Genomic DNA, 132,602 nt, shown 5'->3' on the forward strand with positions numbered 1-132,602 from the left:
CATTGTGTAGTCCCCAGCTTGTATGGAGCACTTAAAAACTTGTCCAGGCCCGAAAATATCTGTGAGCAGGACTGGCCTCACGCTTATAAATGTTTCCCACAGTAACAGCATAGCAAAGTTTAATAAAGCATAGTGAAAGCATGGTAAAGTATAGGTAACCATAGCATATCGAAAGCCCAGAGAGGTACAGTAAAGCAGTGGTTTTCAACCTTTTCATCTCAAGTACCAGTGTTTCCAGCACAGGGACCACCAGGTGGACCAGTAACCACATGCAATCTTAAACTGCTGTCGTAAAACAGAGACCTACCCCATTACAAGTGGCTGCTTTGGTTCCCCATCAGTAACTTTGAAAGTTCACGACAAATGTCTCTCATTGCAGGGCTCCAGATTCACTTTTTCTCTTAGGAGCCAATGGCTTTATTTATTCTCAGCATAACCACACAAATGACTAAGAATATGTATGAATACCAAACAGGATTATTAGAAATATGATGGTGTCATGCTTTAAAATAAATATGCATGTTTACTGTAACATGTGGTTCTCTCTAAACTGCACATGTGAGACCTATATATTGAATGTAATTGCTCAAGGGGTGATTTATGGAATTCATTTGTTAGCTGCTATCACTTTAAATGACAGATAATATTAGTTTGTGATTATGTTGAAAACCCACATGTGACAGGACAGCGTCACTGGCAATGTCGACCAGGAAAGGAGACTCGGACACAGAAACTGCAGTTCCAAAGCGCTAATGCGCATGTTTAATGCAATCAAATACAGAACAGACAGCAAACAAAAACACATGAACAAAACAAAACGGCACATCATCAGAGGGCAGCCCGGTCAGGGACCCCCTTTCCTATCCATACCCCTCAAACACAAAACCTCAAAACAGCTTGATCACGAGCTGCTCTTTTCAATCTCAAGTTACACAAGCACCTCATTATCAAGCTGCAATTGCTTTCACTGCCCTGGATCGCTCCCTGCAAATTTGTAATTAACCTTGCCAACTGCCAAAACAATAAAATAATTAACAAAACAATTAACTCAACTCAAACAATTACTCAAAATTAACTTGGAGCCAGGTTTGTTACCTGACTCCACCCACTACCGTGCTACAAATTATATATATATTACATAGATAGGGAAATGTTTAGATCACAACAGATGTACTCTCTAAATACAATTAAACACACTCAAAGGCTTAAAAATAAATTGTAGTTGCACCAGTAACTAATGTAACAATCGTGGAATTATTAATAAATGAAAACGCACACCCACCACCACCTTAATATAAACCAGTGTTCCAGCAGTGACACTAAAACACACCCTGCCTTCAATACCCCGAATAGAAATGATAAGGATATAGTTGCTACTTTATTATAAATGCACCCACCACCACCTTCATGAAAATCTGAATTGCACCAATATAATGTAAAATTGACAGAAGAAAACCAAACATCACAATATAAACCAGGACATAATGTAAAATGAATAGTAAACTAAACAGCCTCAATTTTTAAAAATGCAGACCTGATAACAATCCACAGGAGAACACCAACATTGTGATACAACTTATAATTGAATTGGTAGTTTTCTATCACAAATTAATTCATACAAACACATTATCACTGGAGCAGTTTATTGAATGTATGATGATGCTGAAATTAAACAGTGTTTGCTTGGTGATAACAATCCACAGGAGAACACTAACATTGTGATACAACTTATATTTGAATGGGCAGTTTTCTATCACAAATTAATTCATACAAGCACATTATCACTGGAGCAGTTTAAAATTAAACAGTGTTTGCTTGGTGTCATTGGTCCTGGGTTTTCGATATTACAAAACCTCACTTTATTACTTATTACAGCAGCCTTAAACAAGTCAAAACATTCAGAAATGAAGCAATTCATTTGGCAGTCTAGTGTTTGCAGACCCTACTATTCATGTAGATCTGTTTAATCTCTTTAGTATTATATTAATCTTAATGCAGATTTAAACATTTCTGAACTTCCCAATTATATTTATTTGAAACCCTGATTCTATTATGTATAGTTACTTAAGTATTAAAATCAAAACAGTCAAAAGCCTTTGACTAGAATTTGTTTATAATAGAGATCAATGGCAAAATGCCCTGAACCCCCACTTGCGATGCCTGTGCTCTCACGGATCAGAGCACTTCTCCTCCTTCTCCTCCTCCTCCTCATCCTCCTCTTCCACATCCTTGTGGAAAATCTCTCCGTCTTGTTTTCTCCAGCGCATCTTAACACCGTCCATCGGAAACTTCTTGGAGAAATGTTCCTGAATCTGAAACCACAAGAAACTCAATGTTATCAAGAAACCTTTCTATCTATCTATCTATCTATCTATCTATCTATCTATCTATCTATCTATCTATCTATCTATCTGTGTGAGAAAAATGAGTGTCACAAAGTACAGGAACCAGGAAAACAGTGTCAGTTTGGAGTTCTGAAAGGGAATGTCACCCACCTGCTCTAAAATGGCTTCGCTCACTTTTGGGTCTTCAAGATTCATTCCTTTAGGTGCAGTAAGTTTGACCCTTCTGATTGCCATGTTATCTGTGCAGACAAACAGAAGAGTTCACACACACATTATATAAACACAATATAAAACAACAGGACCCTACCTGATCTAAACAGCAGTGGCACCAGCTGGTACCTGCAACTCTCACACAGTTTACTCTAGTAGATCACATGACTGTGACAGGCTAGCTGCAGGGAGGACTTCAGGCCAGAAAGAAACACACAGAGACAGACAGTACTGGGGTTGAAACTGAAAACGCAAATGGCAGCGCTCAGTATTTTAATAAACAAATAAATAAACGGTTGAACAAAACACAGGACACGGCACTTGAGGCCAAATAAAACAGACAAACAAAACAGACTAACACTTAAACAAACGGTGGACGGACAGACACACAAACACGGTGAGTAAAAATAAACAAACAAGTATCGTGCTGGTCCTACCAGCACGCGATAGCAATTGTTATTACTTTATTATTTCCCCTTCTCTCTCTTCCGAACACACAACATACAACACAGAAATGCACACAGGGGCGGGGCACATTGCCACAATGACCCATGACAAATTTTGTTGGATGAGAATCAGATTGGACAGACTCCACTGTACAAACTGCACATACCTTGAGAGACTATCATTTATATTACAAGCCTCATTCTTGTGATTGGTTGTGAATTACACTGAACTGATTACCTTTAGACGCTGGTGCAGAAGGTGGGTCTGAGGGGGTTGTATCTGTAAAAAGGAGAAAAGGTTTCAACTTTATTATTTGAATGCATTTTAATGAAATTGTGTTTCATGCTGTCCCTGCCAGCACAATGTATCTGCAGAAGAAAAATAAATAATGTTTAAATCTAATGAATCAGATTGAACTCCACTCTACAAACTGCACATACCTTGAGAGACCGGGGTTGAAGGTGGGCTTGAGGGTCCTGAATCTGTAAGAAGGAAACAAGATTAAAACATATTTCACATTTGAAATGTATTCTTCTCCTGCATTTTAATTGAACTTTGTTTGAACTGTATGCTGCTGCCACCACCGGGACAATGCTGAAAATGAGAGGCAGCGTATCAGGAATCGCAGTGATGAACTCCTGTTGAATTTAAAAGGGATGATAGGAACACTGCATGTGTAACTCATAAAGAGGGCCGTGAATCACACACTGCAAAGGACACATACCTTCAGAGGTCAGTGTTGAAGGGGGGCTTGTGGCATTTAGAACTGTAAAAAATAAAAATAAAAACAGGATTTAGTGTTTCATGTTTCAAATGTATTGTTCTAATGCAATTTAATTGCACTTTTACAACAGCATGGTGTGTCACTACCACCAATGCAGACAACCAGACGTTTCTCTCAGTCATTCTAAATTGTTCAATTTGGTCAAATAAATACACAATAAGAAACTTTGACTTTAAAACAGCACATGTCTCTCCTGTGTGCAACAGATTTAATGAGGCAGCTGGTTTCTGGTTCTTCAGATCTCTAGGCTACACCCTGCCCTGCTCTGGGGGTCTGACAGCTACTGTAGGATCAGATGGACTGGGCCTCTGAGTCCCTGCTCACAGACTGAGGTAAAAACACTGAGCTGAACAAGAACACAGACTGAACAGGAAGCCTTACCATCAAAGCAGAAGAAGGGGAGCTTCAAGCTGCAATCCTTATCATGCCATTCCCCTCTGGATTGACTTGCTCCATCCCTTACACCTATAATCACACATTTCTCATTGCCTCCCATATTGTTGGGTTGTTCATTAGCCCAGTTGTGAAATGTGTAGTTATCCCCCTGGTGTGACCACTTCCACGGGTCATTGAACAGGCCTATCCAGAAGGTCTTGCCCTGCACTTTCTTCGCTAGGTCTTCATTTTCACTGGCACTCTTTATGCTGACGAGGTCGGTGTGGTGTTCTCTACAGTACTGCTGAGCTTCAGTCCAAGTTTTCAGTTCTTCAATCAGGGTGTATCTCGCAGTGATGTTGCTGGTCTCTGTAAACACAAACAAACAGGTTCAAAACAATGTCAGTTGTGGAGGTGCGGTGGCTCTCTTGTTGTATTAGTGATCGAACCCGGGTCACAAGCAGCTCAGCTATCAAGGTTATACAAAGCGAACTCTAACAGTGATAGCTGGTTTAATGAATACAATTAAAGCTTTTTATTGCTGGCTGGTATTTGGCAGTTTCAAGCTATGCAACTGTTTGAGAGTTTCACATTTCTAAAGCTGTGACCGGATGATAATAAGATTGACCGGATGACAGTGAGTGTGGTTTAAAATGCTGTATAGGAAACTAAAAGGCGTTCAGCCAATCCAATGCTGCCTTGACTGTTAGAAAGAAAAACAGTGAGTGAAAACGGATAAAACCATCCGTCACCAAAGGGACTGAACATTTAGGGGGGCTAATTCAAGGTTCCTCTGTGACAAGATCAGTGACGGCTTAGTTCAAATCAAATCCAAAATGCAAATAAAATGTGGAATAACTTACCATTTCCCTCCAACAAAATCTTTTTGATATTTAATTTTTGTTATATATGAATGTGTTTCTGGGAATTTGTAGCAATGTTACACAACTAGCTTCTGATGCTATTTACACCAAACTGCCAGTGACATATTTAACTGTTGGAAAAAACAAAAAAACAAAAACACCAAAACAAACGTGATTACTTACAGTGCAAACAACAGTCTTTGAGTTGTTTATTGGGTGCGTTTTTCCTTACTGAAACAATTGTGTTAATGAGGATTTGTAGCAAGGAGCTTTGAGAATTTGAGAAGTTTAGCGAGAATGTGATGTAAATGCACTTAGAGCTAAATGAAATTAAGAATAAGTCATTTTTGTTGTTGTTGAGGTGATCTTATATTCCAAATAAATAGTTTAAACACTGCATTTAAAAAAAATACGTAATACAAATAATTAGAAAGTGAATGTTACTGCACCTGTGTCACAGAAGAATACCATGTGACAGGAACGAATAGGTGGTTTTGAAAAGACTGAGTAAACCACATTGCTGATTTTTTATTTCATTCACCAGACGACTTCTAGGGTGGAAAGTTTTGCTGTGGTTTATTTTCACGTATACTATGTTTGTACACGATCAACACTGATTGGTTGTCTTTTGCTTTAATGCAGGTTTTACTGAATAGCTTTACACTACGAGTTTAGCTGTCACAGTCCTGGGCATTATCCAGGGGACCTGGCTTCAATCACCAGTCCAGTCAACTGTTTCATTAACCAAGGAATTGAATCTCAACTCACCGCTGTAGCACATGAAACGGGTCATCTCACTGCAGGCTCTATCCTCCCACTCTCCCTCGGAATTGACTGAAGCACAGAATTGGACTGATCTCCAGTTGTAGTAGATGAAAGCATCTCCTTTGGACCACTGCCAGTTCTTTTTATCATGATACAGCCCAATCCAGACATCAGAGGATCCAGTTGAATTCAGAAGGTCTAAAGTCTCATTCACCCTGGCTTGGTATTGAATGGTGACCAGCTCTTTGCTTTGGTTTCTGCAGTAGCTCTGAGCGTCATGCCAGGTCTTCTCAGTTTCTTCAAAGCTGCATAGACCGTCTGAGGAGAGGGCAACCGAAGAATAAAGATTAGTAAAAACATGTCCACTATAAATACAAGCAAGGATTTCCACTATAAATATAGGAAAAGGATGATTATCCTTGTAAGAATGTAGTGTCCTACAACTACTGTACAGTATATAAATATGCATCCTGTAGCATGTTACCACCCTAGGGGGGTATGTGATAGAGCATGGGGGCTGGCTGAGCCACCTAGGGAGACCCGAACTGGGACATGGGGCTGAAACAATGTGACTTTGAAATGGTTAACTTCCACTGCACGCCACTTTTAATTGAACTCTTTATTGAGAGAATCAAAGAATACAGCAGTGTACCAGCTGCACAGAGACCGCCTTAAAACGAGCTGTCTGTATCATTAATATGTCTAGAGGTGGTGAGCCATTTAAATCTCCAGGTATATAAGATGAAGTTCAGACTAATCAATCTCCCTCCCGAGTAAACCACATTAGAAAGCAAATATTTCAATTACCTTCATGACTCCGGGAGAGCCTGGAGCACAAGCCTACATCCGTGCCATATATGCTCCATCTGCTCCAGGGTCCTGATCCATGATACAGTATGACTTTTCCATCATTGGTGTTTCCATAATTGAAAAATAGGTTGGCTCCTTGGATTGCAAATAAATGATCCTCCCTGCATTCCCACTGCTGCAGTTCATTCTTCTCATCACAGGGGTAGAGCAGGATTCTAACCCAGTCGGTTTTACTCGCCACTCCCAGACATAATTCCAATGAGACGCTCTGCAGTCTGTATTCAGAGACCCATCTGAACTGCTGTGATTTGGCATCGGGGTTGCAAGGACTAGCCACTACAGAGCTGGAACTGATGGCATCGACGCATTTATTGTGATCCGTATTGTATATCAAAAAGGAACCAGTGGCTGTAAGAAAAACAGAGGGTTGATTAATGACAGAGAAAAAGGCAAGGACAGGGTGGGGACCATTTAAGACCAGCTGAAGCCAGGATCTGCAGATATATATATAGTGCCTTGCAAAAGTATTCAGACCCTTCCTATGGTGTCCCATTTTGTGAAATTACAAAATCATGCACACACATTTTTTTAAACTTAATATTTTATTCAAAATTGGAATGCTCAAACTGAAGACTTCTAAGGGTAAGATAAGAGAAAAAACAGAAATATGTTGATTGCATAAGTATTCAGACTCGTCAACTCAATATTTGGTGGAAACACCTTTGGCAGCAATTACAGCCGCAAGTCTTTTTGGGTAAGTCTCTGCCAACTTTGCACACCGGCTTGGTGCAATTTTTGCCCATTCTTCTTGGCAGATTTGCTCAAGCTCTCTCAAGTTGCTTGGGGATCGCTTATGGACAGCAGTTTTCAAGTCTTTCCACAGATTCTCAATAGTATTCAAGTCAGGATTTTGACTGGGCCACTCAAGGACATTCGCTTTCTTATTCTTAAGCCAGTGCAGTGTAGCTTTGGCCTTGTGTTTTGGATCATTGTCCTGCTGAAAGGTGAATTTTCTCCCCAGTTTAAAGTCTTTAGCAGACTGAAACAGGTTTTCCTCTAGTATTTGCCTATACTTTGCTCCATCCATTTTTCCTTCAATCCTAACAAGCTTTCCAGTCCCTGCTGAGGAGAAGCATCCCCATAGCATGATGCTGCCACCACCATGCTTGACTGTAGGGATGGTGTTGACTGGGAGATGTGCTGTGTTGGGTTTGCGCCAAACATAACGCTTTGTATTTAGGCTAAAAAGTTCCATTTTAGTTTTGTCAGCCCACAAAACTTTTTGACACATGGCTACAGATTCTCCTGAGTTTTTTTTTGCATACTTCAAATGGGATTCAAGGTGGGCTTTCTTGAGTAATGGCTTCCTTCTTGCCACCCTACCATACAGGCCAGATTTGTGGAGTGCTTGGGATATTGTTGTCACATGCACACTTTGACCAGTCTTGGCCATAAAAGCCTGTAGCTCTTGCAAAGTTGCCATTGGCCTCTTGGTAGCCTCTCTGATCAGTCTCGGTCATCCAGTTTGGAGGGACGGCCTGATCTAGGCAGGGTCTTAGTGGTGCCATACACCTTCCACTTCTTAATAATCATCTTGACCGTGCTCCAAGGGATATTTAAAGACTTTGATATTTTTTTATACCCATCCCCTGATCTGTGCCTTTCAACAACTTTGTCCCGGAGTTCTTTTGAAAGCACCTTTGAGTCTTTGCTTTGAAATGCACTACCCAGCAGAGGCAACCTACAGGAACTGCTGAATTTATCCTGAAATCATGTGAATCACTACAATTTAACACAAGTGGAGGCCACTTAACTTGGTGTGTGATTTTGAAGGCGATTGGTTACACCTGAGCTAATTTATGATTGTTATTACAAGGGGGGTGGACACTTATCCAACCAAGCTATTTCAGTTCTATTTTTAATTAATTTTCTACAAAATTCTAGAATATTTTTTCACTTGGAAGTTGTGGGGTAGGATGTGTAGATAAATGAAAAAAAAAAAAGCATTTTAATTCCAGGCTATAAGGCAACAAAAGGTGAAAAATTTGAAAGTGGGTGTAGAATTCTATAGGCACTGTGTATATATATATATATATATATATTATTATTTATTTATTTCTTAGCAGACGCCCTTATCCAGGGCGACTTACAATTGTTACAAGATATCACATTATACATTATTTCACATTATACAGATATCACATTATTTTACATACAATTACCCATTTATACAGTTGGGTTTTTACTGGAGCAATCTAGGTAAAGTACCTTGCTCAAGGGTACAACAGCAGTGTCCCCCACTGGGGATTGAACCCACAACCCTCCAGTCAAGAGTCCAGAGCCCTAACCACTACTCCACATATATACAGACGTGCTCAAATTTGTTGGTACCCCTCCACAAAAAACGAAAAATGCACAATTTTCTCTGAAATAACTTGAAACTGACAAAAGTAATTGGCATCCACCATTGTTTATTCCATATTTAAAAGAAATCAGACTTTGCTTTTGATTTTTTATTCAACATAATATTGTAAATAATAAAACAAATGAAAATGGCATGGACAAAAATGATGGGACCGCTAACCTAATATTTTGTTGCACAACCTTTAGAGGCAATCACTGCAATCAAACGTTTTCTGTAGCTCTCAATGAGACTTCTGCACCTGTTAACAGGTAGTTTGGCCCACTCTTCCTGAGCAAAACTGCTCCAGCTGTCTCAGGTTTGATGGGTGCCTTCTCCAGACTGCAAGTTTCAGCTCTTTCCATACATGTTCGATAGGATTCAGATCAGGACTCATAGAAGGCCACTTCAGAATAGTCCAATGTTTTGTTCTTATCCATTCTTGGGTGCTTTTAGCTGTGTGTTTTGGGTCATTATCCTGTTGGAGGACCCATGACCTGAGACTGAGACAGAGCTTTCTGACACTGGGCAGTACGTTTCGCTCCAGAATGCCTTGATAGTCTTGAGATTTCATTGTGCCCTGCACAGATTCAAGGCACCCTGTGCCAGGCACAGCAAAGCAGCCCCAAAACACAACCTAGCCTCCTCCATGTTTCACTGTAGGTATGGTGTTCTTTTCTTTGAAAGCTTCATTTTTTCGTCTGTGAACATAGAGCTGATGTGACTTGCCAAAAAGCTCCAGTTTTGACTCATCTGTCCAAAGGACATTCTCCCAGAAGGATTGTGGCTTGTCAATATGCATTTTAGCAAATTCCAGTCTGGCTTTTTTATGTTTTTCTGTCAAAAGTGGAGTCCTCCTGGATCTTCTTCCATGGAGCCCACTTTCGCTCAAAAAGCGACGGATGGTGCGATCAGGAACTGACGTACCTTCACCTTGGAGTTCAGCTTGTATCTCTTTGGCAGTTATCCTTGGTTCTTTTTCTACCATTCGCACTATCCTTCTGTTCAATCTGGGGTCGATTTTCCTCTTGCGGCCGCACCCAAGGAAGTTGGCTACAGTTCCATGGACCTTAAACTTCTTAATAATATTTGCAACTGTTGTCACAGGAACATCAAGCTGCTTGGAGATGGTCTTGTATCCTTTACCTTTACCATGCTTGTCTATTATTTTCTTTCTGATCTCCTCAGACAACTCTCTCCTTTGCTTTCTCTCGTCCATGTTCAGTGTGGTGCACACAATGATACCAAACAGCACAGTGACCACTATTCTCCATTTAAATAGGCTGAATGACTGATTACAAGATTGGAGACATGTGTGATACTAATTAAAGAAACTAATTAGTTTGAAATATCACTATAATCCAATTATTTATTATCTTTTCTAAGGGGTACCAACAAATGTGTCCAGGCCATTTTAGAATATCTTTGTAGAATAAGCAATAATTCTTCTCTTTTCACAGCTTCTTTGCTTTATTCTATGACATACCAAAGGCATGCAAGTATACATGATAAAATAGCTTTTAATTTCATCACTTTTCAGGAGGAATGAAGCATTATTTCAATGAGCTGTAAGGGTATCAACAAATTTGAGCACGTCTGTATATATATATATATATATATATATATATATATATATATATATATATATATATATATATTGTGACAAAGCACAACTCACTCGGGTTCGTGCCCCTTTAAAAATACGACCCAGAACAATGAAATGGAGTTTTAAGCGCTGGTGCGCTATTTTTAATAAACACAAAAATCAAACAAAATACACAAAATAAACATCTAACTCCTCTTGGAGCACTAACTCAACTCTCAGGAACACCCTGACTAACGCGGGACATCTACGCTGTTTTCCCGTCCTTCCCAAAAACACACTGGTGTCACACCGCACTTACTTCTTCTCTGGCTACTCGGAGACAGAGCACCTCTCCTGCCTCCTTCTACTCAGCAGCCTAGCGCAGACTGACTGCTCTCCTTATAAACCCTGCACCTGGCTCTAATTTACAATCATAGCCAGGTGCAGGTGATAATTAACAATAAAACAATTAACAGAAAACATTCCGCACATGTTTTTACTGCAGAGAGGTTTTAACCCCCTCCCTGCTGTCTCACACATCCCCCCCCATGTCTTTTCAAGACACCGGCCATACCACGGCCACCTCCCTCCACCCTTAAAAGACCACCCAGCCTCAAGTCCAGCAATGTCCATTGCCGCCCTCTTCCACGGGCGGGCTTGAGGATGGGTCGGTCCTTCCGGCGCTGCCAGGAAGGGACCGCAAACTGGCGACACGGGACCCCACCGGGCTAACAGGGCCGACCGAAGCGTAGGCCGGGGCACTGGAGGATGCCGCAGTGGACACAGGTCTTCCCCTGGGAACTGGCGCAGTGATGTCCGATCACCCAGGGGGAGCGAAGCAGCTAACAGGGGGAGCAACAGCGACGTCTGGCAGCAGCCCAGCGACGTCTGGGTGCTCGGGGAGAGCGGAGCAGGTAACCAGGGGCAGAGCTGTGGCCAGTGCTGCAGACTCCTGGGCTCCAGGTCCAGCACAGGGAGGTCCAGGAAGACCGTCAGGGTGTCCAGGAGCAAGGGGTGAGGGACTGGACGCAGCGGCGCCGAACTGGACTGTAGGGGTGGTGGTCGGGGCTGTGGTGGAGGTATGCTTTTCACCTCCTCCCCTCTGGGCTCCTCCCCTCTGGGCTCCGGAAGCGGCGGCTCCTCCCCTCTGGGCTCTGGAAGCGGCGGCTCCTCCCCTCTGGGCTCTGGAAGCGGCAGCTCCTCCCCTCTGGGCTCTGGAGCTGGAGTCAGCGGGGTACCTCTTGCTTGCTCCCACTTTTGGAGTAGCAGGTCTAGCTCTGTCGGCTCCGGATCCGGTAGCCCCCACTCCTGTCTCCACTTCTTTGTCTGCTCTTTCTGGGCAGCGGTGTTACGATTGATCATTGCGATCAATTCTTTAAAATCCATTTTCTGGGTCATAGGGGTGCCCACACACTCTGCCCGCATTCTCCACCATATGTGACAAAGCACAACTCACTCGGGTTCGTGCCCCTTTAAAAATACGACCCAGAACAATGAAATGGAGTTTTAAGCGCTGGTGCGCTATTTTTAATAAACACAAAAATCAAACAAAATACACAAAATAAACATCTAACTCCTCTTGGAGCACTAACTCAACTCTCAGGAACACCCTGACTAACGCGGGACAGCTACGCTGTTTTCCCGTCCTTCCCAAAAACACACTGGTGTCACACCGCACTTACTTCTTCTCTGGCTACTCGGAGACAGAGCACCTCTCCTGCCTCCTTCTACTCAGCAGCCTAGCGCAGACTGACTGCTCTCCTTATAAACCCTGCACCTGGCTCTAATTTACAATCATAGCCAGGTGCAGGTGATAATTAACAATAAAACAATTAACAGAAAACATTCCGCACATGTTTTTACTGCAGAGAGGTTTTAACCCCCTCCCTGCTGTCTCACAATATATATATGACTTAGCCACTGACTCACTGTGTGTGACCCTGAGCAAGTCACTTAACCTCCTTCCACTCCATCCTTTGGATTACATGTAAAACCATGTCCTATTGTAAGTGCATAGTTCACCCCCTAGTCTCTGTAAGTCGTTTTGGGTAAGAGTCTGCTAAATCACAAATTAAAAGAAAAATAATAAAGAAAGCTCTGTGTAGATGCTTTACTTCATACAGTGTTTTTCACACCTGGATTGTGAAAATAAAGAAAAACATCTGGGACTTAACAGATCCGTGCCAACTGCCTCGCAAGCTGTCAATCAAATGAGGCTTGCTTGTGATTCGTTGTGTGAGAGGAAGATCCCACCAGAATATTGCATCACAATGACAACTTTGCTTTGAAATACCCTATTTGATCTAAACTTGAACACCCGCCTTCGAGGTGCACAGTTTACATTTAGTTTGATTTTTTTAATATAAATGTACTTAAACTTGGCATTCACATAGGCACAGATTTGGGTGAGCCTGTGTGCAAACCCGCCCGTGGCTTCACCCCTGCTTCAAACACACACAAACACTGAACTAAATGAGAACTCAGACTAAACAAGGGTACTCACCGTAACAGCAGATAAAGGGCAACTTTGAGCTGCAGCTAATGTCTTTCCATGTACCACTGTAATCCATCACCACACACCCCTCACTGCCTCCCACATTGTTTGGCTCCTCATTGTCCCAGTTGTGAAATGTGTAGTTATAACTCTGGCGTGACCACTTCCATGCGTTATTGAACAGGCCTATCCAGAAGGCCTTGCCCTGCGCTTTCTTTACTAGGTCTTCATTTTCACTGGCACTCTTTATACTGACGAGGTCGGTGTGGTGTTCTCTACAGTACTGCTGAGCTTCAGTCCAGGTTTTCGGCTCTTCAATCAGGGTGTACCTCTCAGTGATGTTGCTGGTCTCTGTAAACACAAATAGAGTGATAGGGGTGGAGGTATGGTGCCAAAACCAAACGTGTTTTATCTTCATATCTTTAACCTTTTGAGACCATTCCCATTATAAATCTTACAGCTCCAAACAATATTTTCCCCAGTTGAATTGGGAAAGATGAAGACACCGGCTGTAGCTGATGTTTCTGGCGACCTTATGACCATATTAAACCATACTAAATGACACACAGGGAACTGCTTTGAAACCACAAGCAAAATGATCAACAAAAAAAAAAATTACAGGCAACAGACAAGTCATGCTTCTGGCTTTTGAAATGGTCACACGTGACACATTTGAAATGTAGCATAAGTTACAGCTTTACCTTTGAAGCACATGAAAGCTTTCTTCTCACTGCAGACTAAATCATCCCACTCTCCCTGTGAATTGACTGAAGCACAGAAGAGGTCTGCCCTCCAGCTGGTGTAGATGACATCATCGCTTTTAGACCACTGCCAGTTCTGTGTGTCACGATACAGCCCGATCCAGGCAGCATCACTGAGAGAATGTTCTGCAGTAAATAAGAGCTCGGCTTCATCCTGGCTGTCAACAGTGACCAGGTCCGTGTACCTCTCTCTACAGTAGCTCTGAGCTTCAGACCAGCTCTTCTCAGCTTCCACAAAAAGGAGCTTTCTGATTTGACTGGAAGCAGGTGCAAAAAGCCCTGGAAAAAAAATATATATATTATTGAGAAAACTGGCAGCTAGCCAGAGTGACAGATTCATAAACTGAGACATGATAACATCCTACCCCATCTATCTCAGCATTGCCCTGTGCCTACCCCATCTATCTCAGCATTGCCCTGTGCCTACCCCATCTATCTCAGCATTGCCCTGTGCCTACCCCATCTATCTCAGCATTACCCTGTGCCTACCCCATCTATCTCAGCATTGCCCTGTGCCTACCCCATCTATCTCAGCATTGCCCTGTGCCTACCCCATCTATCTCAGCATTGCCATGTGCCTACCCCATCTATCTCAGCATTGCCATGTGCCTACCCCATCTATCTCAGCATTGCCCTCTGCCTACCCCATCTATCTCAGCATTGCCCTGTGCCTACCCCATCTATCTCAGCATTGCGCTGTGCCTACCCCATCTATCTCAGCATTGCCCTGTGTCTACCCCATCTATCTCAGCATTGCCCTGTGCCTACCCCATCTATCTCAGCATTGCCATGTGCCTACCCCATCTATCTCAGCATTGCCCTGTGCCTACCCCATCTATCTCAGCATTGCCCTGTGCCTACCCCATCTATCTCAGCATTACCCTGTGCCTACCCCATCTATCTCAGCATTGCCCTGTGCCTACCCCATCTATCTCAGCATTGCCCTGTGCCTACCCCATCTATCTCAGCATTACCCTGTGCCTACCCCATCTATCTCAGCATTGCCCTGTGCCTACCCCATCTATCTCAGCATTGCCCTGTGCCTACCCCATCTATCTCAGCATTGCGCTGTGCCTACCCCATCTATCTCAGCATTGCGCTGTGCCTACCCCATCTATCTCAGCATTGCGCTGTCCCTACCCCATCTATCTCACCATTGTACTGTGCCTATTTGGACACCAGAAGTGGATAAATTAAAATAAATTTGAAACGTGAACAAAAAGTGTAATCTATGGGGTATGTCATAACAGATTGAATGTAAAAGAGATCTGTATCATTGATGTATCCAGAGATTTAAAACAATGTATCAGTGTAAAAGTTCATTTTCACTGGACACCATCTGTAACAATGGACAATCACAGAATATAACTGTGTACCAACTATGAAGAACCTATGTGACATTGATATGACATGTGATGTGGCAGTGAAAAGGGTTCATGTTTACTGGACAACACTGGTAACAGTGGCAAGTAAGAAAAACTAAAAATACAGATGTGTTCTAAACATAAAAACAATGACTCTGTGTCATACTGTACCTAGGTCATGGTCTGCAAATCATTTAGCATGTAGGGTTTATATGACCCTGCAAATATGAAATCGCTATCGATGGCAACTTTGCAAAACAATGTCATGAAAAGGGTTGATTTCTCTTGTACTGCACCACAATCGAATCCTGACCTGGAGAATCACACAATACAGCTGAGCGAAGCTAGTATCTCGAAGCGTTAAGGTCTTTATCATCCGGAAAACTAAAAATCACATGACCCCAATTTGACAGCCAACTCAGGTCACAGGTCAAACTGAAGTACAAGTTCCTCACACAGAACAGTGGACAATAGTGTTCTACAAAAAATCATACTATATTAAAACAGACTGGTGGAGCGCCCCCTACTGATCCACAAACACTACTCCACACACTGACTGCAACACTTGAGGTTGAGCCTCGATACCGGCAACAAAAACAGCAACTGGAAACAAAGGAGCTCCTCTGTTTCATAACCTCCTGCAGCAGCAGGTAGCTGTCTGTTCAGGTGAGAGAGCGACAGAGTGGCAGGAAGGAGCCTGCAGAGGAAACTACCTTTAGAATGCAAACAAAGTGTAACGCCAACAAGGCCTGCTTTGGAGCAGTGGAGTGCACAGCAGGGTAACCTATGGAAGACTGCAGTAAACACACACCCAATCACATGTTAGCTTCAGATTGAATGTGATTGAGGGACACTGCAGCTTTAAGAACTGCCTGAACCTTTCTGAGAGGGAGTGTGTAAAATATCAAACAGTGATAAAAAGAAATAAAGGAAACCCACCTGCAAGCAGAAGAATGAGCAACTCCCTCCTCTCCATCACAGCGCTACAAAGAGAAGACTTTCTATTGATCACCTTAATGTAGGGTTAGCTTATAGTGGCTCAGGACTGGCCTTTCCTATTCAACTGGCTGAGTATTAATATCATTATAATTTGTCTAGGAGCGATTCTTTAATCAAGCTAAAAGCCAAGCACATGAAAAAAAGGTTTGGGAGGGGTGCAAAATAAATGGGTTTTTATTCCTCCAAATACAATTAAGAACGTGACACTTTCCAATTTAAACATAATGCAGCCTACTGTAAATACCGTGTATATAAATATGAATTGAAATAAAACTGAGTTGCATAACATTAGGTAAACATGCATTTGTTAATGGCAAAAAATCTGTTTACAAAGACATGGTGGAAAATGCCTACTGCATTTACTTGAACTTACCCAGCCTGGTGTGCTGCAGTATGGAAACTATCTGATTTGTTTGGAGATGCAAATGCGCACACCTGATGCGATTTGAATGTTTCATGAGCTTGTTATATGCACATTTATAGAATAAGACAACTACCAACATCAAAATATACATTTTAAAGTTGAGGCTCTGTGTATATAGGGCCCTATAATAACAAACATTTACACATTTGTAGAATAACAAATGCACAATAAAATTAATTATAAAATGGAATATATAATAATAATAATAATAATAATAATAATGTGTTGCCATGTATCACCTAAATCATGTATAATACAATTTAATATTCCACAATATATCTCTTATACATTTTTATAGATAGCAGTGCAAAAACAATATCTCAAATCAGCAAATATATCTCAAATATATTTACAGTGTATATCTGAAAATCAATGCAATATTAATTTAATATAGGGAATATATTTCCCCTTTAAAAATGTCTTGAAAATATATTTACATGTATTTTTGTTTCATTAAAGGGAACACATTACATTTACATAAGAACATAAGAAAGTTTACAAACGAGAGGAGGCCATTTGGCCCATCTTGCTTGTTTGGTTGTTATTAGCTTATTGATCCCAGAATCTCATCAAGCAGCTTCTTGAAGGATCCCAGGGTGTCAGCTTCAACAACATTACAATATTCAACACAACAATATTTAAATTACTACAGCATAGTACAATACTTGAATCTTAAAATAAAGATAATGTTATATAGAAAAGTCTTACCTTAGCATTCAAAGCAGTTCCGGTGTGTTCTCCTCTCTGGCTATTAACGTACCTCCAATATGACAGCTCAGATTTTACATGATATTTTCTGTATGATGGATGGAGAGAAAGACCACAAGGGCACACCCATTGGCTTTGTACAGTGCGCTGTAGACGCCCAGACACTAATTATTTCAATGTTAACCTTCTAATATTCTGAATTTACTTCCAAAAGTGATATGACTGTTAAATATGAGTGATAATAACCAAAGTTATATTATCAGGATGCTTGTCTCCATTGACTCCCATAATATTCTGGCCAGGACATTTCAGTGGTGTGATAATAAGAGAATTAACAGGAGAGATATTAAGCGGGTTTGACTATTTATAATTGCAGTGATTCAAAAAGTATTCAACCATCTCTGCTGGTTTGTGATGCTTCAGATGGGACATTGTTGCCTGATACTGCTTGCAGCTTTACTTCATACATCTCTATCACTATTATTGAATACAGAATGACTGGGTGGGGTATGCATTCTTTGACAAAGCAGCGTGTCCTCTTTCTGTGTGTTTTAACTCACTTACAAATACTGCTCAATTATTGCTGCTATTTAACAGATAACCGCTCCTTCTTTCAAGAAAATGAAAATATGAACTAACAATCTGTATCAGCAGCGTAGCAGTACCTCATTATAACCAATATAGAACACATGGGGGCACGTTTATTGATGCCCCACATATCCTCTTAGACACCTTGCTCACTAAGTATTCTGGTGTTTTATGATAGGGTATCGTCTCCACTTTGCAAAAACCCTAAAGATTTTAATGAGCAAGCCGTACCCCACGAGCAGCAGCACCCCAGTGTAACCAATAAAATGCATAGGAATCCCTTTGCTCTTACTTGTTGATAAACGGGGTCCAAAGTATGATGCTGAAGCTGCCTTCTTATACGCATTCCAGCTTCTTATTCACATTCCAGCTTCTTATACGCATTCCAGCTTCTTATTCACATTCCAGCTTCTTATTCATATTCCAGCTTCTTATACGCATTCCAACTTCTTATTCACATTCCAGCTTCTTATTCATATTCCAGCTTCTTATACGCATTCCAGCTTCTTATTCACATTCCAGCTTCTTATTCACATTCCAGCTTCTTATTCACATTTCAGCTTCTTATTCACATTCCAGCTTCTTATACGCATTCCAGCTTCTTATTCGCATTCCAGCTTCTTATTCATATTCCAGCTTCTTATACGCATTCCAGCTTCTTATTCATATTCCAGCTTCTTATTCATATTCCAGCTTCTTATACGCATTCCAGCTTCTTATACGCATTCCAGCTTCTTATTCACATTCCAGCTTCTTTTCCAGCTTCTTATTCATATTCCAGCTTCTTATTCGCATTATTATTATTATTATTATTATTATTATTATTATTATTATTATTATTATTATTTATTATTATTTGTTGATTTAGCAGACGCCTTTATAAGTAGTTACTTATTCAATTTGTGTTACATTTGCAGGATGCGAATAAGAAGCTGAAATGTGAATAAAAAGCTGAAATGTGAATAAGAAGCTGGAAAAGAAGTTGGAATGTGAATAAGAAGCTGGAAAAGAAGCTGGAATGTGAATAAGAAGCTGGAAAAGAAGCTGGAATGTGAATAAGAAGCTGGAAAAGAAGCTGGAATGCGAATAAGAAGCTGGAATGTGAATGAGAAGCTGGAAAAGAAGCTGGAATGTGAATAAGAAGCTGGAATGTGAATAAGAAACTGGAAAAGAAGCTGAAATGTGAATAAGAAGCTGGAATGTGAATAAGAAACTGGAAAAGAAGCTGGAATGCGTATAAGAAGCTGGAATGTGAATAAGAAACTGGAAAAGAAGCTGGAATGTGAATAAGAAGCTGGAATGTGAATAAGAAGCTGGAAAAGAAGCTGGAATGCGTATAAGAAGCTGGAATGTGAATAAGAAGCTGGAATGTGAATAAGAAGCTGGAAAAGAAGCTGGAATGTGAATAAGAAGCTGGAATGTGAATAAGAAGCTGGAAAAGAAGCTGGAATGCGAATAAGAAGCTGGAATGTGAATAAGAAGCTGGAATGCGAATAAGAAGCTGGAATGCGTATAAGAAGGCAGCTTCAGCATCATACTTTGGACCCCGTTTATCAACAAGTAAGAGCAAAGGGATTCCTATGCATTTTATTGGTTACACTGGGGTGCTGCTGCTCGTGGGGTACGGCTTGCTCATTAAAATCTTTAGGGTTTTTGCAAAAAGGAGCCGATAACTATAGGGATATCTCGATATTTAGTGAGCAAGGCGTCTACGGGGGTAAATGAGGCAACAAAAGACGTGCTCCCATGCGTTCTGTATTGGTTATAATAGGCTACACTTTGGGGGGCTGCTGGCCGTTGGGTACGGCTTGCTCACTAAAATCTTAAGCAAAGAGGGGGTGATAACCTATAGAGATACCTAGATATTTAGTGAGAAACGCGTCTACGTGGTAAATGGGGCAGAATAAGCGGGTAATATATGAGGTACCACTATGCTGCTGATAGATTGTTTATTAATATTTTTGTTCTTCTTGAAAGAGGGAGTGGTTATCTTTTAAATGGTAGCAATGTACTAATTGAGCAAGATATGTAAGTGAGTTAAAACACACAGGTGGTCCATGACCCTTACTCTAAGGCCAATACATTATTTTGATATTTCTTGCTTCATTCGATCTTAAACTCCTGCCAGCAGTTTTTCTTTTTCTTTTTCTTGTATTCCTGTCAGTAGACTGTGTACTGGGAATAGGTTATCCAACTTGTGTTGTTTTCAAACTGCAGTAACCTTTAGTTTAGCAGGAAATGCATGCACAGGTGATTCGTTTCGGTTTCGATTCTTTGGAAAAAGAAAAAATGGATCTCTTCTGGATTCTCTTGCTCCTGTGGCTGTTTGTAATAATTGACGGTAAGAACAACGATCACATTTTTAAAATGGTGTTAAACACGATGATAGTAAAAAGATCACGTTTTTAAAATAGTGTTTAACACGATGATAGTAAAAAGATCACGTTTTTAAAATGGTGTTTAACACGATGATAGTAAAAAGGTCACGTTTTTAAAATGGTGTTTAACAGGATGATAGTAAAAAGATCACGTTTTTAAAATGGTGTTTAACACGATGATAGTAAAAAGATCACGTTTTTAAAATGGTGTTTAACATGATGATAGTAAAAAGAAAACTGTAATCAAAAGAAATAATACAAACGAGCAAGTTCTGATTGTTAAAGGTCTATACAAGTGCATATAGGCAACTAATGATCGGCTCTGTATCATGTGGAACTTTAATACAGCAACGCAAATTCTATATATCTTTAGTTTATTATTGTAATAGTTGATAGTAATATTTTAGGCACTGTTTTATTATTATTATTATTATTATTATTATTATTATTATTATTATTATTATTATTATAGGCATACTGCAGTAGGTCTGTTATCCCTGAACTAAATTATTGAGTAATAACCTGATCACAGATCCGGTACCTTTTTGTCTGGCATTTTCCTGCTCTGTGAATGGATAAAAATCAATCAATAAAAAACTCCTCTTCATTAATTATAATATCCAGTACCTTTTTTCACATATTAACCACTAAATATAGTGATATACCGTAATATATCGGAGTAGCAGTGTGGAGTAGTGGTTAGGGCTCTGGACTCTTGACCGGAGGGTTGTGGGTTCAATCCCAGGTGGGGGACACTGCTGCTGTATCCTTGAGCAAGGTACATTACCTAGATTGCTCCAGTAAAAACCCAACTGTATAAATGGGTAATTGTATGTAAAAATAATGTGATATCATGTAACAATTGTAAGTCGCCCTGGATAAGGGCGTCTGCTAAGAAATAAATAATATTAATATATTCCCTACAAAAAATACTTCAGCCTACTTTTATATAATATAGACTTTTAATGCCGGTTTTATATATTAGATATGATGGTATACAGTAGCTTACTTTGTGTTTATCAAGTCGCATTGTACTGCTGCTGATACAAGAAACAAATCATCTTTTGCAGACAAATTAATTCAATTTAGCAGGTGGATGAGCCAAACTGGCCCCCTCTTTGGGCAATATTTCAGAGCGCAACTTTGGGAAATTCAATCAGTAGGCCTTTACCGACATTAGATATCAAAAACCTTTGATTTGCCAGGGTGTTGTATAGCAGCTAACCTAAAACATAAAGCCTTTCTGGGATCTATCTCATGGTCTACCTGCAGGGGGCACTGTAGTGTATCTGATGGACAGCTTACAATTGACAATTGATAAATTGATAATTGGCAATGCCATATATATATATATATATATATATATATATATATATATATATATATATATATATATATATAAATTGTCGATCAATTTGTCAATTATCAGTTTTACATATAGGGCCTACAGTATATGACATTGCCCATTATCAATGATATATGTGTCTTAAATAAAGCCCCGGGGATTAATTTCTATGTTTTATTTTATTTTTTCCTAACCATGTGTTCTTTGTTGTTGTTAATACCAGTAAAAACGGTCCAGGAGCTACGCTCGGCGGGAGCCCATTTCTTCAGTGCCCTGAATCAGATTCTGACAGCTGGTACCCACCTCCACAGGGCGGCAATTCAGCTGGGCGAGGCTGTCTTTCAGCTCTGCAAAGCGGCAGCCCACTTGATCGGCATTCTCTTCCAGCTTCTCAAATTGATATACCACCTAATTGGGGTGGTTGTTTATCTGCAAGACGGACCCCAGGATCGAATTCTACCGGAGCTGCAGAGAGCCGTGTACCAAATGGTCTGCCACGTCTGCAAAGCAGGGCACCATGCCCTCCACTCGGTTACGGGACTGTGTCGCGTACTCTACCCGATTTGTGAAGCGCTGGAGCGGCTTTACCACTCAGTATTTTGCTTGGTTCTGTCGGCCATTCTTCTTCGGGAATCTGCTCGCCGGCTATGGCAGGATAACGTCCGCGGTGGAGCGGGTGCCGTCCGTTTGCTTAGGTTGTCTGACAGCGGCGACCCTAAAAGTACAAACCAACGCAACAATAACTTGCCTTCAGAATTAACATGGGTTTCTAGGTTTAACAATTACGCAGATACAAATCAATACTCTGGTAAACACTGATGCTATAAACAGATATAACCTACATATACTGAAATACGTTCAAGAATAATAAACACTCAATACAATTAGCTTCATGTTATTAACCTTTTATTAGGTGGATGATGTAGGTGATATATGGTTCACCTCTGTGCCCTGGATTTAAAATGTAGTTTCTCAGTTAATACATTAAGTGAGCTGGAGTAGTCTCAGTTATGTAGCCCCCGCCATTGGTGTTATTGACACAAACCTACAGCAAGGTGTCAGATAAAGGCCTGTTTGGGCCCATAGCTGCCTTGTGGAAACTCTAAATATTGATGTCATAAGTGACACAATGCCGTGCTTATCAAAGTAATCATTTGATGTTGGTCTATAGCTACTTTAAAAAGCATTGGACATAAAACTTAGATTTTCCCATAGGACCAAGGCCAGATTGCCTTGCCAAATGTAATGCTAATGAAAATATCTGATGGCACGGATTAAATATATGTTTTGCCTCTGCTCTAACTGCCTGTATCTCTGATATTAAAAATTGGATGTCGCAAATTTTTTTACACCTTAATTGTGACAAGACTGAGGTAATGCTGTTAGGTACTCCCCGCCAGCTAGGTAAAACCAATGCTTTAAATCTGTTGATGAAACCATGCTTGAGTTCAGATCTAAGATGAAAAATTTGAGTGTGATTTTCGATCCTGGGTTAACGTTTGAATCGCATGTGCTGAATACTGTCAAGGTTTCTTTTTTTCACCTGAGAAATATTGCCAGACTGTGTCCCATGCTTTCTCTACCTGCAGCTGAAAAACTGGTTCATGCTTTTGTTTTCTCCAGGATTGATTACTGTAACAGCCTGCTCGCTGGGGTGTCTAACAGCATCCTCACTAAAATTCAAATTGTACTCCTGTCTTGGAGGCCTTGCACTGGCATGCCTATCAGGTTTAGAATTGATTTTTGAATGCTGACATACAAGGCTCTTCATGGGCTAGCTCCGACTTATCTGTCAGGTCTTTTATCTTTTTACACTCCTACTCGCAACCTCCGCTCTGCTGATCTCAGACTGCTGTGTGTCCCGCCTGCTCACCTGCGCTCTATGGGCGACAGGGCCTTCTGTTGCTATGCCCCCAAATTATGGAACTCTATTCCACTAGAGATCAGGGACTCCGCTTCTCTGAGTGTTTTTAAAGCTAATTTAAAGACTTACTTTTTTAGAAAGGTGTTTTTTATGATTTTTATGATTTTATTTCCTTATGCTTTTTTTATGTATAATCTGTTTATTTATTGCTGTACTATTAATTGTGAAGCACTCTGAGATGATTGCTTTTAAGAGAGCTATACAAAATAAAGTTTATTATTATTATTATTATTATTATTATTATTATTATTATTATTATTATTATTTTAAATGAAAGACACCTTGGCAACTATTGTTAGAAAATGTGAAAGTAATAATGTGATAATATGTGTATTACATTTTCAAGAAATGACAAACTAAATGTTCAAAATAATGTATTTGTGTGATTTCCCCTAATATGTTGATAAATGTTCTCCAGTATGTTAACAAAATAACGAATAGTTTTCTAAAAGTGACTCCTTTTTTTGCTGTCTCTTTCATTTCATTAAAAAAGGGGGGAAGTCCACTAGGTGGCACTGCTAACTTAAATTTCAGGGCACACGCCTGCATGTTTGACGAGCTGGTATTTTCCTGAAACTTGGCAACCATACTTAAACAGAGGTATGCTTTTAAGTAAATTAATCAACATGTTTATACCAGACCCATGAACAGAGACATCTCAGCAGCTGTTGCTATGAGTCCAAACCCATCTTAAAATCCTCCTGACAGATGTATGTAATGGTATGTTATTTAAAGATGCATATTCCCTATATTCTTATGATGTTTTTTTTTAATTGTATTAGGGAGGGCGAGAGAAACACTGCCAGGAAAAGGGGTGGGTCTTCCAACTTAAACAGTTGTTTCTTTCGCCCCCCCTTTAGAAAGGGTGATTACTTCGGTTATGCATCGACTCTCTCGAATAGAAGGGTTAGGGTATTAACAAAATATCAATATTAACCAAAATATGCACCCACCATGCCCTCCCTTTAATCTGATCTAGGTAAAACGTCGAGAGCGGTTGCTATGGAGCTTTGAATCACCCAGGAAGCGCCGCCTTGTGGTTGTCATGCAAAAGGGCGGGACTTCCGGAAGAGGAAATCCGGGAGTTGTGTCGGTTCAGGTTCCATCCAAGCTGTCTGGAGCGAAAAAAAACCCCAAACAGGCGCCTTAATCTTTTCAGAGGAAAAAAAAACCCGCAAAAAATGGGCGAAAGTAGCCCTAAAACTGGCCTTTTATGAGCTAACCATGGACAAAAACAGACAGCAGTAATACAAAGACTAAACTATGGAGTTTGGAACGAGGAAAAGATAAGATAGCAGAAAAACATTCAAGGAAGAGGGGAAAAAAATTCACTCCACGATTCCTTTAGACACTGGGAGAGGCGTCTTTACAGGTTGGAAAATAAACTGTTTTTGTATGTTTAATTACCGGTTTGTAATGACCGTTAGTAGCTGCAGTTTTACATGGTTGCAATGGAATACATAGTCTAATAACTTTGTTTACAACAACCTGGTGCTCTGCTAATCGAAATAAATAAATAAATAAATAAAACTGTATGAAGACAGTGTTGTTATATTAATTTATAGGTTGTCGAAGTGTTTAAAATGTGAAGCTCACTTACATTTTGTGTTGGAAAAAAATATTATTATAATAATAATAACGAAGTACTGTATGCAAAATATAACCGTACTGGTCTATATATTAATACAGAGCAGGAATATATTCTGGTGAAGATGAACCCTATTCAAAACACGTTTGCATAGTACTACACTTAATAACGCCTTTTCTTTTAAATTGTGTAGTTGTAGTGTAGTGTAGTGTTTAAAAAAAAAAAAAATTAGCGTATTTCCAATGCAAATTAAAATACTTAAACTTACTTATGTAGCTTTATAGTAGACTTGCTTTAATATAACACTTGTACAAATAAGCTTTTTGTAGCATTGACAGATAATGAAGTTCGACTCAGAAGTCTTAAAGACCAGATTGCTAGGGACACAAGGCGTGCTGTGACCGTTTTTATTATGTTTGTAATTTAGATACTAATGTAAGCTAAACACTAGCTGTCAAATTAGAGGACCCTTCAGTAGGACCACGTCGTTAGTCATCATTAGAGATCTGTACCCGATAACCAGACATGAAATACCCTTTCATTAAAACATCTTCAACAAGTTGTGCCAGTATGTTAAAGTAAATTACAGGAGCAGCAGCCACCAGTATGTAACTGGTCAACGCAACTTACACGGGCAGCAGTCTGACAAGGAAATAACATCTGAGTTTTTGGAAGGCATACATCAATCAATCAATCAGTCAATGTTTATTTTATATAGCGCCTTTCATAGTGGACCACCATCACAAAGCACTTTACAAGATCGTGAGGAACAATGCATAATACATTAAATACAGGCATAATACATTTGATACAAGGCTGCATTTAATGAATTCATTTCTCATTCCGTTTATTAACCTTTCTTTAGAACCACAGTGGCCTGCTGTTATGTTAGCAAATCGCTCAATACATATGACTGTCTCGCTTTTTTATGATGTTCTGTATTCAATTCTGAGTGGAACTTATTGTAGTCACTGAATTTCAGTGTTTTTTTTTTTTTTTGATAGGGTTTTTTCATCATACTCTTCTGTTCTAGTTGCCTGCCATAGATAGGTGTAACCTGGTGTAGATCAGCCAGCTTGTCTTTATAGAGCCCCTGCTTTGTTACCTTTTGTATCTCTGGCAGTACACAATTGAATTCTCTAGAGCAGGGCTTCCCAACCTGGGGACCCCATGTGTCCTGTTTTTCATTCTAACTGAGCTCTCAAATTACTTAACCCTTAATGTAACAAATCAATTTGCTAATTAGACCTTTTTACTCTTAAAAAGTAACTTTTTAGCAGGTCTAAATTATTAGTTCAATTAAGGATTAAAGTAATTGAGCTCAGTTGGATTGAAAACCAGAAGACAAGTGGGGGTCCCCAGGATCAGGGTTGGGAATCCCTGCTCTAGATGGTGCTGGCACTTGCACTCATCAGAGATGCTTTCAGAATATGTTACATATGTCTGTGTCAGGCAACTAGAATTGAAGAGCAGCTCCTGAAATCCTAGTCCAAGCACTTCAACACAGACTTAGATAGAACAAACAGAATATTTGAGCTGTTGCAGTAAGATCTACTCTGAATGCAAACATCATAAAGTAAAAAAGGTGACATTTGAACCAACATGCACTTTAAAGTTACACTAAACTATAATTCTTTGATGACTGTTTACTAAATTCCAGTCAACCCCACTTACTATCACCCCTGGTATTGTCCCCCTCTACTTATTATCATCACATTGAAATGTCCTGGTCAGAAAGTAATGGGATTCAGTAGGGACAAGCTCACTTTGCTCTAAAGCATTGACATTTGACATAAAGTAGCATTTGGCATAAAGAACGCTGCAATGTGTAACTGCCATCAACACCATTTAAATTTTAATCAATGCAGTATCTTGCACTTTCAATTTCCAACGCAAGCATATTTGTCGAATCGGCGCTTATACTTTTGCCAGGTTATAGGGGAACTCTTGATAAATAAGCTTCACTTATTGTTACCATTTTTGCTCGGTTCCTTTCTGAAGTGAACAGGGTTTGACTAGCTTTCTGTACACTCATGTCAGAAAGCAAGCAAGCAGACCTTATTGACCAGTTTAGTTAAATACTACCAGCCTCCTCCTCTCATGAAAGCTTCTAGCTACAACACATAGGCCTATATCACTCAGTAAGCCTTACAAGTAGAATACAACAGGCATGGCAAAACTTAGCAAAACAGAAACTAAAAAAGGCCTATATTTAGGTATTTATGTTCAACTGATAGTATTTAACAGGAAACATCTGTGTGGATCTGATATGCATTGGGCTTGGGTTACAGATTGGGCTGTCTGATTACACCCTGCTGGGGATGAAGTCCTCTAGGCAGGGCTGGAGTGGAGGCAGTCGTATCTACGCTTGTCATGCTTCATAGATTTCTCCATATATCTGGGGAACCGCTAACCAGTTGTCATGAAACTTGGTATTCACATTATTTAGCAGAAGCTATTGAGAGGATCAGATTCTGGAGATACATCTGTCCATCTGTAAATTACTTCTCAAATTGTTATGAAACTTGGTCATTCTTGTTCTTTGCATGTGGTTGCTATGTCATCAGTCATGCTGATGGCTGTCATTTTGAATGTATAGGCATGGCAGGAGGTGTACTGACGTGCTTGTTGTGAGAGGCATTTGAAGCATGCTCCGTATAGTTCATCACACTCCTTGCACAAGTTGAATGAGGAAGTAGTTCACAGTGTGCAGCGTTGTAACCTGTGCATCAATAATTACACCCAACACTGACATTTCACTGTTTCACGTGTGACAATAGCTTAAAGGCTCCTGTTTGCAGATGGAAACATATAGACACCAGGCTTTACCCTGATCTGCCGCCTTGTTTATCTCGTTTCTATGATCTGATCAGATCACAATCCAAGAAAGAAGACCTTTTGTCAAGGCCTGGCCCTGATACGTAGCTCAGTTTATCTTTCTGAGATCTGACCAATTGACAATCCCAGAAGAACTACTGACCAGGCTTGACCGTGCTGCTGCTTAGTTTATCTTGTTTGAGATCGGAGCAGGCAATATTCCAAGAATAGGACGTCATTTTACACATAGGGGCCCTGAATATAGGATTTTAAAATTAGGGTTAAATGTGACGTAATAAATCCCGGATACATTCATACTCTAGTAATCAGGATTTATACCTGCCAAAATTGCAGTTTTTTCACCTGTTTTTTTAATCATTTGCAGACTAATGGTTGTAAGATCTTTTTGTTTAAATTATAGTTAATATTTTTTTAAACTGATAGTTAAGCATATTGCATTGTAGATTTATTTTGAGTGATCTGACTGTGGCTCAGTGGCTGTACACAGTGCAGCTAGTTAACTAGAATCAAGGAGATTCCATTGCCATGACGGAGCTCAGTTCATACTGTCATGTTTTTCATATCTCATGGTAAGTAAATCATGTACAGGGAAGGTGGTGCTACAGGATTTCGGGTTTCAGTAATGCCTTTCATAGCAGAGTGAAGCCTCGTTCAATAAATATCCACTTGCATGTGAGTTTGTTTGGCTAACAGGACACAGCCGAGTGGAAAGGTCAAGTGTTATTTGCAGTGCCGATACTGAGCGAGCAAAGAGCAATCTGCCAACTGCACAAAGTACTGGCATCCATGCCTTTAAACTGTGCTCAGTAGTGGTACATTATGTGTAACTTTGTTTAAATACTGAAAAAAAAGACTTGCAGTAATATATGCAAGTTTCTAGTTTTACTATGTAAAGCTGGCATGTAAAATAATGCTTGTTTATTCAAACCAAATACTTGTGTATTTGGAAAACATTCTCTTTTTTGACTTGGCGTTTACACTACAGTTTTCATAGGGGAAGAAAAATGTAGTTGCCTTTCCCCATTAACATAATTTATTTTGTTACAGATTTCCATTACATTATTATTATTATTATTATTATTATTTATTTCTTAGCAGACGCCCTTATCCAGGGCGACTTACAATTGTTACAAGATATCACATTATTTCACATTATACAGATATCACATTATTTTTACATACAATTACCCATTTATACAGTTGGGTTTTTAGTGGAGCAATCTAGGTAAAGTACCTTGCTCAAGGGTACAACAGCAGTGTCCCCCACTGGGGATTGAACCCACAACCCTCCGGTCAAGAGTCCAGAGCCCTAACCACTACTCCACACTGCTGCCCTACATTATGATTATAAACATGAGAGTAGATGTTAAAACTTCATGCTGATTTGAACTCGGCCCTCGTCAAGATAAGCACCAACTAAGACGTAGCTTTACAGTAAACTAATGTGATCCATCTGCATCTCCATCCATTTGCGTTTCCTTCCATATGATGATGTAGATATCCTTCTGCCTGGTGTTGATGGCTGGAGTGTAATGCTGGCTTCAGGGATCAGCTTATTGCCTCCCTGGCACATCAGCACACACAACGACTGTGTTGCTGGCTCCGGGGATCAACCACAGTGCGGTTTCTCCAGCGCATCAGCATGACAACCGTCTGGATTGAGCTAATTAGGTTACATCTCTGGGGTCTTCAAGTGGGCACCTTCCGTCCTCTGTGTTTCGTCGACTAGCCCACGACACCTCAAGAGGGCTCGATGGTGATTCTGGCGTCCCGGCATCACCCCCCTCTGTCCCCCATTCAACTCAACCCAGCTTACTTACCCGTACATCAACATTTCTTTCTTTCTATTGTGCTTGAGATCCCCAACCAGAATCTTTCTGTCTCCAGTTGCTGCTCCTCTCTGCTGCTTCAGATAAGTTCTTCACTGTGCGAAGCAACTCTTGGCCACTGAATACGACGTCTCTGACATCTTTTGTTACAGGAAATAGAGCTCAGAACTAAGTATTGCAGTAAGAAACACTTGGATTGATTTCGAATATCATAAAGTAACAGTAAAATAGGATAGGGGAGCATATGTGTTTGTATTACTAACTAGAAATCACTTAGACCTACATCATTCAATAACTATTTTTGTGGTTTGACTACAACAAGTAGTTCCTTCTACAGCTTCAAGGAGAGCAGAAGCTTGTCTGCCTTATTTAAAGCTTCTTTCACCTGGTTTCCGGTTTGCCGAGCCAGTTTAGCAGTTTCCAAAATAAAAATCCGACCTTGCCTGCGAGTTCGTGTTGCTATTTCTGCATCTTGTCGTGAATCGGAGCAGGTTGATAGAATTTCCATGACTGTCGTTCAGGGTGCTTGGAAAATCACTGTCCTCGGACACTTTCCAAAGCTGCTACATTCACCAGGGAACAAAACCAAGGGGTCGCTGGACTACAGAGAGGTCCCCGGTGATTCCCTAGTGAAAGCACTGCTACCTGGAGTGCAGGGCGAGACTCACAGACGTGGTTTAAATCTCATTTACACTGAGTTGCCTGTCTTTTTTAAATCTCATTTACACTGAGTTGCCTGTCTTGGTTCACAAAGGGGTGTTTGTTTCCGTTTTAAGCGTTTAGTGTGAAACACATTTAACATATCGGGAGGAATGTTTTGGAACTTCTCAGAAAAGCCATCATAGGACGCCTTCCGTCACTTGGTTCTAATTTACTGCAACATGTGTTTGAGTACAAGACTGTCTATACAGCATTTTACTGTATGGAAGAGTCTGGAGATTGCTTAAAGGGATAAAGGGATCCTCAATATGGTGTTTGGAAGGTGTTTGTCCTTTCAGTTAATATTTCACACAATTGGTGCAGAAGGGTAGGCGGATCAAATCCATCCTTTAACTTCATCCCAGACATGCTAATGGGATTGTGGTGGAAAAAGTCTCTGCCATGCTCCTCAAACCGTTTGCGCACAGTTCTGGCAAGGTGGATGGATGAAAACTTTTGGCTACAGCTGTGGATGACATAAAGACTGTGACTGTTTTTTATATTTTCAGTTGAACCACAAACCTCAGAAGCCACGTCAGCTTGTCTTTTCTACTCGGTCTCGCTTTGAGCAAATACTGTCGGCTTCAACTGAAAAGTTCTGAGTAACTGCAAGCACAAACCAAACAGTGCACTAAGAGCTGAAGTTAAGTAAGGGGAAGCGTTTGACAGATTCACAATCTGAGGAAGTTTTGCTTGTCCTGATTTAAAAAAAAAAAAGAAAAATCCACAAATTAGGTGGCTGTCTTGCATATTAATCTTTTTTGTCTATTTTTGAGATTGTCTATATATGGATATTTAGTAAGCGAGTGTAATGAAAGGTTTAGAAACGCACACTAGTCCTGCACCCGGTCCTGGGTTTTACACATCCCCAGTTGTTCTATATTATTGAAATGACAAGGAGATGGGTATTTGAGTAATCGGGCCCCTGCTGAATCTGTTCTGCAATGATCACACAGCGTGACTAAGTCTCAAACCAGTCTGTAGTTCACTAGTGGGAAGTTCCTGCTGTTCTAGGGGAGGGACTGCATTTAACAGGGGCCTGATTCCTCAAATTCTGTCGTGCTGTCATTGGATTTGAAAGAAAGCAAGGTAGACCCCATTCACGCTTTCAATTTAAGGCGGCCCAGGGCCACCTTTTCTCATATGTGAACGCTCCAAAAAAGAAAAGGCAGCCCAGGGCTGGCTTAGATTTAGGCTGCCGTTGCGATTTGGCCCAGGGCCTGCAATCTGGGACCAGGGCCGGGCTTTGCATATGTATGAACACAAAGCAGACTTAGTATGACATGACCAATTAGATTTTCTGTGATAACACGGAAAAAAACGCAGATTTTCTATGATGTTGGAGATTTTTTTGTTTTACATTTGGGGAGGGGCAAAAAAACATGCAAGGCTTTTTTTTGTTTGTATGTTTGCTAATAACCAAATCAATACAATATATAAACATTAACACAGGCAACTTTGCTTTTAAATTTACATAAACATACCTGTCTAATAAAACTGCTTCCGGTATTCAAGTTCAGTGTTGAATGAGGCTTCAGTTTACTTCAGTCAGTATCCAGAGCTGTTCAGAAATTTCAGTCACATATGTGAATGCGCAAAGGCGCCTTAAACCCTGAGGCGCACAGTAGTGTAAACGGGGTCATAGATTCTTAAATGAGATCCGATAAAAACAAGATTCACCAAATATGAAAAAGTTATTTCATGATTGTTGTTTAATTATTTAATAAAATAAACTTTTAAAATTCAAGGACACATGCTAGTCTGTTTGATTATCTTCAAGATTTAAAAAATGTTCAGTTTTTTAGAGTTTCTTTTAATATAGCTGATGGGGGGGGGGGGCTGAGGAACCAGCTGGTTTTAAAAAAAAAAAATACTACTGATCTGTCTACAGCAGGTTTTTTTTTTACTGTTTTTTTCTTTACAGTGTGTTTGCAAAGGTGAGCAAAACCAGATGGCAGGCGAGCAGTTAATTGTCAGTTGCAGGCACTCCCCCAATGCAAAACCTTTGAACTCATTTCCGCAATGAAGTTTCCAGACTCGGTGTAGCGACACGTTTCCTAGAGTGTAAGAGACAGAGAGGACATGATCCTTTGTACTTGCTGTGTTTTTCACGGTGTTCTCGTTTTGTGTTTGAACAGTCCTGTTTGTGCCTTTGTAAAATTTCAACTTGAGGAGAGTCAAGGGGCGGAGAGGAAGGGGGAGAGAGAAATGATAAGCGAGTGAATCATTGTTTTATTTCATGTACTGAATTTGCCAATAGTTGCGAAACTTGTTATGCCAGTTTTTTTAAGTTTCTTGTTGGAGAATTGAATTGAAACAGGAGGAGAGGGGGTGAAAGAGGAGTAAAGAAAAGAGATGTTGAAGTAGGAAGAAAGAGTGAGAGGAGAAGAGTGGGAGAGTCTCTGTATTTGAGAGTGTTAGTTAAACAGGAGAGCTTCTCAGTCCACCAGCAAGCTAGTGAACTTAAGAGCAGTCAGAGTGCTTTCCCAGCTGTCTCGAGTTACAGGATGAAGCTATGAGTGGTTAGGATCTGGGAGGGAGGGACGGAGGGTGTATGTATGAGGTTAGGGTCAGTTTCACATTTCCTAGATCTACACAAATCGACACAGAGGAAAGACAAGCTGTCACGAAAGATTTCCCTGCATAATTACAGGTACTGTACTCCACTTGTTGTATTAGATAGCTGAGATTGTATTGTTCTTTCTTTAGGTTAGGCTGTTTTATCAGATTCCTTAACATTCTTTATCTTTTGTTCTCTTTCTTTTCTCCATTCCTTTCTTTCTTTACTATAGGGTTACTGTCTATACACTGTTACATATGGGTTTTTTAAAATTAAGATGACCAATTTTCGCTTGCTAGCCATGCAAAATTTTTATTTTGTGAATTAATGTGAACAAAAGTAGGCTATATCTTACTTTTCTGAATATTTTTTTTTATTTTCAGTTGCATTTTAAACATGAAAGCAGTTTTTCTTTTTGTTTGCAATGAAATGTTAAGTACTGGGAAGTATTTCAAGGGAAACAAGGGGCTTTAAACAGACCCTGAGACACAATGTCATTCTTTCTCATAGAGAGTAAAGCTATGGTGTGTTTTATTCTGTGTTCTTGCAATGTGTTCAGATTGACAAAGGGGATTTCTGAGAAACAAGTGACATCATATAGAATTGTTTTTCCCACTGGTTTGTGTAAGATACTGAACTGGCCACTTTTTTTCTGTGTGCTTGAGAGACAGAGCGAGAGAGCAAGCTTTTGATTTATGAGTTCTGTGTACAGTATTTTAAGTATTTCTTCAGATGGGCTATGTGTTTCACTGTAGTTTGGCCACATAGGAAGCAGCCAATTTAATTTAGTTAACTCTGTGTGTGGTTCTGTGGCTCTGTGTGTGTGTGTGTATGTGGCTGAGTGTCTATGTGTGGGGGTTATTGCTTGTCTACACTTGTGACCTACTTGTGAAAACCTCAATTGACACCTTCACTCGTTTAGGTCATACTTTTGTGACTTTAAAAGTTTATAAAATCGTTTTTTTTTTTTGTAAGTACAGTATGCTAGTCACACTCCAGCTTCTTTTTCAGGCAGTATGGGGTTAAGAGATTAGGTTACATAACTAAGTATTGAAAGCACATTTACCAGACACGTGTAAATGGGAGGAGCAGATAGCTTTTGTAAAGGCATTTGTGGGGAAATAACTAAATATATTAAAATTGTAGAAACTTTGCAATACCTTGGGTGTTTTTATTAGGTCGAGATAATAATCGCTAGCCACCAAATTAGGGAATGTCCAACATGAATGGGCTTACATTGCAGATTAGGAGATTCTTACTGGTATTCTCTGGTAGGGTGTTTGCTCTGACAATGATTTATTATTAGATCCAGTAGAGAAGTTCAGCTATTAAAGGCCCTGCTAATAAATTGAATGACAAGCATTTTGTCAAATTTTTTTTTAGTGTCTTCAAGATTTCAAACCTGTTTTAAAAGTTTCTTTTAGCATCACTTTTACATTGGGTTCAGGTAAGATTTGTGCTAGTTCCCAGATCCAACTTGAAATAAAAATTACAGAACAGTTTTGCACACTCTGACCTGAATTTGTCCAAGGGTCGCTGCACAGTTCTCTGAGACCAATCCAGTGGCCTGGGTGGAAAAAACATGCTCTGTAATAAATATGTTATTCCTATGGTGAGTAGCTACTGATAAAACTTTGGTAGGAAACCCAGTATTCATCAAACATTTACAGCCTGGATTTATCCAAACGCGTTTAATCAGCAGGTCTACAATTCACTTTAATGTAGTAAACAGGCACCATTGACTTTTATATATCGCAGTAAGAAAATCTAAGAACCAAAGTTTGGGAACGAGAAGAGTCCAATTGGCCCATCAAGGCTCATCCCTTGTTAGCACACCATCCGTCAAATTTAGTTTGTTTGTTTTAATGTTTCTGGTGTTTTACATTCTACTCTTTCACATGGTAAGCTATCCCATGCATTTATAATGTGTGTAAAAAATAAAAATAGACTTCCTACCTTGTGTTCTGAACTATATTTGTGTCCTGAGCCATTCTAAAAAAAAAAAAAAAAAAGGCATAATACCACAGTAGCGACGTCAAAAAGTGATCATTCCTCTAGAGGAAAATATACTTGAACTTTGACCCATTCGACTCCTCGAGACCATTACTTTCAATTCAAATACAGAATGTCTCGTTTTCAATCACTCGACAACACCCACAGTACAGAAATGTTCTAACGATCAACAAAATGAGAATACGTTTAAAAAAAAAATGTAAAGCTGGTACATTCGTATCTCGGAGAAACGGATAACGACATAGAACGTCTGTACAGCACTGAAACACTACATTTAAAAAAAAAACAGAACTGTACAGCTTAACCTCGTCGTCTTTAATATTTGCATCACAAGGGTATTATAAAAAAATAGATGGGCCTCTTCAGTGAGTTAGAGGAAAGCAATCCCATCTCGGGTTCCTGTGACAGTTTATAAGTTCGGTCTCGTAATTTATGACGTCACAGAAACCCTCGATGAAATTATTTTTCTGTAACTCACTGAAGCTCATCTATTATTCTATATGTATGCCCTGCTGTTCTACCCTGTGCTAAATTTTGTGATAAACTAGAACAGAAGAGAACTCTGCAGTAAAAGGACATTGAATGGTGTTGTAGTTTTAAAGTAAGTGTCTGCTGAGGCCTGCGCTGTGCTAATTGGATTGATCTAGTTGTTGAATGCAAGGTCAGTTTGAGCTATGCAGGGTCACACAGCAGTCCCTGACTTTTGATAATGAAGTGCAGGCGTGTTCCTTGGCTAGAGAGATCAGCTAGCTGTGCGTCTAGTATGAGAGTATTTCTTTCAAGCATGTGTTTTAGATTAGTAGCAGGAGCAGCCTGCTTGTCTCTCAGCTCAAAATGTAATAATCACCCCTCGAGGGGTATTCCTAGCCGTGGGTGTGTTGTTGAGGTGCCTGTCTGTCTGTTCGTATGTCATGTTCAACACTTTTCCCCCTCTGAACACATTCTCAAATTAGTGCAGTTTGTACTAACAGCTTCTAAATGGGAACTGAAAATGCAGTGTAAATTGTAGAACACTGCATCTACAGCTTTAGTCGTGGTTTGGGGAGGAAATAGTAAAAGCGACATCACAAATGTTGGCAATTTTTTCATTTCCTGCTAGCAGAAACAGATAGTCAGAATCCTAATTGCTTGAGCACACAAACCGAACACACAAACTGTGGAAAGAATTGGTAAATATATGCGAAGGGCAAATACTTGCTTTCAAACAGAAACCAACGATTCATCTTCGAGAAATTGGTTTCGATCTCAGAGCTGCTTTGTCATGTCATACGTTCGTTGTGGTGGTGCTACAGATACAGTTACAGTCACAGTGGTCAGGGATGGCTTGGGGGTATAGTCACACAAGCTGTGGTTTATGTAGCCAACAGGCAATAAAGTGATGAAATAAAGTCTATGTGGTCAAATTGTATTTCTTACCTGAACATGCAGGGTACCTGCAGCACAGCAGTTGGAACATGCATATAGTTAAAGGCATTTTGTATGTTTTATTTGCAGTTGGAAATGGATCTGTTGTACAATTATTGAGATTACCAGGCCACAGTGAGACTTTCCCTTTAACTACGAGAAGCTATAGAGCTGTGTGTTCAGGCTTCGGCCCATTCAGCATAGCATAAATACATATTTTTGTGTTATCTGTTTCTCTTGGTTGAACATGACACTATCTGGAACTTAGGTAAAATACCAAATTCTTAGTCTTACTAAAAAAAATGTTTCCTCTTCCAGATTGATGGCAGTGGATTAAACCCCCACAGACTCTGACCCCTGACCCATCTCTCTCTCGCGCGTCTCTCTATTGGAGGAGAATGGTCCGCAGAGCCAGCCTCATTCTCTGCGGAGTCACGCTATTCATCGCCTGGAACGCCCTGCTCCTCCTCTTCCTGTGGTGGCGGCCTCCCATTGGCAGCCCTGGGACCGGGGGTGGGGCCGAGCCAGGAGAGGGCAGGGAATGGGGCGGGGACCTGACGCGAAACGTGGTGCAATTGGCCGAAGAAGTAGAGGCGGAGCTGGAGAAACAGAAACTGCTCTTGCAGCAGATTCAAAGCCACCGCGCTCTGTGGGAGAAGAAGAAAAACAACAATCAGATAAAGGAAAAACAACCTGTCGAAGTAAACAATGACGACGACGCTGGCGCGAGGGAACTGGAGAGCGAGGTATTGCAGAAAATCCCTGACGTGAAAGATATCGTCATTCCTGTGTTAGTGATCGCCTGCGACCGCCCCACAGTCCGCCGGAGCTTGGATAAGCTGCTGTACTACCGCCCTTCCAAGGAGCTCTTCCCCGTTATCGTGAGCCAGGACTGCGGGCACGAGGAGACGGCCAGGGTGATCGGCTCGTACGGGGACCAGGTGATGCACATCCGACAGCCTGACCTCAGCGATATCCGGGTCCGGGCCGACCACAGGAAGTTCCAGGGCTATTACAAGATCTCCCGGCATTACCGCTGGGCTCTGAATCAGGTCTTCCACACCTTCAAATACCAGGTGGCTGTCATTGTGGAGGATGACCTGGAGGTAATACATGAGTACAGTGTATGTGTTTGTGGTTTATGATAAGTGAATATATATATTAAAAAGTATCATCACGCTTAACAAGTTCATATATATATATATACATGAACTTGTTAAGCGTGTTGATACTTTTTAATCATACCATAGTACTACAGTGGCTGCCTTCTCACTGCTGAATCATATTCTGTACACGGCTGATTTATGATTACTGTCTGAAGTTACGACCCTGAACGTCTGTCTCCTGCATGTTCAATACCATCTTGTAAAAGTCTGGTCACATTCAGGCTAAACTCTAATTAAGGACATTTGCGCTAATCTTCTTTCTGTTTGTGGTGGCACATCCGGGGATAATCCAGGGTTTGGAGAGTCAGCGATGTGCTAAAGTGACCCAGCTCAGAATCCAGTGTCTGGTTTAAATTCTTAACTCATTAGATCAACAACGTTCTCACATGCTTCACTGACATTGCTCTGGTGCTTTCTCTCTTTCTCACTGGCGATTCAATTCAGCAGCACATGCTGACAAAGAGAGAGAGTATACAGTATCTTTCTTACTCTGAGGAAGGCATCCACAGAAACATTGGTGTGCTTCACTGATCCCGGTTAGGACAGCAGAGTATAGTACTGGTAAAATTGACCTACATAATCTTGAATTAACATAAGTGGAAATTATTAGGAAGCCCTGTACTTTGTAGTTGATATTTTTAGATTGTTTCCTAAATGTTCTCAGATATAGGTGTGAGCCTTTGTGTTTATGCAACAACAGTATAGCGTATGCTAATTTATCTCATATTCAATATTTATTCACATTACCATGCATGTATAAATGTTGCACACATGGAGGCCTCTATTGATTTTCTTCTTACAATTAATGATTCAAGTCTAGTGTAAAGAATAAACGGCTACATTTTCATAATTGATAAAGACCTAGGCAATGTAGGCTAGGTCAGCTAAAGTGTTTTTATATTAAGAGACTGATCCATGTGGTTATTTTAGCCAATAATGCAAAAAGGAAACTTTATCCACAGCAGCTGTCCACAAAAGGTCTGGTTCTTACTACTATACAGGTGTTTTGCCTGATCTAGCCCTTGTAACTTGTCTATGAACTAGAACGGCTTCTAAACACAGAGTATAGGTAAAAGTATCTATTAAAAAAAAACAAAAAAAACAGCATTTGGCTATTTTCAATAAGAACCACTCGGAATGATTGCTAACATCATAAAAGAAAAGGGGACAAAAATACAAACATACAATTTGAAGTTCCTGTTAAGTAGATATGTTGCTGTTTAAATCCCTGGTTGTAATTAAACATGTTTTATTTGCACCTTTCCCCCCCAGGTCGCCCCTGATTTCTTTGAGTATTTCCGCTCACTCTTCCCCCTTCTCCTGGAGGACAAAACCCTCTGGTGTGTGTCAGCCTGGAACGACAATGGCAGGGAGCAGATGATCGACCCCAAAGCCCCAGAGCTGCTCTACCGGACAGACTTCTTCCCCGGCCTGGGCTGGATGCTGCTCAAGGACCTCTGGGAGGAGCTGGAGCCCAAGTGGCCAGCCTCCTTCTGGGACGACTGGATAAGGCAGCCTGGGCAGCGCAGGGAGAGAGCGTGCGTGAGGCCTGAGATCTCCCGCACCATGACGTTCGGCCGCAAGGGAGTCAGCATGGGCCAGTTCTATGACCAGTACCTCCGCTTCATCAAACTCAACGACCAGTTTGTGCCTTTCACTCAGCGCGACCTGGCTTTCCTCAAGAAGGAGGCCTACGATCGGACGTTTGCAGAAAGCGTGTACACTGCCCCCGCAGTCCGGGTGGAGGAACTGCACGGAAACAAAGTGACGGTCCCAGGGCCGGTTAGAGTGCAGTATTCCAACAAGGATACTTTCAAAGCTTTCGCCAAAGCCCTGGGCGTCATGGATGATCTGAAATCTGGGGTGCCTCGAGCCGGCTATCGAGGCGTGGTCAGTTTCATGTTTAGGGGTCGGAGGGTGTTTTTGGCACCCCCACCTGGGTGGAAAGGGTACGACACCACCTGGAGTTAACCCCGCTTCCCTTTACAGATTGACACTTTTTAATCATACCGTAGTACCACAGTGGCTGCCACCAATGTTGAATGTTGAATATTGGATATTGTATATTGAATATTTCATCGTCTTACTTTCTTCATGGTGTAATGATAAGGATATACAGAAATGTCAACAAGTCAGGTCCGATTTAGCTTAAGGGAGCTTAATAAAATGTCCACGTTTTTCATTTTGTGAGTTTGATAACAATCCAACAGCAGATACGTTTTTGAACAGCAGGATCCCACTTCACAAGAAAATCAAGAATGCCTCAAGCAAGGAAACTTGTCTAACGTGATTCTGTACCAGTTTAAAAAAAAAAAAAACGAACGATGTCCGTCATCACCTTTTTTCTCTTTCTTTTGAAATACATATTTATACTTTTTGCAACGATTCCTTCATATAATATGGTGCGTATTTTTTAATGTTTTTAAATCAATTATTCACCTTTATTTATTGTTCCAATTTGACTAAATAAAAATGATTCTCTAAAATATTGTGAAAGCACCTTGATTAATCTCAAAATGCTTTTTACTGAATTTGGGAACTGTTGTGGTGTTTTACATTTTAATTTGAATATTTTAAAAGATCTCAGTTTGCGGGGTGTTTCACTGCCTGGTCTTTATACGATGTGATTGGTTCGATGGATTCTTCTTATATTCTGGTTAAATCGCGTTTGAAACAAAGTCTACTTTACAGACCATTGCAAAACCATTTCCTTGCCTTACATTTCTTTATTTTCACTTCCAACACTGTACAGCTCTGGCTAAAAGTTTTGCATTGCCTTGAATCTTAGGATTGAGATATCATTTAAAATAACTATATGAACATAATTTCGATATTTTATTTATCATGTAATCAAAGAAACTACAAAATGATAACGCAAGTGTCTACCGGAAGCCATAATAGTAGTATGATAGTATTTAATGTTAGATTTTGAAATGTTTCTCGGCAAGTGTATGGGGGAAAACTACAAAGCGGTATGTAATTGAATACGTTAACGTAACATTATTGAATAGGTTTCGTTCAACTTTATGAAGCAAAATGTGTTAATTCTATAGGGTGATGCAAAACTGGCCATAGCTGTAGATTCAGTTCCTGTGCAGCAGGGGTTAGGATCCCACCTGCAGCAAAGTGAGTGAGGGTCCTAATACCTGCTGCACACCATGAAAATAGTGTTGTGTCAGAAACAGATTGAGTGGACTACCATAGACAAAGTGAAAATCAATGCATGTAGGAAATGTGTTCATCTATAATAGAGGACCGAAAAGTTTCTTGGCATCACTTTTACATCGAGTCCCGAACACCACTGTAATAACACAGTCATCACAATCATAGCTGTGCACTTGCAATTACAACATGTTACATTACAAGATGAAATATGTTGGCAGTTGCTAGAGCACAAGGTTTGTGAATTTGCTATGTAATTACCATGTAATCACGCATGCAATTACTGTGTAGTAGTGTTACTGTTTTTTAAGCCTTTGCTATTACCCCTTTCATTTGTATTATAAACACTGTTTTCAAGTGCAATGTCTATGGTGAGCCTACTGAAATTGATCAAATTAGAACCTGTTTTAAATTTGAGTTGATTCCGTTATTACAAAACATTAAGTTCTTACATTTTAGGACCATGTTATAACCTATGAACTTACACACTTACTGCCACTTGAAATGACATTACTTGCCGCCACTATTAATGAATGAGTGACTGTAAATTGTAAGAGGATGCGATATTCAAGTCCACCATGTTATGGATTTTTTTTTCTAGGTATTTCAATTTTTTCTTCCTTATTATTATTCTTATTATTATTAAAATTATTATATATTTAAAAAAAAAAAAAATCTGGGTGCATTTTATTTCTCTAATCCAAAGAGATGCTGAAGAGTAGAGTGACAATGGGTTTCCTTAGTCCTGCTTTGTGTAAAACGAGCCCTAGCCACAGTAGAGTGAGGCTGTGCCCAGCACACAGCAGGCAGTGCCAGTGCAAGACATTAGACCCCAATTGCTCTGTGCATAGTACAGCGGGCAATGCCAGTAACAGACACTAGATTAGAACTGTATCCACTGGGTTTCAGTCGTTATACTTTTTTAGCTCCAAGAATTGCCCTTTGTACAGGAAAACACACTGAGGCTCTGCCCAGCACACAACAGGCGATGCCAGCGTAACACACAAGATTAGACGTATTGCTTTAGTTCTACTGTGTTTACAGTACGATGCAGCGGGCAGATTAAGACTTACTCCATTGTCCTCCTGGACTGTGGTCTGCTGGTACTGTGTGTGTGTGTGTGTGTGTGTGTGTGTGATTGTTGAAGGCAGTCACGCTAGATTCCAATCATAAAGAGACAATATCAAAGCCAAAAAATATATCTGACTAATATCTAGAACACAGTTTTTTTTTTTTTTTTTTTTTTTTTTTATTCTAGAGCATGCAACGATGGTGGGGGAGATTGCCTTGCCTGTTTTGTAATTCTTTACATTTTATTTATATTCGTGGTGTTTTTTTAATGTCACTTGTTGGAGAAAAGACCCTTTAATTCTTACGGGTTTAATATCTTGTTCTACGCCATCATTAGCCTTCTCTTTTGTCTGGGCATTAACAGCCAGGCTTCCATCAAAAATTGCTTCTGGAAAAAAACCCCTTCAGAGCACAAGGATTTACAGAAGGGCTTCAGTGAAAAGTGCGACGCTTATATGCTTCCCCAGCTCACTTAAAATCCATCAAGCCTTTTCAGAAACAGTTATTAAGCATGGAAAATAATAAGCAGAAACAATGGAGAACATTGACATTATTAAACACAACTGAATATCGATCGCAGAAGGCAACGAGGCTAACAGAACCACTCCGGTATATCTTAACTACTGTGTATTGCCAACACTCCATAGATCTCTTGTATAAAAGACGCACGCATTATGGTAATACTGTTTTGTTTGGTTTTTCTTTTAACAAGGAAAGTATGTGGTTCTGGTAGTCTACCTCGTGTGGCTCCATATAGAGGACCAGGGCGATTTGATGATCAGTTATTGAACAGTGAATGTTCAGACGAGGCTTGCAAATGTCATGGCCAGCAGTAATCAACACAGTGTTGCTTCTGTACTTCTTTCATATAGGAAAATGTGAGACCTACTGTAGGTAATGATTCATATGAGGTAAGATTTACTGGAATTGTCAAAAGAATCCATTTCAGGGGTAATCAGAACCTCTCACTGGACTGTGTATATGATTGTTAAAGATGATAGGCCTTTTAATGCATTGAATCTTTACTGTAGAAATTAAAACTTTGCTGATTTAAAAACAAAAAATATATAATTAATTCATGAATTAATCAATTAAATACGGACCACAGTGTGGGTGTAAAGAAATTTGCCAAAACACCATTCCCAAAATGTATGTATGTAATGAATGAAAAAAAGGCAGAATAAATGACCTTTTTTCAAACATTATTTTAATAATTGGTGCTGGGAGAAGAGAGGAAGTATTGAAAAATCATGTGATATTGTGACCTTTCACCTCAGTTGGCTCCAGCTTCTGCACTACAGCACAAAGCAGGTGGAGCCAACAGTTGAGAAGTCTGAAGAACCAGGAACCTTATGAGACATACAGCTAAACATAATGTGCTTGCAAGACGTCAGCTTAAAAATCTTAAAGAAGAAGAGCAACAGAACCGTTTAGAATGGAATATTAAACATTCATGGGGTACGGTTGTTTTTCCATTATAGAAGATGGCTGAATTATTCACAAGCCCCCAAAGGGGGCTACTTACAGCCATCCTCGTGATCACATACCCATGGTGTAGCTTCTATTTTTATAGTTCATATTTCATTCTAAGTTAAGCAACTGAATTTGGAGGATAAGATCGCGCTCCGCAATGTGGAACAGTGTGATTAACCGTTCCGTCTTTGGATTTGAATACAGATGAGATATCGTGAAAAAAAAATCAAATATATTTACTCAGAAGCATGGAATATGAAATAAATTATTCTATGCTGGCTCTCTCAGCATTTGTTTTGTAGACTCTACGTAGTGGCCATTTTTAGCTGTATGTCCTCTAAGTTAAAGTTATTTATTTTCACACAGATGATAATAATAGTAAAATGACTGCATTACACTTCAGCACTGCCCAGGCCCAGTGCTGTGCGAATCAGAACCTCATCGATTTTTATGTTGGTGATTCTCTCTTTTTAGGCTTGCAATTGTGTAGACAGCACTATTTGTTTGTTTCTGTCTGTCTGTCCGTCTGTGTGCTGATTTGACCTGAACGGGGGTAGACTACTGTGTGTGTATGCAGGTGGGGAGGGGGTAAAGGGGTGGACATTTGAATGAATTTGATATTTTCTTGGCCAAAAAATTAAAAATCCAAAAAGAAAAAAAAAAAAATGAAGATGCAATTTGACCCTTATGTGAGTCTGGTTTGTTTATGTGTAGTTAGATTTTTTTTTTTTTTTCTTTCAGCGAAAGTGTTTATTTTAATAAGCATTGGCGGTATCTAGTGGTCGTTTTCTTTTGTATTGCAGGTAAGTAGGTGTTCACTAGATGGCGCTGGCACGTTGCCTTTTTTGGCCTGTGTTACATGAGTCTGTGGCTGGCAGCTGGAATGAAAGAGCAGCTCTGAAGGTAGACATATCAAAAAATCCCCAAAACACATTTTGTTAGTAATTGTAATAAGAATCACTCAGACTTAACAGCAAACATCATATCACGTCATTATATTACAACTTATGTATAATGTATTAAATGTTCCTTTTTTGTCTGAAATAATAATTCGTAGTCCCCTGAAAGAGTTAACTTTTTGAGCGCAGGGCTGGAGTGTCTGTGTGAAGCACTGGTTTTAGAACAGGTGTTATTTAATTAGTACCATCTCAGCTGTGCTTTATTTACCATTCTGTTATCGAGTAACAACCAAACAGCTGACCTCCATAGAAAACAGGAGAGATGTGTCCAGATGCAATTCATTCAGAGAGTGTTGCTATATCTCTGTTACTTAAAAATAACAAAACAATGACATCCACTTGGATTTCTTACCTCCCAAACAACATGACTTTACCTAATTACTCCCTATCAACTTCAAACACAGCATATAACATTATAGGCAACTGGAAAAAGGTCCATAGGAAAACAACACTATCATACATTTTAATACTGTCTTGGACAGCATAGAGTTAATAAAAGATGCTACAGTCAGCACTGTGCTATCCCGGATTGTTCTAAAATCACACTGAAGGGGAGGAGGGTCAGGAACACTTAACCAAACTCCCCACTCCTTTTCCTGTTTTCTTCCTCCCTCTGTTCTTCCACTTCCTGTGAGGATGTGAGCTCAAGTGACCTAGTAACCCATGGCAACCATAAACCCCACCTGACAGTTGACAAGACAGATTCACAAAGCCACCAGTATCACGAGGAGGCAATAAGGAAATTCACCCTCCACACTACGTACATGGAAAAGTGTGACATATCAATCTGACCACCTCAATAACTTGTACTAAAGAATGTCCAAACCAAGTTTCAATTTTGAATGTCATCCCAGGTTTTTAACTGCTACTGGTAAAGAGGCAACTCCACAAAAAAACTGATCAGTGTGTTTACAGAATGCATGCTAAAATCAGACTATTCACAGTGCTGTGTACACAGCTATTTTTAAAAAAAAATTAAGTTCCATGTTTTTGTTACTTAATCGAAATCCTTTACAAAATTAAAATGTTGCGCTTGGAATATACACAGTATACAGCACAGAATACAATGCACTTGGCTGTATGGCCAATAAACTTCCCTGAACCTTTTCATTGCCTTTCATTCACTTTTCCAATACATCATGAGATTATCACAGTGCGACGGTTAAAAACACAGACGCAGGAATGGAGCTGCCTCGTGCGAGAATCCTTTTTCAGTTTCAGAAAACACAGATTCTGTTGCTCCAATACTGATTTAATATTATTGTTTAAATCTGCCATTGTGCTGCTTTGAGGTTGTCTGGAGAATCCTAAGTGCCAGGACTGAACAGCCTTCCTCGTTCCATTCAAATCATGTGAAAATGTGACCTTTCAACTCTGTCACTCCCACCTAAACATTAAAAATGGTCTTAACATTACCAGAACTGTGTATGTGAAACACAGATGTTGGCTTTAGAGTTTATACTGTAGTAGCTGTACAGTATTTATGCAGTCAATTCCATTTACCCATCAGCGCACCTGCCACCCCCAGAATGTAGTAAACATGAACCCATGAATCGTGTTTCATTGTGCACATGATACTGAACACTGCAGCTTTAAACAATACTGGAATACAAGTTAAAGTTGCCAGCTTCACTGTGGCACAGTTGGAGAGGTCGCGCTCTATTGAGCTTGGGAGAGAAAGGGTTGCTTTTCGTATTGAACACATTGTTTTGCTTTTATTGATTTATACAACCTAACATCCAGAATACGAGACGTTTTCTCAGTCATTATATGAAAACGGGACTTTGGGAAGCAAAGACATGTTAAAATCCTGTTCCTTAAAGTTTGGCTATCCAATACTTCCTCTGTGGGAATGACATGATGTTTTGTACAGGTTGGTTTTGCATTTCAGTTTGTAAGTGGCGCAGCCCCCTCTCAGTCTCTCTGAGTGCCTGGTACTGCAGCAGCCGCCCCTCTACAGACTCAGTGTATCCACTGTGTGGTAGAATGTGGTACTACACACTGTCTACTGATTCAGTGTCACTCAGTCTCGCTCAGGTAACATGCTCCTGAAGTTCTCGATCATCTGCTGGGTTCTCTCCAGCTCCGTCTTTGTGGAAGAGATCTGAAATTAATGGAGGACATAATACCGTGACTCAAAATAATACTCAACCACTGGTGGGGCATCGGCATTGTTAAAGACTGGTTTGCTGTCAGTACTGTCTACCTTTCAGCTGCGTGTTTAAAGCCATGGTTATATTCTCACCCTTTGTGTGTTTTCCTCCCGGATGTGCTGAGGCACTCTCTCCTCATACTGTTGAACCCAGGTCCTGGCCACAGCCTGGTCCAGCTGGGCCTGTAGCCTCTCCATGCGCCCACCCAGCTTAGCGAGCTCCTTCTGAAGATCAACCAGACCCTGAAACACACAGCAACAAGATCGAAACGCAATCAAACACTGCACGCCCTGACACAAGCGAATACGTACACACTGGTGAATTATCATTTAGCAGACGCTTTTATCCGACTTAATATTGAGCTATTACCATTTTTCTTGTGATTTCCAAGCCACTCTGTCAAATACCTGTATCTTCAGGTAGACCTGGCAGGAGTCATTGACAATGCCAACTGCACAGCCACTGGGAGCGCCCTCTAGAGTAGATAAAAGGAATAGCGCCCCCGACCGACATAGAGCCTGAACAGGAGTGCTGAAGGATTCTAATATTTCTCTGAAGCGCAGCTCACTGCACTGGATATACACTGAGAGAGAGAGGGAGAGAGAGGGGGGGTCCGTTAGTAATGTGTGGCACAGAGCCACTGTCTTTCTCACACTGTGTCACACTTACACTCTGGCCGGGCTTTGGTCAGCTGGTACTCTGCCCGCAGTGACCTCACTACTCTAACTACTTCCTGGACAAACAGGAAGTTGGCCTCTTCTTCAGGAGAGTTCCAGTGAGCCTAGGGGAGGGAGGGAGGGGACATTATCAAATTCAAAATGCATGTTATTTTTTCTCCTGAGTAAAATGATGCTGTTTTAATAAATATGTGCAAAATGTAATTGGCTTTTTAAGGTCCAGCGCTTTATTAGCACAGATTTACTCAAAGTTACCAAGCTTTGACACCAACCCCTACAGATACACATTCACAGTCTCAGCTCTTACCAGCTGGCTGGGCGCTGGGTACGGTGCCACGCTGATGCTGTGGTAGCTGGGTTCCTGTCCAGCTGGCTTCGGCAGTCTCTGCCACAGCTCCTCGGAGAGGTACGGCATGAAGGGAGCCAGCAGGGAGAGGGCCTGTCCCACACACAGGAGAAGCACCTGTCTGGCACTGTCTGCCTGCTCCGTGGAGCCTGTCTGCAACACCGGCTTCACACTCTCCTGCAAGACAACACACACACACACACACACACGCTGAGTCAACGCCAAGCTGCAGTGAACTGAATGCAAATCGAGTCTGTCTGTGTGCGTTCCAAATTCCCTCCTCCCGTGTGTCTCCCTTATGTTTTTTGCATATGGAAAACCGTTTATCCAGTTGTGATGAAACTGCTTTGCTTTCACAGGTTATTGTGAGTATCAGATTGTGGGGGTGTATGGAGATGCCTCTGTCTAGACATCCGTCTATCTGTATGTTACATTTTTACATGCAGCTTAAGAAAATGAGAAGCTATTTCACATCCTGTAAATCAGTCATTTCAAAATATTTTACCACGATGCTAAATTTGCAATTAATATACGGCCTGTCTGTGAATTAGTCAAATTTGTGAAATATCAAATTGAAACATGAGGGAATTCTATAACTCTGTTACACACTGCGTTATTGTAAATACTCAAGTTTAAAATAAAAACATCCATTTGTTTTTCATTCTAGACCTAGCTTTATTTTGTGTGGTTTTTATTGAAAAATAGTTAAAAGGCTGACGAAGGGACTACTGTTAAGTTGCTGAGATTCATGGCCAATCTTGAATCGACATTGCAGTTTAAGGACTTTCAGGTGCCTCAGGTATTTTTTTCTAAAGCAGGCAACGTCAGCCGTACCAATATTGAGAATAAAGCACGGTCAGAACTCAATACGGTACGGCTGACGTCATGAATGAATTTGTGATGCGCCGTGGAATACAGTGGGCGCTCTGATTGGCTGAAAGATCCTCTGCAGTCTATAATAACACAGTTTATTAAATCACCCTGGGTATCTTCCAAAGGCCGCGTTGCTTCTTACCAGGTAGACATCACAGAAGCTGTGGAGCCAGAAGCTGTGAACGGCTACAGTGACTGCATGAAAGTCGTAGTGCTCAAACCCACGCTCACACTCCACAGCAGCGTGATACAGTCTGCTCAACACCCAGCGATCCATAGCACTGGCAGGGCTCACCTGAAACACACGTGACAAGGGCTGGCAACTCTTTCATCCTCATCCATTTTCATCATCTTTACACTCATTCTACCCCATTTGATTGTTGCCTCACACAGTTCTCAGTGCTCAGTGCTTGTAGCATTGTTGGGAGGGCTTGATCTGCAAAGATGCCTAAATAAACTACAGCAGCTTTATCACAGGCATCACATGTCACACTTCATTTGTATTTCTAAATCAGGGCAATGCCAAATCCAAGCTCTTTGGCCATGCAATGCATATGTACTTGAGATGCTGTAAACTGGGGAGCTTGTGGGAAGTCTGAAGAGCAGAGGGGCCCTTATAAAAGTTTACCACAGTATTTTTGCAGTTTTGCCATGGTTACACTGGGCATGTAGACCATATACCTTGGTTTGCCATGTTTAAGAAGCTTTACTATACCTCACTATTCTTTACAATGCTTACCCATGCTTTCACTATGTTTCATTCCACTTTGCTATGCTGCTCCTATGGTAAACTAAGGGGAGAGAGAGAGAGAGAGAGCTCACCTCCTGGAGGGGCAGTGGTTCGAACTGGTCTCCCAGTGCTCCCAGTGCGAACTTGACGGCATTCCAGATCTTATTGCAGAAGTGCCGAGCGGTCACAACCTGGCCAACGTCCAGATTGATGTCATCTCCTGCCGCAACAAATGAGTCACTGGAGCGCACAATCCAACTGATTCAGCAACTCGTACCACAGTGTTCCTGCTCCACTGCTGTACATACACAATCTGACAGCAGAGTTAGAACAAAGGGACCGGCCATATAGAGGATACGCCAGGAGCGGTCATGAAGTACTGTAGTTACTCAATGAACGAGGATAGCTGAATAAGCAACAGGTATAACGTATGGAAGTATTGTTAAACTTTCAAACAGACTACATCATTAACATATTCTCACCATGTAACCTTGTATTGCCATGTAACACCTGCAAGTCGCCTTGGATAAAGGCGTCTGGCAAATAAACTCTTAATAATTTCCTAATTGAATAGCAGCTAATTAAATTGACACTAAACAATACATTGAGTGAGAAAAAAATGTGTAGTCTCTTCAAAAAAGGCTTTGAATACTGAAAGCATGCATGTGCTAATTACTATAAGGAGTAAGGTTCGAAATAGGAAATCCAGGATTAATCAATCAGTGAATGTTATCTTGAGGCTGGCAAAATAAAAGCCATGGAGATCAATAAACCATGAATGGATTTTGCATCTGTACAAGTACAGGCATAGGGACATCTGCCCCCTTCTAGCCTCTAGTTTCTGACACTCGCAATAACTTGTGCTAAAAAAATGTCCTTACCAAATTCCTCATAGCTAGATAAGCAGCTCTCTTTATATAATTTATATATACATGTAAGTGTGACCTACAGTCAGACAGACAAAGCCTGAAAGAGTTTCTAAGCAGGTTTCATCACAATGTGGTAAGTCATGGCTCTCTAGCTCTCTCTCACCTTGAGAGCGATAGGAACACAGTGCAAACCTCAAGGCGTCCGTCCCACACTCCGGAATCCCTCTGGGGAAATCACGCTTCTGCAAACCAGGAGAAGCAGAGGAAACAGAGACATCACATACTGGAGATAACAGATACTGGAGGTGCACAGCTATGGCCAACAGTTTTTCATCACCTTGAATTTTTAGGATTAAGACATAATAAAAAATTGTATAAACAAAATGTAGATATTTTATTTAACATCAGGTATTCAAAGAAAATGCAAATTGATCATCGCAAAAGTCTACCAGAAGCCATAATAGTTGTACACTTATTTCATGTTGGATTTCAAAATGTCACATTTTTCAATTTGTCAGTATTTCATTAAGGATATGGAAAACTACAAAGCGGTGTGGAATTCAATATGTTAACATAACATTATTCAGCGGGTTTCATTCAACTTTATGAAGCAAACGCAGCTAATTCTATAGGGTGATGCAACGCTTGTGGCTACAGATGCCGCGGGAAACCCAACTGGTTGGAGGCATTAAGTTAATAATATATTGGAATGGAGTAACCATTTCCAGTGTTTATTGGCTATACACAGATTATTATTTTTTGTATCGGGAGGGTGTTTTATTGTTTATCAGTTAAAACCGAAAATCAGAAGCCCTACTTACAAACCACTACAGCGCCACCTTGAGTGATTTTCAATGCTACCAAAAACCTGAGCTGGAATGACAGCCCCATATGTACAGTAGGGAGGGGGGACTTTATTTGCTATAATATGTTATAAATGATCTGATGAATTCTCACATTCATATCAAAAAGGTCTTTTCATTGCTGAAAAGTTTTCTTGAAGAGGACTAGCGCCTGCATTCTCCTTCCTTCTCAGAAATCACGATCATTTGAAATTGGCACGTCTTTTTGATCTGCTAATTTTGAAGGTTGCTTTGTAAAGCTGTTCGGAGGTCAGTGAAGGGGCTTGTGTTTATTACCTGCAGGAGGCACACGCAGGGCTTCACTAAATAATTCCTGCAGGTTTTTTTTATGTAATTAGTACTAAATGCTTCTGGCAACAGGTGAAAGGAGGTTCAGGTTATTCTTGGGCTCACCTGTCCCTCCAGTGCAATTGAAATCTCTCTGGGATCCAGGTTCCCTTCTTGTACTTTCTCATGCAACCGCTGGGAAAAAAAATAAAACACCTTCAAATCCAAGTCCAATATCTCTATTTTGCAGAAAATAAAAGGTTTTAATAGTAGAATATTGCTCTTATTATAGACAGAATAATGTACTGGTAATAGGTTGTAGTAGAAACACATATCTTTGGTATTAGGATGCTAGTGGTCCATGAAGAAAAGTCCTTTGCCGTGTCAAAGACGGGTGCGTAAAATTAGGGACCGTCTGCAAAGTATTGTACCTGCAGAGACACGCCCGAGATGACGTCTAAGGGGTCGATGACATTTCCCAGAGATTTGCTCATTTTCCTGCCGTGGGCGTCTCGGATCATTGAATGCAGAAATACCTGAAGAGAGGAAAAATAATCTGTTCAATTAAGTAAGGGATTCAGTTAAACACTAATGGATAATGGTTTCCAGTTTTCAGTTGAATTGGAAATAAAAAAGGTAAAAGGGTGACACAAATGTTTTATGGCTACACACACACACATGCTTAGACAGACAGGTTTCAACTTGGTAGAAGTAACTGGCTCACCTGGCTAAAAGGCAGTTGACCGGTCAATTCCTGTCCTAGCATCACCATACGCGCTACCCAAAAAAAGATGAGGTCACTTCCTGTCTCCAGCAGGCTGTTTGGGTAGAACTCATGCAGATCTGGGGTCTGGAAACAGGAAGTGATGTCAGTCTGGACTCAAGCATTGCATACACATTGAAAGTGTTCCAATCGATACAGGGCTGGTCCTAACAATGTAAATGATCTCTAAATGAGGGTTCAAACACAAAATGGAAAACTTATTGACAGCTGCAGTCCCTACCTGTTCCGGCCAGCCCAGCATGGCGAATGGAAAGAGCCCAGAGGAGAACCAGGTGTCCAGAACATCAGTGTCTGAAACGAGACCTTGATTATAATGCAACAGACTCAACACAGGGTTAGATCAATGCTAGCGGGCTCGGACTCTCTCCTGCCTTTCACCCCTGGAGGCCTGGGTTCCAGTCAGCGGGGGCTAGGTACCGCAGACAGAGAGCCAGCTAATTCAATAGCTTCGTCTGCATTTCACCTCCGCAGGATTGGTTTCAATCTGGCTGGGTGGCATTGATGTCATTTCCAATTGGGGGAGGGGACTTTACCTTGTGTCACTGTGATTAGATTTTCAGGAATCCCAAATTTTTTAGCAGCAGACCTTTTGACCTCTTTCTGGTTCCGCCCACATACCCAGAGTGCATCACTGTCATCCTGCTTGAAAAGAAGGACCAGGGTGAAATGTTAAAACTGCAGACAGACAGACAGACAGTGAGACAGACAAGACAGTGCCACATAATCATGTTCAGTTTCACCACTTCAATAATCTTTGTTGTTCGTTTACTACATTCTTCCATTGTGTTTCATTTGAGCTTCATTAACGCGAGTCATGACTCCACAGCAATGAGGGGCGCTGTGAAAATGCCAATGAAGCCAATAATTGGGTTTTAAAATATCAACAGGTGCAGCATGTTATGGCTTAACTCACCAATAAAACTGAATTCTAACAATGCAAAATGCAAAAAATACACCTTACCTCTTGTTTATCACATGACCCAGGGAAGGAAACGCGATAGGCTGGAATCTGGTGGCCCCACCACAGCTGTCGTGAGATGCACCAATCACTGGAGAGGGAATGATGCAAAGGCAGTTAGTGATTGGCTAAATTCCATTAAGGCCAAGGCAAGACAATTACAGAAGATTTCAAAGTGAGAGGAAACTTATCCGCCTTCCAACCTGCAGCTAAATCTGTCTTATAGACAAACTGGTAAGACAACAACATCTGCACAGAAGGCTCTGGAAGAATGTAATAAAGAAGCATTGATCCGGAAATCCTTGTTCAGTGTCAGATTACTGAGCGTGATTGTGTGACCTACAGCTTCTTCCCCTAATGACTTTGAGCCAGTAACAGGCTTTCACCCCAAAAACACTGCTAGGGTGAAATGACCTAGGAAGAAAAGCAATAAGAGACTTCCTGGCAGGCAACACAAGCAAACTGAGGACTTTCTGTAACCTGGTGTAGTAACAGATGTTACATGTTTGCTGTAACGTGTTTCTTTCAAAACTGCACATTTGAGGCTCATGTAGCGAATGCAGGAACAAAATGGGAATACAATCTCTAATTGTAAATGTTTAGCCCTAGTGTTTAAATGTGTACAGCTGGCCTCATATAACCTGATTGCAATGCTGCCTTAGTTAAGGCAATACAAGATTCATGCTAACTGGGGTGAAACACAGGCTGATAAACTCTCAGGTTTCCAGCATTCTTTCCAGTTCTGGTACCTGATGTTCGAGAGCCAATTTTTCCAGGTCTTCTTGTGGAAGCTGGGAATGATGTCCAGTTGGCCGTCATCCACCGCCTTTGGAACAGAGCACAAAACATTCCGGAATCCCAGAATTAGGACTTTCACAACCGTTTATATTATATTTAAATGTGTATGCCAACTGCACTGTTGCAATAACTGCAACAAGGCCATTCAAATTGAAAACCAGAGTTAAAAACTAGGCGATCTTGATTACTTTAATCCGATAAATCGATAATATCATTAACTGAAAGGTTTGACACCCTGAGTTGGGACCTTTGAACTCTGTGGGCTCTGTTTTGTGATAAGCAGGTTGATTAAAATCTCAATATTAGAGTAAAGGAACTATACAAAAAATCACTAAAAAATCAGATAAGAGAAGGGTACAAATATCTTTGACTGGCATTTGTAGCTGTATGTCCACCAAATAGATGTCTTTCTCTTACCTCCATAGCCCTGCGTGCCATCTGATCACAGCGCAGAAACCACTGGCTCTTTAGCAAGGGCTCCACAACATCCCCTGAGCGACTACACACAGAGACAGAGACACAGCCTGAGTGCTCAGAGCATTGCAGCTACTCCACGAATAAGGACCGCTGAATAACCCAGCAGCCCACATGTGAAATAATCAAACTGCATTTGTTTGATTAACAGAATACCTCATTAATGTTCATGTATTCTGTTGACAAAACAAATGGAACTTAGGGAAAAGACTGTGTGTTAAAACCCATATCAAGCAGCTGCATTCAGAGAATTACTGTCCTTGGGTCTTCTTAGCAACTTTTATCAATGGGATTGGTCCATTCTTTGTTGGATTTGAATGAATGCGAGATTCCAAAATGAGATCTACTTCTATAGGACATTCTCACAAGATTTCAGCTATCCCATCAAGATCAAAACAAGACCCCAAATGGCCAGATAGAAGCAGCGTGTTTTTGTATCTTGCACACTGTTCAGATCTTTATATTTAACCTCTCAAAAGCATTGAAATAGTTCAAAAAAACATTTTTAGATTGCCTGCAGGCCAACGTGCTTAAATCAACCTTCCCCCTCCTGCAACAGTCTTCCCGTACTGAAGAAATCCCTTAAGAAATCCATCAGTAAGAAATACCATAGAGAACACATGTGGTAATCCTTACATCCTTTAGAGTCAGAGTGTTGCAGGGGGACAGCTTTACTCAGAGAGGAGACATGCTTGAGAGACATTATGAGGCTATCGTGCCATTTGAAACTTTTCAAAGTTTTTTTTTTTCTAAACAAGAAGCGTGCATTATTTAATCTAACTGTGATATTTCACACCAACACCACATTGCTCTAGTACATGTGGATTCTGCCGTGTAGACTAGCTCTCGTTACCTGCACAGAGGTAGCAGCATGGCATGTTCCTGGGTGCTCCTGTACAGCCCTCTCTCCTTCAAGGCATCCAGGACTCTCTGCCTCGCCTCGAATCGCTTCACCCCCTGACTCGGAAAAAGAGAACACTTTTGGTTTGCTGTAACGGCTAAAGTTGGGTGCTTAAAATGCCATCTTCCCCTAAAAGAGCCTTTAAATGATAGGGGGGTGGGGTGTTTGTCTGCTTTTTCCATCGGTGTTGTATGCTTGGAGGTACACGCAATGCAGTCCCACTACTATCCTTAAACCGAGGAAGGTATTGAAGACCTGACCACAGAACCCCACTTTCTGCAGGAGACTTCTTTTACTCTCATTACAGTCTGCAAGTTAAAAAATGAATAGATTTGCTTCTTTCTTTCGTTCTTGTCCGGTCTGCACGTTCGTACCTGCAGCCAGTCTCCACAGAGCTCCGTCATGGTGCCTTCTCCTCCAATCACAGAGAGGCGTGGGAGGGCGTGGCGCAGCGACACCTCGAAGTCCCGGGGGTCATGGGCAGGGGTGCACTTCACAGCACCTGGGGCGAACGTAGGATTGAGGAGAGAGAATACAAACTAACTGGCCTGTAAATAGGCCATTCCCCACATAAAGAATTCCTATGTGTTATGTTAAGGGCTTTCCTTGGAAGACAGCTGCATATCCCAGTGGCAAGTCATTTGATACAGACGATTCTGTATTGTCTAATATGGGGGAGTGGATTCTAATGACTTCTATATAAGCAAAAACTTCCTCTGTTTTCTATTTATAATAAAAATAAAGAAAACATGTATAATGTTATTGCAGAAACTATCCAGCATGAGGTTTCAAAAACATGGTTTCAAGTTAAGATGGTTTTCAAGTTAGGGCAGCAGTGTGGAGTAGTGGTTAGGACTCTGGACTCTTGACCGGAGGGTCGTGGGTTCAATACCAGGTGGGGGACACTGCTGCTGTACCTTTGAGCAAGGTACTTTACCAAGATTGCTCCAGTAAAAACCCAACTGTATAAATGGGTAACTGTATGTAAAAATAATGTGATATCTTGTAACCATTGTAAGTCGCCCTGGATAAGGGTGTCTGCTAAGAAATAAATAAATAATAATAATAAGATATGGTACAGTTAATTTTGCTTCATAAAGTCGAATGAAATCTGCTGAATAATGTTACGCTAACAGATTGAATTACAAACCGCTTTGTAGTTTACTTAACGAAAAACTGATAACATTTCAAAAAACGTGACATTTCGAAATCTAACATGAAATACTGTTCTACTAGTATGTTTTCCGGTAGACTTTTGCGATATCATTTTGTAGTTTCTTTGATTACATGATGTTAAAGAAAATATGTAAATCATGTCTCAATCCTAAAATTCTAGGTGATGCAAAACTTTTGGCCATAGCTGATCGAGTGTTTAAAGGTGCAGATGCACTGCCCAGGGTGGGAGACGCTACAGTGAGATCAATCTGGTTACCTGTGCCCAGGTGGGGGTCCACCAGTGGGTCAATGAGAATGGGAAGCAGTCTCCCAGTAAAGGGGTGACGGGCGTGACGGCCATGGAGATTCTGAAGAAGAAATCAAAAAACCTTACATAGAGATCGCAGACACACAGGGAAGAGCCTTGATGGGACTGATTTAAAAAGGAGCATTTTTGACAATTTTTAAACCCAAATAGCATTTTTTGCCCGAAATGACCATGCAGATCTTGTTTTCTTTGTTTTGTTGAGTGCAACTTGGATTCAGTATTAGAATCGATTTGTGTTGTTATATACACTGAGGATGGTGCGACAGGGTAACTGTGCATCCTGCATTATGTAAGGAATTGGCAACTACTCATTTTGCGTTAAACATTCACATGCATTTGCAGAGGCTTGCTCTCAGACTGATGCATGAATGTGCATTGGTTTTGCTTGTCTCCATTGGCATGTTAATAATGTAAGGGGAAAATGGATTAAGTGGAGGGGGCTTTAAATGAACTGGGGTATATTTCAACAGAAAGATCCAGTCCGAGGGACTGCACAGAACGATGTGGATTGCACTTGAGCTGTCCGTGTGGGCACTTCTGTATATGAAAGAGATTATTTTCGCCGTTTTCAAAAGCATTTCCCAGAATAACCCCCTGAATGTAGCTCCGTACTATAGCTTCCACCGCTGGTACCAGACGGCGCTTAAAAGGGGCTTGTTCAGATCATAATGTTCTGCCGACAACAATAAGTGTGCCTGCAGCTGAGATTTTACTGAATTTACTGGCTTTCTGATCCCGATTACAGATGGTGAAAAAAACTCATCGAAGCAGATACATCAAAAGGATGACAGAGAACACACGGTTTTTAAACAGGTAAAAAGGAGGTGATGCAAATTATCCTTAAATATCACCTCAATTGTTATTGTTCCAAATACTGCGCTGTGCTCCAGCCTAGCTCATGTCACTTACAGTGTATCTGGGATCCTCTGGATGAACAATTATAGCAACGTCTCCTAGCATTGTCTCTGGGCGTGTGGTGGCCACACTGATCTCCCCCTCTGCAACACAGAAAGACACAAAAATGAACAGCCTCGTTTAAAACAACCCATTCATCTTCTTGAGTGCGTCACTGTATCATTTTGAGTGAATGGCCACCGTATTGTTTTTTGATCGACAGAATCGTGTTGTGACATTCTTAGAATGTTCTACTTGTCTGCTGCATTCCGTTCTAGTTCTAGTTCAAGTTCTAGTTCTTAAAAGTGGAATTAGCTAATGACATAATTCCATCCACCCTACCTGTTGGGGCTCTCATTTTCTATGTTGGCCTGTAGCAGGGCGAGTGCCCTGCACGTGTGTATTTAGTGTTGGTTATATAATTTGTATGTGGAATGGGTTTATTTTGTGTCATTTTGGGAGCTGATTTGTTTAATTGAATTATTGTTTACAGACGGGCGCTCGATTGAGACTTGCTGCCTGCTAGGCTTGGTTGAGGGGAAGGGCAGCAGGTGATTGGCTGGGCTGGACCTCAATCAGCAGGTGGGCGGGTCTTGATCGAGTGTCCGTCAGGTTAAAAACATCCGCGGGAGATGGCTCAGGGCTGCTGCAAGGCCTGCCGTTTTCACGGCACCTTTGATTTATAGTTTATGGTATTGTGTTTTATTTTGCACTTTTTGTACAGCTTGATGTACTAGTCCTCTGTGCGTTACCATCGCTGGTAACGTCACATGACCATCTTTATTTTACTTTCGTTTTGTGTTTGTTTATTTGTGAATAAAACCTGTGCGCCTCTGCCGGCGTTTTCAACACCACCACCTCTGTCTCTCTGTATGCTTGAACAGCGGCTACCCACACGTGTGACACGAGGAAGACCCTGTCACATATGGTGTCAGAAGTGGGATTCCGCTGCATCCTGCCGAAGCAAGGCTAGATGGCTACGGAGAGACAGGAGGAGCAAACCCCTGAAATTTTTTGGGGGGGACAAGGGCAGACCGCAGGTAACCCCGAGGGGCTGCTGAAGGAGATGGATGGAGCCGCTGTCCTTAATGGAGCCGAGAGATCCCGAACGCCAGAGAGGCCAAGGAGGGTCCGTCCCCGAGAGCTGCAGAAGGAGGAGTTCCGGTCCTGGAAGCTGGCGAGGGAGGAGCTGGAGAGACTGCCTGCCCGGGAAGCCAGCGGGAGGAACTGCCTGCCGAGCGTCAGCAAAGGAGGACCTGTCGTTCGTGGGAGATCGTCTCAGAAGGAGGCGGGGCAATCCTTCGAAGTGGAGCCCCGTGAAGGGACACTGGGTTTAGGGGGTAAGCGGGGTTGAATGGGCGCCCCCGCATAGAAGCCCAGGGGTGAGAATAAGTGTTGGTGAATAGTTATAAATGTTAGTTGATTATTGTTAAATGATTTATTGGATAAATGATAGTTAGTTATTGATAATGTGAGATGATTATTGTAGTGATGTTAGTAATGGTAATTATAGGAATGATAAATGAAGGTTAAATGATGATAGTTAAATAGTGATAATAATGATGATCAATTATAATGATAATAGTAAACTAGTGATGTGTATGGTGAAGGTAATAGTAATAAGGATTATGGTTAAATTGATAGTAATACTTGTGGTGATGGGAATATTGATAAGTGATTAATGATGGTAAATAATAGTGAATGATAGTGTAGCTATAATTGTGGGGATTTAACATTGGAGCCAGTTAGCTGTCTGGTGGTTGGTTGAGGCTGACTGGGCTCTAATGTTCCCTCCCACCCGCCCATATGTGTTAGAATAGGATTTAAAGAAAAAAAAAAAAAAAAAAAAAAAATTGGGGGGATGGGGAGTAGATATAAAAAGTTTTTTTTTTTTTTTGTTTTTGTTTAGACTGCGTGGGTTTTGTAAGATGTCGGTTAGTGTAAATTTGTAATGTGATGATCGTAATATTAAATAATGGTGTTGTCGGATGAACCCTTAGGGTTCATCCTAAGGAGGGAGGTATGTAGCAGGGCGAGTGCCCTGCACGTGTGTATTTAGTGTTGGTTATATAATTTGTATGTGGAATGGGTTTATTTTGTGTCATTTTGGGAGCTGATTTGTTTAATTGAATTATTGTTTACAGACGGGCGCTCGATTGAGACTTGCTGCCTGCTAGGCTTGGTTGAGGGGAAGGGCAGCAGGTGATTGGCTGGGCTGGACCTCAATCAGCAGGTGGGCGGGTCTTGATCGAGTGTCCGTCAGGTTAAAAACATCCGCGGGAGATGGCTCAGGGCTGCTGCAAGGCCTGCCGTTTTCACGGCACCTTTGATTTATAGTTTATGGTATTGTGTTTTATTTTGCACTTTTTGTACAGCTTGATGTACTAGTCCTCTGTGCGTTACCATCGCTGGTAACGTCACATGACCATCTTTATTTTACTTTCGTTTTGTGTTTGTTTATTTGTGAATAAAACCTGTGCGCCTCTGCCAGCGTTTTCAACACCACCACCTCTGTCTCTCTGTATGCTTGAACAGCGGCTACCCACACGCGTGACACGAGGAAGACCCTGTCACATGGCCTAACAAACATTTTCAAAAAAGGTTAAATATTAGTATAACTGTGATAGTCCAAACTCATACCAAGTTTCTCTTTAAAGTAGCTTCAATATATAAATAATAATTTGTTTGTACTGTCCCCTTACCTTGTTATGATGTTTGCAATCATCTGTAGTGGTTATCTTTGACATTACTCAAATGTTGTATTTTGTTACGTTTTTTAAGGTGCTTTGACTATAAGTTTGAGAGTTGCTCTTCAGTTTTAGTTGTCGGCCACAAGATAGATGTAACAAAGGATTTATCAGCATGTCTTTAAAAAAGTAAACGCCAGCGCCATCTAGTGATCTGCAACTTTGGAAACAAGTTTCCAACAGTTTTCCAATAGTTTTCCTGACAACATACTGCTGTGCACTAGATGGCACTGGTACCAACATGAAGGCATTACATCAATGCCAGGTAACTAGAATCAAATCTGAACTCCTGAACTCATTGTCTCAAACATATAAAAAAAATAAAAATTAAACAGAGTATTTGAGAACCACTCAGACAGATTGCATTATAAAAAGCAAAGATTTGTCAAAAAAATAAAAAAAACTAATCAAATGTAAGTGAATCTTTGAATGGTGTTAGATATACAATGATGTATATCTCTATGCATTCTTATTACCTTCCCCTTCCAATGGATATGCGAAGGTGACCATCGTTCCAAAGGGGATTTTCTCCTGGTAGCCTGGGACAGACAGCAACGTCCGTCCAGTCAGCTGGACACTGTCCACCTGCGTGAGAGAAAGCGCTGACCATGAGGAACCAGAAACTAGCTTCCTAACATTACAGTTCTGCTTTTCCTTTCCCAAAAATACAAAAACCTCTCTTTGGTGTGAAGACCTTGATAAACAGGCTCTAGATTTGTACCAAGCCACTGACCTCGATATCAGAAATGGCTGAATTGAGGGCGCAGGACCAGTTGACCAATCGGTGACCGCGGTAGATAAGCCCCGCCTCCTGGAGACGCACAAAGGCTTCCGTCACCGCCGATGAGAATTTCTGGAGAAAAAATAATAATTAGCAACACAAATTCAGTATTGGCTATAGGGTTTACGGATCGCAATCAGCCAAACTAAGAGTTTGTTTAAATTAATTCTAAGCAATCCACTTTCTTTCCTCTGATAAGCTTTATTTAGGGTTATGACAGGTCCCCCTCTTTTGCTTCTCTTGTTTTATCCAAATGAATTAAGGTTAGGCCCACATTTAAAATACGCTGCAGACAAACTGTTGCATCCTGGTACCTTTGCTGTAGATCACATGGTCTAACTGCAGCAAGGCAATAGAGGGACCAAGAACTACAAGTTTTCATCTACACAACTTTTGCATAACCCAAATAGCACTTAAAGAGAAAGCAGCTTTAATTGTCATTTTAATAGCTTTTTTTCATTACTATGTTATGGTGTTAGCAATACTTCAGATTGGTTCTGGGTTCTTTTGCTGCAATATTGAGTTATTTGTACTGAAAATATTATTATTATTTAACTAAAATTTGCTTGAATGCAACTCTTAGCTCAGTTGACATGGTAAGCACAGCTTGAACCAAGTTACAACAACTTTGGGTCAGTCCCTTCAAACTTACAAACGTAAGCTGAAGCTGAAATAGCTAATTTTCTGATAATGAACATGAGTCTCAGCCCAGCTTACCCTGTCCATAGTAAAGCATGCTCGCTCCCAGTCCAGCGAAGCTCCCAGCTTCCTTAACTGGTGGTAGATCTCATCTCCTTTCCTTGAAAAGTGTGAACGCAATGCAAGTCCCATTATCAAATACAGCACTCCAAATAGGACTGGAGGGAGTCACTTTCAAGTTTCAATTTGACTAAACAGGCATTCGAGTATTTAAAGGGCCGGTACCTACAGCTATGGCCAAAGGTTTTGCCTCACCTAGAATTTTAGGATTGAGACATAAAAAAAAAAAATACACTAACATAATTTAGAGCTTTTATTTAACATTATGAAATCAAAGAAACTACAAAATGATACAGCAAAGCTGGAAGCCATAATAGTAGTACAGTATTTCATGCTACATTTTGAAATGTCACATTTTTTAATTTGTCAGTTAAGTATATGGAAAACTAAAAAGCGGTATGCAATTCCGTTAACTTAACATTTTTCAGCAGGTTTCATTCGACTTTATGAAGCTAAATTAGTTAATTCTATAGGGTGATGCAAAACTTTTGGCCATACCTGTACACAACACTAACTACTGTAGGCTATAGTACTGGTACCATATCTTAACTTGAACCCATATAAACGATCATGATGCCATTAAAAATATTTTAAGTTCAGTTTTAAAAGCCTGCATGTATTCTGCCGACTCACTGTTCCTTCCATCTCCAGACCTCGTGCTGAAATTCCTCCCTGCTCAGATCCTGTCTTCGAACCCTCTTCTCTCGATACAGCCTTTTCTCTACCACTGCCTGCGAGGGACAAACAAAGAGAGTCAGTAACATGCAGGTAATTACCAAAATGAGAAATGGTGACCCTCACATTTTTCAACACCTACAAATACAATGAAACTTTAAAATGTTTTAAAGCAGTGACAAAAAAAACAATTTTCTTTCCTCTTAGTTTTATTACCATGTCCTTCCCTTTTATTGTGCTGAGAATATTTTAGTTCTTCCCTTTTTTTTTTGTTTACATCAGTTAATATGAAATATTTCTAATACAACACTATAAATGAACTGCTGTTTCCTAGTACCTTTGCTGTGACTTGGTCTGCTTGAGGCGAGACCACTGAGCTGAGTTTGAACTACAAAAATCGATGAACTGATGAGCTACCAGAAAACAGAAACGACTTCATATAAGCATAATAGTCTTTTTAACAAGTATAAAATACAAGCCAAGAACTAAACAATCTTCCACGGTATAATGTTGCTAGTGCAAATACAAAGGTAAGCACATGGATTTTCTATTGATTGTTTTACTGTGTTGTAATTAGCGATTACCCTTGAAGTGTAGTCTGTAGGTAGAACGGGGTGGATAATTGGGACTAACCTGTGTTGCAATACCTGCATGGTCGCATCCTGGCACCCACACCACCTTGCAGCCTTGCATACGTCGCCTGCATGACATTTGAATGTTATTTGAATTTAAAATGTTTCTTACATGTTTATGGTGTTTGCGATCACTCTGAGTGGATTTGTGTTCTGCTGCTTCAATGTTTTTATCATTGTTCTCTAAATCTGCATTTACTGCCCCACCTATAAATGTATAGTATAGACAGAGAGTCAGTGGGGCCCGCAGAGGTGGTCACATTGCTACAGGATTTGAATGGAATGAGGAAGGCTGTTCAGTCCCGTCACCTAGGATTCTCCAGACAAGCTCACAGCCTAGTGAATCCATAATCCAAAACCACTGAGAATGATGGAAAACCCCATAACATATTTTGAAATCTGATTATTATTATTATTAATTATTTCTTAGCAGACGTCCTTATCCAGGGTGACTTACAATTGTTACAAGATATCACATTATTTTTACATACAATTACCCATTTATACAGTTGGGTAAAGTACCTTGCTCAAGGGTACAGCAGCAGTGTCCCCCACCTGGGATTGAACCCATAACCCTCCGGTCAAGAGTCCAGAGCCCTAACCACTACTCCACACTGCTGCCCTGATAGCTGTTGCTGCTAATGACTTGATGTCATATAGCAGGTGGGTGCAAAAAGAAGCCAAAAACAAATGTCCCATAATGCCTCTGGACTCACCAGCGTGCCAGGGAATCCTCTATGGCGACTGTGAGGGCGTGGCCTAAGTGGAGCGATCCAGTCACATTGGGTGGAGGGATACACAGGGAATAAGTGCGTTCCACGGCATGAGGTATGCGGTTCTAGTTTAGGAAATAACAAAGAACGGATCAATTACTTTGAATGAACATTTTTTTCCAAATGATGTTAGTCCTTCTGAAATACGCTGGAGTCTCACAAAGCTAGCTACCCAGAAACGCATGATTTTCTTGCACATTGCTAGACTAGAGCTCTTTTGCAATGAGAAATGGCAAAATATATTGAAAAAAAATCTTCTTCCTTTATATTAATAAAGGCTTATCAATGCATAATTATATTACTATGCATAACAACACATTTATTTAGCTTCTTTCTTGATGAATGCCAAAGAGTTCTCAATGCATCGATTGCTGTCTGATAACCGATTAGGAAATCAGTTGCTGATCGCTCCTCTAAAAGTAACTCACGTGATATTCTGGCTGAAAGAAGCCTTGTTTCTCCCACCAAGCATACCAGCAGGCTTCGACATACTGTGGGCTGTAACCAGCAGGCAATGGCACTGACGTGTCTGCACAGAAATACACAGACAAAGTAAAACACTGAGGAAGGCAGCGTCTTCTTTCACAGTGTACTTCAAAATGTATGATTCAGGTAGGGATTGCATTGTGTTAAAGGATGGACGTTCTCATATTAGCTTTAAAAAAGTACAAAATAATAAACCTTTGCAAAAACTGGATCACAAGGTCTGCAGCACGCTAATCTTGGGGATAAGTGCATCAACTGGGCTGTCATCACGGTCTGCTGCTTTCTAAGCTAAATGTGCTTATTGTGGAATGTGTATAAACCAGGCAGTCGTCAAGGTCTTCTGCTTTCTCATAAGGTTGGGTGCATGGAATAAAATGAACAGATTCAATGACTGTTACCTTTTTTCTCTCCAGGCTTGGTTGGGATGCTGTAAACTATCTTCTCTTTTTCTGTCCATTTCATCTGCCTCTCCTCACAGGCCTGCAAGTGCCCAAGGGATTTCTAGTCATTTCAGCAAATATATATATATCTAGATATTTCAGCAAAAAATGTCCTCTTTCAAGACACTTCTAAAAAGCTGCGCAGTGAGTTGCTTTGAAAAAATGTCTGCCCGTGGATGCGCAGCTGTAATTTCTATCCCCACTGCAAGGATGATTTTGTATATAGAGATTTAACTCAAAGTGGCCACAGTTTCAGAGGGGGCAGAATCTATAGCTGCGCGGCCCTAGTGATCATTTCTGAACCTTCCTTCAAAAATGTAACTTTGAGGAGTGGTTAAGAGGGAATGTTTTGGAACAGTCAGTCTGGTAAACAGGCACAAACAGAATTAGAGAATGATAAAGCACATGAAACAATATTATACATTAAACAGGTAATATTAAAAATGTAGATGTACACAGTATGACATTCAACCCTTAATTAGGAGACTTTAGCAGCTTGAAATGTCATTTTAATTACTTTTTTTAATGCTCATCAACGCTTCTGTCTTATTGTATCATGACTCACGGTTCCTCGTGCATTCTCTGCATGGATGGCTGCCAGCCTCTCTCTCTGCCTCCTCTCCTTCTCGCTCTTGTCTCTCAGCAGTCGGCTGGGGTTCGAATCCGGATGGGCGGGGCCAGCCTCTCTGCTGCTGTAGCTCCGCCCCAGCCAGCCTCCTCTAGCCCCTCCCCCACAACGCAGTCGGAGAGCCACTGAGCTGCCATATCTACACAAACAGGCCATCAACCAGGCCTGTAATACCAGCACAAACACACAGGTTTACATACACACATTGAACACTGAAGTTCAGGGCACAGTCTCCCTATTGGGTAAGCCATTTCAGAATGTACTGTTAATATAACGCACACCACCTGGCCACTTTATTAAGACTACTCAATTAGATTTCACCCTGAAATAAAGAAGCACATTTGGTTTGTGATATGATGTGTGCCCTCTACAGCACCTTAAAGCTGTCCTAGTTTATTTGATCATCAGCGTGGATCAAGTCTGTCCAACAATGCTGCACTTGTATCCGGATATCTACTTTCAGGTCCTAATAAAGAGGTAAGGCAGTGTAAGGCACTACATTGTGTCTCTTTTGTAGAACAGATACAGATCTCCTGCAGTCAAGGCACAAGGACAACACAGGTGAAAATCAGAGACACCCGACACACAACGTTTTAAGTTATTATAAAATCACAAAAAGATTGTACTCAGGAATTACTATTAAACATATAAAAGTTACTTTAGAATTGTGCTGTACGGTCTTAGCACATCTGTACATAAGATAAACTGGAATTCTGAGAGTCCTTAACAGTGACTTCTTACACATCACTTATAATAGTGCAAACAGGTGCATTCACTCATGTACTTCAGAATGGGGGGTGCACTTACACACCACATAAGCACATTATTATTATTTATTTCTTAGCAGACGTCCTTATCCAGGGCGACTTACAATTGTTTCAAAATATCACATTATTTTTACATACAATTGCACATTTATACAGTTGGGTTTTTTCTGGAGCAATCTAGGTAAAGTACCTTGCTCAAGGGTACAGCAGCAGTGTCCCCCACCTGGGATTGAACCTACAACCCTCCGGTCAAGAGTCCAGAGCCTTAACCACTACTCCACACTGCTGCACATTTGCTTGCGAGAGGGACTGTTAGAAAACAGCTGAAGAGAAAACAAAAAGTGAAAATCTATATTTTAAATGTAATTTACTCACATTTTTCAAAAGTTGAAAATAATCACATTTTTGAGTTACACAATAAAAAAACGAACATGTTACAAACTCTACTTTAAAGTACCTGATGTGTTGAATTCTAGTGTTTTTATTTATTTATTTATTTATTTTTAATTTAAACCATATCAACTTCAATGTCCATTATAATTTATATATTTATCCAAAATTACTAAGGGCTTTTAGTTTTTTGAATAGGTGGGTCTAATTCAGCTCGCAAAAAAAAACTATATCATAAAAAAATCGTGTTGTATTTCCTGAGCTGTGACAGTCATGTATGAACTCGTACACAACTTTGTCTAGCAGTGAGTGTCTATTTAATTCAAGCTTGTGTCTCTACAGCTGAAACTACCATTGGCGGCGCATACAAACGATTAAAAGCAGACCTTGTTGATAAGGGTAGTATACATCTTTTGGAAGGATTGTGAAAACTGTAGAAAATAATACAGTATGGAATTTAATGGAAATAATACGACTTAATAAAACAAAATATGAACAAACTTTGCTGTGTGTACGTTTTAAACATATACATTACAATACCCAAATAAAACTATACATTATTATAATATAATAATAAAAGTAAGTGTTCTTACTTCACCTTGTTGTTTTCTTTTCTCAATAATTCTCGTTTTTTAAATCATGTTCAGTTTTGACGGCGCTTATTAAACTGCCCTATTGTTCTAAGATCAGGAAACAGTACATATTCTGAATTGCATATTGCAGTGTGTCTCTTTTAATTGCATTTCAGTAAAAAATATACTCTCTGTCAGTGACACTCCTCCGCGCTGGGCGACACCATCTTGTTGGCCTTTCACCCCACCCAGAGCCTTCCTCCTGGTTTCCATGACGACTGGTACAGAAACTTTTCTATGAAACGCTTACCCGGCTCCGCAACATTGACCCTAATTTAAAAACCAAATGCGTGCCGGTGTTTTGTGTTTAATATTGCATTAAGTGCAGCGTGTTTTAAACCTTAATAAAATAACAAACTGCATTCATGTATTTTTATTCGATTCAGCAGCCACTGTTCTACGAATATATGAAAGGGATTAATGTGTTGTTGTTTCACTGTGTTATTTTTTTAATTGAGGCCTTTGGTCAGTCGAATACAAATATTTAAAGATGCGCCTGTTGAAGAAAGTAGTTTATTAAAACGTAAAAAGTTACAAAACAAAAAGTTGGTCTGTTTTAATTATAGGAATACCGCAGTATTTTAATTTGAGTGAATTTTGTGTTGTTAATAAATGGGTCAATAAGAAAACACCAGCAATAGTTATATACCTCTAATGGAAAGTGACATTTAAAAAAAAATAATTGAAATTAAACCAGGTTACTGGGACCAGAACATTCAGAGACGCGTTTCTGTTAACGTCACGTTGGCTCTGGTAGCAAAATGCGACAGTTTCGTCCTTTTATACTCTCTCTCATTGTTCGCTTCTGATTGGTTTACAGGGATCAGACCGACGGGGAGTGCAGGCCAATGAACACTTACACCAGCCAGCGCCGACTCAACCCTCACCCATTGAGGAGCGAGAGTGGGCGGGCTTAATGAGGCGCATTGTGTGTTTTCAGCCTGGAGAAAAAGAACAACAACGGAGAAACGGTGTTGTCTGGTTAAGAAATAATTTTATTAAATGCAACTAAAAACTGTTTATATCTCGCATGCTGCTCTGTGACTGAACAGATTCACTGACCGAGGCGCTACATAAGTAGTACGGTAATGTATTTACTGTTGTCTGTATGTAGTGTTGTTGTTGTATCTGATAAATACAAACCTACAAGCACTGTACTGAATTCACGTTGAACTTTGTTAGTCAAAATACATAAACTAGAACCTAAAAAATGTTTATTATCGGTTTTACTTATTGATATGTATCTATTCGCTACTAACGCTAGAACACGACGTACTAATTCACTTTCGAAGCGACGAATATGACATTGAAATGTTTTTTATAACAGAAATCAAGCCTCCAAAATAGTTGTTAGTAGCTTTGCAATGTGTATTACATGAAACAACGACTTATATAGATTAATATTGACTTTAAATTGTGCTTATTTTCTTCCTACCTCGCTAAACCCCTCAAACTGCGCTGTTTATTACGTGTTATTAACTACCGGTCCCCCCAGTGTGGTGTAATGGCTGTAACATGGACTTCTTTCTTTCAAACTCAGGAAGCTTCAGTTGCTCACTGTTTTGTCCACTGCAGAGGCATCGACTCTCCTGTCTACAAAGCCAGATTTGAATATGCAACCTGCTCCTGTCAAAGAGGGGAGTCTAGGGTGGGGTTGTTTCCATACGTCTGTTGAAGAGAGCGAGGAGGTCTCTGATCATTACCCAGAGCCAGTCCACATTAAAGAGGAGGTCATTGACCCTGAACTGGAGCCTGGCCGGATTGCACAAGACGTGAGTGAGCTGGGAGCGATCCGCGTTGTAGAGGACACCACTGAACTGCAATCACCTTCAGAGATACACTGCAAGAGGAAAATGCCTGAAGCTCAAAGACTAACATGTAGGTATTAAAAATAAAGAAATAAATTATATATGTCTGTAATTGCGATCTAGAGACATAGTAGACTAGCTTTTGGAAACTACATATGCTTTCATTTGCTTGCGTTATTTTTATTTCTTTTGTATTTATTTGACAGGGACAATACCATTTTTTTTTACCTTTATGTCATAAGATGCATTGCACCCAGATTTAGCTATGAGCTCATTTTCATTGGCAGTCCCTGGACTTACTAATGTTGCTGGTGCTGATAAAAGACAGGAAAATTGATTGGTTATAACTGCATTAACTGAGGCCAGTTATAATGTTGTTTGAGCTAACAAGAGGGGAGAAAATACATCGTAAAACCTTGGTCAGTACTCCGGTAAAGGGAACCAGTGAGAATATGGGGTAATAAAATGGATTTTAAAGCACTATTTAGGATTACATGTTACACTGATATGAAATGCTCAGATATAGCGTAAGGAAGGCATCACAGGCAACATCAGTACCAATTAGGATGCTTAATTGGGCAGCCACACCTCATTGACATGCATCAGAAAGATCTAAATGTGTTCCTCTTTGCTTAGACATTTCACAACTGAAAGATAACGAATGTGAACCATTTTGCCTGTGATGCCTGACTCATGGGTGCTGAAAGCTTACTCGGTCTTTTCTCCTCACACGCATGCTTTCAAAGTGACTGCGAACGAAGACGAAACTCATTCCAAACCCTGCCCTCACTGCAAGCTGCCTTTCACTGGAGACCTCAAAAAACACATCCGAGACACGCACCCGGGCCAAACCCCCCCGCGCCCCCACAGCTGTCCTGACTGCGGGAGAGCTTTCCGCTTCTCGGGGGACCTTAAAAAACACGGGCGAATCCACACGGGGGAGACGCCCTATCACTGCTCTGAATGCAGCAAGAGCTTCAGGTACTCCAACGCCCTCAAAAGACACCAGCGCATTCACTCAGGAGAAGCCCCTTACCGGTGCCCCGCATGTGGGGAGCGATTCAGACAACCGGGGGATCTTAAATCTCACCAGCGGATTCACACAGGAGAGAGGCCGTATCACTGCAGTGAATGCGATAAGAGTTTCAAACAGCCGGGACACCTTCAACAACACCGGAGACTTCACAGAGACGCGACCCCCTTTCGGTGCCCCGACTGTGGGAAGAGTTTTAAGCAGCCCGGCGCTTTGCAATCTCACCTGGTCGTTCACACAGGGGGAAAACCGTATCGCTGCTCTGAATGCGGGAAGAGTTTTCGAAGATCTGCGGCCCTGAAGTTCCACCAAAGACTTCACAAGGGAGATTCCATTCACACCTGCCCTGAGTGTGGGAAGAGTTTCAAGCAGGCGGAGTATTTAGTCAAGCACCGTCGAATCCACACTGCCGACACCTTGTATCAATGTCCTGAATGCCAGAGAGGCTTCGTTCGGCTGGATCACCTCAGAAGCCACCAGCGAATTCACACAGGAGAGACTCCGTATCATTGCGCGGATTGTGGCAAGAGTTTCAAGCAGTCTGGGGACCTGAAAAAACACTGTCGCGTTCACACAGGAGAGAAACCGTATCAGTGCAATGAATGTGGCAAGAGTTTCAAGCAGTCGGGGGCTCTGAAATTACACCGGCGGATTCATGAAGAAGAGGCCTCGTATATTTGTAGTCAATGCGGGAAGTGTTTCAAGCAAGTGGAGTATCTTAAGAGACACTGGAGGCTTCATACTGCACCAAAAGACAGCCCTGGAGATGCAACAGGAAGTTAAGGAAGAGTGCTGAAAAAGATCTCCTGTCATGGTTTAATAAAACTTTAAAAATCAAGTTTTTTTATGTTAACATTTTAAATAGGTGCCAATTGGCAACCAATTTCCTATATGAATAGCAGGCAATTGAGAGCAATGTATTAAAAAAAACTAAAAAATGTGAGTCTTGTGTACTGTGTGTACACGGGCGCTGGAACTAGGGGTGCTGGGGGTGCGCTACCATGGTTTTGCATGGCTTCTATCATATACAGGGGTTACAGTTTTGTTCAATGGCTTTCAGCACTCCCACTATAAAAATGGTTCCAGCGCCACTGCAATAAAGAAAGTCACCGCCTGTCCAGCGAGTCAGAAAATACCAGTGCAGTTGGACCAGTGGCTCCCTAGATACATTGGAATTATAGACCCATTGTGATATCAGTTACCTGTGTTTCCTTCGAAAGATAAGTGATTCTTTAGATATATATGTAAAACTCGAAATAGGACACAACTACTGTGGTGCGTGTCCTATTTAAGAAAGTGAGCGGTCTATTTCATAAACAGATTCAGTGCTTGAATGAAGGCCTTGTGGCTGTGTACTGTATGCTGGGCCTCAGGACTGGATATGTACATGCTGTGTGAGGAGAATTCAAATACATTTGCTGTACTGTGTAATATTTTGCTTCATGGTATTGTATGTGTGTCCAGATATGGCATGTTAAGATCATGCATTTTTAAGGTCAGGGTTTTGTCTTGCTGTTTGGGATGGATCTATAGTCTTCTCCATTACCTGTGTTGTCCAGCCAACCTCTTCACTGCCACACAAAGGTTATTATTATTATTTGTTTATTTAGCAGACGCCTTTATCCAAGGCGACTTACAGAGACTAGGGTGTGTGAACTATGCATCAGCTGCAGAGTCACTTACAATTACGTCTCACCCGAAAGACGGAGCACAGGGCAGGAAACAATGACTGCATCTGAACTCTCTAAAATCACAACATTTGATTAATTACAATAACAGTCACTTTGAGTGATTGTAGGTATCATAAAAAGGAACAGTACAAAAAAAATACTTAATGCCAAGGTGTTTTTTGCGATACCTTTCTCTTCTTCAGGTAAGAATTGGTACTGGAGGTAAATATACTGTCAATTCAGCCTCAAATTACAAACTCAGACGGTTGTCACCGTTACCTGCTACACGTGCAGTAGTCTGACATGCGCTAGATGGCGAGAATAATCTACTGTTACTGTAAAGACTTGAGATCGCCATTTTAAAACCAAGATTGATTGATACCGAGATGCAGAAGGGGCGGGTTTAAAAAACACACATTGTTCCGGAAGGAGAGAGAGGACAGCAGCTAAACAAAGTGGTGCTACACGTTTTGTTTCGAAATCTCCAAATGATGAGATTTAATGTTATTAAACTCAGTAGTGTATATACATTAGTGTAGGAAGCCTGGAGTGCAGGATACACGGAATACACAAAGGCTCTCTGCTGAAACGCGTATACAAGGAATCTTGCAGCGGTGCGAAGGTAATGCCGTGCATTAGCCATGTTTTATTATTGAGTATAAATCGTTAACATTCTGTCAATACATTTATATGACATACTGTTTACAGCAAAATGCTTTGTTGTAGTTTGAACTAGAATATAAATAGGTCGCTAATTGCTTTTTTTTTTTGTTTTTGTTTACACAAACCAAACGAACTCTTATCAAAAAGGCGAATGCAGTCAGGTCCGCACTTTATTGTGAAGATTACATCGTCGCTTAGGGATATATATATATATATATATATATATATATATATATATATATATATATATAATATATATAAAATATTACTTTCCTGTTCATTTTATGTTGTTTGCAATTAGTTTGTTTTGCTTCTGATTGCAATGACAGTACTCAAATAGTTTTTTTTATTATTATTTTTTGCAATTACTCAAATATTGTGCTTTCTTTTATTTGATAGCAGATAAGACAAGTTTCACTTATTTGGAATGAGACGCACATATTTTTTTTATTAACTCTGCTGTCTCAATGTTAGCATTCTCGCTGCAGAATGAAAGGACATGATCGTGTATTGTAACGGCGTTTCACAAATCCGACTCCTGATTGCCTCAGATTATTGCCGGCGAAACAAAAATAAATTCACTTAATAAATCATGCAATCAAGCAGATGAAATGACATCTCTTTACATGAGGGTTAGTCTTCCACGAGTCCTGCACCCAGTCCAGGGTTTCACAACTCCCCTTGTTTCGGTGGGTTATTGAAATCAGCAGGTGCCAGGAGTTTGAACAGCCAGCCCCTCCTGCTAAATCTGCTCTGAACCGATCACACTTGAATAAGTCTCACCTGTGAGTCTGTAGGTTGACTGTTAGGAGTTGTTCATGAAGCTATGCTGGACTGGGTGCAGGGCTAGCATGAGTTTCTAACTCTACATATTATGAAAATATGTCACAAATTCATTGGAAGATTTGTGCAATGCAACAAATAAATTCAGCTTAAAGGGTACATGAGGGCCTTTTTATTTTATTGTGTTACATGTACCCATGTGTTGCTACAGCTGTTTATGTAAGATGTGTGTATTGTTTAAAAAAAAAAAATTGTTAACATTTTGCCCACTTTTTTAAACTTTTAAATTGCATTCCCTGCCTCAGGATGGCTTCCCTTGTACCGGCATGGACACATCAGAACTACATTTCCCATCATCCTCCTGCTCATGTACCCGCATGGACACCCCAGAACTACATTTCCCATCATCCTCCTGCTCGATGAGCAAGAGGATGGTGGGAAATGTAGTTCTGAGCGGTTCATGCGGGTACATGGGAAGCCATCTTGAGGCAGGGAATGCAATTTAAAAGTTTAAAAAAGTGGGCAAAATAAAAAAAAAATGCACACACCTTACGTAAACAGTTGCAGCAACACATGGGAACATGTAACACAATAAAATAAAAAGGTCCTTATGTACCCTTTTAATAACGCTCTTGTTTTCTGACAGGCGCTGTAAAGGTACAAAGGATGGAGCCTGACCAGATTGCTGAAGATGTCAGTGAGCGAGGATCTGCCCAGAGGGTAGAAAAGTGTGCAGAACTGGGATCTAACCACAGTACAGAGGACTCTGACAAGGGTGCAAAGGACACTGCTGAGCACAACGAACAGAAAAGCAACGACCAGCAAGCTGTCCGTTTTAAAGAAGAAGTCATTGACCAGGAACTGGAGCCTGCTAAAATAAAAGAGACAAAAAACACCAACAAAAAGGCATCCAAAGAAAGCCCCTCGAGCGACACCCTGTACATCTGCACTGAATGTGGGAAGAGTTTCAACCAGCTGCAGACCCTGAAAAGACACATCCGCACCCACGCTGCCCACACGTCCTATCAGTGCTCAGAGTGCGACCAGAGCTTCAGCCAGCTGGTGAAGTTCAATGCCCACATGCGCTCTCACACGGGAGAACTGCCCTATTACTGCGGAGACTGTGGGAAGGGGTTCAAAAACTTGGGGAACCTGAAATCCCACCAGCGCACGCACACGGGCGAGATGCCCTACCACTGCACGGAATGCGGGAAGAGGTTCAAAAACACAGGCAACCTGCGCTCCCACCTGCGAATCCACACCGGAGAGAAACCGTACCACTGCTCCGAGTGCGGCAAGAACTTCAAAAACCTGGGGAACTTTAAGACCCACCAGTACATTCACACAGGAGAGTCTCCTTTCCACTGCTCCGACTGCGGGAAGAGTTTCAAACACCTGGGCAATCTGAAAACGCACCAGCGCGTTCACACGGGAGAGAAGCCGTATCACTGCACGGAGTGCGACAGGAGCTTCAAGCAGTCCGGAGACCTCAAGGCTCACGTGCGCATTCACACGGGGGAGACCCCCTTCAGCTGCAGCGAGTGTGGGAAGAGTTTCAATCGGGTGGTGACCCTCAAAGCCCACCAGAGGATTCACACCGGAGAGAGGCCGTATCTGTGCTCCGAATGTGGGAAGAGTTTCAAAGAGTCGGGGGCTCTGACCAAACACCAGCGCATTCACAGATGAGGAGTTCACTGTGTCGAATGTGGACGTTGCTGTGGCTCAAAATAAGTTTTGAACTGGCCTTTGCTGGTGGGCATTTGTTACCTGTGTTTCAAACTTGCTTACTACTGTGCAGCTATGGCCAAAAGTTTGGCATCACCCTATAGAATTAACGGTAATGTTGCTTCATAAAGTTGAATGAAACCTGCTGAATAATGTTACGTTAACAGATTGAATTACGTACAGCTTTGTAGTTTTCCATATACTTAGCGAAACTGAAAAATGTGACATTGAAATCTAACATGAAATACTGTACTACTATTATGGCTTCCGGTAGACTTTTGTGATTTTTTTTTGTTTCTTTGCTTACATTATGTTAAATAAAATATATAAATTATGTTCATATAGTTTTATTATTATTATTATTATTATTATTATTATTATTATTTAATTCTGTCTTAATCCTAAATTCTAGATGATGCGCAATGTTTGGCCATAGCTGTATATGTTATCCCTGATTATAACTATGGCTTGAATTTGTGAACATTTTTAGGAGTGCCCAAAATACCATGATAATTCACTCTATTTAGGGATAACAAGATATTTTGTAAGCAAGCCAGGGGCCTGCCCACAAGCACCAGGAAGCAGCAGGATACTTATTCTGGATCACTGTAGAACTGAAGTGAAAAATGACATGTGCCAATCCCGATGTGAACAGAATATATACTGTATAACAATTGCTGGAAGGTTTACCAAAAGTGACAAAACAAGAACTAGGTAACAAAATGCTTTTAAACCTGATTGAGACCGCTGGCAGTGTCACACTAGATATAGTTGTATATGCGGATTGCTCAACAGATAATTGCACTCAGAACAAATGTACTGACTTCTTATTGAGAAATGTAAAGGTTAACACTACAGTACAGATAGTAGAATGACTTTGTAGATACTCTAGTAGTACATCATTTTTTGCAGTATTTCTAATTGGCACAATTTTACAATTGAAGACCGCTGCAATAAAATGGTTGTCTTGTTCCCTTAAGAGGAAATGACCTTTGTGTCATCTGTTTTGTCAAAAGTCCCTTTATTAAAAGCATCTGAATTGTTTCATAATCATTAGAAACCGCAAGATCCTTTCCTCTGATAGGAAGTAGCTATAATATCATTGTAATGTTTGACAGTTTTTAAAAAAACATGCTAAATAAATACACACAAAGGGGGTGATTTAAGGTAAAACGCAAGTAGACTAATGTTTCAGCTGGTGCCTTGTTCAGTGTGCAACTGCAGCTCGGATTTTAGATCATTTTTCATCACTGGTTAATTCCCCTGGATTGCATCAACCTCTTATCCTGGAGTTAAGTGGTTCCCTTGTATTGTAAAATCCTCTAAAAAAATGTCCAATTAATCCCAAATCAACGCCTAAGCTTTCAGTATCCACCTACTTGAGGTTTGTAGTTTCAGAACCTCGTTCTTGTGTTGCCTCCCTTGTAATCCACACTGCATGTGCAATGTGTAACTGGTTTTCAGACGTGTTTATGTATGTAGTGGAATAACAAATGTAGTACAGGTGTTTATAACATAGAAATATGGCCTTCGTGCAACTTCTACTGAGTTTAACTGGATATTCTTTGTTCGGGGTGCATACAGTTTTTAAAATATGTTTTTACATAGTGTCACGACCTCGAGAGGTGGCGGGAATCTCGGAGGACCCCCGTGATGGACAGGTGGCGAGGACGCTGATTGGGCGAGGGGAAAGGCTGCCAAGAGGTCTCCTCCAACCGGATCTGAGAAACGAGTGGGGGCGGGCCAGCATATAAGAGTGTCGGGAATGCCGCGAGGAAGGGGGAGAGGGAGACGACAAGCGAACGGACGAGTAAGAATAGAGAGGAAGAGAGAGAACCACCACTATCCACCGTTAATACGGCCAGCCAAGTGACGGCCCTGACCGCTGTTGTGCCATTACCCCACTTGGGAACCTGATGGAAGGAAGGAAGAGGGGGCGAGCCACAGGAGCGACTGTGAGAAGGAGAAGGGAAGCCTAGTGATGAGCCGGAGGAGCTGCATCAAGAGACCAGTGTGTGTGTGTGTGTTCAACCCCTCCCCCCATACTTCTGCCTATCCTGTGCTCTTTCACCCCTCTGTCCTTTATTCTAAATATATACTGGCTGACCTCACCCGTTCATTACAATCACTGCCTCCGCCTGAGTGCATAAGGCCGGAACCCGAAAACGTTACAATATTTAAGATGTTGTTACCACCTCACAAGCCCAACTTTAAAATATGTGATAGAAGGTAGAGTATGCAAAAACGAAATGATCGGTGTATGTTAATCATTAAAGAATACAGAGCTTATAATGTGTGATTTCTTTTTTCCCTTAAAGTGATTGAAGCTAACAAAATAATTAAATAACTCTTACATGTTGTGTTCGTTATAAAAGTCTCCAATGTTCAGTTTTGGAAGGAACACACGTTCTAGTAAATCTGATGACACGCAGTACTACACTTTGAAGAAATCTCTGTTTGCAAACCGTGCTTTCAGGTAGTGTTGCACTTCCTTGGTCAAGTCTTTCCTCTGTGTTGAGGAGCTGCTCCTCAGTAATATAAAGACATGCTGGCTGATCTAGACTACAATGTGTATCTCTATGACAGGAAAAACAAGAGCAGCACAAGAAGTCTTACAGCTGGTTTCAATGATCCCGATTAGTACAAATCTGAGAATACCTTAACATGAGGGAGTCCAAGATATTAGTGCTAATATACAGCCAGGAGTTTAGCATCATCACCCTATAGCAGTAACTGATTTTGCTTCATAAAGTCGAATGAAAGGTTCAGGTTAAGGCAGGTTACTGGATGAAAGCAGCTGGTCGGTTGATGACAGGAAGGAACGCAGGTCTGTGTGACAGGGCATGCCGTGGCTCTGGTTCCTCCTCGCATGCATAAATAAACTGCAGCTACATGTTTTACACGACTCCCGAGAAATACCAGCCGACATTTCATTAAAGGAGCAATGCGACGGAACCAGAAGCCACACTGGGAACTATTGTATCCGACACCGTCAGAGAGAGAAGCAACCCTTTGAGCTCAGGAGAGCGAAACTAACAATAAACAGTAATCATCTGAGGACCTGGTGATTTATGCAAACAGTCACCATGCGGTGTGCCAGTGATTCAGTCACATCAAGAGGACTAAATCCTGCAAATCTGTACTTACTTAATCCTGATTGCATCGTACCAAACAGATGATCCCAGTAATTGGTTTAACTGATCGGAACAAATAATTAGACCGATAATGGGTGCTAACCTACAGCGATGGACGAACGTTTTGCATTACCCTGTAGAATTAACATTTCATATAGTGAAATGAAACCTGCTGAATAATGTTACTTTACTATATTAAATTATGTACCGCTTTGTAGTTTTCCATAACAAAAATGTGACATTTCGAAATCTAACTTGATACAATTATGGCTTCCGGTAGACTTTTGTGATATCATGTTGTAGTTTCTTTGATTACATGATGTTAAATAAAAGATCTACATTTTTTTTTTTTTTTTTTTTTTTGTAAATACAGATGAGGACATCCTCATGAACAAACTACATCTAGCGACAAGAGTTATGACTTCCTTTTTGGGGAAACACAGATTTAGATGTTTCACATGAACATGCTAGAACTGGGAAAAGTCATTAACATTGCAAAAGATAAGGATCTCATGACCGGAATGATTACATTTATATGGACAGAGCAACACGGAATTCTGCTTGAAAAGTTCCAAATTCAGCTAGAAAGTAACACGTTGTTCTCAAACTCCAAATGCCCAAGGGTGACGCTGCAGATGATATAGGGGGAAAAAGTGGACAGCCTGAGAGACTAAGGACCTTGGGGAGAGACAGGCCATCTGATTAGAATCAGTCCATTCAATGAGACATTATCAAGCCAAATCATCAGTTAGAAATGGGACAGTAGCTACCTGCTAGGCTCCTAACCCCTAAATCTACCCCCTACCCCTAACCCTAATGTCTACAACAAACCTAATCTCTACCCCTAAACCTAACTGTGTCACTATTTAAAGTAACTGTTACTATTATTTCAACACCACATGTTTAGCGCCCTCTAGCGGCTACTACATCCGACGTCTATTAAAGCGCTTGATCCGGACCCACTCTACCTGTGTGAATCCATTTACAATCTCCCACTCGTGAGCAATTTAACACAAGGAAGGTAACCCCTGACAATGTTTAGTATAAACTTCTTCCATACATTGCTACTTGACCATTGCCCAACACAAAGTTTTATATATATATATATATATATATATATATATATATATATATATATATATATATATATATATATAGTTTGCACAATTAAATACAAATCGTTTAATGATATATTTAAAGAACACAGTAATGAAAGTGCGTTTCTGAATATGCAGTTCAATACGCGATCGTGAATGTGTGTGTGTGTGTGTGTCCGATTGGTTTGACTGACGCCAATCTAGTCAAATCAACACCGTGATCCTTCCAGCCCGAACGGTATCCCTCAGCGAATGAGACACAGCGGGGGGCGGGTTTGCTCGGGTCACGTGGATATGCTGCATTGTTGCAAGTCAGAAGAAAGCGCATTAAATTATGTGAGATTACATACTGTGAAGTCGGAATTGCGCTGTTTATCTAAGAAAATACAAAATAACTACCCAACACCTGGACACAAAAGTTTTCCGCAGATTTACTGAGCACGCCTTAGCTCTGCTGCGGTTATATTAAGGCATAAGGTAAGCTGCATATATATAGTGTTTATAAAATAAAATACTTTGTAACCCGGTTTTGTACAAACGAAAATATTTGTGCCTAAAGCATCTGTTCATAATGTTGTAGTATCGATCAGAGAGTGCATATCTATTGTTAAACTTTATGGATAACATATATTTTTGGTTTTTTCGAAATCCGCTTTGCTTTTCTCTAGCAATTATCTGGAGCTAAATTATTTGTAATAAACTAAACGGTAACATTTCTTGTCAAAGTAAGAAGCACTATATTATTAAAAAAAAAAAAATTACAGCTCAAAATGTATGTGTCTATGTAGGGCTCACATTGACAACCTATATACCCATATAACAGTTTTCACATTTAAACAGGTGTACTTTATTACACATATTAATAAAATACATGCGCACTTTGTAACCCATTCCGGTCGTGTGGTACTGTGACCTTCACCTCTAGAAATACTAAAATAAACGGAGTAAATTCAGTGACAAACCTTTACACTGGAATCTGTTTCAATGGCCTACTCTGTGACCTTTCAACTATAGTTGAAAGGTCATAGTGTCACGTGGTTTGAATTGAATGTTCAGTCCCAGCATTTAAGATTCTCCAGACAAGTTAAAGAAGACAGCTTTTTTTAAATAAATTAATTATAACTATTATTTCAATATTGGAGTAGAATTATTACACTATTAAATACAAAGGGACATGTTTTAAAGCAATTAAATTTGATACTACTTGCTTAGAACCTAATGCAATCCCACATACAGGCAGCAGTGTGGAGTAGTGGTTAGGGCTCTGGACTCTTGACCAGAGGGTCGTGTGTTAAATCCCAGGTTTAGGGACACTGCTGCTGTACCCTTGAGCAAGGTACTTTACCTAGATTGCTCCAGTAAAAAACCCAACTGTATAAATGGGTAATTGTATGTAAAAATAATCTGTAAAAAATAATGTAATTGTATGTAAAAATAATGTGATATCTTGTAACAATTGTAAGTTGCCCTGGATAAGGGTGTCTGCTAAGAAATTAATAATATAGTATAGCATTTCACATCAAAAATGTGTTTCTTACAAAACATTTGTGACTAATATAATGAGTAGCAGGTAAGATGTATAAATTTGTTAGCTATAATCAAGTAAAAAAGAGCAATTCACTAGTGTGTGTGTTTTTGTAGTGACCCAGGCCCTGAAGAGACACCAGCCCTCCAGTAATTGAGAAGATGGAGCCGGCCTGTCTCACCATACTGCACCCTGACCAGGTTGCAGGGAATATCAGTGAACTGGGGCCTGTGAAGGTGATAGAGAAACAAGCTGATGCAGGATTGAAATCTGACCCCATTGATGAAGTCGGTGAACAAGGATCTGTCTGCACTAAAGAACACAGCGATACGGAATCTGTCCACATCAAAAAAGAGGTCATTGACCCAGAACTGGAATCCAACAAAGACATAAAAAAGCATGAAGAAACAAGTCTTTCAACAGACACCCTGTACATCTGCCCCGAATGTGGCAAGAGTTTCGCTCAGCTGCAGACTCTGAGAAGACACTTGCGTACCCACGCGTCGGAGACCTCTTTACTGTGCTCCCAATGTGGGAAGAAATTCAACCAGCTTTCCAAATTCAAAGCCCACCAGCGTTTTCACACCGGGAAGAGCCACGATTGCTCGGATTGTGGGAAGAGCTTCCGGCAGTTGGGAGACCTCAAATCCCACCAGCGCATCCACACTGGAGAGACGCCGTATCGCTGCCCGGAATGCGACAAGAGCTTCAAGAACTTAGGGAACCTCAAGGCACATCGACGCATCCATTCCGGGGAAACGCCTTTCCCCTGTCCGGAATGCGGGAAGAGCTTCCGGCAGCTGCAGACTTTGAAAAGGCACGTGCGCATTCACACCGGTGAGACTCCGTATCACTGCTCCGACTGCGGGAAAAGTTTCAAGCAGTCCGGGGAGCTGAAAGCCCACCAGCGCAATCACACGGGAGACATGCCCTACCGCTGCTCCGACTGCGGGAAGAGTTTCAAACACCTGGGCAATCTGAAAACGCACCAGCGCGTTCACACAGGAGAGAAGCCGTATCGCTGCACGGAGTGCGACAGGAGCTTCAAGCAGTCCGGAGACCTCAAGGCTCACGTGCGCATTCACACGGGGGAGACCCCCTTCAGCTGCGGCGAGTGCGGGAAGAGTTTCAAGAGGGTGGTGACCCTCAAAGCCCACCAGAGGGTTCACACCGGAGAGAGGCCGTATCTGTGCTCCGAATGTGGGAAGAGTTTCAAAGAGTCGGGGGCTCTGACCAAACACCAGCGCATTCACACAGCCGCCCCCCCTCCATCGCTTCTCTACCTGAGAAGCGAATCAAGCAATCAGGAGACCACCAGCTGAATCAGGCCAGGGAAAGCCTTGGGTGAAGCACGTGAAGTTTGAAAAATGTTTTTATTTAACAAATGAACGTTTTCCAAAAACTACAAAGTAACCAGGTCTCTGAAGCGCTCACAAAATCCAGTTTGGTATCCTTGGCTCCCAGATCCCCAAGTTATAAATGGATTATTTAAAGAAAGTTTCATTCAGGTGGATTAAATAACGTTTAATGTTTTAGAATGCATTGTGAAGTTTAAAAACTCAGCAGTTCAAGTGCCATAATGCAATTCGAGTTTAAACAAAACAAAAAAAAATTATTCTACAAATCCCATCACGCCAACTGGTGTTTTATATCTGCTTTTTTGTGTTCCTGCTACCTGATCCTCATACCTGGCACAGGCACCCTTGTCAATTCATTCATTCTTAATATAAACCCCTCGCTCCTGTGCAGACAGAATTGCATTTCTACAAGGCAGTGGTGATACTTCAGGGATAAGTGGTTATTGAAACATCTTCCACGCATAACTCTCATTTATAAAAGTGTGCTGTTTATTTTGTATAGAATTGAACCCAATTTAACTCAAACCCACTTCCCCCCTGTTGAGAAATTAAGCTTTTTACAATAAAAGCTTTTTAAAGAAGGCAAATTGATACAAAATGCGCATCTGTTGTACAGGTTCTATATCTCTCTGAAAGGTTTAGCGATCCAATTTCAGTATTTATTTTCACAATAAAATGCTTTGACCTTGAGACAGTTTCGAAACATCTACAGGAGTAAAATAAATAAATACACTTCTGTGCTGCAAACAAGGTCAACGAAAGAACAGAGTCAAGCTGAGGCAACATGTTCTAAAGGGAGCTGCAGCAATTCAGGCTGTCATTACATTGCAAAAACCATAAACACATTGATTCCAGTTTAATTCATTATTATTATTATTGTATTTAAATTTAAAACAGATACTATAGCAATACAATAATGAATGCATCGCAACTAGACTAGCCAGCAAGCATGCAGCGAGAGAGACTGGTTACAGTTTAAACAGAAGAAAAAGATGAAGAACAAACACACTTCATTTTGAATTGCTATTAGAACAATGGGTCTCGCTGTCCTCAGATCAATGTGCCTCTCAAGTAACGATAATGAAGGGCATGCCCGCTGCTCCTCAGTGTAATCCAGTTACAGGCCCACCATGCCAGTTCTACATGCTGGATTAGGTGCCATAAAATAGAAGCTAAAAGTAACACTTTATTCTGTGTGGCAAAGTTACTTAATAAACAGATGACAGGTGTGCTCATATCCCAAATGCTATATGTTAGTATGTTTATTAAGATTTCTATTGGTAGTTTGCTGGTCCAATTTAATAAACCATTGTTTTACAGAATTGTAGAAGTTTTTGAATAATCATGCAATCCTGTAATTTTCATATGTTTGTGTTTCCCTGTTGCGTGTGTATTGAATGTTTATTAACATGTAATTGAAAGTTAATAAAAGGGTAATGGCATGTTAATGAAATACTTGTGCCACACAGAATAAAGCATTACCCAAAATTAGGTGACAAGTAGCAAAATATTTTTCGTTATACAGTAAAGTATTGGCAAGTCACATAATTGGTAATTATGTTTTCATCATTTTATCAATTTCTTTTTCGTAATCTAGTACCAAAAAAAAAATAGAGCTTTTAAACCTGCATATTACATATAGTAGAATATATATCTATATATATCTATATATATCTATATATATATATAGATATATATACAGTGCCTTGCAAAAGTATTCAGACCCCTGACCAATTCTCTCATATTACTGAATTACAAATGGTACATTGAAATTTCGTTCTGTTTGATATTTTATTTTAAAACACTGAAACTCAAAATCAATTATTGTAAGATGACATTGGTTTTATGTTGGGAAATATTTTTAAGAAAAATAAAAAACTGAAATATCTTGCTTGCATAAGTATTCAACCCCTGTGCTGTGGAAGCTCCCAGTTTACACCGAAGAAAGCAATTGCCCTAATGAGGACACAATTACCTTACCATTGGCCTCCACCTGTAAACCATTAAACACATTTTCTGGATAAAAACCCCACTGTTGAAGGATCATTGGTCAGGCTGTGAATCTGAAGGAAAATGAAGACCAAAGAGCATTCTACAGAAGTTAGAGATAAAGTAATACAAATGCATAGATTAGGGAAAGGGTACAAAATAATATCCAAGTGTTTGGATATCCCAGTGAGCACAGTTGGATCAATAATCAGGAAGTGGAAGCTGCATCACACCACCCAGGCACTGCCAAGAAAAGGCCGTCCCTCAGAACTCAGCACTCAAACAAGAAGGAGACTTGTAGGAGAAGCCACAGAGAGGCCAACAATCACTTTGAAGGAGCTACAGAGTTCAGTGGCTGGGAGTGGAGTAATGGTGTACCAGTCAACCATATCAAGAGCTCTGCATAACACTGGCCTGTATGGGAGGGTGGCAAGAAAGAAGCCGTTACTCAAAAAGTACCATGTGAAAGCACGTCTGGAGTTTGCCAGAAAGCATGAGAGTGACCCAGCTGCGATGTGGGAAAAGGTTTTGTGGTCAGATGAGACCAAGATAGAGCTTTTTGGCCAAAACTCAAAGCGCTATGTGTGGCGCAAGCCTAACACTGCCCATGCCTCAAGACACACCATCCCTACAGTGAAGTATGGTGGTGGCAGCATCATGCTGTGGGGATGCTTCTGATCAGCAGGGACTGGGCATCTTGTTAAAACTGAAGGAAGAATGGATGGAGCAAAATACAGGGAAATACTGCAAGAGAACCTGCTTCAGTCCGCTAAAAAACTGAAGCTTGGGAGGAAATTCACCTTTCAGCAGGACAATGATCCCAAGCACAAGGCCAAAGCAACATTGGAGTGGCTCAAGAACAAAAAGGTGAATGTCCTACAGTGGCCCAGTCAAAGTCCTGATCTCAATCCCATTGAGAATCTGTGGCACTATTTGAAAATTGCGGTCCACAAGCGTCGTCCAACCAACCTGAACAACCTGGAGCAAATCTGCCAAGAAGAATGGGCCAAAATCACTCCGACACTGTGTGCAAAGATGGTACATACTTACCCCAAAAGACTTAAAGCTGTTATTGCAGCGAAAGGTGGCTCTACCAAATATTAATGTGTGGGGGCTGAATACTTATGCAAGCAAGATATTTCAGTTTTTTATTTTTCTTAAAAACATTTCCCAACATAAAACAAATGTCACATTACAATAATTGATTTTGAGTTTCAGTGTTTTAAAATAAAATATAAAACAGCGAAATTTCAATGTACCATTTGTAATTCAGTAATATGAGAGAATTGGTCAGGGGTCTGAATACTTTTGCAAGGCACTGTATATATAGATATATATATATATAGATAGATAGATAGATAGATAAATTACACACAAGTTTAAGCTTAGTCATAACAACAAAAAAAATGTATATAATTATGTCTCTGAAATATTGATTTTAAATGATTAACTAAACATGCACATGGTTTGAAATATTTTCAATAGCAGTCATTTTATACACAGTCATTTATTTAACAATGGTGTAATCAAAAGTCTTATTTGCAAGGGGGGCGGGAAATGCAGCCTGATGTAGATAGAAAGTTGAAAGCATTTATTGTATATATTGCTTTTAAGGTATTTCTGCTGCATTAACCGAGATACAACAGCTTGTTCACTGTGTGTGTGTTAGGGGTGTGGGGCTAAAGACTTGTTAATAATCCATGTAACCAGGCCATCGACCTGCACGGGACTGAATACTGCCTCCCCCTAATCTGAAACAGGAACTGTTCTTCAGCATATTTTTCCTGAACAAACACACACAGTTCTTGAATTCACCCCCTTGTGAAGGTTAGGAGATAAGCTAATCAAAATCTGCCTTCTGTACTGTAGATTGTATGGAATGTTACTAAGGTTATATGATAAGCTTTGAGATCACAAACCACCTAATTTAAAAATGAACCCTTCACCCCTTAGAAAGTAAATGATTGCTGATGTGAAGTTGGATGTGGGGGTGGGATGGGCAGACTTGCTAATGCAACACCCCCTCCCCTTACTCAAATTACAGGGAACATGAATTTGAGTTTTTAATTGAGAATGGTTTCTGTTTTAATTTTCTAAACTGGTTTCCTCTTTATAAGGAGCAGCCCAAGGATTACATTGCTGTCATGCTTCTGATGTCCTTGCAGCAGCTTTTAAAAAGTACAAAATAACAAAACAAACAACTTTGATGCCCACAGTTATCTTAGTTTTGTTGTTTAGTCATTTTTTAAAGCAGCTTGGTCCTCGTGCAAAGGGATTGGTGACGTCATTTATAATGACTTGCAAAGAGACTCCCAGGGAATGGATGAGATGTTGGATTGCTTATCCCTGGTACACAGTAGGCTCTATCTGAATGATCTAAACTGCGGGGGTTCAGGATTTAGATCTGCCGCAGTGCAGGTGAGTTGAATAGACCCCAGGATGCACATGGGGTCCAGGTGGAAATGCTCATCTTCGGCAGGGGCTGGAGTTCACCTCTTCACACCTGGCCTGGCTCTACTACACTGCTGGTCTGTTCGTTCTCATCACTGTGGATTCAGTGTTTGTTTGTAATGGGGGAAGCTTCTGGTTTGCATCGGACCGGTCTGGGACTTGGGCCTATTCACTAGTGGTCTCCTCTCTTTGCTGTTTTGGGTCAGTGTATTGAATTGTCTGCCGCTATACAAAAAAAAAAGAAATTAGTCTTCAGTGCAGAATGGCATGTTTATGCAGTATTCTCAGTATTATTTTAAAATACATAACCCATTGAAAAAGTTATAAATATATGTGAAATACAGAAACCCAAGCCAGGATGCCAGTGCCCTCATGCAATGAAATGTTTGAAATATTAACCCAACACTATCAAAAACTGAAGACCAACCTTAAATCAATCATAGACCAACAAAACTCTTTAGGATTCCCAACACTAACTATAGATAGTATTCCCCTACAAATCCAATAAACTCACCAGTCACAGTAAATTCCTTCACTGCAGAAGTGTTTCTTCCAGTCACTGAGTTCCAGGCTACACAGGTGTAACTTCCCCTATCAGCATTGCTTACAGAAGCTATCTTGTATTGCGAGCCCTGGGCAGTCTCTGTCTCATTGAAGTACCAGGTGTAATTACAAGGGGGCATAGACTGAGCCGAACATGTGAATGTTACGGATGAATTAAGAACTGCTTGGTCTGGTCCTGTAATAGATGCCTGCTCTGGTCCATCAGCAATACACACAAGATGACTGTGAAGAGCCTTAAACACTCACACCCCAGTGGAGCAGGCAGAATGAATCTGAATTCAGCTTGCACAGAGAAAAGAGGATCTTTGGATACTTACAATAGATCTCCAATCTGTATCCAGCGCTCGTCACTTCACTTACAGGGTTACTAGCTTTACACTGATATTCTCCATTATCAGACTGCAGCACTGGGTTGAAGGAGACTACACTGCTGTCCACAGACAATGTTATTCTGTCACTAGTGGACAAGGGCTGACCGTCCTTCAGCCAGAGCATTGAGGAAACAGTCTGTGATCCAAGCACCTCGCAGGTCAGCTTTAGAACCTGGTTTGCTATTGGCTTTGCAGGGCTGGGTTTCACATTTACATTAGTTATCGGTTCTGTGAATAGAAGGGACAGAGATAGGCACTCTAGCTATAAAATATGTTGCTTTGTACAGCAAAATGAAATGTTATGAGAATTCAGGGGTATACAGTATATTTAAGGAGGTTCATTAAAAAAATTACACAAACAGAAAAGAATAATTTCACAAAATCGTACCCGATATGAATTGCCATAACTTTGTAGGTTTCAGATGCACATGTGAATCGTAAGAAAAAGTGGATCAAAGAAATGATGATAGTTCATATTTGGTAAGATTTACCAGAATACATTTGCTAGGTCTCTGTCCTTTATGACTTGTTTATCTGAGGCCCATCTGTTCACAGTGCATTAGGCACTGTGTCCCACTGTTAGCTTTTCGTTTTATATATGTATATATATATATATATATATATATATATATATATATATATATATATATATATATAATACATAGAATGTCGTAGCTCCCGCGTTGCTCTTCAGAGAACACTGTGATTGAGCAGCATTGGCTACAGCTGAAGAGGTGTTTAATCAGGACCGCTGTGCCTCTCTCATGTGTTAAAAAGCAGATGAGCTCCAGAGAGTGATCACAGGGTAGGGTCGGGAGGCCCATAGATCAGGGCAGGGGTTTACATCAATACTATCTTGTAGGAGATAAATGCTGAGGCACAGAACTGCAGAGCCAAGTCTTGATGTGTGAAACAACAGCACTCAAACTACACATGTAGCTCACTCCAAACAAGGACATGTAATTCAGCTTTGATTTTAGTATAGTTAGAATTTGATTCATTTTTTTTTTCAATTCACAAAAGCACTCAATGAAGATTTTTTTTTTCATATAAATATTAGAAATACAAATCTTGCATGGCTCCCAAGTAAGATTACTTTTCTTAAAATACAGCTCAAGTTACAAGAAATGGCCAAACACATTTTATAAAATAAAAGTACAGCAAATATTGTTTCATGACTCAAGTCACTTACCCACAACAATAATCGCTCTTGTTTCCTGAGCGTATCTGAGGGTTACATTGTTATAAACCCAGCAGGTATAGTTTCCAGTCTGATTGTGTTGAATGTGAGCCATATTCAGCTGTGAGCCCAGTTTGTTAAGAGGGGCTCCATTGAAGAACCATTGGTAGTGAGCAGGTGGGCTGGACTGTGCAGAGCAGGACAGAGTGAGGTCTGATCCTGCACTATAGATCGGCTTTTGGGGGCTGATAGACAGAGTGAGGGATTCTGGTCCATCTAAAATGAACATTCATATTACAACGCTGTTGAACACAATGAGATCCCCTTCAAACAGCAATAGCTATCCCTGAAGCTCCTTGTCGTACATGAGAGCCTATCACCATTAGAGAGTCCATTAGGAAAATGATACCTTTTTATTGTTTTAAAATAATGTATTCTCATTAAGGTTCACTGTACCATACTGCTGTAGCATGCAGTACTAAGCCATTCACCTTTCATATTTACACAAGGGGACCCACACCTGTAATACAACCAGTCTGAGAGCATTATCAACATAAACCAGCATATACTATAAAATAGCAAGGTATGCCCACTGACTATTATAACCATTTTTTTTTAAACAGGTGACATTTTAGCTATAGCATAAAATGTTTCAACATTAAATCAATATATATTTTCAAGTTTTGATAGGTGTTATTTTTGGTACAGAAATACAGCCAATGCCAACCTAGCTGTTTCTGCTAACTATGTATTTATTTAAAACAAATGTACTGGTTTTAATTGTCATCATTGTCAGAGATATGCAGCTGCAACAAAAGAAGACAACATTGAGGTGCATTTTCTACAGCCTGTAGATTATTGCATCTCAGAACTGGTCATCCATTCTAAACTACTTATTAAAAACTCACTCCCACACAAGTGGATGCCATCAACTGTACCTCTTTTCATTAGCATGTCTCATATGCACAAGCAATCCTTTCTACTGAGTAAGGTATTTTAAAATGCAGTCGTAAAAATGCTTCATAGGAATATCATTTCAAAGCAGTAGTATGCAAAATGCAATTCTGAGTTCACGCTACTAGATTAGAAACCGAGGCTGCCAATTTAAGATCTGACTACATCAATGCAAACATTGATCAGCACTCACAGCTCACGATGAGATGAAACGGCTCACTGGTGCTGTTACTGACAGGGTTAAACGCATAGCAATACAGGGTCCCATCATCAGATCTCAACACCCTGGGTATGGTCAGTGTTTTATTGTCATCACTCAGGTGAATCCGCTCACTGTCACTAACCACAGAGCTGCCAATGAACCATCGGTAGGAGACGGCAGAGCCAGAGGCTGTACAGGTCAAACTGACAGTGTCATTGAACTCCACTGGATCAGTCACATTGGAGCGGACTGTGGGTTGGGAGACAGGTTCTGCAGAGGAGAGAAAAAACTGGGGAATAGAACCTGAGTGTGCTGTATCCACAGGTGATCATTACTAATAAGTTAATATGTACGTGCAATGATAATACAATGAAACAAAATACCAATCCAAGCAGAAACCAAAGGTAGAGTCTCAACCGACGATAATACAGGAGAGATGTGATGCGTCGAGCATGTATACACATTGTCTACAGTATATAATGATCATGAAACTCAGAATAAAGTTGGCTACAAAAAGACTGGTTCTTAGTAACCTTAATTGAGATCTCATCACCAGAAACTGAAAACAATGCCCCAACCCAAACCAATATGGGAAAAGAAAACCACTACATCTCCTTTGACATGTGTTTACACCCTCTGCATCATTTTCTTATTCCCTCTGCGTTGGATCTTATTGATTAATAAGATTTGTCACAATTTGATAAGGGCTTTTTTTAATAGATTGAAAACTCAATTTAAAAAAGATTCAGACAAATATCCTCTATATTCCATAAAATTGTGATGCATTCAATACATGTGTATGTACTCCGCCACTAGCACCCAAAGAGGGCGATGGTGTGTGTAGAGTAACACAGCAGAGCCCCCTCTGTTCTGCATGCCCCTCAGATGTCCCAGTACTTTGCTAAGGCAGATTTAGAATCAAACCATCAGGTATCCCTCTACTTTATTATTTAGTAGATGCTTTTATGTAATACAGACTAGGGGATGAACTGCTGCTGCTATAGGACCTGAAGGTCAGAGCACAAGGAGTTTGTGACTTCCTCAAGGTCACACACTTAAAGTCAGTGAGCTGGGATTGAACCTGGAACCTCCTGGTATCAAGCCCTTTTCTTTAACCACTTGACCACCAAGCCTTCTATTTAACTTATTTGGATAAATAACTTACCATAAACTTTCAAGGTAACTTTTCCATTGATGTGTTCTGCATTTCCTGATAGCTCGATAGGCCCTGAAATGCATACACTCCAGCGTCGCTGAGGCTCACAGATCTGAGCTCCACTGATCCCGTAGCTGTGTTCAGGGTAACTCTGTTCACATATTCAGGAGCTATGCTTGGATTGAATCCAACCCATGACACCACAGGGATATTTGCAGGGCTGAAAGACCATATCAATGCAGCTAGAACTCCAGGGGGTTTAATCTGCAGCTGTACGCTGTCTCCAACCTTGCTGATTACAGGGTCTGTGACAGGTTTTACTTCCAAAGCTAAACAACCTTAAAAAAAAAAAAAAATCTATAGATTTAAAAATGCTCACATGATGTAAAACTGTACAGTTGTGCTATTGCGCTTGAATGAATTTATTAACAGCTTGACCTTAGAATTCTGAAATGCTTAACAAATATATAAAACACTGTATTCTGTTTATATATATATATATATATATATATATATTTTTTACCTGCACATAACGATATGATAATCCAGTTCATTAAGTGCGCTTCCATACTGAGATCTGCCTACCAGCGCTGCTGTGCTGTTTCAGTGCAGTGATCATCAGCACTTTCCTTCTCCAGGAAACAGAAGATAAGCTGATTCACTGGGGGAGGGAGCATGGCACATACACGCTGCAAACCAGGAAAACATTGTAATTATTCTAGTAACCTTTGACACTATCAGTAATGACATTTAAAGTTGCAGGCGATCCATTTGTTATTATGAGTCTGAGACTGTAAAGAGCCTGTATAGTGCACAATGTTCACCAATTTGCCACGTATCAAGATGTTGGTTTCCCATAGGCATTGTAGCAGGACAGCCTGTGGCTCCAGATGTTACTGTCAGGAAGGGAGACTCAGAGAGGGAAGCTGCGGTGAAGCGCTAATGCACATGTTTATTCATCTCAAAGGGGAACAAAAGAACAATAAACAAACACATAGGTCACAAGGGTCAAAACAGATTTCAAACAAAAACACAACAAGGATGCAATACTTACCTAGATCAGGCTGGGCATTCCCCTTCACTCACCTATCCTCCTTATTACCACCAAACAAAGGGGTTTTCTTCCCTTTAAAAGCATGTGGCCATTCCCCCAGCTGGCACTCAATGACTTCATTAGGGAATGGCCACATCCCACCTGTGATTGTTGGCAAGGATGGATTTAACCCCATCCCAGCCAAACTTACATTCACAAAAACCACGATTTACACATAGGGCTTACACCCTGCCACAGGCATAAACAACATGTTATTACATCATGTAATAAACATACATCAATATATGCAGTACAGCTTACATTAACACACTTAGTTGTTTATTTGTGGTTTTTAATATATTTCTTTTTATTTCATTGAAAAGACGTTTGCACTAGAGAAAAAACCAAGGCGTAAGTTTTATTTTATTATTGGGGTTCCTATCTCTATAGTCTTGATCATTAATAGAGATCATATTGAACTAGCCAAACACTGCGCTGTATACTGACTGTATTATCTGCTACAGCCACAGTATCTACAATGTCAGTGTTATTTTTAAAGACAGACAGTTTCTTATCCCCCAGAATGCAATACTCTGAATAACTTCTGCTGTAGAATGTCCTTACCAAGTTTCGTCAGAACTGGATTAGTGAGTCGTTAGATACAGTATATGAAAAACTGTGGATAATACAGACAGCAATATTCAGAAAGATTCAACCATTCAAAATATCATTTTGAAAAATATGTATTTTGTATCTACCAGAAGATTTAGTTCTACATGAATAAAAAGTATTTTAATTGAAAATAAGACATTTATAAAGTAAGTGGATGACTCTTGATTATTATTATTATTATTATTATTATTATTATTATTATTATTATTATTATTATTAATAATAATAATCATTTAGCAGACATTTATATCCAAATTACAGATAAAATAATTATCACATTCACATGAAACGCACTGCCGCACATGCTTTATGGAAAATACGACAAAAGTAAATCGTGATAGACTCCAGTAAATCTGTTTATGAAATGTACAGAAACGGATTGATTTATAGGGAGCCTCTTATCTGAAATGATACAAACAAGGAAGTCTCTTTCACACCGCAATGGAGAACTCACAAGCAGCACTTCTGATGCTGGCGTTCCTGCTGTTTCTAAAAGGTAAACATGTAGCATCTTTAAACTGATGGGACACTTACACATCTAATGCCTTCAGCTAAGCATAATATTTGTATACAGTACTATATTTTTAAGGCGTTACATGTGTAAGCATCTGCAAATATCCATTTTCATTGATCAGGTAGTTTAACAGTTCATCTGAGTACTTACCAGTTGTTGTGATATTACATCTTCTACTGCTGCTAATAATGTTAAGGATAGTAATAACAGACATCACTTGACAGAATTACAATGCTGTTTTTTTTTTTTTTTAGGGTCGTCAACACTGGTAGTAAAACCTGTCACAGACCCTGTGATCGGTGAGGTTGGAGACACTGTAACACTGGAGATTAAACCCCCTGGGGCTCTAGCTGCAATATCTTGGGTTAGCCCTACAAGTATCACTGTGGTGTCGCTTACCGGTTCCACCCCAGTCATAGGCCCTGGATATGAGAACAGAGTCACCCTGGACACATCTACAGGATCAGTGGAGCTCAGATCTGTGAACCGCAAAGACGCTGGCGTGTATGTTTTTGATGGCATTACCATTGTATCAGGAATCAGAGAATCATTCAAGGGAAACATTACCTTGAACGTCAGTGGTAAGTTATTTATCCGAATTTGCCTTCCAAATAGAAATATACCTGATGGTTAATTTATAAATCTTAGCAAAGTATTGAGACAGCAGTTGGACGAAAATGTCTTTGTATCAGGAAACAGAAACATTCAAGGGAAAGTTGACCTTGTATGTTTATGGTACGTCAATTAAGAACACATATCGCCTGTTTTCTTTGCAACGTGTGGGTGAGGGGAGGCACACTAACATGCTGTGCCTCCTCACTCTTCAAAAGAGGTCTAGTGTAAACTTTGATGGTCTGTCCTTGGAGGGAGGGGATCCAACTTTTGAAGGAATCTATAAAAATATGGAATACATAGTGTCATGTGACCTGGTATTGGGCTTGGTTATTGTTTGATGGGTATTTAACTGTATGCTGTGTTTTCAATGTGTTTAAAATGTATTTGACTATGTAGTCTAATATTTATAATAAAAATAGCACTTTTGTTTCTTCTTTTTTTGTTGGTTTTGTTTTTACGATATTCAGCTCTGGTATTAAAACCTGTCACAGACCCTGTGATCAGCAAGGATGGGGACAATGTAACTCTGGAGATTCGACCCCCTGGAGCTCTAACTGCAATGACATGGACTTTCAGTCCTACGGGTATCACTGTGGTGTCATGGTCCAGATCAGCCCCAGTCATAGGCACTGGATATGTTAACAGAGTCACCCTGAACACAACTACAGGATCACTGGGGCTCAGCTCTGTGAATGGCAGTGACTCTGGGGTGTATCTGTTTCGGGGCAAAACCGCTGTATCAGGAAATCCAGAAGACATCGATGGAAATGTCACCTTGGAAGTGTACGGTAAGTCAATGAAGAATGCATCAATTAACAATGTGTGGGTGGGGGAGGCAGACCAGTATACTCTACCGCCTCACTCATCAAAAGAGAGTTGATTGGCTCACTGCTGTCTTATTTTGTGGATCAACCAGGAATGATTCGCAATACAACACGGTTAATATTTTATTGAACATCAAAATCAGCATGCAATACAAAAAAGGCCCTTTATGTGCATAATGTTTCAGAGACAACAGCGTGTGCTGTCTTCATTCCTCTCGTCCAACAAAAGATTTCTGCACAATCCTTTCTATACCTATCCTGTGGTGACATCATTCTTTTAAAATTCTTTCTTTCGTAACTGTTTTCCTGTGTAGCTCGGTAGCCTCTCGGTTCTTCTAATAAACACGCTCACAATTCATTTATTTGACACACACACCCTGCTAATAAAATATATTACTACACGAGATTACAACAGAAGAGTACAAGACAGCCTTTATGTATCATACCCAGATAAGCAATGTGTCCCTATCAGTAATTGTCCGCAAGCTTGCCTTGTAAACAAGTAGCAGTGTGGAGTAGTGGTTAGGACTCTGGACTCTTGACTGGAGGGTTGTTGGTTCAATCCCAGGTGGGGGACACTGCTGTTGTACCCTTGAGCAAGGTACTTTACCTAGATTGCTCCAGTAAAAGCCCAAGTGTATAAATGGGTAATTGTATGTAAAAATAATATGATATCTTGTAACCATTGTAAGTTGCCCTGGATAACATTAAAAAAAACACACTCTTTCTCTTAACAGAAGGAACAACATTATAAGTATATGATTTGGGGTATTGCTGGTAGTTTCATTGCACTGCTGAGTTTGGAGAAACAGCACAATGCGGTCACATGCTGAGGAACAAACTTTTCCTCACTACCCCCTAGTATATATTAGTACTTTTCATGTCAGATTTGCATTTAAAAATCATGGATTGAATGAGACTGATGTTCCAGAGGCATAGTTCTATAAAACCTTTTGTCCTCTGAAGTTATAAGAACACACTCATCAAGGGTGATTTGGTCATGCATCTGAAGCCACATGTGTCCTAGTTAAGGCCTGATGACCTCATAAAGACCAATATAACGAATAGGGCTGTTTTCTGCCTACGCCTGAACTGAATGAAACCTATCTAGTATCATGAGGCTTGTTTCAAAAAGAAAAGCAGCTTCAGTGAAGGAGGCGAACACTACTGAGAGCTGTGGAGATAGTTCACTAGCCAGGATGCAGATAAGATAAAAAGGAACGCTTGAAAATTCATTGTGTCACAGCTATGAGATTATTATTGTGCACAAAAGCATGTATTTCTAGTAAGAGTTAAACTCAGTTAAGTTCTGGATGTAGTGTGTGGGATACACCGCTATTCCGCTACTTTGATGGGGAAACTACCTTCTGATATAGCTTCAGGTGTGGTTTTAAATTTCCATCATAAGGGTGAGTCACAGTGACAGATTATGTATATGCATTAAACACAGCATTCTTGCCAATGTCTCTGTACTCTGTGTACTGTGAGAAGGTGCTGTGGCTTTGGTAATAGAACATAAGAACATAAGAACATAAGAACGTTTACAAACGAGAGGAGGCCATTCGGCCCATCTTGCTTGTTTGGTTGTTAGTAGCTTATTGATCCCAGAATCTCATCAAGATTCTTGAAGGATTCCAGGGTGTCAGCTTCAACAACATTACTGGGGAGTTGGTTCCAGACCCTCACAATTCTCTGTGTAAAAAAGTGCCTCCTATTTTCTCTTCTGAATGCCCCTTTATCTGATCTCAATTTGTGACCCCTGGTCCTTGTTTCTTTTTTCAGGTCAAAAAAGTCCCCCGTGTTGACATTGTCTTTACCTTTTAGAATTTTGAATGCTTGAATCAGATCACCACGTAGTCTTCTTTGTTCAAGACTGAACATATTCAATTCTTTTAGCCTGTCTGCATACGACATGCCTTTTAAACCCGGGATAATTCTGGTTGCTCTTCTTTGCACTCTTTCTAGAGCAGCAATATCCTTTTTGTAACGAGGTGACCAGAACTGATGAGACTCTCATGCACGACAAAGAGCTTCAGGGATCAGTCGCTATTTCTGTTTGAATGGGATCTCATTGTGTTCAACAGTGTTGTAATATGAATGTTCATTTTAGATGGACCAGAATCCCTGACTCTGTTTATCAGCCCCCAAAAGCTGATCTATAGCGCAGGATCAGACCTCGCTCTGTCCTGCTCTGCACAGTCCAGCCCACCTGCTCACTACCAATGGTTCTTCAATGGAGCCCCTCTTAACAAACTGGGCTCACAGCTCAATGTGGCTCACACTTCTTTCTTAGTTATTTAGATCTAAGATGTGAGACTTTTTTATGGAAACGTTCATGCAACTCAACTGGTGTACTTGTAAAATACTATACAGTGTTATTTTTTTCACCCTTCTATTAATGGGTTAAAGGCTATACCAATGGCATAACCTGAATCCTTCTATTCACAGAGCCGATAACTAATGTAAAAGTGGAACCCAATCCTGCCCAGCCAATAGCAAACCAGACTCTAAAGTTGGCCTGCCTGGTGCTTGGATCACAGATTGTTTCCTCAAGGCTCTGGCTGAAGGACGGTCAGCCCTTGGACTCTAGTGACAGAATAACAGTGTCTGTGAACAGCAGTGTAGTCTCCTTCAACAAAGTCCTGCAGTCTGATAATGGAGATTATCAGTGTAAAGCTAATGGCCCTGTAAATGAAGTGACGAGCGCTGTGTACAGATTGGAGGTCAATTGTAAGTATCCAGAGAGCCTCTTTTCTCTGTGCATGTTGAATTCAGACTCATTCTGCCTGCTCCACTGGGATGGGAGTGTTCACAGGTATCTTGTGTGTTTTGCAGATGGACCAGAACAGGCATCTCTTACAGGACCAGACAAAGCCGCTCTCAATTCATCTGTAACGTTCACATGTTCGGCTCAGTCTGTCCCCGCTTGTATTTACATCTGGTATGTAAATGGGATACAGACTGCTCAGGGCTCCCAATACCAGATAGATGCTGTTAGCAATGTTGATACAGGGAGCTACATGTGCATGGCCTGGAACTCAGTGACAAGACGGACCAGCATCGCAGAGAAAAAACTTGTGTTGTTTAGTGTGACTGGTGAGTCGTTGTGGTTTTTATATTTACATTTATATAAATCATTGAAAGAAATTACTGGCAGTCAAACATGTGGCTGCTTTTTGGTAGCAACCCACTGACACCTCTTTGAGACTGGACATTCAGGATAGTCGCAGCCTTTTCAACGATATCAAATCATTACTTGTAGGCTTAGTGGTCCAGTGGTTAAAGAAAAGGGCTTGATACCAGGAGGTTCAAATCCCGGCTCAGCCACTGACTCACTGTGTGTGACCCTGAGCAAGTCACTTCACCTCTTTGTGCTCCGTTCTTTGGATGAGACCTAAAACAAACAAGGTCCTATTGGAAGTGACTACAGCAGCAGTTGGGATGCATGGTGCACCCCTAGTCTTTGTAAGTTGCTTTGGATAAAAGTGTCTGCTAAACGACTAATTAATAATTATAATTAATTCATTGGTCCTCAGTTGGCCCACAGTTTTCTCCATTCTAGCCACATTCTCACATGGAAATGTAAGCATTTCAAACAAGGCTCAAAATTAACCCTTTCCTGGTTCCCATTAATATACACACCATCAATCTCCACACCTTTATACCAAATATAAAGTGAATAATTATCAAAATACACTGTTACTGCTACAGCTGGTGGAATTATGAATCGTTTACAGTGTAGAAAATGGGAATTAAAACAAGTATCGTTACAAAATAAGTTATTAACACAAAATAAATAGTATTTACAAGGGAGGGGGTTTGTAAATAAATTCAGACGTGCTGTTACAGTGTCTCAGTGTAAATAACCACAGCACTCACTGGACACACTGTAATCCCCAACGCTTAGCTCTGAGATGTTTGTTTGACAGTTTACTCCTCTATCTAGGTAAAGAAGGGCCCATCTTGTCTGCAGGAGAGATCACTGGAGTTGTCATCGGCACACTTGCAGGGGTCACTGGCATTGCTCTTGGGGTGTATTTCAGTGTAAAGCTATGCAGGTGAGTGTACTGTGTGGATTACTGTTGTATGTATTGTTTTGCACCCAGCATGTGGGCTGTGCAATTGACAATTGCTTTTCTCAACCCCTAATGTTATATAAATGTTTCCTTTATTAATAGCATTGCAAGGACTGTGCAAAAAAAATAAAATAAAATAAACACTGCTGTTTTACATTTTACTCAGGAAGAATCCAGATGATCCCAAACTTGGTCCAGCTGAAAGAAGTGAGTATGCCTGATTACAGGAGGCTGTGTGGTCCAGTGGTTAAAGAAAAGGGCTTGTACCCAGGAGGTCCCCGGTTCAAATCCCACCTCAGCCACTGACTCATTGTGTGACCCTGAGCAAGTCACTTAACCTCCTTGTGCTCCGTCTTTCGGGTGAGATGTAGGTGTAAGTGACTCTGCAGCTGATGCATAGTTCACACACCCTAGTCTCTGTAAGTCTGCTAAATAAATAATAATGATAATAATGATAATGATGATCTCCTATGACAGGTTTAGATGCTGTCACTTGGCCGAATGCATCAGAAACATATGAGAACATCGCTACTGACCAGACAGCAGTAAGTAACCAGAGGGATACTGTATAGGAACCTGTGTGCACGTGTGTTTATGAAGTTGTTAGGGCTTTTGAAATTGAGTGTGTGTGTGTGTTGATTGGTATTCATTAACAGCTCATTACAATAGCAACAGAGCAACCTTTGTCATTTGAAATGTACTCTGCCCTTCCCTGGGGATTTATTCAGTGCTTCTGCAAAGGCAGGTATTGATAATAACAGGGAAACAATATACAGAAAACACAAGAGATGCATAATCTGGATAAGAGAACCTGCTTTGAAAGTAACTGAAATCCTGGATTCTTATTTTTTTCAGAGCAAAGCAAAAAAACAGGACCACGCATACACAGTAAGAACCCTTTACTGTCATAAAATCACACTGCTGTTAGAATTCATGACCTATCATGACTCTCAACCAATAACTGCGCTCCTCTCTCCCTGTACAGGACTTACAGTCTCCTGATCAGTCCACATACAGCACCTTGAACGAGTAGGGGGGATTCTATATGCCTTAACCCACCTTGTATCAACCCTGACAAGTTAGGAACTGAATCATAATACTTAAGATACATAACTATTGTACTAATGGGCTGAAGTGTAAGCCAGTGGACTTTCTGTCCAACAGACTTTGTTTCAGGAAACATCACAGCAGCTATACAGCCTATAAAGAGAACTTATTTTTCATTTTTTAGTTAAATATTTCTACTGCTTCTGCTTCCTGCATCTAATGACTGTTTCTGTTGTATGTATAAACACACACGCACACACACACACTGCACTCACCGAGGGTCCCCTTTCAGATCAAAAGGTTGAATCAAGATGTCTTAGAAGCTACTGCTGCCGGAGAACTGCAAAAACAATAGGCTTCTCTGGAATATCCTTCTGTGACAGAAGAGAGTGAACAAGGGGCACTGGCTTGAATGCTTTATTATTGGATCATTTTATGATTAAATCTGGTGATTTTAAAACCATTATGCTGATCCCACACATGGCTGCACAAACTACAAGATTCTGTGTACGAACGAGCAACGTGACACATGGGAGGAAGTGAGCTCCAGTATATGACTGATAAGATAGACTGACATTGAGAGGATAGGGAGCAGGTTTGGTTATATTTGCCATTTACATTAAAAGCTGTTCTTTTGAATATTAAAATGATCTATAAAAGTATTTATAAGATTTTTTTTTAACATGCGTTGTAAAAACTCTGCAAATGTTGTCTTAAAATGCAATAAAATTGTAATAGTATTATATTGATCTTGTCCAGAAACAAGGGTCACTCTTCTATCACATTGAAATGCTGAACAGCCACAGCTGAGATAAAATGATATCGCAAAAGTCTACAGGAAGCCATAATAGTAATAACAGTATTTCAGGTTTTAAAATGCCACCTTTTTCCATTTTTTTGGTCCAGTTTTGTTAAGTATATGGAAAACTACAAACTGGTATGTAATTCAATATGTTAACGTAACATTATTCAGCAGGTTTCATTTGACTTTATGCAAAAGACCCAGCTTGACAGTTTTGAGGTCTATCAGCTGCTAGGAACCAGATGAGCAGAGGTGAGCCAAATGCCCTCCTCTCTTTCCTAAATTCTCTTATGTTCTTACACAGCTCAAGCACCATTCCTTGTGGAATACACACCACCACATAATTAGAGGGTTTTCAGGTCAGGACTGAGATGCTCTCCCTCTGTTTGCTTCCAGAAACAGCAGCCCCTTCCACTTTCATCAGCACTACATTCAAAAGTTTTGAAAAAAAATACACAAGCACAAGGATACATGGATCTGATCAATTTATTATTACAGAAAAATGCATTAAAAAAGTATAATTATAACCTCATACCCAGGTCTCATACATTCTGTATTACATTGCAGGCTCATTCATGTATTTGATTATTTGTTCATATATATATATTTTACATTCCTGTTTTGGATGCTATTATACTGAATGCGATTAAACAGTAAACCAGTCTCCTCGTTCATTTACGTTGAAGTGGAGGAGAAAATAAATATTCTGCAATCAAGTGAATTGCTTGCATACATTTTGAAATAGAAATGTGGAGCGGGTGCAAAAACTGAGAATGGGGTGCTAGTGTCAAACTTGGGGTTCAGCGACGTGTTCCCCACAGGTTTAATGTTAAAAACCGCAATGTGGGGAGGAGGGTGGGGCTCAGTCTCATCGCGCAGTAGGGTAGAAATGCTTAATTGTGTATCATATACACCATGCAGTTAATTGCATTGTATCTCCTACTGTGATGGGTGTCCACAAAGCACTGAACACAGAGCGACTTGAAATGGTTTTTGAGTCATGAATTAACTGGATGTGTGCAGACCCTACGCTCAGAGCTTTTCAAGTAGTCCAACACACTTGTGACGCCTTACACTGGTGCTCCACAAACCTGTGCCCACAAGATTATGTGTTCTGTGTCAGTGATGAGCACAAACACAATTTAAAGGACTGCAATACTGATGTATTGGCACGGGGAATTACAGTCATTACAATCTACTTCTGACTCTGGGCTCTCAGCTTCTGCTAACCTGATCTCTGTTTATTTTGCTTGCATTTTTGGAATAATAAGCACTTTTGAGAAATATACAAATGCGAACCACTGCCTTAGACCACTTATGCAGACTCATTCTTCCCCACGTCACTGTTAAATTGTGCAACTATGCCCCCCACTGCTAAACTGCTACCATTTATTTGCACTTGTGTAAGTGAACACTCAATAGACCGAAAAGTAATAGGAAACTGATTTGGGAGACAAGAGTATGACAGACTAACCAACAAGCCCTGATCATTTCGTTATTCTGTGAAACTGTCTTGACTTTGGTATGGAAGGACCTCTTCTCTCTCTCTCTCTCTCTCTCAGTGGTTTTGGGAGTGTGACCCCACTCTCTCCTATCTCTGTGTGTGGACTTCTCTCCTCTCTGTCCAAACCCTGCCCCTCCTCCTCTTCCTCTCTCTCAGTGAGTGCACTGCCCCCTCCTCCTCCTCCTCTCCCCTCTCTCAGTGAGAGTGCTGCCCGTGGCTGTGCTCGCCCCCCTGGCTTGGCGCTGGCTCTGGTTGCGGTGTGGGCGTTGGTGTTTTCTGCATGTTGCCGTGTTTGTCGCGGTGCCCCCGGACACAGTGGGCGTTGCCGCAGCCATCCTCCTCATCCTCGCTCTCCGTGGAGCTCTCCCCAAACTCGCGACGCTTTTCATAGATACAACAGCCTAAGAGAGATAGGGGGAACCGAGTGTGAGAGACACTTGAAACTAGTATCCACCAACAGTAAGGCTCACACTTAATTAATAAGAAACTTGTGTGAAGAATTAGAAGTTATATTGGAACAATGATGGGTTGGAAGTTAAGATATTGGTTCTTGATGTCTTTTCCTGTTTTGAGTGCTTGCTTGCAGAGGGAGGGAAGGGCAATCATTGGAACAGCACAGTCCTCATCCAGGTTTGTGGCAGTGGAAGCACAGCTTATGGCAGGGGTGGCCATAAGTCCTGGTTTTTGTTACAGCCCTGTTCTAAACTGTTTAATGGAACCAACTAAACTTCCATCCAGACTCTAAAGTAGTTAATGATCTCATTGTATCTGTTAAACCTGGAGTGGAATGGCTCTTCAGGGCCCTGATTGGCCACCCCTGGCTTAAGAGGTTAATCAATGCAAGACCGCTTTTGAAACTTTACAAGGCTTTTATTATTAAAAACTGTGAATATATAGGAGGTGCCTGCCCCTCCACCAGTCATGCTGCATTCATTAATCTATCCCAATGACTTGATATTTGTTTTCAAAACAGGGAACCTCCATTGTCGCCTATCAGCTCTTTTCACCTGCTGAATCTAAACAACAGATGTTGCCAAATGACTGAACCCTGCAGGCAAAGGCCTTTGACCAGCAGGGGTCGCTGAAGGGCAATAGGATGAACTTGGCAATCTTCAATGTGGCAGTCCGTGTGGGTTCACCAGCAAAGATCAGAAACCTTGTGTCTAGGGAATCTGAACTAGTGAGCTCCTGCTAGCTAGTCTGCACTCACGCACACCATCAGCCTAACGGAAAGGGACATCAGGGGTCACTCACATTTGGATGACCGTCGGCCCAGATGCTCGTTGTCCACCGTGTCGCTTGACCACTCCACCTTCTTGTCTGTTTTCCGTTTTCTCAACTTGATGGTCAGACTGCGGCTCTCCTGGGATGAAAGCAAAAAAAAAAGACATAAAATTAGAGCTGTCTGAACCATAGCAATGAAAGTAGATCACCATTGCCTTCATCAACCAGACGTATGCCAAGCAAGTTTGGCCAGGTTCTTTCACACATGCCCAGACTGATGCTACCAATAGGTGTTCTATATTGCTTCTATTGGATTTGTCAGCAGCATTTGATACTGTAGATCACTGTATCTTGTTACAGCGATTGGAACAGGAAGCTTGTATTTCTGGTACTGCCTTAAATTGGTTTCGGTCCAATCTTACTGGTTGTAGACAATATGTCTGAGCTGAGGGCTGTTCCTCTCAAATCGTTGGTTTGACTTCTGGAGTACCCCAAGGTTCTATTCTGGATCCCATTGTTTTTTATTTATATATGTTACCTCTTGGAAGACTACAAAACAGGGGCCTTAGCTTCCATATGTATGTGGACGACATCCAACCCCATGTATCGGAGGTTATGTGTGTTGGATCTCATAAAAAGTTACTCTCTCTCTATTAAATGTGACCTTGGGAAATTGCTGCTTTACTGTTAGCCCCGTCATTAAAGACCTGGGAGTTTTGTTCGATTCTGAATTACGTTTTGATGCACATATCAAATTTATTTGTAAATCATTTTTTTTTCCGTCTTAGAAATATTGCACACGTCCGCTCTTAACTAGAACCAGCGCAGACCTTGATCCATGCCTTCATTGCTTCTAGGCTTGATTACTGCAACGCCCTTCTGGCTGGACTTCCAAACTGTGCTATGTCCAGGCTTCAACTAGTCCAAAATCCAGCAGCTAGAGTGTTGATTCGTGTAAAGCGCCCGGAGACGCTCCCCGTGTCTGTGGGGCGCTGGATTAAATGTGAATTTGATTGATTGATTGATTGATTGATTGATTGATTGATGCTCTCAAAAACCTGTGATAAATAATGTCCAATCAGAAGAACCGCGTTCGATAGGCCTGCACATGTAAAAATATGAACTGTGACATATTTATACATTGAATGAGTTGGACAGGCATCTTTTAATATTCCAAAATGTCTGATCCTTGCACTAACTTGTGCTAAGAATGTCAATTTCAACACAATTCGCGAGGATATGCTCCAATGTTTAATTATTTGTAATACTAATTAGGCGTGTCCCTGTATGTGTAGCACGTCCAGGTCGCGCTATATTGTGCCGATTTAATAATGCAGATATTTTAAACGCATAAACCACATGATATAAAACACGGCAACAGTATCGACACAGTAACGCGTATGTACATTAGTGATGGACTCACTGCTTGCTGTTGCGGCTGAGTGTCTTGCTGCACGGTCTCTGTGACCATTTCTGAAGAACCTCCCGCTGCCTCCGCCATCATCGCAAAAAACAGCAGTATTTTATCCAGACAGATCAATAAATAAATCACGGGTGCGTCTAATTTATTGTTTCATGTAACGTGAAGTGACTCTGACGTTGTGAATGTATAACAGGTAATATAACGTTGTTGATATTTTCTGCAGGAGAAACAAAGTCCGCCACTCCCACTTGGTCCGTCACTTATTTCCGGTCTGTATCTGTCCCTACAACCCTGCGGTAGTTTGGTTCCGGATTTTTCACAATAACATATCTTCCAACATTTGAGAGATGGAAACAAGTATACTTGTGTGGCATTAAGTGTGATAGGATGCGACCTGCTTCCACGGGAGTCTAGCGATATCCCACTCTCAGAGAATCTTTGAAATGTCGACTTTAAAATATGCGATTTCCTCCAACTTACATTTTGACACAACAAAACTCTGTTTATGTTTCATTATGTATCACAAAACCTCACTAACAAATCCCACCGCGTCCTGTTTCCAATTTAAAGAACTTATATCTCTTACCCAAGTGCAAAAATACTACAGAAGGAATATACATTTCTGTACCTGCATGATATACTGTATACACATTTGTATATTATTATTATTATTATTATTATTATTATTATTATTATTAACTGGACAACTGGACCTCACCTTCTCCAGGGCCTGCTGCCCCTCCACCCTCTCTGTCACCCCCCTGGACCTCTCTGATCACTATTTCATCTCTTTTTGTCTGTCTCTCCCCCCTCTCCCTGCTCCTCCTACCCCCACCGTCACCTCTCGTCGTAACCTCCGCTCTCTCTCCCCCTCTGTCCTTGCCTCCACTGCTCTCTCTCACCTCCCTCCTATCGACTCCTCATTGAAGAGAGAAGAAATGACAGATCCCATAATGTATCTGTATTTTCCATTTCATGCATGGTTTCCTATCTTGGGTGTCGCACAATGTGCTCGGACCCCTTTCCCTTTTTTTAACACACACACACACACACACACACACACACACACACACTCTCTAGCTCCTTAATCTGTAGGGTTGGCATGTAAATGTCACTTAGTATAACCTGAGGACAGGTACATCATTTGTAATATAAGCATATATATTGTTTTCTGTAACAGACTGTCATTTAGCTATAGTTAAAATAACTGAACTTTATTTTAGTATGTGGATATATGCATTGGTATAGACTTTTTTTTTATAAGTTCGATGATGTACAAATCAAAGAAAAGCCTAAAACAACTTTTGAAACATATTCTAAATCATTAAGCATTCCATGAATTGACAATCTGTAGACTTAAAAAAACAAACATGAATTAATGAGGATTTTTCCTCAGAGATCATTATGGATCTACATGAGTGAGGAAGACACAGACCAGCTAAACTGCCTTAAAATAAATACATTTCATTTAAATTAGTATTATTACAATCATGTGTTCCCTTAGGGATCAGGGGTAAATGAGATGGGTTAAGATTATGAAATCTAGAAGCTTCAATGCTTGGCACCAGCACCACCATTTTAATGTACAGCTTCCAAAACACATTCACAACATGAGAGGCCCTGGCTGTTACACATGGCTGTGAAACCTCATGCATTAACCTGGGTGTTTCAGTCTCGAGGAATGAGGTTTGGGCTGGATCCAGCTCTTTGTTTTCTGTGTCTAAAGTCCCCCAGTAGTTAGCTGGGAAACACCAAGAAATGTCAAAAGACATAGGAAGGGAAAACTAGCAGTTACTTTCAGACAGTGCCTGTAGAACACTGGCTGACGTTGTCATAGCTACTGGCTGATGGGCAGAAAACAGATCCAATCAATCGTGGGCCATTTGTTGCCTGTTGTCCTATGAGAAGAGCCAAAGACAAAGAAAAAATAAAAAAACAGAAAACCTGTACAGCCAACTAAAAACTTTATATACAATTCAAATCAGAAGGGGTGATCTGACAACACTGCATGTTGTGTAACATTAGAATCGAACGCTTTGAAAATATAAGCCATAGTTTCTTACCTGTTTAATATCTTATCACGCGTGTACATGTTTTGCATCATTTTCTACTGCTGTTTCTGTTTAGATGAACACCGGGTTTACAAATAAATGACAAATTTCCCATGTGCAAGATCATGGGATGCACCTACAAAACACAGAGGATGCATGCTGGGTCTCTGACAGTACATTTGATTCCCAGATCAGTCTGCTAAAAACACAGGATTACATTTCAGAACTGATCAGTTGTTTAGTGAACAATACAAAGCATGTTGAAAAACAGAAAAATGACGATCAGGAATCTTCTTTTTCTTGATATCTGAAAACGAATGAAGAAAAATTACATTAATTTAGAAGTATAATATATAGTATGGCCAAAAGTTTTGCATCACCTAGAATTTTTTAAAAAAAGCAAACAAATATGAACATAATTTAGATCTTTCATTGAACATCATGTAAATCAAATAGACTTTTCCCTGAAAAACAGAAGCACTACTTTGTGCAGGCTTAACAGGCAAATGAAGGAAGCACCTGCCAGCCGAGCGCTCGCTATTGCCTGTGTGGTGTAGGTGTGCTCGTTACCTGCAGTGAGTACAGGTGTAGAAGACAGTCTGTCCCTCATCAGCGGATCTCATCTGTCTCGTGTGATACACCATGCCTTCATGACCACAGCGAGAGCACTTCCGATCAATCTGCACAGAACACACACAAGCTTTTAAAATGCATTTCTTACCTCTTATTATCACTAGCAGCATTGCTAGCGGGCCCCTCGCTAATCCTGTGGTTCTTGATTATTTTCCATTGGTTAGGGATGGTTTACAGAATGTTCACAGCGCTGCTACTTCCTGGGCGGTACCCCCTATCACTTCCTGTGCTGCGGGTCAATTCAGTGGTCTGCAGTCGCTCCCGCTGTTTCGAGATGAACATTGACTCTAGACTGTTTAAAGTCTCAGAGAGCTCTCTCTGGACATCAATGTTGGCTGGTTTCACACACCCAGATTAGCATTAATCCTGAATATTAGATCGTCCAGGATTTGTGCTGATCAAGGGATGTGAAACCAGCCGTGCACATTTGAAACAAACATTGAATTCCTGGTTGAGGACCACGGTTAGAAACCCCTGTGCTACCTAACTGAACCTATATCCAGCCTTACTTCTGTGGAGAAGCCTGGAAATGATTGGCTAAAGAGGCTGACTCACCACAGGGCCCTTTTCTACCTCTTCCTCTGTCTCCATGGCAGCAGAGGAAGACTCCAGGCTGTTAAACACCACTGAGGACTTGATAACATGAACCTCAAACTCTGAAACAGAAAGGGGGGCAGGTTATAATATCAAGCAGGCATGCTACAGTGACCCAGTGTGTGAAATATACAGATTCATATGGTCAGTTTTTTTTCTTCTTAACAGACATATCTATTGCTAAGCAGATTTGCATGCAGGTACTCACCGCGCACGTCAATGGCGAATGCACACCGCTGACACGTCACTTTGTCCTCCAGTCCCGGTAGCGGCAGGACGGACCCGCACTCCGGGCAGAAATCCGCGTCTCCATGGAAACAGGAAGTCGTGTCCATCCTCCCCGTCGCTGCAGCCGAGACAGCATCGTCAATACCAGAGCGAGTACAGCAAGATGAACAATTACAGACCTAAATCAATACCACTCATTCCCCATTCTCCAGCTCAAAGTGTGCCGTTTTGAGTTTTATTACAGTGAGCCGTCGCAAAGCAGTTTGATCCATTCCTGGTTTTACTAGGGGACTTTAATTAGACACACCTGAGCTTGTTACCTATACACCAGATATCACGATTTTAAAAAATGAAAATACACTTTTTGCAACAACATTTGAGAAAATGGAAGTGCACCACTCGTGGAAGAGTTAGGGTGTTATTATTTAGATGTAGCTGCTTGAAGCAGAAATTACAATGCATTTACCAAGTAATGTAAAAATCACAGTCAGGGATAATATTGCTATTTAGTAATGTGCGATCAGAAAATTGATTTTAAAACCGTGCTGAGTAAGTTACACAGAAACAAAAAAAGAAATAAGGTTTTAATCACTGCTACTACGGTGGTATAATGATATGATCCGTCTGTCACTAGATATTCTCATACCGCTTAGAGATATTAATAATAACAACACATTAATATATTACAAATACACAACAGTAAGATCTAACGCACCCAACAATACTGCAGCTTACCTGGTCTTTACCGACGCCTCTTCTTGTATATAATGTTAAAACACAGTTTCTTCTAACTTGATTAAGTCAATCTAACAACATACACATGGGCATCATGAAGTTTGGAAATAGAATGGGAGCGTCACGTTTTCCAAAGCTCCGGAGAAAACTGTTTATATGCTACCAGAACTCCACCTGCTGCACTGGCGTACTAATTACAGCTTAAAAAAATTCCTCAAAACAGTCGCTTTTTATTTATTATTATTATTATTATTTATTTCTTAGCAGACGCCCTTATCCAGGGCGACTTACAATTGTTACAAGATAACACATTATTTTTACATACAATTACCCATTTATACAGTTGTTTTTTTTTTTACTGGAGCAATCTAGGTAAAGTACCTTGCTCAAGGGTACAGCAGCAGTGTCCCCCACCTGGGATTGAACCCACAACCCTCTGGTCAAGAGTCCAGAGCCCTAACCACTACTCCACACTGCTGCCCTTTTATTTATAAAGGGTTACTAAGGGAAGCTACATCCCCTAGCAAAGTGAGAAAATAATTTATATTAAGTGGTGGATAAAAATACATTTGATGTTTTTGCTGATAAATACATTGCGCACTTATTGAAAATAAACATTTGAATGACTACACAGCACAGGAACCAAGGTAATATATGTGTATCTGTGAATGATTAACTTAATGGACGGGGCTAAAGTGGTTTATTTATTAGGCATGTTTTGATCAGGCAGCTGGTTAGCCGTCTTTCTGCAGAGCCGGGTCCTAAGCTGTGGCTCGCGCTCGCCTTGACGTTGTGAAAAAAAAAAACAGAAAAGCCGCCGAGCGACGCAACAGACGAAGCGAAGATTTATTCGAGAGTAAAGGTAATTTTATTGTAGTATTGCTGTGATAGCACCGCCCCGAATTTAAGAATTAATACCCCGTCCTTTCCCCTTTTGGTCCACTAATTGTAATTGCGCCTATTTAAAGGCTTTTAATGAAATTAAAAGACTGCCCTCTGCTGTGGTTCTAGTAAGCGAGATAGACGATGTTCTCGCTCCATTTAATACGACATTATAACACAACTATCTCTGAGAATCTTTGCCATCCTTCATGTCGGTTGTACAGGAAACCTCTTAAAATAAACCGGCACATATTCTTAATCGAACGAGTTGTGTATTTCCAGTTTTTATTTGTGTTCATTTTATAAGCTTATTTGTTTAATGGAGGTATGGCGTCATTAATAAAGGACGTGCTGCAACGAAATAGTGACGTGTTTTTTTTTGGTTGGTATAAGTATAGTTTAATATAAAATAAGGAAATATATAATCGCAGCTTTTTTGCATTATAAATTGAGTTTTTGGGTGACGTACTGCACCTATGAATGGAATAAGGGTGTTGTAAAAATACTAGTATTTACCGATGCATTTGCTGCTAGTAGGATTTTTGCTGATTTAGCGCAGTAGAAAACACATTCCTAATACAGCTACCAATTTCTCCTTTTCTAAACATAACGCAAATAAAATATAAATATTTAGATTTCTGATGTTAAACTACCAGCAGTACATTTTTGTAGTGATAATAACCAACAACAAGCCTGCTTTTGAATGATACGTTAAAAGACAAATGAGATAGTATGTATTCATACCACAATGAAACTCACTTCACAAACCATTTGGTGAACTACAATGAGCCACACTGTGCCTGAAAATACAAAAATTGCAACCTCTGTTACCATGTGATATGTCACGATTTGTTGATACACTCCTAATATTTGTATGGCCGTGGATGGACTCCTATTGCAGAGCAGTTTGATCTATTCCTGTTTTAACTATGAGTTTAATACGACACACCTGAGCTTGTTACCTATACACTGGCTAACAATCTTGTAGTAAAAGCTGGAAGGGGTGAAACTGCTGTGCAACAGGAGTCTGGTTTCTATCACTCCTGTTTGATTTTGGATTAGGATCCTGATTGTGCCCCTCGCACTCTTTCTTCAGCACTAGGTCAGGATGGCTGAGAACGACGTTGACAATGAGCTGCTGGATTATGAAGATGACGAGGTGGAGAACGCTGGGAGCGGGGACGCTGTGGACCTGCCTGCCAAGAAGGACGTAAAGGGCTCCTATGTGTCCATCCACAGCTCTGGCTTCAGGGACTTCCTTCTCAAACCAGAGCTGCTCAGAGCCATTGTGGACTGCGGCTTCGAGCACCCCTCCGAGGGTGAGACAGGGAACAATAATGGAGGAATAATCAATGACTGTTATAGAGAATTAGTCTTGATTATTTATTGTATTAAAAAGTTCACATTGAGATTTGTGTTATCAGTGGTAATCGTGTTTCTGACAGTCATCCAAGGCAAAACAGATTTGTCGATACACTTCTAATTATTGTCTGGCCAGGGATGGACTCCCATTGCGTAGCAGTTTGATCCATTCCTGGTTTTACGAAGTGTAATAAGACACACCTGAGCTTGTTGCCTATTCCCTGGGGCCAATCAACACATACTATAACCTGGAATGGGTGAAAAGCTGTTACACAATAGGAGGCTTATTTCCATCCTTGCAGTGGTATGGCTTTTTGAAAAGATTTAAGATAATCGTGACCATTTTTAGCAAAAAAAATCCTACCTGATCTCCTTCACTTTATGCAGTCCATGTCAAACATATCCCGCTGGCTGTCGTATGTATGTGTGTGTGTGCTTGCGTGTCTCGTGTCACTGACTGCCACTCTTCCATCCTCTTTCTCTGCAGTACAACACGAGTGTATCCCGCAGGCTATCCTGGGTATGGATGTGCTGTGCCAGGCCAAGTCTGGAATGGGGAAGACGGCTGTGTTTGTGCTGGCCACCCTGCAGCAGCTCGAACCCGTCACCGGGCAGGTACGCAGCCGATACTGACAGACAGAGTCTCCTTACTACACACTCCAGTACAGACAGACAGACAGAGCCTTCTTCCCACTGATACAGCCTGAGACGCACACTCTAACACAGACCTTGACTGCAATGATGTATAGATTCTAAACTCCAGAAGGGCAGGGCATGTACACAAACATGAACACCAGGGATAAAGCAAACTCTTTGGACTCCCGTGCAAATAGTAAGAACAGTTTAGTTCAGAGTGGCTAGAAAGCTTTAAGCTTGTGTGCCTGCAACTAAAAAAAAATTCTTAGATGATTAACAAACTGGGTGAGTTAAGTCTGGTTTCTGATGAGCAGTGAACAGGAAAATAAACCCAAGAATAATGGAGAATATTTTCAGGCCCCCCGGTCAGCATAACTAATTTACTATCATTTTGCACATTAGTTACATTCCAATTTCCAAATACATTAGGACTTGTCAATCACAAGGCTGTAGCCTTTCCTCGTCGCTGCTCCTAACTTGGTTTGAATGTAGTATTCATTGAATCCCCATGCAGCTCGTGTTGAACTAACTCTATTGTCTGTCTCTGTTCTGCAGGTGTCTGTGCTGGTGATGTGTCACACAAGAGAGCTGGCATTCCAGATCAGCAAGGAGTACGAGCGATTCTCAAAGTACATGCCTACTGTCAAGGTAATTCAATTTCACATCCTCTGCCACGGCCACCCTGTTCAGTTCCAGTTGTGTTGAAAGCCAGTTCAGTTGAGTTTGTGTCTAAGCATTGCTGTTTTTTTCCCTTCTAGGTGGCTGTGTTCTTTGGCGGCCTGTCTATCAAGAAGGACGAGGAGGTGCTGAAGAAGAACTGCCCCCATGTTGTGGTGGGGACTCCGGGAAGGATCCTAGCGCTGGCGCGCAACAAGAGCCTCAACCTGAAACACATCAAACACTTCATCCTGGATGAGTGTGATAAGATGCTGGAACAACTGGGTGAGGAGACACTGAGACTCCTAGACGCACACTGAAAATTGCACACCCACAGAGAGGCTTATATTCAACGCTATGTGATGAAGTCCTGTAATGGAAAAAAGCATGTCACGTTTTGGCCCTATATACTGGAACATCATAACTCAACAGAGAACATAAATTGGAATTGAAATGCAAAAGCGAAGTATATTTATTATTTAGAAAATTATGAAAGCATGTTCCTTTACACATTGTATAGTCACTTAAAGTAAGACAAGGTTATACAAGCATGAGACTGTTTGTAATTCTTTCTGGGTGCCGTTTTGGATCAATTGCTTGCTAAACACAATGACTTATTTAACTGCAAACCAAGGTACAGTACTGTCAGTTTAATCCAAAATGGTAGCGAACTAAAATATTTAGAACATTTAGGGAGAAGTTCCTAACCTCCTCTTTCCACAAACCGTGTGTTCAGTAAACCTCAACACCAGTAGAGTTAAAAGGAAAAACGGAGTGGGGAGACTACATTACCCAGAAATCCCAGGTCACGCACTAACCTCCCCCCCCCTCTTTCTCTTCTCCACCTTCAGACATGCGCCGTGATGTCCAGGAGATTTTCCGCATGACCCCCCACGAGAAGCAAGTGATGATGTTCAGCGCCACCCTGAGCAAGGAGATCCGACCCGTGTGTCGCAAGTTTATGCAAGATGTAAATACCCTTCTAGCTTCTTTACTCAGAACGGGAGCCCCTGCTGCTTCCTGCCCTGATCCCCTCCCGGCGCCCAGTCTGCCTGCCTGAGGAAGACACAGCCCTGGGGTCCCAAAGAGAGAGAGAGAGAGAGAGCGGCACCAGATCTCCCATCACTGCCAATGCAACTGGGCTTTACAACATCCGTATAGCCCAATCTTTAAAACACCACTGCATCAGTATGCCAAGTCCTTTTAAAACCCACCCGCGATGGTGCACCCAGTCCTTTAAAATAACTGCAGCAGCTGGCCTATACAATATCAGTATAAGGACAGTCTTTAAAATACCACTGTAACTGGGCTATACAACATCAGTATGGCCCTATTTTTAATATACCATTGAGTCAGTACTCCCAGTCCTTTAAAATAACACTAACTGGCCTATGCAACATCAGCATAAGCACAGTCCTTAAAATACCACTGCAACTGGGCTAAACAGCATCTATACGACTCATTCTTAAACACTGCTACCGCCCCAGACAGCATCAGTACCGCCCACCCTCTTAAAACAAAACCTCAAGGCAATGCCAAATCAATACGCCCGGCCGTTAAAACCCCAATCAGTACGCTCTGACAATCCTCAAAAACACTGTTGCTACAACATACTGAATCAGTAATGACGATTTCAAACAGACCCTGCTCTGTTTGACATCAGTACATGCAGTTCCTAAAAGACCACTGCATCTGGGACATACCCAGTCCTTACAAACACCACTGCATCAAAAACGACTGATCCCATTAACACCACATGACCAGTACCTTGAAAACCAGTGAGCAGTCTCCACTGCCACTGACTCATTAAAATCTTAATTAAGGTGTGTGGCAACAAAACCACCAGCTTTCTGACAGAGACGGAAAGCAAATATTCCAGTTGTCAACGCTATTACTGCAGAGCTCCAAGTCTTAATCTGCTGAGTACCAGTGTCCTCTCTCAAGTTCAGACACTTCTTGATTTATTAGGGGAACTCCTTGTCAAGTAGACAGACCAAGAAATATATTTTAGACGTTCAGTTCTGTGGGGAACTTTGACTGTGCTTTCACTGCATGTACAAAATAAATAGAAATCAGAGAAAAAAGTATAAACACGCTTTCCATCCCATCCATCTATAGAAATGATGGGGAACTCTAGTACCCCCACATTCTAATTGTTTAACAAGGGTGAGAACCCGTCATTGTTCTCAAGTATAAGCAAGTGCATGTTTAAGTTTAGTTTACTACAACTACTAAACTTTTACACCCAACGTCAGTGCATATTTGCTTGCTTTGTTGTTAACAGTAGATTTCATGGGGAGCAGGAAAGCCCTGGATCCCTTGAGATCTGTATCTCATTTCCAAGGAGGGCCTGCAAAACAACACATATGTATGCAGTCTCAATCCCTTACAAACTAACCTACAAAAAAAAAAAAAATACCACTTTGTAAAATGGTGGTAATATGGGCCAAAAGCTGTAACAATGAGGGCTACAGCGTTCAAGGTCAACCTTTTATTTATCATCTGAATTCAAATTAAATTAGATTCCTCTCTTGTCCGTTAGGCTTTCTTTCTCCCACCTTTCAGAATACAGCTAAACTGCAATAGCACATTGCAATACACATTCATATCTAGAGAATTCTGGACTGTGATTTTTCTCTCCAACTTGAAATTAACAAACCTGATATAATTATACCCTGATTAGCATTGGCTAAAATGTTTCTACTTGCCTGGTACCTTTAAACTCAGAACTGGTCAGGATGGTTGTATCAATCGTTTTCTGCAGTGGTGTTTAAGAAACACAATCACCTCCATGCAAACAAACACATAATCGGATGTTCGTAATTTAATGCATCACAAAACCCAACCACAAGAGCTACAGATGATTTGTCTGAATTAAAACAAAAAAAAACTAACTTCTCCAAAGAATTTGTGATCGCTCTGGTCCGAGTTTAGCGTCTGAAGCGCGGGTTTAAACGGCAAGACTGCGCGGGGAAGATGGTGCTTTACTGTCAGGGAGGGATAAGATGCGGAAGATTTTATTTTTCGGGAAAGGAAAAGAGAAAAAAATAACAGGAACTGCGTGCAAAATAGGATGGATCCAACTGAATTTCAGTCTGCTGCTGTACTGCTGGGTTCGCCATTACCACCATAGTGGAAGCATTTTTTTTATTTTATTTTTATTTCAGTTTTATTTTTTCTCCTCCCCCTCACCCACCTGTCATTTATCCTGCAGCGATGTTGCAGTTTTTTTTTTTATTAGTTATTTTTTCGACATGTAAAGAAGGAAGACACTCAGATCAGCTTTAAAAAAATAATAATAAAGCAATGCAATGCAACAAAGACAGGAGGGTAAGTCAAAAACCTTATATATTAAAAAAAAAAAATTAAGTAACATGTAGGATTATAATTTGATTAAATCACAACTTTTTGTCCTCTCAGTTCCATTTCACATTATTCTACGCACTTGAAACACTTTAGTGTTAGAAATAAAATAAAACCCTGCACATGATCCGCCCATTTCCAGATCCAAAATATAAATGCAGATAAAACTCCCCATAAGGGGCTGCACACACAGAGTAGCCTCCTGCTTTCAACCTCAGTGGTGAGAAAAAGGAAACTGCAGCTCCTTCATGCAGTGCCTGTGACCAGCGCCATCCAGTGGTGGAACTGAAGAACAGCAGCAGGAGAGGCTCCGGGAACCACAGCACCAGAGACCGGGAGTGGCAGATAGATTGGCAGTGTGGGGGTGCCAGCTGCTGACAGACTGACCTCTACAGGATCATTTATCCTTTTTTAATTTAAACAATATGCAGAGCGGTTTGAGCCAGTCCAGGTTTTACATTCTGTGGTCTTAATAAGATCCTCATTGCGGCGCACTTTGAGACAGTCCAGGCTGAGAGCTGAGAGCCTAAAGCTTTCCATTTTAAACCTCAGGCCGTTTTTAAAATGAATCGTAGTATGTGATTAAATTTTTGACAGAGCAGTGTTCGTACAAGCAAAAAGAATCACTTATTTTAAATGATATAGTTACACACGATAAGAGGTATTCCAATTTTAGTGTCTGCTTTATTGTAATACCTGGAAGAGCTCAAGCTGCTATGCACAGGTAGAAAGAGTGAGTATATATTGCATCCTCAGAAGACTGCTGTTTATCCAAGTAGACAAAACATTTCAGCTTGCACTGATGAAGGCCAAGTCAAAACACTTATCTGCTTTGACTAGTTTCATCTTATCATTTGCTTTACATACATGCTTTAGCTTAAAGTTTAACTACATGTTAATGAATTAGCCAAGCAGGCCCTAATTTAAACACATTGAAAAGAGGAATTTTCAGTGAGGAATAAAACAATTCGAATGTTATGAAACTATTAAAAATCCATTGTCTGAGTAACAGTTATGTAACTATTAGTCCTTCATGCAGTTAAGATGTATCATGGTAGTTTTCTATCATTATGTGTTAGATAATTTGGTTTTGTTTATGCACGAGCTTTACAAACTGCATGTACTGAATGCATCATAATGAATCTGACCCAGTGTTTAAAAACAGTACTGAACAGTAATGCTGATTCAAAGTTGAATTCTATTGACTGCTCCACTCGCCTTTTTTGGAGGGAAAAGGTGCAGACCTTTCTCAAGAACTAAATCTGACTCAGCTGATCTCTATTTTATGTGATTCAACTGTGGAAGCAACTTGCTGTAGGCAGCAGTATGTTTCAAGATATGTACCCCCAAATTCTCATCACATTTCAGTTTTATGTTGTTTTTATAAATCCTTACTTTTATTCCTTAGAAATGTTGCCTGTTTCAGTTTCATACAGCGTAATGTTTTCTAGTATCACTCCCACCACTATCCCACCAGACAAGTGATTCATTGAATTTAATAAACATTCTTCTAGGCACAGGGACATATTTATTAAAATGTGCCTCTGTAATGTATATATTTGTAACTCCAAAATTTCAAATGATTGGTTTTTAAACTGCAGAATCATGTTCTTTTTCCTTGATTTTTATTTATTCAACCATTTGACCAGCCGACAAGGACGCACCCTTCAGGAAGTGGGGTTCTGTATTTTAGAAACTACTTTTTTTTTTTTGCAAATTTTAAAGTTACAAATCAAAGATTAGGGTCTGCTTTAACAAGGGATACGAAGAAAACAAAAGATGACAAACTTGATTTAAAAGCTGAAAAGCTTAGGAGTGCACTGCAATTCTGAGGGTGTCTGTCTGAGGGTTTGATTGAGAGTGATAGGGGACAGTGCCCCACGTTTATTGCAAGACAGGAAGATGGGGTTGCAGTTTAACACGGCTTCTCCTCTTCCTGTCCCTTAGCCCTTTGAGATGCGTGTGTGTCAGGAGGGGTTGAGGGAGGACAGTGTAGATCCTGTATGTTGTGCAGTGGGAGGGGGGTGTTGCAGTCTAACCCTGCCTTTCCTCTCTCCCTGTCACCCCTCCCTCCCCAGCCCATGGAGATCTTTGTGGATGATGAGACGAAACTGACCCTGCACGGGCTGCAGCAGTACTATGTGAAGCTGAAAGACAACGAGAAGAACCGCAAGCTTTTCGACCTGCTGGACGTGCTCGAGTTCAACCAGGTGAGGAGACAAAGCTCTGGGCTGGCTCTGGAGCTGCACCCACACGTGCTCTGGCTTATCTGATGCATGTGGACACTGGCACAAAGAACCACATGCTTAATTAATGGCTAACTGGTTTAAAATGTCCCCCCCCTTACTGTTGTATTGTGTTTGTTATCATTCTGAATGGTTTGGGTTATGTTGCTCCAATCTTGAGTTAACATATTTCCTCATGCTATTTAAATAATGTGACAATATGACATTTCCACTATGCCAGCCCCATCTGCCTACTCTTGTCTTAAAGGTAGAGTAAATGGTCTGGCACAGTTGAAAACTCGGAATAACTACAAAAACACTGTAATACAGTAAGGGAAATTAAAAAACATCAATTCAAATGACAAATGAAGCTACTTATTCTAAGTATGAAATACAAAATGCAATAGAACTGTGGCAAACATGTCTGAAGAGATTCTCCCTAAACACAATGCTGTAACTGCTCAAGAGGGTGTGCCAGTACTGTATATCTGACTGTGTGTGTTGTTCCCAGGTGGTGATCTTTGTGAAGTCTGTGCAGAGGTGTGTGGCGCTGGCCCAGCTGTTAGTGGAGCAGAACTTCCCTGCCATCGCCATCCACAGAGGCATGCCCCAGGAGGAGAGGTGAGTGCTTACCGGGTCAGAACAGCCCCCACCAGGCAGGAGTAACATACAGAGTCTGTCTTATATAGGCCTTTACCCTGTAATGTTAAAACATATATTGTGAACATGGAAAATATCTTTTTAAAGAAATCTGTGTTAAAAAAGAATCTGTCAAAGCATAGTCCCATGTTTTCACCACAACCATGCGCGTCTTTTTGAGATGATATTTTTGAAGTACCAAGCAAAATCCCTATTTTCGGAGCCCAGTGTATTTTACATTTACTTTAGCAGCAGCTGTCATTATTGTGGTGGCTATCCATGCCCATTCTGGAGTTTAAAACAGTAAATCTACACTTCATGGGAGGCGATGCAGAGTCCCTACAAACACTACAAACTCATGTGTGTGTCTCTCTCGCAGGCTTGCCCGCTACCAGCAGTTCAAGGATTTCCAGCGCAGGATCCTGGTGGCCACAAACCTGTTTGGTCGAGGCATGGACATTGAGAGGGTCAACATCGCCTTCAACTACGACATGCCCGAGGACTCCGACACCTACCTCCACCGGGTATGAGCCAGGCTCGCTGTAATTATTTACAATGTTCAGAATGTATTCATTTCTACTTATCCTATCGAATTACAGGAAATAAATCACCCTGGGCAATAAGGGTCACACTGTCTCAATATCTAAAAGGACCGCATTTCTGCTGGTGATTTCAGACTTTATTGCCCACATGGAGATCCCAAGTTACACAGATCTAGCGGAGGCTAAGTGTAGTGAAGTGAGTTGTGTAGATCCTGATTCCTGCCCCTCCCTCTCACACACAGGTGGCGAGGGCAGGTCGGTTCGGTACCAAGGGCCTGGCCATCACCTTCGTGTCAGACGAGAACGATGCCAAGGTGCTGAACGACGTGCAGGACCGGTTTGAAGTGAACATCAGCGAGCTTCCTGACGAGATCGACATCTCCTCCTACAGTGAGTACCTCCTTCCTCTTCCACACGTCATTGCAATTCAATTCAGCAAGTCCATTATAAATCACGTACTGGTGAGGCTCGCTCCAAACTACACAAAGAGGACATCTCTTATACTAGGAGACACCGACATAACATACTTAATTTTAATTCAACACACATCATTTTATCACAACTTCTGTATCGTTCACTTCCACTCACTTCACTTCAATATAGTGCAGTGTTTTTAAAAGCAACAGCTGAAACATTTACCTGCTGCATTGTTCTTTTGTTTTTCTGAATTCCTTGGATTCAATTTGATTCAGTAACTTTCAGCTCAGTGTACCCCAGTCCGCTTAAAATAATCCACTTCCTTTCACTTTCATTTCACTGCAGTTCCATGCATTTCAATTGAATCCCTTCTCTTTCCTCAGTTGAACAGACGCGATAAACCAGCCTCCAGACTCTGATTACATCCAGAACACGGAGAAGGTGCAGGAGAAGAAAGGAAGACCATTTTGTATATAATTAAAATGCTTGTTTGTTATGATATTTCAGACCTTTTTGTTTTAAAAGGAAAAAAAAAAGTTTTTTGTTGCTTTTTATTTTTCCTTGTTTTAATTTGGTTTTTCCAGATTATGTTGGGCGTGTTTGTGCATGAGTGGTCTCTAGAAGACCCCTTTTTTCTAATAATGTCCTGTGATCAAATAAACGTCATGTATGTTTATTAACATGGGAATTCAAATCTTTGGTTGTCTTTTTTTGGGGGTGGGGAAGCAGAAAATATTATTATTTTTATTATTTATTTCTTCGCAGACGCGACTTACAATTTACAAGATATCCCATTATTTTTGACATACAATTACATAATTTTTTTACACATTATTTTACAACCAATTACCCATTTATACAGTTGGGTTTTTACTGGAGCAATCTAGGTAAAGTACCTTGCTCAAGGGTACATCAGCAGTGTCCCCCACCTGGGATTGAACCCACGACCCTCCAGTCAAGAGTCCAGAGCCCTAACCACTACTCCACACTGCTGCAGAAATCCACTGGTTGGGGTATATTATTGAAATTACCAGGTGCTTGATTAATCAGGCCCCTAGTAAACAATTAATTGCACTTATCACAGCATGAATAAAGTCACAACTGATATTATACAGGAGTTCTACCAGCTATAGGGCAGGAACAATGGATTTAACATCAAACTCCTGGCTCCTGGTCATTTGAAACAATATTGTAGAAAGTTGCAAGGCTAGTGTGAGTTTTAGGAGGCAGTGTGGTCCAGTGGTTAAAGTCCAGGGCTTATAACCAGAAGGTCACCGGTTTAAATCCCACCTCTGCCCACTGACTGACTGACTCACTGTGCGACCCTGAGCAAGTCACCTCACCTCCCCGCGTCCCGTCCTGCGTATGAGATGTTAAATCAATGTCCTATTGTGAGTGACTCTGCATATAATGCACAGTTCACAGCCTACCTCTGGAAAATGCTTTGTGATGGTGGTCCACCATGAAAATATGGTGAAGGATACATCTTTCAGGAACATCTTAATTGTATATGAAAAAAGAAAAATGTTATCTATAATCTCTCGTTATAAAATCTTCTTGGCATCTTGTAGATTAACTCAGAATGGGTCAAATTTGTAAAAAGGAGTTGATTGTTTCGTAGTTGTGTGACGTACTTGGGCTGGTCGTTCGGTATAGAACATTACCATTTCATCAGGGAAACGAAGGAAACTTCTCATACATGTATAGACTGGAATATCATTTACAGTATATGAGTGCTTGTGTTTTATTGTCTGAGCTCTTGGTGTACAAGCAGCCAGCAGATACAATTAGTTAAAGGTTTACTTTAAATAACATAAAACATAATATTATACAGAACACATTTTGATATAGAAGGACAGATCTTTTATTCACACCAACACCAGTTGCCAGGGGTGTGCAATTTTTGAAAAAACCTTGTCCGAGGGACAAAATGCTACAAAAATCTACTTGTACCCTCCATGTCGTACAAAACACAAAAAAGTAGACTATAACTTGCAGGATTTATTTATTTATAAAATAAATTTGTGATTGCAGTACTTGGGATTCATTCAAATATAAAAATAGCTTCTGCCTTCTAGCAACAGAACCAACATAGGAAAAATAATTGTCCAATACTTGTCCAACCGACAAAGTATAACGGCAAATCTTGTTATCCAGGGTGCAGGGCGATACAAATTGCACACCCGAGTTGCCCGCAGTACTACAGGATAACCTGTTGGTCGGTGTGATGTTTAGTGGTCATGCCGGCAATAGAAAATGTCAAATTCATGGATTTTTCCAAACTCAGGTTAAACAGAACACAGTAACAAACCACAATATGAAAAATTGATAACCCACATTTCCATTTTCTTTAAATAATCATTGCTTCCTATTACCAATCACTGTTTTCACCACTTATTTATTTATTTATTTATTTTAATTTTTCCAAAAATATTTTTCAATAGTAATATTAGGCAAAACAACTTGGATCTGAAATTGAGCGTGTTTTTTCCAGGACAAATTACAGAACCGCAGGAATTTAGATCCCTTAAATAGGAAGATCTCCTCTGTGAATTCCCTGGCGATTCTTCAGCGCATTGGAGTGCCTGAAACTCTTCCCTCATTCACTACAGTGATAAGGAGTCTTTCCCATGTGAATTCGCTGGTGCGTTTTCAGAGAACTCGAGTGTCTGAAACTCTTCCCGCAGTCAGCACAGTGATACGCTTTCTCTCCTGTGTGAATGTGCTGGTGGTACTTGGTGCATCGATACGGGGTCTCGTCTACGTGACTTCTCTGATGCTTCTGAAGGGTACCCCACTGGTTAAAACATTTCCCACATTCGGTGCAGAGGTACGGTTTCTCTCCTGTGTGAGTTCTCTGGTGTGTTTTGAGGGCCTTGGCGTACCTGAACCGCAGCCCACATTCAACGCAGTGGTACGGAGTCTCTCCACTGTGAATTCGGCTGTGTTCTTTCAGGGTCCCAGGTTCTCTGAAACTCTTCCCACATTCGGTGCAGAGGTACGGTTTCTCTCCTGTGTGAGTTCTCTAGTGTGTTTTGAGGGCCTTGGCATACCTGAACCGCAGCCCACATTCAACGCAGTGGTACAGAGTCTCTCTGCTGTCAATTCGGCTGTGTTCTATCAGGGTCCCAGATTGTCTGAAACTCTTCCCACATTCGGTGCAGCGGTATGGTTTCTCTCTGGTGTGAATTCGCTGGTGCACTTTCAGGTTTGCTAGCTGGCTGAAAACTCTCCCGCACTCAGTGCAGTGGTACGGGCTCTCTCCTTTGTGAACTCGCTGGTGTCTGCGAAAGACCTGGAGTTGCATGAAACTCTTCTCACACTCAGTGCAGGGGTACAGAGTGGAAGTCGGTTGTCCCCGTTTGCTGCTGGGAATGTCTCCTGTCTGTACAGATGTCCCCTCTGAACAGATCTTCTCCAACAGCCTTTTCAAGTTGTAAAAAGGGGCAAAATACAAGTTCCATTTGCTCAGTATTCTTATTTGCATGTTTTGTGTGCTGGTCCCACAGAGTCTGTTCACTAAAGCACCTGATGAATAAGCGCACTGTTAAAAAAAAAAAAAAAAAAAAAAAAAAACTAGTTTGCATGCAGTCTGCCTGCTACACCAGGAACATAATCAGGAGGTTTTTGCATTTATGAGAAGAGGCTGACCAACACACAAAGGCTGCTTCTGATATAGATGTAATTCAACACATTTGAATTGTACATTTCATACCATGTTACTTTCATACACAGATTCAGAGAGGCATGGGTTTGAATCAGCTCAAGTCACAGTGGTCTCAATTACATAGCCTCCAGACAAACAGTGGATATTAGTGTCGTCCTATTCACCACACAGGGCCAGTACTTTGTGTTCAGGTCAGCATTAGGGGTGTCTCTAGGACTCTGCCTTTGCTTGTGGAAGGGAGCAGTTCAGTCTCCAGGACTCAAGCCTGCCCTGGACTGGAAGGAGCTCTGCTAACTATTTGTTATTGATGTTGTTTCTTCTGCCAATGCAAAAAAATGCAATAGGTACTAGGTTAGTCTTATCCTTGACAGTACTACCGGTAAGTTAATCCACTTAAACAGGATCATCACGAATCTGATTTGGTATGATGCTGCAATCGAGATCTTGTTTAGTCTGATTTATCAGATGATCTATCTGCTAAATCAGCTGCAATTGACCCAGTTGTGTTTGGAACAAAAATAAATAAATACATAAGTAATGATAGTGGTGTTTGAAATGAGTGCACGTTGAGCCCAAACATTATTCAATATAAAATCTTAAACCAGGGAATAGCTTTACAATGAGTGACATTAGTCCACATTGAGTAACATTGTTTCCAGAGAGTTTCAGAGAGGATGGAAGCGTGGGTGTCTGTCTGCAGCTTCCCTTTAGGACATGTATACTAACTGGAAAACCAACAAGGGCTGCTTCCTGGCGAAGCAAAGAAGGGTAAAAACAAAGCAACTGTAAGTTTTCTCCTCTTCCAGTACAACACCAAAGACACGTTTGGCTCATTCCTTCCTCTAACATGAAATACTGTACTATTATTAGGGCTTCCGGTAGACATTTGCGATATCATTTTGCAGTTTCTCAGATTACTTGATGGTTAAATAACATATCTAAATTATGTTCATATAGTTTTTAAAATGATGTCTCAATTCTTAAAATTCTAGGCGATGCAATGGTTTGTAAAATATGAAAAAGATCTGTATTAAACACAACGTAATTTGGTGTAAATGAACTCCGACCACCCCGCCATGTGATCCGGTGATCCGGGTGGATGCGGGTGACTGAAGCTCCTGTGGCAGTGGAGCGGAGTGCAGTGAAAGGGCTTGTCTCCGGTGTGCAGCTGCTGATGTGTTTTCAGGTTCCCCCGCTGCTTGAAGCCCTTCCCACACTCGGTGCAGTGATAGGGCCTCTCTCTGGTGTGAATCCGCCGGTGGCTCTTCAGGTCTCCCAGCTGCCGGAACTACTTCCCGCACTCGGGGCAGTGGTAGGGCCTTTCCCCCGTGTGAATGCGCTGGTGCGTTTTCAGGTTGATCAAGTGTTTGAAGCTGTTCCCGCATTGCACGCAGCGGTACGGTTTCTCACCGGTGTGAATGCGCTGGCGGGCTTTCAGTTGGCCCAGGAGGGTGAAATTCTTCCCGCAGACGGTGCAGTGATAGGGTTTCTCTCCGGTGTGAGTGCGCTGGTGCTGTTCCAGGTGTCCCAGGCGACTGAACCCCCTCCTGCACACAGTGCAGTTGTGCCGTGTCTCCTCCGGGGGGAGCTCATCCTGGTGTCTACTCTTTAAGTGCTTCTCCAGATAGTGTTTTCCCGTGAAGGAGAACTCGCAGTGAGGGCAGGGGTAGGAGTGAAATTCCTGGTCTGTAACTGTAAGATAAAGAGCAGTCATTTCTGATCCGAACACAGTGAATTTCCTGCGTGACGTGGGAAGGTTGCTCCTTTATTTTACTCGCAAAAATACCGTCATAAAATCACTCCCTGTTTAGAACTGGTACTGGTGTTTGTCATCACCATGAAGCCACACGTTTGGCCACTTTCAGTTTCTAAGCTGTTTCTGAGCAGCTGTGCTGTGATCGAGTGGGGCGGAGATACTGGGACCCGAACTCAACAATAGCGTCAGGGATGACTGACGCCTGTTTCACCTGCAGTGATTGTGCTTAGCTTGGATATCTCCACCCTGGTCAGCTGCTCGTCAGAAGCAAAGAATACATTGAAAATGATCGCATTAAGTAGCAAAGCCTCTGCAACCAAGTTTCACCATCGACAAGTGTCACAACGTTTGAATAAATGAGTCTAAAAGTGACTCTAAAAGGGAAGTGGTTTAGTACAGTAGTTTGTACCATATTCCAGAACTCTACGTCAGCTAGATAAGTCACAGCGTGAATATATTGTAGTGTTTCACGCAGTAGGCAGAACAGAAGGAGACAACACACTGCTTCCAGATTCAAAGCTTCATTTAAGATCTCTCTCAGCACCCTACAGAATCCCACTGCTCTAGCTGCTTGCCCTGGAACAACACAATGACCATGCAATGCCCCCTTTTATAACTTAACTCCGCACCTTTATGCTAATCGGGTGCCGGAGCGAACAGCTATCCCATTGGTCCCCAGCCACACACTAGGACCAATGAGCACACACAACCAACAGCCAATGGCAGGGGCCAGAGCACACCATGCGTACAGGATAGCTCGCACAGCCACAGGGACAGAGCGAACCCACAACTACAGGTAATACAGACTGGGGTGGGGGGGGGGAGACACACAATACAGCGGTATTAACAGCACACAGACAGTGGAACAAGAGGGAATACAGTACGCAAACATAATACACCGATCGCTACAATATTCATGCCAGCCCTGTATATTTATTTTAAACTAAGAGTCCAATGATTTCACCCCACGTTTCCCTCCCTTGCAATAGCTGAAGCGAAGTTCAGGGAGTGTCTTCCAATCCCCCTGCCTAGCCGATCGCCTTTTTTTACACCCAGGAGCTCCACATGTCCTTCCTTGGTAACAAATCAACTGGAGCATCGCTACCAACGTACCGCCCCACTACTGAACTCATGAAAAGGAGGACAAAACCTCAGGAAAAAAAGTACAACTGAATAAAATGTTGATGTTCATGAAAAAAATAAACGCTATACTTTTATTTGGGATCAATCCTCCAGTTTGGCTTACCTGTGTTTTCCGTACAGGTTATCCTTTGAGTGTCATATTCCAGTTCAGTGGTGTACTCTATAACGGAAATAAAGTACCTATAAATTAAACACCCACCACAGAACCTCTCTCTCTCTCTCTCTCTCTCTCTCTCTCTCTCTCTCTCTCTCTCTCTCTATATATATATATATATATATAAATTAACGACATTGTTATTGTTGTTATTAAATATCATAACATATGACACTGTAAATATTATGTACGGTTTCTCTCCGGTGTGAATTCGCTGGTGCACTTTCAGGTTTGCTAGCTGGCTGAAAACTCTCCCGCACTCAGTGCAGTGGTACGGGCTCAATCCTTTGTGAACTCGCTGGTGTCTGCAAAAGGTCTGGAGTTGCATGAAACTCTTCTCACACTCAGTGCAGGGGTACAGAGTGGAAGTCGGTTGTCCCCGTTTGCTGCTGGGAATGTCTCCTGTCTGTACAGATGTCCCCTCTGAACAGATCTTCTCCAACAGCCTTTTCAAGTTGTAAAAAAGGGGCAAAATACAAATTGCATTTCCTCTGTATTCTTATTTGCATGTTTTGTGTGCTGGTCCCACAAAGTCTGCTCACTAAAGCACCTTATGAATAAGCACACTGTTTAAAAAAAAAAAAAAACTAGTTTGCATGCAGTCTGCCTGCTACACCAGGAACATAATCAGGAGGTTTTTGCATTTATGAGAAGAGGCTGACCTACACACAAAGGCTGCTTCAGATATAGATGTAATTCAACACATTTGAATTGTACATTTCATACCATGTTACTTTCATACACAGATTCAGAGAGGCATGGGTTTGAATCAGCTCAAGTCACAGTGGTCTCAATTACATAGCCTCCAGACAGACAGTGGATATTAGTGTCGTCCTATTCACCACACAGGGCCAGTACTTTGTGTTCAGGTCAGCATTAGGGGTGTCTCTAGGACTCTGCCTTTGCTTGTGGAAGGGAGCAGTTCAGTCTCCAGGACTCAAGCCTGCCCTGGACTGGAAGGAGCTCTGCTAACTATTTGTTATTGATTTAGTTTCTTCTGCCAATGTACCTACAGCTATGGTTAAAAGATTTGCATCACCCTATAGAATGAACTAACTTCATAAAGTCGAATGAAACCTGCTGAATAATGTTAAGTTATCATATTGAATTACATACCGCTTTGTAGTTTTCCATATACTTAACAAAAAAATTGTGACATTTCTAAATCTAAAATGAAATACTTTCCTGTTATAGGCTTCCAGTAGACTTGCGATATCATTTTGTAGTTTTTTTTTATTATTATGATATTAAAGATCTAAATTATGTTCTCATTATATATATATATATATATATATATATATATATATATATATATATATATATATATATATATATATATAAGATAAATATATAAAGGGATCCCTGTACAAAAAGAAAGCCATTTTTATGACATCAAACATATTTAAGTAAAAATGAACGGCTTTTTGTGCACATTTCAAACTGGCAGATCATACTTGCATTTAACTTGCCGACACTTCTGCACAGGCACAGCAACGTCGTTGTTCTACCAGATACAGGTTATGTAAGCACAGTAAATTACCAGAAGGCTGCAGCAATGCTCCGATCAGCCACATTCACTAAATCATCCATTTACAGTCTGTCTTCTGCAGTTACGTTAACACACTGCGAAACCCAGAAATATATTTTGTTGTTGATCTCTCTTTCAGGTGGACAATGTGCCTCGTTAAAGCCACCCACTCCTGTCTGTCCCTGGCGAAGCTTCTGTTTGCCCTGGAAGACGTATGAGTCGATGTATGGGGCAACTGAAGCCATTCCAGCTCCTACAGAATCAACTGGCTACAATGGCTAACGCAGCGACGTAGTTTCTTCATACTCAGGACTGGAACAACGATGTTGAGAAACTCATCTTAAACGTAGATCTTCTTCACGGGTCAATTGCAACGAACTGAAAGCAGCGTACTAACTGGGGATGAGCCAAGTTAAATACCAATTGCAACGAACTTGGAGGCAGAAGTTAGTCACCAGCTGCGTACTAAAAAAGGTCTCAATCGCAACGAGCCCAAAAATAACCGCTGCTGCCCTCTAGAGGATACTAAGTACGGGACTAACTTAGTCTAACTCTTGCTATGGACTAAGAATTTTAGTATCGTACTGTAGCGATCTGTGTATTGTTTGCGTAATGTATTCCCTCTTGTTTCTACTGTCTGTGATGTTAATGCCACTGTACTGTGTTCCTCTCCCCCCATCTGTATTACCTGTAGTTGCGAGCTATCCTGCACGCATGGTGCGCCCTGGTCCCTGTCATTGGCTGTTGTTTGTGTGTGCCCATTGGTCCTGGTGTACGGCTGAGGACCAATGGGATAGCTGTTCGCTCTGGCACTCGATTAACATAAAGGGGCGGGGCTAGGGTATAAAACGGGGCGTTGCAGGCTGATTGTGGTTTGGTCGAGAGTAAGTGGATAGGGTAGTGTGTTCAGTATGGTGCTGAAAAAGCCTAAATAAAGCCTTGAACCTGGAAGCAGCGTGTTGTCTCCTTCTTTTCTGTTTACTGCGTGAAACGCTACAGTACTAAATGGATTAGTGAAAGACATGTGAAAGTCCCAGAATGTACTGGCAAACTTTTCATTCCCTTTAATTTGATGGGACTCCACACTGGTGGTTCTTAGGGGCGAGCAGGGATATTGAGGTGTAGGGACACGGTGGGTAGAATGTGAGTTAAGTGTTATTTTACGTAGTAGGACCTGGGGGCACATTGAAAAATAAAATAAACAGTGCTCTTCTCAGGGTGAAGTTATCTATGTTACTTCTTCGGAATACCACCCCTTCCCTGTTTTGTACTTGTTGTGGTCCAATGAGAACGGTGTCGAAACAGCCCGTGTGTGTTGAGTGTCAAAAACCAGCTTTGCTAGTTTATGTCATGGCATTGCACTTGGCTGAGTATTTTACAGGCAGTCCGTGTGCCCTGATAGGGAGTATTTTACCATGCATATATATCTTAAATAAATTTTAAAAATAGATATTACGTGCACACATATAAATATATGTTAGAGACGAATTCATATTTATATATAAATGTCGGCCTATTTGTAACATTGTAAAAATGATTATTAGCTCATAATATCATAAAATACATACATTACTGGTACTAATATTTCAAATGTTCTGATTCAGAGCCACCCCGCCTTGCGCCGTGTCTGGCTCCCTGTAAAAGGATGAAGCGGTTCTGATAATGAATGAAAGAATGATTCAGAGCCCCCTTCAGTTCCTGTTTGGTAACAACAACAATGCTTGATCCTTAGTACCGTACTAAATCTGGGGATCAGCTAGTCTCCAACTTTGTTCCGCTTGTTTTTTCGATTCAATTGGTACTAACTAAGTACGCAGCTGGGGATGATCCCGAGATAGTACCGTACTAGCCAGTACGCAACTTAGTACGCAGCTCTGTACTAACTCTGCAAGTTCGTTGCAATTGACCCATTATGACTCCAGTGGTTATTTTTTTTAACCTAACTGGCCACATGAGAATGCAATAGATAAATAAAATGACCACATTACTCTGATCGTTACAACCTTAGAGGAGAGTCCCTGCCGAGCTTACCTGTACATCCATTTCACACGTTCTATGTATTACTGTTTCTTCTGTTAGAACTCCTTCTAATCATTTACACCCTGCAGGGATAATAAATGACGTGCTCAGAATTAGTATGTGTTTTTCATTGCTCACAGTAGTATTGAACAGAAGTTCCACTGCAGATCATAGGATTGTATAATGCTTATATCACTGCACAACATACATAGTTTCTAGACACAATATACCAACACCTAGATTTGACAAGCATATTTATTAAGCTCTTATTTGACAAACTGAAGAGAGAGGAATTTTTCAAAAAACAAAAGTTTATTCGTTTCAAAGCTTCTCATGAAAGACTGGCATACACCAGACCGGGGGTGTGGGGGGTGAGGGGGTTCTGCTCTGGCAGGCCCTCAACATCCTGCTTTATCTGAGCACTGTTTAGGGTTCTTAAAAGTACAGACAGGACTTCCCGTTGTCAAAATACAAGCTTAAAAAAAAAAAAAAAAAAAAAGTCCTGTTCACATGTATACCTAAGAGTTCCTTTTGGAATTACATAACTTAAAATTTGCATTCTTTAGATCGACAAAAGAATCAGTACGATAAGGGTTAACATAAGCACTGAATTGGCTTAAGACATAACAAAAAAAATCATTTTTTTGTAAAATGACACTAATACTTTAGGCAGGCACACAGGACCCTATTGCCAACACTCTAGTTTATTGAATGTTTGGTCACGGACATGTTATTAGTCCTTGTAAACTAATTATATTAGGCTTGGAGTTCATGAAAACTACTTAAGAGCTCATTAGAAGCTCAAGTTTCAAGCAGCATTTACTGCAAGAGAATATTTACAAACACTATTCAAAAACAGTCCTATGGTGGGTTTTTTTTTTCCAAATAGAAGCCACTGGGTCCCTTTGCTTTCTCTGCAGCACATTACAAATGAAATGATTCTACACAGACCAGCTGATCATTACAAATGGAATGCTTCTACACAGACCAGTTGATCTTTCTACTGAGATGAACCAGTTAACAATATCCCCCACAACTTTTTTTCAACATAGTGCACAAACAAAACCAAAAAGATAATCATGGCTTGAAATGGAAACCCTAATAAAATGAGTTTCAAAATAAATACATTTTAGTTTCCAAAGAATACAATTGGGTGATCTCGATTCCTTTGTACCCTCTGTGCTGTGAATACTGTTTGTGTAGCACAGTCCAGGAGGTGCAATGGCAGTAACACAGATTCCTTCTGCTACAAGGATTATTACACAACCACAGTTATTTAAAGTCACCTTAAGCAATGCAAGATAAAATAAAACACATGCACTCTGCTACATGATCGAGCGAATCACGTTTTGTCAGGCAATTCACAGTCATTTTATACTTTGGCACTTTGTTATGGTAATGCTGCGTTATTTAACATGGGTGTAAAGACTCCTTTTAAATACGTGTGGATCGCTGTGTTCTTAACAGCACAGCAGTTTCAGCTATTGCAGGTTTTACTGCGATTATCTAAGCTCGTCCTTTGCAATGCAATTGCAGTCTCTATTAAGAGTAAGCAGATACTGTCTCCTTACCTTGTGTGATGTCTGCAATCCTTCTCATTGGTTCTTATTGCAATTACTCAAGTATTGTGCACAGCAGAGTACTGCCACTAAACTAAAGGAAACGGGGTTCCAAAGTAGAAGACCATGCAATGGCCCAGGCTCTTAATTCTATAAAAAGACTTTGGCTGATGAAGCCTGGGTTACATCTATGGCAGGCAACCAGAACTGCAGAGCAGCTCCGGGGTTCAGGTGAAAGCACCTGAACACGGACAAAAAACAAACAAACTGTACTTGAGTAACTGCAAATTACAAACATCATAAAAACGTGGCAGAAAATTGGATTTGTAGCTACTCTTTTAAACCAGACCAAACATAAAACATAGAATGTTTCCTCCAATTCCAGGTTTTAATACCATCTTGATTAGCCATAGTGCATAGCTAACAAGATCATGTGTGACTCATGAGGGACCACATAGACTATTCAAATGAGACTGACGTGTCTTGATTACGCCTACGGAATGCAGTTCTGTCCAATCGGGTTCTTACTTAGACAGCTGCAATAGGTTCCATTTGAGTTTTGTAAATAACACTTAACAATAATCTCAGTTTCACCAATATTGATGAAAAGAAAGCATTTAGATGTATAAAAATGTATATTATCTGAAATTATTCCACCGTTTAGATGGAATTTTTAAAGCTGTGTTGAATTGCACTTTCATTGAAAGAAAATGTTACAAGACAGGTTTTAAGTGTCATTAAATTACCCCGGGTTGTATAGAGATGAAAGGATAATCTAGTGCCTTAACAGTAAGCCACTGTGCTGCTAGATTGGAACCCAGGCCTCGGAGAAAGGTGAAAGGCTGGACTCATGCATGAACCCGTTGTGGTGCCCAGACCCCCACACTAACCCAGTCTAGTGGGGTAGTGTGGGTAACACAATCCCCAGCCGGTCTGCTTCTGTTCATCTCTCTCTCTCTCTCTCTCTCTCTCTCTCTCTCTCTCTCTCTATATATATATATATATATATATATATATATATATAAATTAACGACATTGTTATTGTTGTTATTAAATATCATAACATATGACACTGTAAATATTATGTACGGTTTCTCTCCGGGGTGAATTCGCTGGTGCACTTTCAGGTTTGCCAGCTGGCTGAAAACTCTCCCGCACTCAGTGCAGTGGTACGGGCTCAATCCTTTGTGAACTCGCTGGTGTCTGCAAAAGGTCTGGAGTTGCATGAAACTCTTCTCCCACTCAGTGCAGGGGTACAGAGTGGAAGTCGGTTGTCCCCGTTTGCTGCTGGGAATGTCTCCTG

The 132,602-nt window shown here is 40.8% G+C and overlaps 10 protein-coding genes across 19 annotated transcripts; 4 read left to right on the forward strand and 6 right to left on the reverse strand.

Moving 5' to 3' along the window:
• Positions 1-740: 740 nt before the first annotated feature.
• Positions 741-14,116, reverse strand: LOC117964862 (macrophage mannose receptor 1-like). Its single transcript, XM_059009248.1, has 10 exons — positions 13,781-14,116; positions 13,089-13,430; positions 6,597-7,007; positions 5,793-6,107; positions 4,168-4,530; positions 3,727-3,768; positions 3,443-3,484; positions 3,240-3,281; positions 2,496-2,584; positions 741-2,312 (listed from the first exon to the last, which is right to left on the reverse strand). Exons 1-10 carry the CDS (start codon positions 13,791-13,793, stop codon positions 2,169-2,171), a joined length of 1,803 nt encoding a protein of 600 aa, XP_058865231.1. The 5' UTR covers positions 13,794-14,116; the 3' UTR covers positions 741-2,168.
• A 10,463-nt stretch (positions 14,117-24,579) lies between these two features.
• Positions 24,580-43,100, forward strand: LOC131696469 (alpha-1,3-mannosyl-glycoprotein 2-beta-N-acetylglucosaminyltransferase-like). 2 transcript variants are annotated; one of them, XM_059009270.1, is made up of 3 exons: positions 24,580-24,942; positions 36,820-37,607; positions 38,940-43,100. In XM_059009270.1, the coding sequence occupies exons 2-3, from the start codon at positions 36,900-36,902 to the stop codon at positions 39,636-39,638; spliced, it is 1,407 nt and encodes a 468-aa protein (XP_058865253.1). In that variant the 5' UTR covers positions 24,580-24,942; positions 36,820-36,899; the 3' UTR covers positions 39,639-43,100. The 2 variants fall into 2 exon arrangements, with proteins under 2 accessions (XP_058865253.1, XP_058865254.1); XM_059009271.1 differs by lacking the exon at positions 24,580-24,942 and adding an exon at positions 32,582-33,177.
• Positions 43,101-46,027: 2,927 nt separating this feature from the next.
• LOC117433959 (valine--tRNA ligase, mitochondrial) lies at positions 46,028-67,330 on the reverse strand. 7 transcript variants are annotated; one of them, XM_059009268.1, is made up of 31 exons: positions 67,079-67,330; positions 66,314-66,413; positions 65,261-65,488; positions 64,654-64,735; positions 64,198-64,298; positions 63,713-63,834; positions 62,998-63,064; positions 62,323-62,420; positions 61,648-61,729; positions 60,883-61,002; positions 60,626-60,734; positions 57,418-57,506; positions 56,458-56,548; positions 55,400-55,527; positions 54,978-55,081; positions 54,068-54,149; positions 53,602-53,678; positions 52,856-52,943; positions 52,428-52,536; positions 52,115-52,185; positions 51,835-51,960; positions 51,542-51,646; positions 51,237-51,305; positions 50,144-50,222; positions 49,204-49,331; positions 48,524-48,676; positions 47,470-47,685; positions 47,155-47,266; positions 46,893-47,068; positions 46,578-46,727; positions 46,028-46,436 (listed from the first exon to the last, which is right to left on the reverse strand). In XM_059009268.1, the coding sequence occupies exons 3-31, from the start codon at positions 65,477-65,479 to the stop codon at positions 46,356-46,358; spliced, it is 3,234 nt and encodes a 1,077-aa protein (XP_058865251.1). In that variant the 5' UTR covers positions 65,480-65,488; positions 66,314-66,413; positions 67,079-67,330; the 3' UTR covers positions 46,028-46,355. The 7 variants fall into 7 exon arrangements, with proteins under 7 accessions (XP_058865251.1, XP_058865249.1, XP_058865250.1 ...); XM_059009266.1 differs by having other exon boundaries at positions 66,281-66,413; XM_059009267.1 differs by having other exon boundaries at positions 67,074-67,330.
• A 653-nt stretch (positions 67,331-67,983) lies between these two features.
• Positions 67,984-83,361, forward strand: LOC117964863 (gastrula zinc finger protein XlCGF57.1-like). The gene is made up of 4 exons (XM_059009272.1): positions 67,984-68,197; positions 68,688-68,990; positions 73,716-74,750; positions 81,301-83,361. The coding sequence occupies exons 2-4, from the start codon at positions 68,726-68,728 to the stop codon at positions 81,870-81,872; spliced, it is 1,872 nt and encodes a 623-aa protein (XP_058865255.1). The 5' UTR covers positions 67,984-68,197; positions 68,688-68,725; the 3' UTR covers positions 81,873-83,361.
• A 5,091-nt stretch (positions 83,362-88,452) lies between these two features.
• On the reverse strand, positions 88,453-91,452 carry LOC131706898 (carcinoembryonic antigen-related cell adhesion molecule 1-like). Its single transcript, XM_059008839.1, has 4 exons — positions 91,361-91,452; positions 90,785-90,909; positions 89,611-89,889; positions 88,453-88,739 (listed from the first exon to the last, which is right to left on the reverse strand). The coding sequence occupies exons 1-4, from the start codon at positions 91,450-91,452 to the stop codon at positions 88,468-88,470; spliced, it is 768 nt and encodes a 255-aa protein (XP_058864822.1). The 3' UTR covers positions 88,453-88,467.
• Positions 91,453-92,921: 1,469 nt separating this feature from the next.
• Positions 92,922-100,248, forward strand: LOC117433856 (carcinoembryonic antigen-related cell adhesion molecule 20-like). Its single transcript, XM_059008840.1, has 10 exons — positions 92,922-92,976; positions 93,249-93,575; positions 94,077-94,397; positions 96,882-97,163; positions 97,269-97,529; positions 98,380-98,491; positions 98,676-98,716; positions 98,987-99,054; positions 99,365-99,397; positions 99,495-100,248. The coding sequence occupies exons 1-10, from the start codon at positions 92,922-92,924 to the stop codon at positions 99,540-99,542; spliced, it is 1,548 nt and encodes a 515-aa protein (XP_058864823.1). The 3' UTR covers positions 99,543-100,248.
• Positions 100,249-100,830: 582 nt separating this feature from the next.
• On the reverse strand, positions 100,831-104,793 carry LOC131707104 (E3 ubiquitin-protein ligase PPP1R11-like). 2 transcript variants are annotated; one of them, XM_059009273.1, is made up of 3 exons: positions 104,510-104,793; positions 103,117-103,225; positions 100,831-102,263 (listed from the first exon to the last, which is right to left on the reverse strand). In XM_059009273.1, the coding sequence occupies exons 1-3, from the start codon at positions 104,588-104,590 to the stop codon at positions 102,058-102,060; spliced, it is 396 nt and encodes a 131-aa protein (XP_058865256.1). In that variant the 5' UTR covers positions 104,591-104,793; the 3' UTR covers positions 100,831-102,057. The 2 variants fall into 2 exon arrangements, with proteins under 2 accessions (XP_058865256.1, XP_058865257.1); XM_059009274.1 differs by lacking the exon at positions 104,510-104,793 and adding an exon at positions 103,917-104,090.
• A 1,248-nt stretch (positions 104,794-106,041) lies between these two features.
• LOC117433991 (DNA-directed RNA polymerase I subunit RPA12) lies at positions 106,042-108,901 on the reverse strand. 2 transcript variants are annotated; one of them, XM_034056473.3, is made up of 5 exons: positions 108,751-108,901; positions 107,996-108,133; positions 107,749-107,849; positions 107,131-107,240; positions 106,042-106,867 (listed from the first exon to the last, which is right to left on the reverse strand). In XM_034056473.3, the coding sequence occupies exons 2-5, from the start codon at positions 108,120-108,122 to the stop codon at positions 106,843-106,845; spliced, it is 363 nt and encodes a 120-aa protein (XP_033912364.2). In that variant the 5' UTR covers positions 108,123-108,133; positions 108,751-108,901; the 3' UTR covers positions 106,042-106,842. The 2 variants fall into 2 exon arrangements, with proteins under 2 accessions (XP_033912364.2, XP_033912365.2); XM_034056474.3 differs by having other exon boundaries at positions 108,731-108,893.
• Positions 108,902-109,485: 584 nt separating this feature from the next.
• On the forward strand, positions 109,486-120,167 carry LOC117433968 (spliceosome RNA helicase DDX39B). The gene is made up of 11 exons (XM_034056443.3): positions 109,486-109,612; positions 110,729-110,951; positions 111,482-111,609; positions 112,186-112,278; positions 112,389-112,572; positions 113,139-113,257; positions 117,729-117,860; positions 118,387-118,496; positions 118,894-119,038; positions 119,299-119,446; positions 119,857-120,167. The coding sequence occupies exons 2-11, from the start codon at positions 110,741-110,743 to the stop codon at positions 119,871-119,873; spliced, it is 1,287 nt and encodes a 428-aa protein (XP_033912334.1). The 5' UTR covers positions 109,486-109,612; positions 110,729-110,740; the 3' UTR covers positions 119,874-120,167.
• A 2,331-nt stretch (positions 120,168-122,498) lies between these two features.
• LOC117433857 (zinc finger protein 239-like) lies at positions 122,499-124,854 on the reverse strand. The gene is made up of 2 exons (XM_059008841.1): positions 124,433-124,854; positions 122,499-122,898 (listed from the first exon to the last, which is right to left on the reverse strand). The coding sequence occupies exons 1-2, from the start codon at positions 124,852-124,854 to the stop codon at positions 122,499-122,501; spliced, it is 822 nt and encodes a 273-aa protein (XP_058864824.1).
• Positions 124,855-132,602: the final 7,748 nt, after the last annotated feature.

The sequence above is a fragment of the Acipenser ruthenus genome, chromosome 38 (assembly GCF_902713425.1).
Source record: "Acipenser ruthenus chromosome 38, fAciRut3.2 maternal haplotype, whole genome shotgun sequence".
NCBI classification, from domain to species: domain Eukaryota; kingdom Metazoa; phylum Chordata; class Actinopteri; order Acipenseriformes; family Acipenseridae; genus Acipenser; species Acipenser ruthenus.

What these genes read in the sequence shown, in the direction of transcription:
- LOC131696469 (XM_059009270.1), top strand. Translation starts at nt 36,900, where the DNA reads ATGGTCCGCAGAGCCAGCCTCATTCTCTGCGGAGTCACGCTATTCATC. An exon ending in TTGTGGAGGATGACCTGGAG is followed by an intron (nt 37,608 to 38,939) that starts GTAATACATGAG and finishes TTTCCCCCCCAG; the next exon opens with GTCGCCCCTGATTTCTTTGA.
- LOC117433959 (XM_034056415.3), bottom strand. Translation starts at nt 65,479, where the DNA reads ATGGCCTGTTTGTGTAGATATGGCAGCTCAGTGGCTCTCCGACTGCGT. An exon ending in CATGCTTTACTATGGACAGG is followed by an intron (nt 61,003 to 61,647) that starts GTAAGCTGGGCT and finishes TTTTTTCTCCAG; the next exon opens with AAATTCTCATCGGCGGTGAC. An exon ending in TCTGTGGAGACTGGCTGCAG is followed by an intron (nt 55,082 to 55,399) that starts GTACGAACGTGC and finishes TTTCCGAGTCAG; the next exon opens with GGGGTGAAGCGATTCGAGGC.
- LOC131707104 (XM_059009273.1), bottom strand. Translation starts at nt 104,590, where the DNA reads ATGATGGCGGAGGCAGCGGGAGGTTCTTCAGAAATGGTCACAGAGACC. An exon ending in CTCAGCCGCAACAGCAAGCA is followed by an intron (nt 103,226 to 104,509) that starts GTGAGTCCATCA and finishes CTTTCATCCCAG; the next exon opens with GAGAGCCGCAGTCTGACCAT. An exon ending in GGGCCGACGGTCATCCAAAT is followed by an intron (nt 102,264 to 103,116) that starts GTGAGTGACCCC and finishes TATCTCTCTTAG; the next exon opens with GCTGTTGTATCTATGAAAAG.
- LOC117964863 (XM_059009272.1), top strand. Translation starts at nt 68,726, where the DNA reads ATGCAACCTGCTCCTGTCAAAGAGGGGAGTCTAGGGTGGGGTTGTTTC. An exon ending in TGAAGCTCAAAGACTAACAT is followed by an intron (nt 68,991 to 73,715) that starts GTAGGTATTAAA and finishes GTTTTCTGACAG; the next exon opens with GCGCTGTAAAGGTACAAAGG. An exon ending in CAAACACCAGCGCATTCACA is followed by an intron (nt 74,751 to 81,300) that starts GATGAGGAGTTC and finishes GACGCATCCATT; the next exon opens with CCGGGGAAACGCCTTTCCCC.
- LOC117433857 (XM_059008841.1), bottom strand. Translation starts at nt 124,854, where the DNA reads ATGACTGCTCTTTATCTTACAGTTACAGACCAGGAATTTCACTCCTAC. An exon ending in CACTGCCCCGAGTGCGGGAA is followed by an intron (nt 122,899 to 124,432) that starts GTAGTTCCGGCA and finishes CAACTTGAAAAG; the next exon opens with GCTGTTGGAGAAGATCTGTT.
- LOC131706898 (XM_059008839.1), bottom strand. Translation starts at nt 91,452, where the DNA reads ATGCTCCCTCCCCCAGTGAATCAGCTTATCTTCTGTTTCCTGGAGAAG. An exon ending in AGTTACCTTGAAAGTTTATG is followed by an intron (nt 89,890 to 90,784) that starts GTAAGTTATTTA and finishes TCTCCTCTGCAG; the next exon opens with AACCTGTCTCCCAACCCACA. An exon ending in GTTTCATCTCATCGTGAGCT is followed by an intron (nt 88,740 to 89,610) that starts GTGAGTGCTGAT and finishes TGTTCATTTTAG; the next exon opens with ATGGACCAGAATCCCTCACT.
- LOC117964862 (XM_059009248.1), bottom strand. An exon ending in GCTCTCCCGGAGTCATGAAG is followed by an intron (nt 6,108 to 6,596) that starts GTAATTGAAATA and finishes CCCTCTCCTCAG; the next exon opens with ACGGTCTATGCAGCTTTGAA. An exon ending in TTCAACACTGACCTCTGAAG is followed by an intron (nt 3,485 to 3,726) that starts GTATGTGTCCTT and finishes TCCTTCTTACAG; the next exon opens with ATTCAGGACCCTCAAGCCCA.
- LOC117433968 (XM_034056443.3), top strand. Translation starts at nt 110,741, where the DNA reads ATGGCTGAGAACGACGTTGACAATGAGCTGCTGGATTATGAAGATGAC. An exon ending in CTTCGAGCACCCCTCCGAGG is followed by an intron (nt 110,952 to 111,481) that starts GTGAGACAGGGA and finishes CTTTCTCTGCAG; the next exon opens with TACAACACGAGTGTATCCCG. An exon ending in TCGAACCCGTCACCGGGCAG is followed by an intron (nt 111,610 to 112,185) that starts GTACGCAGCCGA and finishes TCTGTTCTGCAG; the next exon opens with GTGTCTGTGCTGGTGATGTG.
- LOC117433856 (XM_059008840.1), top strand. Translation starts at nt 92,922, where the DNA reads ATGGAGAACTCACAAGCAGCACTTCTGATGCTGGCGTTCCTGCTGTTT. An exon ending in CATTACCTTGAACGTCAGTG is followed by an intron (nt 93,576 to 94,076) that starts GTAAGTTATTTA and finishes TACGATATTCAG; the next exon opens with CTCTGGTATTAAAACCTGTC. An exon ending in TTCAGTGTAAAGCTATGCAG is followed by an intron (nt 98,492 to 98,675) that starts GTGAGTGTACTG and finishes CATTTTACTCAG; the next exon opens with GAAGAATCCAGATGATCCCA.
- LOC117433991 (XM_034056473.3), bottom strand. Translation starts at nt 108,122, where the DNA reads ATGGACACGACTTCCTGTTTCCATGGAGACGCGGATTTCTGCCCGGAG. An exon ending in ATTCGCCATTGACGTGCGCG is followed by an intron (nt 107,850 to 107,995) that starts GTGAGTACCTGC and finishes TTTCTGTTTCAG; the next exon opens with AGTTTGAGGTTCATGTTATC. An exon ending in AGGTAGAAAAGGGCCCTGTG is followed by an intron (nt 107,241 to 107,748) that starts GTGAGTCAGCCT and finishes TGTTCTGTGCAG; the next exon opens with ATTGATCGGAAGTGCTCTCG.